Source organism: Diadema antillarum, unplaced genomic scaffold (genome assembly GCF_040938485.1).
Source record: "Diadema antillarum isolate AM-2024a unplaced genomic scaffold, OU_Dant_1.0 scf00000114, whole genome shotgun sequence".
Classification (NCBI taxonomy): Eukaryota; Metazoa; Echinodermata; class Echinoidea; order Diadematoida; family Diadematidae; genus Diadema; species Diadema antillarum.
Window position 1 is genome coordinate 2389843 of NW_027271003.1, and position 121589 is coordinate 2511431.

The 121589-nt window shown below is 38.5% G+C and overlaps 2 protein-coding genes across 2 annotated transcripts; both read left to right on the plus strand.

Moving 5' to 3' along the window:
• The first annotated feature begins 4460 nt into the window (after positions 1-4460).
• LOC139719729 (transient receptor potential cation channel subfamily A member 1-like) lies at positions 4461-58086 on the plus strand. Its single transcript, XM_071631121.1, has 23 exons — positions 4461-4649; positions 10432-10603; positions 14024-14103; positions 15387-15569; positions 16704-16913; positions 17339-17432; positions 21732-21957; positions 23984-24185; positions 25376-25467; positions 25927-26073; positions 29881-30001; positions 31702-31841; positions 32879-33000; positions 34150-34290; positions 35079-35383; positions 35908-36228; positions 38644-38784; positions 43557-43665; positions 52690-52781; positions 53743-53970; positions 54688-54756; positions 55784-55957; positions 57259-58086. The coding sequence occupies exons 1-23, from the start codon at positions 4461-4463 to the stop codon at positions 58084-58086; spliced, it is 4386 nt and encodes a 1461-aa protein (XP_071487222.1).
• Positions 58087-70593: 12507 nt separating this feature from the next.
• On the plus strand, positions 70594-111406 carry LOC139719730 (transient receptor potential cation channel subfamily A member 1 homolog). Its single transcript, XM_071631122.1, has 23 exons — positions 70594-70905; positions 85820-85991; positions 86676-86755; positions 87443-87667; positions 87892-88101; positions 89358-89451; positions 91879-92086; positions 93194-93395; positions 93635-93726; positions 94193-94339; positions 97593-97713; positions 98489-98628; positions 99947-100068; positions 100731-100871; positions 102176-102471; positions 103174-103494; positions 104995-105132; positions 106413-106521; positions 107247-107338; positions 108515-108742; positions 109610-109678; positions 110001-110156; positions 110996-111406. Exons 1-23 carry the CDS (start codon positions 70714-70716, stop codon positions 111404-111406), a joined length of 3966 nt encoding a protein of 1321 aa, XP_071487223.1. The 5' UTR covers positions 70594-70713.
• Positions 111407-121589: the final 10183 nt, after the last annotated feature.

The following is a 121589-nucleotide window of genomic DNA, read 5'->3' on the forward strand; positions in this document are numbered from 1 at the left end:
GAAACATTATGACAGTGAAGATAACTCGATTGTCACTTGTTCTATTTTTGATATTGACATGAACAGAAGAATTACCTCTTTTTATATTTACGTACACTTATTCGCGTGTGTTAGCCCCCATATGTATTCATTATGATAATATTTTACAAAATATGCATATATACATATATGATATATATTATATGTATACATATATCATGTATGTATCCAGTAGTACCTCACTTGTAACATAACAAGGAATACTCTAGAAATTACGAATAAAAGCAACCTATGTTTTCTTATCATTCTTGTTTTTAAGCAGCTGTAATCACAAATATCTCAACTTAACAAGAATGGATTTAGCTCGCTTTTGCGATAAGACCCTCTCTCTCTATATATATAGGCCCATATATAGAGTTATTATATATTAGCGTGTGTATGTGTGTGTGTGTGTGTGTGTGTGTGTGTGTGTGTATGGTTGTGTGTGTATCATTTTATATACAAAGACTTCTATAGTTCACTTACTCTTATCGCTTGCCTCGATAAACAGCGCAAAATTTCTGATACTCTTGCAGTGGTCCACATCCTGTACGCTCGCATATATATAGTGTATCTCAGATTAAAATTTCAGGTATTATAATCTTCATTGATCAATTATGGATACATTGAAAATGATTTTCCATTGGCTTTAATCGGTATTTAGAATGCAATACAATAACGCACACTAATTGCAATAAAAACGTAGACAGTAGTGCAGATGATTGCTGTAAAATTTTTGTTTAGGAACAAAATGTGGATTGACGACATTAACAATAATACCAAATATTGACAACAAGGCATGGAAGAAATATTTTATTCTCATTAAAAAAAAAATGATGCGTTGTGACAAAAACAAAATAAAAAACGAACGAGTATTATATGATGAATAATGTTTTCACTAAACATTCAAAAAATAATTAATTTCAAGTAAAACGTTTACAATTTAACGACCAGTGGAAATCAAGTGAGTGAGAAATAACGACACCGTTTGGTATGATGAGGACATAATATTGATAGGAGGACTTTTCGGACGAAAGCTGGACATAAGGTATCAAATTTAATATGATATTCAACATCATGAATTACACGTGTACTAATCTCGGGATACTAAGTCTTAGTGTTAGGAAGAATCAAGTGGGGAGTCAGGCGAATAGAGTTTATTATGTAATTTAGTGATGATACAACACACATGATTATGCTGAAATGAGGATAAAACTTATAATTTTAATTCATGAAATTCTTCCGTCGAGATGTTGTAGGGCAATTTGTCAATCAGCTGCAATGGAAAACATCTTGACGAAAGAATTTCATGAATTTGAATAATCAATTACGCAGTATATACCCGCTCCATGCTATAAGGATTCAAACCAACATTTGCTGTCGGGTCGAAGCTTAGTGGTTTCGTGGAGATGACGCCTGTCCGGAGATCAGGAGGTCGTAGGTTCGAATCCTGCTCAAATACGTACGCCCATGATTTTTTTATCATGGCTACTACTAAAACACTGATCAATTCATTGCTTATTTAGGCCTACGTCGATGTATGGCAATTTGTCAATCAGTTGCAATGAAAAACTTACTGTTTCATTAATAGAAGGACAAAGGGTAGAGGCAAGCTACCCAGGGTCGGAGTATGGTAATAACCAGGTTTAAAAACAGTTTAATGAATAACAGCTCATGAATTTATAATATACCAATAGTATCCTGATAATCAGTCATGTCTCGTATAAGAAAACTGATAATATGATGCTGGTCGATAAGTACAATGTACATTACAAGCACAATCGCGGTCATGCAGCAGTATATTGAATTGGGAACACTTAAACGAGCAGCGTATCCACAGCCAGACGGATTGTTTGGTGGAGGAGGTAACCGACAAAGGGCGCCAACATACAATTAGTTGGATAAAAATCAACTGTCTGCAAGCCGTGTGAATGCAAATGCCTGTTGACTGAATTTTACGTTAAACGAAGTGAAGTCATATTCAAGCAGTGCATGCATGCCTTGTAGTATAAGTCTGTATATCATATCTATGATCAATACGCTTATAACGGCATTAGTATCAAGACAACTAAAAATCCTCTTCTTATACAAATCTCGATTAACTCCTTGAGAGTTGGTTGTAAGTAAATGAAAATTTTCTGCACTATGATATCGTCTGTTGAGAATGAGAAGGGCATTAAGTTGCCCCAAACACTGTGGGTTTAGAGGCAACTTAACGCCCTTATCATTCTCAACCGACGATATACTCACGTGCAGCCCTGTTCATCAAACACTCTTAAAACATCCAAGTCAGAAATGACCCAGAACTGGGTCCGTTGGGGTCACACACCGTTCCGGGTCAGAAATGACAAGGAATGGGGTCAGATATGACCCATTCAGAGCCATGAATTGGGTCAGGGTGACCCCGAATGGGGTCTTCATGACCAAATTCCAAGTCATTTTTTACCCGGAACGGTGTGTGACCCCAACGGACCCAGTTCCGGGTCAGTTCTGACTCGGATTTTTTTAAGAGTGAAACCTGAAAACAAATGTTGTCCTAAAAGCCATTCCTGAAACTTGAAAAAATAAGATTAATAAAGTAAATATGTTTGTTATCAAGTTTTAAGTAAGACGTTAATTTGTGAATAATATAGAACGGGATTATCATACCAAGGAGATTTTATACATGGAGTTCCAACTGGCTGTATTATTCAAACAGTTGTCAGATTTCTATTGATGTACAAAAGAATTCCACAGGTGCACTTGTGCTTTTGATGATCGATGTTCGATGCCGCCGTCTTGCTGAGCAATCTGAAGATTCATTTTGGACGTTATCATAATGTTGGCCATATTTTGCTTATTTATTTATTCAATGAAGTGTATTTTTCTCTTAATGATAAAGCATGTAAAACGAAAGTCAATTCCGTCCAGAAATTTGCGCAAAAGTGTAAATCAGAGCTGTATCATGTGAAAATGTTTAAAACTGTACCATCTTGGAAAGCTGGTTTTATCACTTTTCAGCTTAATTTCCACAAATGAAACTAATATGGAATAATCTTCAAGTATATTCTTTATAGATAGATATATCAGATTAGTGCCCGGGTATGCCCAGTCGGGTAATTTTCATCTTTATTTCAGCATTTTTTTTTTTTGCTCAATTTCTATTCGCGCATCCTCGTGTCTGTACCACCTACCTTTTATAAGAAGGGATAGCGAAAAGTAATTACCATCACAAAGACATATCTCCCTTTGAAAGTAGATGAGACGTGAGTCAATCGTCTTCGTGTCTGGGCGGCAGATCCTGTTTGGCACATGCTTCAAATATTTCTTAGTGGCGGCATCAAACATGGGATCAAGAGGAATAACAATGTTGTTACTCCATCTCTATGAACCTCCTTGATTATACACACAGTTAGCAAAGGCCAATTTTCCCGCTCATTCATGCATGCACGAATAACAAAGAACATATACACTCTTACTCTTGATTTGCGTACACTGTTTGAAATACTATGCCTATATATATATATATATATATATATATATATATATATATATATATATATATATATAGGGAATAATACAGTGTATAACAGTGAGTTAACACACTGCACTGTACTACTTCTACAGCATGGCTGTGTCTCAATACAGAAATTGCCCAAGTTTTGCTTAGAGTTGTTTTGTTATGATATGAATATTCGTTTCAGTCAGATTCAAATCAGTTTCAGACCTGCATATTCAATGCTGAAATTGCAACGAATTAATATTTCCTTGGAAAGCTACAATTCCTATACAAGCTTGACAGCTTTTCGCGGGTATCCCTTCTTGTTTCTCTGTCATTTCTCTTTTGCATCTTAATATCAGCATAATGATTGTCAATATATAAATGCAATCAATTTTTACTGTATACGAGACATATTTGTGCATATTTTGTGTTACAACAACGTATTGTCCATTTCTTAAAAATATCAAAATAAACTGAAAATGAGACTGAAACTGAAACTGAAACTGAAACTTAAAATGAAACTGAATACTGTACGGCTGCTATAGGATCTGCAAGCCGATGGGAAACAAAAACTAGGATTTTACCATAAAGTCGCTGATTTAGAAAACAACAACAAATGAAAAGCAAACAAAATATTTCAGGTAGGCTGCATAGAGTAAACATGCTCAAAATATCCCTCTTTGCCTCTTTTTTGTTGTTGTTGGTGCACTGCATGTCGAAAAGTCGACGTAGGAAGCGTGTCACAGTTGAATTCACCCGACTATTATAGGTTTATAGCTCAAATCCTGTATCAAATCCTGTTTACAAGGACAGTAAACGCAGCTTGATTATACTGGTAGACACCTGTGTACCCGTTGCATTTAGGACCTGTACTGCCAAGGGTGACAGAGTGCTACTACCTTGTATATGTATACTTTGCTTTTCGACGCCTTCCGGTATCGGTTAAGATCGAGATTGCGCCATGGCTGCTCGGGAGCAGCCGCTGGGAGCAGAGGATAACTGGAACGAAAGCTGGTTGCACAGTGGTCTTTCCAACATCGATCAGTCTGTGTGGCTTGATGGTTTGGAAGGAGACAGTCCACCAGGTCAGGCGAGATCGTCGTCACCAAACAAGAAAAAGAAGGAGAAAGCACGAAAATCAATTGTTCAGGTATATCCTTGTAGAGCGCAATGAATAGATCTTCGCACATCTTATACTTTTTAATGATTACATGTCTTTTTTTTTGGTGTAGATTTTCATGGCGAAACTCGAAATATCTGTTCATAAAGGATTTGATGCGAGTTTCTTGCCATTATTCTGAATTTTGAAGTCGGATCTACTTTCACAGACTACTCTCTGAAAAATAGAGTGAAAATATTCACTCTTGAAGGAGTGAATACAATAAAGAGTGAATTTAGAGTGAAATTGGGGTGAATTTTGAGTGAAAATGTTCATTTTCACTCTTTTTAGAGTGATCTCAGGGATCACTGCGAAATCTTCGAGTGATCCCTGAGGTCATTCCAAAACAGAAAATTCACTTCAATTTCACTCTAAATTCACTCTTTATTATATTCACTCCTTCATGAGTGAATATTTTCACTCTATTTTTTTTTAGAGAGTATGGTACATGTACATTGTTCCTTTATTATTTTGGAAGTTTCGTAAAGTCACCTTTGACCTTGGGTAGCGAATTTGTCTTGCATCCTCAGAACTGGGTATACAATGATCAAGGAGGTTTTAGACCAGGCACGGAGAGTTAGTTAATGCTGATATACCATGAGGTTGCCCTGCTCTCCTCTCCACTCCCTTCACCTCCACGACTTTACTTCTGTTTTCATCAGTATCGTTGTCACTGCCCTCACCAAAAGGGCATTCGAATCAAACAAGTAAAAAAAAAAATCAATTAACGTCGTTGTCGAACGTTTGATGGTTCACCGGAGAAGAGAAACGCATTGTAGAAATTACACTGATTGTGCTCTGCAGAGATATTTGGAACAAAGCTGCTAATGTCAGGTTGCAACACAGAGAAAGCTGTATGTATCGCTGCGCAGAAGCCAGCAGTACATCAACATTACGAGTTTCGACCCGACATCTGTTCATTGTGTGAAGAGTTCTAAAATAGAAGATGAGATCAAAACCTGTTTCAAATTTCAACAGACAATTTCCTTTGTTTTAAGACGTTAATTACATATGATTGATTTGTTTCTTGTCGCAGTTTTGCTCTTGTTGCAATGTTAAAGGGATGGTATAGTTTTTTTGTTGAGATGGGGCTTCAGGTTTCCAACTTTTTATGAGATAACGAGAAAGTAATTCAAATTCAAATGTCAAATTCAAACTTTATTTTCACAGTCAAAAATGGCTTACGGCAGGTGTGCCGCAGGGAACACGGTTTGGTCCCGTTCTGTTTTTGGTCTTGATAAATGATGCCCTGACTTCTTCCGATCTGCAACACTGGAAGTATGTAGATGATATGAGTATAGCAGAAACAACTCTAAGAGGTGCACAGTGCACAATCCAAGGTTCACAGACGATCTCCACATATGGTGTATGGCTAACAATATGAAGTTAAATGTATTAAGTAAATGCAACGTGATGAGGATTGATTTTGGCCGAACTCAGCTGCCTTTGTGTACGATACAACTATAGGCATAGAAACTCTTCGTGAGGTTCAAGCAGTGAAGGTGAATAATATGCTTGCCCAGGCCAACAGAAGATTGTACATGCTCAGGTCACTCAAACAATTCAAACTTAGATGGAAAGACCTCCTCACAGTTTACGAGGGGTACGTTAGACCAGTGGTTGCGGTATGCCTGTCCAGTTTGGCATCCCGGCCTCACTACCAAACAACGAAACCAGCTAGAAAGGATTCAAAAAAGAGCCCTCAGAGTCGTGCTTGGACATTTATATGAGACAATGCCCTGCAAATAACCAATCTCCAACCCCTCTATGAAAGAAGAACGGATTTATGCAGTCAGTTCGCAAAATCATTGTTAAAATCACCCCATTTTCGAGAATGGCTGCCCGCTCCTAGACAAAACCCATACACTAGCTCCCTGAGGAGAGCCGTCCCATTCACTGGTGTCAGATGCAGAACGAATAGGTACAAGAAAAGCCCCATACCATTCCTAGTGGACCTAATGAACAAATGGTAATGTACAGGTATGTGCATTGATGCACATTGTATGCTGAGTTTTATAGTTGCAGTTTCTTGTGTATATATTATTTACATGTCATTTTGTTTTTTTATATTTGAAATTAGTAACGTTTTGTGATTTTACTACACAACTCATGTCAGGTTTACTCCCGTCTGATGGTATAGCGCATGATTTTCATGAAGCACAATGCGTTTACACACTTGTATTAGATATCATACTTTTTTGGGGGGTGGGGGCTTGTGTCATTGGGCCAGAGTCTAAAGGTTAACGGTTAAGAGAATAGGAAGGAAGCAAGTTATGTTTCTGAAATTTTCAGTACACGCATGTATGGTGTAAAGATTTGGTGAAAGGTCAAGACTCAACTATTTAATGTTGGAATCATTATCATCATTACTGTTGTTGCATAATAATGTTCAGACTCGCTTAGTGTATTTATTTTTGTATATATTTTGCCAATCAAAGAACTGGTACCAAGATTGAATAATTTGAAGTATTTATATGCAGAAGTTTATATAGAAATATGTTTGTTAGTATTTGTCCTTCAACTGAAGTGCAATATAATATATGTGCTTACATCTGTATGTCCATTTTGTTTGAATTGTCTGTTTTTATATTTTTCCAGACGCATACAGCTTCTTTCCCTTTCTTTCCTCCCTTTCCCCCTCTACTCACTCCTCTTCTCCTTTATCCTTACATTCCTCCTGCTCTCTCTTTGTGCCTCCCTTTTCTTCTCCCCTAGCCTTTGTTTTCTTTGTTCTCCTGTCTCCCCCTCACTCTGTTCCTGTCTCAGCCTCACACTACATGTAGGATCTTCTATCTCTCAACATTCCTCATTCCACGCCTCCTCCCTTATCCTTCTATACCCTTTTTATTAGCTTAAAGGGTTGTGATACGTCACTAATGGAGGATATAAGATACATGTATGTAAAACGGGTTTTTTTTTTTCACTCAACTCTGTTTTTGTTCCAATATACAAGTAATTTATATACTGAATGTACTTCCACTACTGATGTACCGATGATTTGTTTTGTTGTTGTCGTAATGGTTGTATTTTGTTCGTGTGTTGTATACAAATGTATGTAAGTTACTTTGTCTCACTGTATTTTTATCGATGTAAATCAGACACAATTCAGCCGTTCGGCTGCGAAGTTTGATCAATAAACCATTCCATACCATACCATACATAGTTCTTTCTTCAACAGAATGTACAAGAAACAATATCATAAATTTGACATGCGAATCGTTGTAAATATATATAACCAGACAGGATTATAAACAACATGTTCTTGTCTACATGATCAGTACAATAAAGATACATACACTCTATATACACCCTGAGGAGAAAAAAAAAGTGGAGGTACCCTCTCAAAAGACTAAGCTTGTAACATGTGGATACCTCTGAGGGAAACTACAGTAGTTACGAAATATAAAAGAGAATGTATAATTCTTTGAGGTATTTTAAGTTAATTTGATGAAAATTTGTTTTAAAATGGCTGAGATAATCAATACTTAATCAATACTTTACCATCCTTTTAAGTTTATTATAAGCTATTGATATACAAAATGTATGGAGAACTTTGCCATCTGGAAATGGCTTCAGTAAAATTTGTGACGTGAATAGGGCCCACAGGTTTAGACGGGGAATAATGTGAGAATTGCAAAGGTAAAGTAAAGATTTACTTTACTTATATTTACCTATATGCAGGTATTAGAATCTATCTACCGGTCGTCACATCAGCCTTTCGTTGGTTTATTTTCATTTATCGATAATTAATTTATCTACCCTTCCATTTTATATAATCATTATTATTTATACCTTTTTCTGTCTCTCTGCATATCTCTATCCTGTCACATTTCAAGCTTTCTTGGTTTTTTTTTCTAATCCAGTACTGTGTCTGCATCTCTCTAATCTGTCTTACCATCTACTTTCGGGCTATTTACTTCTCCATAAAAGCATCTGGTTTTATTTAAGTGTACATTTTTTATCAAATCTTTTTTGTTTCTCTATATATCAGTCCTTTCATGGTTTGTGTTCACACGCTCATTTTATTCATATTCTATCTATGCATCATATTATGCAATATGAAAGGAGCCAGACAATGAACATAGAAAACGTGTAGGAATGCGGTCATTTGGTGGGCGTATATAGGGTTTCAATACCGTGCATTATCATGACTTAGACCTACATTTCATTGTGTTTCGAAGTGAAGGTTATATGGAGGTAATATGACAATACCTTATATCCGGACACCATAATTATTGTGAAGCTCGGTCACCCATCCGTAACTAGGATTTCCAAAAAGTGGCCTCAATGAAATTCAAAATGCGCGTCCACGCGGAAAAACGGGGGAAAATTAAATGCCTGCACTCCCGCCGGGTGAACGCGCATGTGTGCATGACATTCATTTGCATGCAACATCGGAGAGGACTACTTGCAGTAACGCTATGCTGGATATCATTTGTATGTATTGCTGCACAAAGTTCATTCGCTAAAAGAGAAGTGAAACTCAAATTAATGTACAATGTGTATTGCGTGAATGCAGAAATATTGGTAGAACAGATCAGAAACTTGGATGATCCGTTAAGTAAAGTTATAAATTCTTCTAGTTTCAATGTTATCGCTAGATGAAAAATACTCTAAAATTTCATGACGACATCGCAGGGTAATGATCGATAGAAAAATGTGAAGAGAATTCCACATTTTTATTTTTATTCTAATGAAAGGTAGGACCTAGCCATTCCCTGGCTGCATTTACTCGACGGAAAGTATCCCCCCCCCCCAAAAAAAAGAAGAAAAAATAATAATAATAATAAAATGAAATAAAAAATACAATCGTATTTTCCGCATTTATAACTTAATCAAACAATCTAAAGTTATTTCAGAATATAACTCTCGGGATGAAAATGTTGCTTTTTACCTAAATACAATCTTGCAGAAAACTTCATTTAATTTGGTTCAGTCATCACGGGGAAATGCTGATCTTTGTATCAGGCAATTTATGGATCCGTTTCTTCCAAGTTTGACACTCGAATGCTTTTGGCATACATGGTATGTGAATGAAAATGTTTTACTCACAACTAGCAGAGCAACCAGGGAGATGTAGAGAAGGAGAAAGAAGAGAGAACCACTCTTTAAACCCATGCTCCTTGCGCCCACGGAGCATTATACAACGTAGTTTCACGGGGTTTTCTGTTTTTTGTTGTTGTTCATTTCCATCTGAGAAGATGGCTGGATAGCCCATATTCAGCTCCGTTAAGCTGGTCTTCCATAGAGTCCAGTTGGATGTGAGGTGGGACCACTTCACCGTGTTAAACACCCTGCTCGTTGAGATGAATGAATGAAGAGGGATCTTTTACTTGCATGAGGTGTTGCTCTCTCATACACGGGAATTTCCATTTTATGTCCTATCCGAGGGACAGACTGTTTTGCCTCTTGCTAGAGGGGGCGGTATGCTTACACACAACAATGGTCAGTCCAGACTCGGGTTCGAACCCGGGCCCTTAGGATCGTGAGGCAGGCGCGCTACCGACTGAGCCAACTCACCGCCCTGTAGGTAACAAGTTATAGTTTCATACCCTTAAATAGCATTTTACATTGTTAAATTATTTTTAAAGTTATCAGGGCGACAACTTCAAATATATTTTTCCTCTTTTTTTATTTGGGGGTGGGGTGGGGAAGGGGGAGGGGGAAGGGGTTGGGTAGTGTATAGGGTTTGATTCTTGCACTCTTAGAATTCTTTCAAGCAACTCTGGTGTAACCCTCCGAATAAATGCTACCATCATTGCCCTGTTCACAGCTCGCCAGTGCTGGACAACTGGTCAAACTCAAGGCCCAACTCGATGAACTCGACAAAGATGACGTCAACAGAAAGATCAATGAACACGACGGGGAAAACTACAGCGCCCTCCATTATGCAGCCGAGAGTGATAATGTGGAGATGGTCAGGCTTCTGGTCAACCGGGGAGGAGGTAATTATGCCCCATTTTCCTATGCAATTTAGTTTTACTCCAAGTCCACATTGCGTTTAATGTTAAGAACATAGGAAGATAAGTTGAAAAAAAACACACACCAAAAAACAACAAGAAGTCCCAAAACTAAAGCTTTGTCGTTTGGTGCTGTATCCTTTTGTTGCTGTCAATATCATTTAGTATACAGTAACATATTATATTATTTTCTTCACATTGAGACATTGTTTTTTTTTTCAATTTCGGTTAAAGAATTAAAAAGCCTCTTAAAGCCCCGGTGGCGTGGGGGAACATTTGTGGTCCGACTGAATTCGCTGTCCACTGTAGGGGCACTCTAAAATCACGAATAGCGCTCGTCAGCCATGTGTGAGCGAATATGTGCCTCCGGTTCATCGGTAAGGGTCGACTCTAGTCGGGATTCTTGGACTGTTTGTCGACTAACATTGAGATCAGTGATAAAGCTGTACACAACTCCTTGCAAGGATTCTCGAATATATGCCTTCCCACTTAATGGTGTCCAACCCTAACGGGTCTTTGATTGTATTGCTCGTTTATCATTGATTCTTCGGTTAGCTACACATTTTAGAAGATTGAAGTTCCCGTGCTTCATTGCCAATTTTTATTATATTTAAAACTACTTTACGCGTCTTCAATGAATAATAACCAGTTTCATCTAATTTTTGTCAATGTATGTATTGATGGTGAACCAACTGAAGATTTCCATAGGATTGCGACAGAGTTCCATTATTTTCAGTAATGTTAGCAAATTATATTTTATAGTAATAATGCCAAGACTGATAAAACTCAGCAACGACAAAGGTGTTTGAATTATGTCAACCGTACACAATCTTCCTTTTCATTTGATGAAATAAGTACAGATTTTGTTCAAAGACAAATAAATACGGAAGCTGGTCTGTACAAAATCTGTTCGTTTGTGTGAACTTCATCCTAAACTTTTGAAAAATAATCGCTCATCTGATAGCCTCACCCTTAGCGCATATTTTTGATCAATCATTAGAAAACGGGATTGTTCCCCCGCTCATCTAAGCTTGCTAAAGTTTGAGAGTGATACACGCAATTATCGTCCTATCTCACTGTTATCCACTGTAGCAAAAATTTTCGAAAAAGCGGTCCACTGGCAACTCCTTAGTTACTTGGATGAAGGCGAGCTGTTGACGGAACGCCAATCGGGTTTTAGACCCATTCACTCAACCACAACGTGTTTAACAGAAATTCGTGATCTTTTTGTCTAATAACCTTGACAAAGGCAATGTGGTTGGGGCAGTCTTTTAAGACTGAAATTAGGCCTTCGGTGTCATACCCCATGACCTGCTTTTGCTGAACTTATCCTACTTCGACAAAACTGAACTAAAGTGGTTTTAATCTTTCGTAATAGAGAGAGAGAGAGAGAGAGAGAGAGAGAGAGAGAGAGAGAGAGAGATATGCGTTTCTTTTAAAGGCAAGAGATCCGAATTTCTCCCCATCCAAACAAAGTCCCACAGGGTTCAATACTAGGGCCGTTGCTCTTTTGTATGTTCATCAATGATGTTCCTAACTTAAACTTTAGTCCTTGGACTAAAGTATCTCTTTAAGCAGACGACATGGCCATATTTCACCCAGGATGCGACGCTTACAAAATACAGGAACAAATCCAAGCAGACACTCTACTCATCAGTAAATGGGTTTTCAGATAATGGTGGGATTGTTAATTTAGAAAAACACGAAAGTCATGTTATTCAGACCTCGCCGAGGAAAACAGAGACATTCTTTTCATTTTATTTTTTTAAATGAATGACAGGCCTTTAGAAACTGTCACGAGACTCAAACACATTGGGGGTAATCTTTGAACAAACTCTTGACTGGTCTCCCCATGTCGATGAAGTAGTCATGAAAATTTCTCGTTCTATTGTGTGTATACGAAGAATCAAATCGTGTTTGACACGTAAAATCATGAATCAGTTGTATTATTTTTTCTTTTACACTTCCATATGTTGATACTGTTGTGCCGTATTGGGGTCACTACCAAAGACAAATTAAACAGATTGCAGCGTTGTCAAAATACGTATGCTCGCGTGTATTGAATGGGGGTTATTAAATGTCAGCGCAAACTCTTACTCATGCATTCAAATGGCAGTTGATTGAGCAAAGAATTCAATACCATTTACCTGTGTCCTGGTGTACAAAAGGTTACACAATTTAGCCCAACCGCATATATACATCGTCAAACTTGTGACCAAACGCCCTACTACTTATGCCACTCGATATGTTCTTTCTTGTCAATTATATATACCCAAACCTACAACTGAATATAAGAAATGCACCCTCTCATCATAATGCTGCAAGCAAACCATTTAATGAATTACCCAATTTTTATTCACACAGCCTCCTCATTGCAAACATTTAAAGAACCGTGTACGCCAACATCAATCTCTCATATATGAACCCTTTATTCAGGTATATGTTTTCTCCGCTCGTTTAGATATGTTCTTTCTTATGTGTTTTATGCTCTTGCGAACCGATTGTTCTTTCGCTGTGCCATATCTATGTTCGTTTTGTTCTTGTATTTCATTATGTGCATATGTAATGTAATGTTTATCAACGCAGGGCTCCCTTGTAAAGCAGACCTTTGTGTCACTGAATTGGACTATCCTGCTCAATAAACAAATGAATAAATAAAAATGAAGATGATAATAAACGTTTTGGTTAAGAGGTGCCAATTTTGCAATCACAACTCAAGCTGGTAACATTTGCAGCCCCAAGATTCAATGGGTAAAAAAAGAGAAAATATCTCCCCATGCTCAAGCTGATTCACATAAATAGAGGAATATCATTTAAAGACAATTGCAGACGTTTCATTAGAGATTCGCATAAAGCAAAAATAGTTATATGGCAGAATGTTAATGTTTTACATGTACTTGTTTTCACGATCAGTAATCACTATCGTCATCAGCCACCGCCCTTTATGAAAATTAGGTGAAGTGATGATACTCACACGTCACAGGTTTGCCAGTAAGACATTATATTTCATGTAATTTCGTGAATGAAAAGCTGGGATAGTCGTGAGACAATAACATTCTGTTCTTATAAATTATGCACTGACTCCAACAGTATCCACTCTGTGAAACGAGATTTCCTCCTCCGACAATATTACTCCAGGCTTATTTTCTCCAAGGACTATAGGATTAGCATAAGGGTTGGGATAGGGATTTAGGTTTAGTTATGATGTTTTTAGGTTTAGTTATGGTGTGAAGATTTTGATAAAGGCATGTTTGTGGATAGAATTTATGTTAGGCTCGGCGTGCAGATATTTCACAGGAGCAAATATTGTCGCAGAAGCAAATGTCATGGAATCTAATATTCTTGTCCCCATGGTCACCCTGTTTGACTGTCAATTTCTTGTTATAATGATCTGGTGATGTGAAGATGCGAATGACATTGGCAAAGCTTCTAGAAGACCTCTTCACTTCGCCGCAGCAGCCAGGAAGGGAAGAGACCAGACCAAGGTAACTTTGATGCAGGGATTACCAAGACCGACCACATTTTTTTATATTTTGCTTTGTTTGTTTGTTTGTTTGTTTGTTTGTTTGGTTTATTCAGAAAAATGAAACAAAACAACAACAAAAAAAAACAATAGAAAAAGAAACGGAAAAGAAAAGGAAAAAAGAAAAAGAAAAGGAGAAATGAAAACGAATAATAAAAGAAAAGAAGTCCCCTTCCCCACTCACCCTCCCCCCCAAAAAAAGCAGAAAAAAGCAACGAAGAAATGGATGTAAACGAAAAGAGAAGCGAAAAGAAAGAGAAACGGAAAAGAAACCCAAGAAACGAAGGATTTCGTTTTTTGAGGGGTTGGGTGAGGGGACTTTCTTGCTTATCTTGCCCTATATACTAGTATACCACGGCACCGACGTGAGCGCCACTGTCGCGCAGTAGTCGTGAACTACTCGTGAACTGCTCGTGAACTCGTCGTGAACTGCTCGTGCCATGCGCAAACTGCATGTTCGTGAAGTGTGTGAACTAGTCGTGAACTGTTCGTGCCATCAATGCGTGAAGTACACGCGACCGTGTCAGTGGGAAGGCACGGCCACGCTGCGACCCGTACCAATTCGTGAACATGGTCGTGAACTACTCGTGAACTCGACGTGAGCTGTTCGTGAACTATTCGTGGCAGTTCGTGACAGTCGTGGCATGGCGCGCACTGCCACGCCCTGGCACGCATTCTACCGCATCGACCCGACGAGTTCACGACGAGTTCACGAATAGTTTGCGCACAGTTCACTACTCGGTCGCGAAATTTCGGCGTGACCAACATTTTGAACATTTCAAAATTCTCGTCCCGACATGGCACGCAGTCACAAAGAAAGGTCGGCAGGAAGGAATTACATACAATGGTATTAAAAAATGAAAATAAAATCATATCATCCATTATGACAGTGAAAACAGCCCGTAGAAGTTGTGTATGTTCATCGAATTTCAAATTCAAAGTGCAGAGTTATGTTCCTATAAATGAAATTGAAACTGGCATTTGGCACGAATGTGAATATCCATCCAGCTGGCGCGAAATTGAATGTCAACTTTGAGTCGTTAAATTAGATTAATATTTCTCTCTAAATCTTTGAATAAAATAAGACCTAAAAGGAAGGACATGAAATGAAATTGAACAATCAATAAATTGAAATAAACCATGAGAATAGAACAGTGACCAACATGACCAAAATCGCTTGAATTTGAACGGCTTTTCATCATTATACTTTCATCGTAATACAAGTGAAATTGTTCCTCCTCACAGTCCGGAGAGGGGGATAGGCTGCCGAAAACTCCGGGCGATAACGTGATAAGTATTCTCCTGAACGGTGGTGCAAAGATCAATGCCGAAGACAAAAAAGGGCGTACCCCACTTCATATAGCCGCTTTCCATGGGAACGTCGAAACGGCAAGTCGTCTGCTGGAGAGTGAAGATATAGATATTGAGGTATGTATATCTAGGTCTAACCAAGTCCTCCGCTGCAACATAGTAGATATCGAAATGGGATGCAATGTACAAATTCAAAAAGGAATGTAGCTCCTTTGCATGATCAGTGATATAGCATGTTGATTGTGTAAATGCTATTTTGACCAGCACAACTGCATCAACTTTCAACCTCTCACAATATCTCTGTCTCCTCTAGACATATAATCAACTGTTTATTTAGTCTATTGTTACTTTAGCTTCTCATTAACAATGACATGCACCACTCATGACGAGAAGTTGATTCTGCATTTATTATAAATTCTGCTATGACGATTTAGAAGACAATTGGTTTAACCAGTCCTCTGACACGTCCATCATCTCGACTAAAGCTCCAAAGAATTAAAGGAAAATGCTTCCCGGTTTTCATAATTTACATCACGTAGTGCATGAATCGACAGCTCTATTAGAGAGTTATGGAATTTATTGTGGACCTCTTACTAGCAGAGAAACCTATACTCTTGAAAAAATACAAAAATAAACAAATTGCTCTGACTGAGGATGATGACGCAGGACTCTCACAATCTTATCTCAGAAAATGTAACAGTGCAATATCATTACAATTCAATTCATTTATTTTCAATACCATTTGCTTAAGAAGTTCACATTATATATGTAGAATTTATGCGTGCATTCTTTTTTTTAGTCAGGGCCCTCTTGCATAAAAGTTATGATCAAACGCAAGTCAAGAAAACCATACGCAACTTGATTTTCAACCAAGCAGGATGGAGCATTCGGGACTTATACGTTTGATATTCTTGACTTGCATTTGATCGTAACTTTTATGCACCAGGGCCCACTGGCAGGTTCCTACAACCATCAATCATGATCATGAAGCTGCCATGTCATTATCCTTGTCCATTTTGGTTGTTATAAATTTCGAAAACGTGGTTATTCCTCATCCCAATCACTATGGAATTCTGAAACTCTGAAGCCCGTGTATAGTGGTGAAACCAAGTTAAAGTTGTTCAATTAAAGTAAAAGTTTGAAAACCGTCCGCAGATTTTCTCTAACTGCCCAGCAAATCTTACTTGAAAGCGTCCCATTTTAACTTTGCAACATGTGCGGCAACGATCTGATTTGCGGATACTGTCCTAGGCTAAGGACCAGCGCAGCATCACGCCTCTTCTTACTGCCTGTATCGACGGGAAGACGGACGTCGCCCTCATGCTCATCGACAAAGACGCCAAACTGAACGTGTGGGACGAAAACTTTGACACGCCGCTCCACTTTGCCTTCAGGGAGGGCAACAAAGAGGTCTCCCGCAGAATCATCGAGAAGGGAAAGCAGGAAAATTGCCTGTACAAGGTGAGATTGTCACAGGTATGATACATCATTTGTGTGTGTGTGTGTGTGTGTGTGTGTGTGTGTGTGTGTTTGAGTGTACGTATGAAATTATATAGATGTAATGATTCTTGGATTATATTGCTAACTTTTTGATAAAAATGAGTGCAAAAATTGCTATGACTGTGTAAGTCTCGGCGCACTCTCCGGGATCGACACCCATCTGTCACACTGCCCTCTAATCAGACAGCCAGCCAGGTGAGCCAGGGTAATAACCCCGACGTTACCCAGACAACCCTTCATTTAGACCGCATGGTTCACCCGCGGAGACATTTTTTGACACACTAAACACGCATGCGGAACTCTGTGTCAGCTTTAAACAGCATATCGCCTAACAATTCTTAGCGAGAAGTACTATGAATACATTCTATGTTCTGTTTTATTCCCAGCTGCTGACGGAAACCAACCAGGACATTGTTGCGCCAATTCACGAGGCGGTGAGATATGGCCACGAGGACCTGGTCCTACTCGCTCTGGAACTCGGTGAGGTCCACCAGGCACAGAACCATATACCCTCTTACTCTTTTCTTGTTCTTTTTCATTTTTTTCAACACTTTTTTCACTTCAACACAATTCTTTTTCAACACTCCGTGAGTTTACTGAACAAAAAATGCAGCTCTTATGCTATTTATTTTTCCAACAAAAATCCAATCACCAAAACTACATATTTACAATAATTTTCCCCAAAAACCTAATACAATTTCGTTCATATTTACACCAAAAATATTGACATATTCAGAAGCAATTCAATGAAATAATAACGTTCAGGAGCAAATAAATAAGATACTAGTAAATCCTAGGCTCATATAAACACCTCCTAGACTAATCTTATAAACACATCCTAGACCCGGGTTGAACCAAATACCTGTGGTTCAATACTTTACTGTGCGCAGGTGTGGTTTTACTTTATATCATCCAACGGAGGTGGGGGTGAAGCGGGTGGTGAAATAGTCCGTACGGTAATGCAGACGTTGCCAAGATAATCGCGATATCGAGGATGTCGTCCGGCTGGCGGGAATTGTCGTCGTGTCGACCGAGATGCCACCGCGTGCACCGGAGGACTACCAAGGTACGGGAATTCTGTCCGGGTAGCGGGAATTGCCCTCACGCTAACCGAGATGCCGTGGAGGTAATGGTGATGCCGTCAATATGATGCCGTTGAGTTACCTGACGGTGATGCCGTCGATGTAGTGATGATTCCGTCGAGCGTATTAGCTATGCCGTCGAGCGTATTAGCGATGCCGTCGAGATAACGATGATTCCGTCGAGCCCAGCTCGTCGGTGTCGATCTATATGGGGATATTATAACCACCTCTCATAACATTTTATATTCACAGGGTAATATCAATCATGAACCACAGTTCAATACTTCCTTATACTTAACCGATAATGCTCCTGTATAACACCATCACCACAAACCTATATATGCTTATACATTCTACAGAAATAAACCATCGCCATGTATATAATCATAACTCACTTAACATATAAACATGACAGATCATCTCCTATAAACTATCTCACAACCGACAACCAAAAGCCAACTAAAACTGTATTCTCTTAACATATTATCCATTTCTCATTTAAATCCTTCAACAACCAAAATTACATTGTAACTTGTCCCATAACAAACTTCTAACTTTAATTATGAACTTTAATTATGAACAACTGAACCTGGATTGTATTTTCCTGATACAACCATAGAAAACCAAAATACACTGTATCCACAGCTATCGCTGTAAATTTAACCATTCCACCTGTAACATTCACCTGCTGACTTGGTCTGTCTTCCTGCCAAACTACAACAAATCCTATTGCACTCTTATATAACATATCCAATCTGATATGTAGCACAATCTTTACTCTAACATAATTAATCCACATAATAGTGAACCAGCGAACATAATATAAATCTCTATATAAAAAAAATAACAATAACGACAAACTCAGAATAATACAAAAACAAACTTAATACAGCTACAAAACTACTTACGTCTGATTTGGTGTTCAGACCCTGAAGTAATGGTGAGGAGGAGACTTCAGCTGTTGTCAGTGCCTGCAGTATGTCTTGCGCGTGCCCTGCCCTTATGCGTGGGGCTGCTGTGCCATGACTCTCCTGCCTGAAATGCAGCGCTGCGTTGTAGGCCGATCAGCTACGTCTCTACTCCTATCACCAGTGAGTTAGAAGAGCATGTCTTGCTCTGACAGATGTTCAGATCCAACTGATTTTTCCCTCCAAATGTACTTTCCTTGTCGCCTCTAATATAACTCCACCCTCTACTTTGCTTAAACTGGTTCCAACTAGCTTTCCCCTTTTTATTACATGTCCCTTTTCTTACCAACTAATTCCCCCTTTTGGCTTTAAACCTATCTATCCCAACTATCTCCCCCTAACTAAATACCTATTCTTTCCTACCAACTCTCCCTTTCTACATTAGCCATTCTACCCTGACTCCACTGAGCCTCCCTCTTTCTTCCACACTGTCCTTTCTCCCTAACCACTTCTCTCCACCTGGCTTGCCCGATTCTAAATTTCTATGCTGTTTACGCCTGCTGTCCCCATTTCCCACCTGATGGCTTGCCTGAACAAAGGAATCTCACACATTCCACACTCGCACTCTCAGTCACATCGTGACAGTCACAGATGTGTTGAATGTTCACTTTCCCTGAACCATAGGTTTGGGGATTTCAGGATTTTCACTTGACTTTTGACCCTTTCATAAGTTTATGCATTGAGTAATTTCTAAGGTATGAAGAAAAAGTGCAATTTCAATATCAGGTTTGCATTTTAGCCTGACCTTTGACTCTTGACCCTATGACTCTAAAATTCCCAAGAGAATCACTGTCAGGTATATGAACATACATAAATATGTACTAAGTTGCATGATACCTTGAGTCGCTGTCAAGATATGGAGGAAAAAGTGAAATATAGCGCTTTCACTTGAGCTTTGATCTTTTGACACTTGACCTTTTGACATGAAATTTCCCAGAGAATCTCCATTAGGTAATACATGTATCTGTATATTTCAGTATATACATGTAAGTTTCATGAAAAATCATGCTTGCATTGCATAAATATGACGGGAAAATGGTATTTTGAGGAGCTGACATTGACCTTTGATCTATGACCCCTAAATTTCCTAGATAATCCCTGCTAGCCAGTAGGCTACATGCATATGTGCCAAGTTCCATAAAGATACCTTAAACCATTTGCTAGATACGGAGACAAAAGTGAAATGTCAACATTTTCACCTGTCCTTTGACCATTTGACCTATTACCTAATGATCTGAATCTCTCTTGGGAGATTTTTTTTCTTTTGTAAAATTTGGATGTGCATATATACACACTAAGTTTCAAGAAAATACCTTCAGGCATTGCATAGATATGGGGGACATAGTGACATTTTGAGCATTTGACCTTGATCTTTAATATTTGACCTCTTACCGCTTCACTCAAAAACTAGTTTACTAAATAATCCATCATCCGTCATCCTTGGACCAGGTTTGGTGAAGTTTGCTTAATTCAGTCATACCACAAGCAATACTTCCATGTAGATTCCTCATATTTCACATGTTAAAAAATGAGTTATCGCGTAAACGGATAGATTTTAGGATATGACCTTGACCTTTGACGTCTGATCGATTTCACTCAAAAAACTGATCAGTATTTGCCCCATCATACATACTTCATCATAGGACAAAGTTTGGTGAAATTTGCGTAATCCAGTCTTGAGTTATTGCGTAAATAGATACAAATTCATGACATACGACATACAACCTTTGCAGAGCTACCAAGTCTCACGCATTCTGCGTGAGACTCAAGCATTTAGGGGCCGTCTCACGATCTCACGCATGGCACCCATTTTTCTCACGCATCGGGCGAAGTCTGCAACCAGGGCCTATAATAATGAGCATAGCTCAAAAGATTGAAGTGATAGTTGAAATTGAAGGTATATTTTCCTTTTGTCTTTCAAACTAGGTAAAACATAGCACCTGATCGCACCATTAAGAGCTAAAAATTGAAAAAAGCTCCCTACCGTGGGAGGCCACAGGGGGAAAAATCCATCCCACACCCTAGCTCGCGAGCACATTAGCTCGCCGAGATGCCGAGTCATGAAAATCTCACTCATAAAAATGTTTTGAACTTGGCATCCCTGTCTTTGACCTCTGGTCGATTTCACCCAAAATCTAATCAAGTATTTGCCCTATCATACTTTATACTTTAAGAAAGTTTGGTAAAATTCCACTCAATATTACTCAAGTTATCGGGTAGACAAATGGGGACGGACGGACAACCTGAAAACATGATTCCTCCGGCACTCTTAGGGCGGAGGCATATCTAATCTCTATCATTTAGACTCTGATATTTTGCCAACTGACGCCACCATACTTGCCCCATAACTGCAGTTGTTCTTTTTAAATATGAGTACAGAATGACGTCGGTGTGATTATTTCATTTGATGAAAAAGACCCAAAACAAAACGAATAAGCTTTATGCCTGTATGTATTCTTGTTGTTATCCTTCTTATCTCCTTTAGGCTTTTTAATTATCGTTTTTGTTGGAGAGCGTATCAAATTAGCATCGTTGTAATTCTTCTAATCTATTATTTCTTATCATCACTATCAAGGCCTGCTTTTGAATATGATACTATATTCGTGTGTGTGTGTGGGGGGATGTATGTGTGTCTTTGTACGACTTCATTTAAGCGTCTGTTTCGCAAAAGTAAGATGCAGGGAAACAAAGATTCGGAAACCGACTGTCCTTTCTTTTTCTCCTTGTAGTGAAAACTGACGAGCATAATGAAATAGACAAAAAATTAATCAACTTCTGCGGGGAGAACGAAGTCACTCCCCTCCACGAAGCCTGCCGTTTCGGCCGTCTGGAAATGGTCGAGATGCTGTGTGAAAAGGGTGCGAGAATCAATGTCCAGGACTGGGATGGTTTATCCCCACTGCACTTCGCGTGCGCAAACAACCATCGAAAAGTGGCCGACTATCTGATTGGAAAGTGAGTGAGGGAATGTCAAGCCCCGTGGTGTAAAAGACGAAAGGTGTCCATCATACTTCAGCAATACACGTCAAGTGCGGGTCACCAAACAATCGGGAGCCGCTTAAAGGTGAAATCCAGTCCAAATATAAGTTAGTATATGATAAGAAATAGTAAAAATGTTACGAGTTCAAGGGTATAAATATGGTAGAATGGGATGAAAAAAAGGAAATTATGACATTTTTAAGTTTCGCATTTTTTTTTTTTTGGGGGGGGGGACAGTTCTTGAACAATCAATATTATGAATATTCAAATGGCAAAATGAGCATGCCATTCCCTCACAACTGTCTTACCATATAGTTTGTGCATAAAATTTTGAAATTTCCAGTTTGTCATTAAAACGCAATGAGGCCGGATCGAGGCTCAAATCCTTGTATATGTAATTGGACACTATTCTGAAGTTATTCAACCAGGAATAACGTCATGTTCCAGATGTCAGTTGTTGTTGTTGTTGTTGTTCATTTTCCATCTGTGAAGATGGCTGGATAGCCCATATTCAGCTATACACTAAGCTGGTCTTCCATGGGGTCCAGTTGGATGTGGGGTGGGACCACTTCACCGGGTTAGACACCCTGCTCTTTGCGATGAATGAATGAAGCGGGATCTTTTACGTGCATGAGCTGTGACTCTCTCAAACACGGGACCTCCATTTTATGTCCTATCCGAGGGACAGAGTGTTTTGCCTCTTGCTAGAGGGGACGGTATGTTTACACACAACATTGCTCAGTCCAGACTCGGGTTCGAACCCGGGCCGCGTGATCGTGAGGCAGACGCGCTACCGACTGAGCCAACTCACCGCCCTTTGACAGACACAATAAATCTTCGTCATTTTTTTTTTACACGATCAATGGAAGATTGTGAGGGTATGACATGGTTGGCTCACTCATTTGCATATTCATATCCACTGTACATGAACTGTTTTGCAGAAATTAGCAAAACTTCAAAAAGGCATTATAACTTCCTTATTTTTCATCCAATTTCAGTCAAATTTTTACCGTTGAACTTGTAAGATTTTTCTCTCTTTTTTTTTTTAATCGGACTAATTTATATTTGGACTGGATTTCCTCTTTAATGGGAGAAAAAAGTTTTTGCCTGACCTCATGGAGGTACAAGTGTATCACATACATTACATATGCCTCCTTCCCGACTGTGGAATCATGGAGCCGTGCATCCCCATGTTCTTCTAATGTTGTAACTTGTAGGAAATCCTAATACAGTGAGTATTTGTTGCTCACTTTTGTCGATTGCTATTGCTAAGGAACTAGCTCTTAACAGAATAAACAAATTTACTCAGTTGATGAAGTCACTTATTGTAAACTATATGCGATTCGTGTATGTTAGGGAAATTCGATATAGCGAAATTAGTAGTCTATCAATGAAAAACACTTGCTCTTTGCGAATATTTTCTTTTTGTTTTATCGTGATAGTAAGGTTACCTCACGGTAATAATCCATATATTACCTCACATGTATATAACATCATACTTATATTGTGATTGAATTATCATTGAGATCACGTTGTTATAAGCATGAATTCCCTATTTAAACAATAAAGTTTATGCAGAATTGCATATTGACTTTCTTCTTTCACACCATTTGTTTATTGATTTGACTCGATGAAAGTACAATCACTGAGATCAGATGATAAAGGATAACATGCATTAAAATGATATAACATGATATGCAAAGAAACGAACAGTTGCTCAAAAATAAGAATGAATTGTGAGACACCCTGGATCATTGAGAAACATGGAATAAACAGACACGTTTCTTGACGTTTTCAAATATACGTTACAGCGAAGGTTGCCTGCATAAAGCCCCAAGTAGCAAAATCTAACTTGCACATTGGGCAGCTCCTGGATTTTGAGTATCGATTATGTTTTGCAAGGGCAGCTGGACTACAGAATTTGGTAATATGTTACTGAATCACATGTGCCCATGATAACCTGAAAACATTAGTAACTGGGCTGACTGTGTTAATTTCTCAGGGGGGCAGACATAAGCCTCACTGACTACGAGGACCTGACGCCTCTACAGACGGCGGCCAACTCAAATAACTTCGACACCCTCGTCGCCCTTCTCTATTACCTGCACAACCTGAACATGACCACACTTGACCAAGACAGCCACAACGCCGCCGAAAAGCTACTCACATGGGCTGCAGAGCAGAACAAGGCCGATACTTTGCAGGTAATAGCGTTTGTCATTCTTGTTCTACTGGGGCAAGTTATGCGGTATCATTCCTTTTCTTTATTTAATTTTTTTTCACTAATAAAGGTACTCTTTCTAATACATCCCTTCTTTCCATCTTTTTCCTTTATTTTCAAACTTTCCTACGTTACGTCTAACATGTCTGACATCGTCTCACATTTTTCTGTCTTCTCTTCATTTTAGGTTTTCCATTCTGTCCGACCTATTCGTCTCTGTTCAGTCTTATGCTAAACCGAAGCAGTACATTTTATGGTGCATGTATATGTACTAGAGGATAAAGATATTTCTTGTCAGTAGCTGTTCCTTCAGTTCCAATTAGAGATTGATATTATACTATGTTACTCAGCGATCGTCATCCCAGTAAAGCACACTGCTAATTGATGACGATCTTCTCTATAGGTACCTCAAGATATATAATATGTACACGTCAATGTTACTTCTTTCATGTACTTGTATGTCCATACCTTTTGTGAGTTAAGTAACCACCGATTTTTTTTTCTTCACATTATTAACAAAGTATTCATTGATCTATGTACGCATTTATTTGTGCAAATTGGTGAAAAAAACAAACAGAAACTGAAACAATGCTTTAATAGTCTTAATCGTTTCCTCCGTTGTTTTCCTTCTCTGTGCTACTTTGTTTCTTGTTCTTCTATTTCTTTCTTGTTTTTCTTCTTTATCATTATTATTATTATTATAATTATTATTATTCATTCGGCTTTCATTCACAAATATCATAGTACATGCTTCCTCCTCCTCATTTTATCTTTTGATCAATTTCTTAATCTCCTCCATATTTTCATCATCATCTTCTTCTTCTTCCTCTTCTCCCCAAGTCGACTCTTCTTCCTTCTTTTCCCATTTGAATGTACAATAAATATGTTATCATAAGCAACGACTGATGAGTTCAAATCCTCCTTTTTGATGGTTTGTTGTTGCTGCACCAATCAAAGGCGTGAAAACAAATTTTCCCTCTATAAAAACAGAAAAGGGAAAGGATTTCCATCTAACCCGGAAGATGCGGGAAAGGCAAAGCTAATGATACTGTTATCATGATTATGGCTCAGCCTGGAGCATATGAAGTTCCATCAACACGGATTCTTCCAGCTAAGGGCGGAAACTTTGATCACGTATATTAATGCTTTAGTTTTTCTCCCTTCATGACTTAGCTAATACTCCACCAATGCCGCAGTCTACATGGTATAAGCGACGAGTGTATTGCTGAATACATCCACCACGCGTCGAAGAATGGACACACTGAGTGAGTCGTATGTACATCATAATAGTGCGAACCGAACTAACGAAAAAAAAAAGATCTTGCCTAGCAACCAGAAAGAAACTCGAAGATTGCCTCACAAAATAGCAACATATGTAAATTTGTTCATTCAGAATAGATAAATTGAATTGCCTTCTCGAAATGCGGCTTATAGGAAGGGATATAATCGTGTAAAAATTTTTTTCACCGAAATATTCGTGCGTGTACATTTTCTAATGGAGAGCCGTTTTATTCGCTCACATATTCCCATTTTTTTCTCTTTCTCCCCTCACCCTGCTCTTCCCAAAACCTCTTCCCATCTCTCCTTCTCCTTTCTCTCTCTCTCTCCCAAACATCTCTCTCTTTCCCTCTGTCTCCCCTACCTCCAACCCTCCATCTATCATCCTCCTTCGCTTTCTCTCACTTATGTTTTTCCTCCCTCATTCTCTCTTTCCGTCCCTGCAGAACGGTGTCGGTTCTCTATCGTTGGAAACGGGATGTGGTCGAAGTCTGTGACGTTGACGACAACACGCCACTCCATCACGCCGCCAAAGCCGGGCACGACGAGACCGTCGATGCGCTCATTAAGGCAAAGGTCGAGGTCAACACCCCGTGAGTGACCATAGATCCAATTGAGGAGCCTGGGCAGTGTACTAAAAAACAATAACACACGAAACAGAATGAAAAGCGGACAGTGCTATGTCTGGTTTAACTATATGTAATTTTCTACAGTTATTACAACGTGAACGACTATAATATTGTGAAACAAAAATATTGTTAAAATGATGAAGATTAGCAAGAGAATCAATACACCTGTCAGTACAGGGCTTCATCAATTTTGAACATGACAGTCATCTGCTATTATGAGTTTGATTGAAAGTTGGTGCGTGTCACTTCAAGAATTAGCAACAGAATCTATGACTTATAATCTGTTTTCATCATTTGCCATTCGGTAAAATTTCGGTTTTCTTTCTGGAAAAACATAGTTTCTCTCTCATATCTCTTCGTGCCGACAGAGAGAAAGAGAGAGAGAAAAAAAAAAACGGCGTGAAAGTTAACTTTGGGCTAGTGTCAAGACATGGTGTAGCCTTTTGTCCCGTCGATAGCACATTTTTGATGCTCTGATCGTTTAGTTTCATGGTATTTTTAAAGCCAATTCAAGGTTTCCATTCCACTAACCCCCCCCCCCCAAACAAATGTCATGTTACCTCATAACACACTCTATCGACTCCTACGGATAACATTGCCAGTAACATGATTCTGCGTGCGCAGAAGAGTTTGAGATTAAATCTGCGGGTGGTGGAGGTGTGCGGAGTGTGGAGGGGGTGTTGTAAAGTGAGAGTCAAGGAGAGAACGTTTTGATGCCCAAATTGAGGGTGGAGGAGAATAGCTTGCGCCGTAGGTGGAGGCAGGCAGAAGGTGAGAGAGCTAGTCTGTATGGTATGCGGATGTGAGGAGAGCTTTATCAGCGTAAGAAGCGTGCGAGTAGAAAGATACCCTGGGCTAGGCGGGAGTTTTATAGGAATCCGCACAAGTTCAAAAAGAGACTGTTCGAGGAAGGGGTATCAGGAAGTTTGGAGGTGTTGAAGGAAGAGCTTGAGAAGCATCTGAAGGCTTCATATTATGATGGAAGGAGAGAGAAGCCTTTTGCTGGGGTGGCAGGGCTATTGAGGCCATAAGAGCCAGAGATCAGCTTATTTGATTTGAGTGCATTCAAGTTGTGGGAGGTTGAAGCGGAAGTTAGGAAGGCCCAAGCTGGGAGTGCAGCTTGGCAGAATGGCTTTTCCTACAAGCTGTTCGAGTATTGCCCTCGTGTCCGAAGGGTGTTGTGGCGAATCCTTATTGGGTGTTATTGTTCCAGCCAGCAGGTGTGTGGCAGAAAGGGTTTATATCCCAAGAGGAAAAGGACACCAAGGGCATTTGTCAGTTTATGGACCAATTTGCGCTTCTTAACGTTGACGTTAAGATCCTTTTTAGTGTCATAGCGAGGGGGTTCACAGAGTTTGCGATGAAGAACCACTTATAGACACCTCTGTCCAGGAGGCAGGAATCCCGGGTTTCCCTGGGTACCCGGAGCAAGTCCAGAAGATTTGGGAGTAAATTAAGAGGTGCAAACATGAGAAGGAGGATGTGGATGTTATCTGATTGGACTTTGCGATGGCATTTGAAACAGTGCCTCACAGTTACCTCAGTTTTGCTCTGGAGCTTTTCCGGGTTCCTAGGATGATCCAGGAGTTGGTGCAGAACTACTAGAACCAGATTAGGGTGAAGTTCACAATCCAGACTTACACGACAGAATGGCAGGCGTTAGAGATTGGCATCCCCATGGGTTGCCCAGTCTCACCGCTGCTGTTTATTGTAGGGATGGAGTTATCAACCCAGTGTGTTGCTTCGAGAATTGAGGGGTTGACGCGGGCTGCAGAGGTAGTTGTGCTTGTGGTAAGGGCTTTCATGGATGATCTCACCATCGTGTCTGGCAATGAGACCCAGGTTAGAGATGGTCTCCACAGGTTAGAGGAGTTGGTGGCCAGGACACGGATGAAGTTCAAGGCCAAGAAATGCCTTTCAGTGCCAATGCGAAAGGGAAAGGTGGCAGCAAGTAGGTTTCAGATTGGGGAGAGAGGATATACCTCAGGTTTCTGAGCGGAGGTGAAGAGCCTCAGGCGATGGTAGGCTATGAGGGCAATATGAATGATAGGAATCGAGGTGTTCAGATCTACGACAGAGGGGTGGAGTGGCTGATTAGGATGGGTAGGAAGCTCATCCATGGAAATGCCAAGGTAGGGGGCCTATGGTGCTGCCAGTTTGGCTTGCTACCACGGATCATGTGGCAACTGCAGGTGTGCGAGATGGCAGTGTCCAGGGTTTAGAGGATGCATCAGAAGATGAACTCGTACTACCGGCAGTCGTTAGGCGTTCCTCGAATGTTTACAGATCTGGCATTCTTTTGCAGATCACGTAAGCTGCAATTGCCTATGACGTCAGTGGTTGAGGAGTTTAAAGCTGTCAAGGTTAGGATAATGATGATAATATGAAGGAGTCATGGGACCAGACCATAGCAGGAAATAGGCCACCGATATGCATGGGGAGGAAGTGGAGGGCTGCAGAGGAGGCTGCGAATGAGGCAGTAGCAATGGCAACGTGGAAGGAGATGCGGGATATTGTGCAGGAGGGACGGAATGGGGCCGGTTTTCATCAGGGTGTGAGATGATACAGCAAGCAAGGCAGGAAGGGTAGGAGGGATTTGGCGGTGGAGGCGGTCAAGGAGGAGGAGGAGGAGGAGGAGGAGGAGTACCGGTTTGCCAAGGCTGTACAGCAGGGAGTACAGGGGACTTTGACTCGATGGGAAGGGGTGGAACAGAGGAAGGTGTCGTGGAATAGCCCCAGGTCAATGTCCACTGGAGCTGTGCCCTTCATGAGCAGTTGCACCTGTAATGTGTTGCATTCACCATTAAATCTGAAGAGGTGGGGCGTTTTTGAGGACGATAGATGTAGGGTTTGAAGAAGGCGAAGGGCTCGCTACAAGAGCAACTTCTTTCAGCGTGTGGAGGATTATTGCAGGCCTATACATGGAGGCACAAACAGGTGTTGAAGGAGATTGCGGGAGTAGCAAGAGTGGCAGTGGAGGCGAGAAGGAAGAATGGACCTCCTAGGGTGTGGGGAAGCCGTATTATGAAGGAGGGGGTGAAATGCAGTGCGAGAAGGAAGGGCCAAGGTGATGACGTTGGAGGGATGCTAGCGGGGTGATTGGGAGGTGCGGGTAGACGAGGGGATCGTATACAGTGTATCAGAAGAGGTGGTGGCTGCCTTGCAGCCGAACATAATGTTGGGTGGCTAGGTCTAGGGCAGCAATGGTGGAGCTGACAGTGCCATGGGAAACGAGGATGGATGAGGCAAGGGAAAGAAAGTTGGATATGTGTGCTGAGTGGAGAGAGTAGTGTGAGAGAAGGGAGTGGAGAGCAGAGGTGCATACTATGGAGGTGGAGTGCTGGGGATTCGCTGGACGATCGACGAGGAGGTGGGTCAGAGTGTTGAGGTAGGTGGTAGGGAGGGGGAAGGTGGATTAAGAGGATTTGTGCAGCAGTGGAGAAAGGATCTGCATGGATTGTTGGAAAGGCATGGGGGTGGTGGAAATAGGGGGTGTAGAGAGATTGGTGCCAATTTGAAGTAAAAGAGGGGTTATTAATGCCGAGTGTTTTGAGATGCCATTGGGGTGCTGTCTAGGGAATCCCAACGCACCACCAATCAGCCAGGGGGAGGTGTCCAGTACTTAGGCCAAAAAGCCGAAACACTGGTGATCCCTGGTGTTCAGCTGACGACCCATTGGCATTGGTGAAAGCAACGTTTTTCCATTAATTACCCTGCTCAACTTGTTAACATGTAGCACCTAAAATAGTGCAATTCAAACTTGCATTGCAGGAATGGTAAAGAAGAGTACGAACGAACACCTCTTCACTATGCTGCCGCCAACGGCTGGATCCGTACTGTTAATCTGCTCCTAGAGGCAGAAGCTGATATCAACGCTGTTGACAAGCTACAGGTATTTATATTTCTTGATGTAAACTTTCTAATCTCAATTAGATAGGGGAGGGGGAACATAACATTCAGCTCACTTGTGGATGGAAAATTGATTTCATAATTAGGATTTTGTAAAACTGACTGCCTGCAGTATAAAGTAAACTAGATTCACTAACTACATGTATCAAATATGATGAATGCAGTAAATAATGAGTGCAACACCTGGTGCCATCGATACATTGTACAGTGGCACATTATGAAAGTGTAAAGAACAAGGAAAGGATAGAAATATGTAACATATAAGCTATTCAAAAAAATTAATATTCAACCAAAACAAGATGCGAACATGTAGCGGCTTTAGATGCTACGTAGATGCTTCTGCTCTGCTGCTCGGATCGTCGGTGGAAGATCATTCCAAGGAGCATGGGACTGCATGATAAAAGGCCCTTTCCGAGTCTAGAGATGATCTTTTGACTTTTAATTGTTCACTATTACATGAGCGGACATTTCTGCCAGGAACATTTTATGATGCCAGGTTTTGCAAATATTTCGCAGACCAATGGAGATGAAGAATATACTGCTTTCAAGGCGTGGAGCAGAATTTTGCAGGTGAAGATTTTATAAGAACTGGGGTAATGCTGGAGAAGCGAGACGTTCCACTGAGGGCCCGAGCAGCAGAATTTTGAGCTTGCTGTAGTTTGGCCAGCTGGTAGAATGAATCAATAATGCATTTTGATAATCAATACAAGACAGGATATAATCAGTGTATGACTGAATAGAAGAGGCTGCAACTTTGTGTAACAATAATTTTCTCATATTTGAATATTTCGTAATTGCAAATATAGATAGACATATGGTACACGTGGTATGTGTCGCCATTGACTTTAAGGGTCAAAGTAAACTCCAAGGTTCCTTAAATTTGATACAGATTGTACATTGAAACAGTCCTCTAGGGACACCATACAAAACTTTACCAGAGAACGACATGAATTCATTGATCGGAACATCGTAACTGCTTGCGAACGGTTAAAAACACAGATAGAAGATATCAATGCAAGAGCACATCCTTTCTGATCAATGGAACGAAACCTTGTGATAGATATATTTGGGCAACATAAAGCGAGAAGAATACCATTCTTCTTTCTATTTTGAAAACCTACCGAAACTCGCCGAACACACACGATATGCGTGACGTCACTGAATGGATACGGCAAGCAAAAGCAGACTAAGTTCTATAGACAAACGTACATAATCAAAGGTGTATCCGTTTTTCTAGTTTAGCGTTTGTATTGATATTTTAGTCGGTATAACTGCCATAATAATGCAAAATGAATCTAACGATTTTCAGTGTCATATTTGAATAATCTGCTGTAAAACAAAAAACAGTAACGACAACCTATCAAACGAAAGATAGAATTCTACGTCTTTCATATCACTTGCCCGATCAGAACACATTGGTAAAAAGTCATCGTCAGCATTCACTTGGCCCTACTACTGTTTTAGTTATGCATGCAGGTGCATGGTTGGTTTGCTGTTCATTTTACATTCACCATGTTTAGACGGACTTCTTTTACTCGAAAATGCGACGGACCTCGCCTTCTAAAAACGTATATGCCTTTCCAGTGATGGTTTCTTAGTTGGGCTTTGGTGTAGCAGCGTTCTGTACCAACTTTTCTTGAATAATTTGACGTCATAAAAAATGCGATATTCTCCATATCATAGATGACACCTCTGCACCTCGCGTGCAAAACCGGTTACATCGACATGGTCAAACTCCTCGTCTACAACGAGCAGACCGACATTCTTCTCCGAGACATAGATGGTCTAAACTGCCTCGACCACGCCATCGAGAACAGACATGAGTACGTACTCAATTCAATATCAACCATTGAAAATGATTACGTGATCTTCTAGCGGCGGCTTGTATGACTCAGTCCTGTGTGCTAATGGAAATCATATATCGCTTCCTTTTTCGCAGACGAAAAGATAATTTTACACATCTAATTTCTGCACAGCAAATAACCAAACAAACAGTTACAAGTTTACAACAACAAAAAAACAGCAACAAAAAATAAAAACAAAACAAAAACAAAAACCAAACAAACAAAAACAAACAAACGAACAAAAAAAAATGTTTTCAGCGCAAAAATATAACCCTACCGCGCTCACAATTCACGGTCTCTATCTTTTTCTTTCTAATGCCACTTACGCACTTCCGGGTTAAAAAAAAAGTGGGAGGGGGACCCAAAGTGGTGATACCTTATGTATTCCTTTGTATGGTGCAAAAAAAGGGGGTGGCGAGGCCCCGTGTGAGTGTGTGTGTGTGTGTGTGTGTGTGTGTGTGTATGTGTGTGTATTCGCGTATAGAAAATGGTACCCGAATGAGGGTATGTAGGGACTGAAGCGAGTATTGCATGCTCACGACGACTATTGAGGAGGTTCGCTTCGAATTGTTGAATCCCCGGGTGCAGGGGACAATATGATTAACTATTCTCATCGTTTGAAAAGGAAAGAAAGGGTGTCGATATTTTAATGTAGAACAATTTCCTCAGACAAATAAAAAAAAATCTATAAACACTCTCAAGAGGAGAGATGACACAATGGCGTTATGAGTTCCTCTTACACTTGCGATCAAACTTGGCAAAGCTGGCGTCTGAAAGAGATTAGAGTTTTATGACCACCCTGGGATGATTGAGATTATTACTCTGTCCATCTCGTCCAAGTTGAAAAAAAAAAACCGGGTATAATATATCTGGCATTGTTGTCGTGACAGTGATGGCAGCACCCTCCTCAGTGTTGTGATCATAATCCCCAATATAGTGCACCTTTTTCCAGTTACCATTATCATCAGTATTGTCAAAATCTTATGTTTAATTACCCTCTTCTTGCCATGGGTTAGCGACATCGCAAACTTTTTCGTGAGGCATGACAAGTGGAAGGAGCTGATGTCCGTCTGTACGTGGGATAGTGAAAAGAAGAAAAGGAAAACGCCAATGAGGCAGCTAATCAAGCATATGCCAGGTAATCTCTTCTTACCTTTAAACTATCCAGACTTTACCGGTTCTCTAGGTTATGGCAGGCTAGGTATGCGAACAGCGTTATTATCCCTCTGCGTTCCATACAAGAGGTTGATCATGTCAACTCTAGATTCTGCCCGGTTACCTTTCGTACTACCACTGATCAACTACTGGCCAAATGATGAAATTGTTTGTTGACTCATGATAATGTTACTTGACAATATTATACAAATATTGACTGCTCATGAGGATGGAATACAGAGCAGTTAATATTTGTTTTATATACCTCATTGTTTAAGACTTAACCAAGATCTAGGGCTAGGCAAATACGAAGTAAATTCTAACTGTTACGCCTAAACGTTAGCCCTAAAATCAGGCCACAGCCTGCGCTTGCTTGCATGGTTTTCGTGCATTTCGTACACTGTCCAGTACGCACGGTACATTGTACTCACTCACACGGCCTTCGGCGAGCTCCTGCATAAAATCTTGGCAGAAGATTACAGTATACATCCAGTTTCCCGTCGCTCGTGTTTTAATTCGATATTTCCGACATGCTGAGATTTGTCTCTGCTTCGGGATCCTAAGAAATTCTAATTGCAAAGTGTACGATCTTTGATCCAGCTCACTTCAAATCACGAAGGAGCGCTCGATCACCATGCCACGTTGAAACATGCCTGCTGTGCGCTAGTGCGATGATTTTGCATGTGTTTATACGATGCGCGTATAGTGAACGTCCTTGGGTAAACGGTGGAGGGGTTAAGGACACCGCGCGCGAAGTCTAGTGTACTTGTTATGTGTACAAAAGTCGCGGAGGGTTTACGAATTCTATCACGAGGGTTTTGCCTTTCTATCACGAGGGGTTTGCCTTTCTATCACGAGGGTTTTGCCTTTCTATCACTTACATGAAAACCCTAAGGCAAGATAGCCGGGACTACACCTTGTCACGTGATATACTTTTGACCAATCAGTGATACGAATCTCACTTATGAGGTATATAATATTGATTACATGATTGAGTGCTATGATGATGGTATGTGATTGAATGATTATTGAATTCCTTTCAGATGCAGAAAACTTTGTCGACTTTGCGATTAGAGTGTCATTTTTCTAATTCGTTTGTTTGTCTTTATCCCTCTTAAAAACAATGTTGCAGAAATAGCCAAGCAAGTGATGGACCGTTGCATTACGCACAATCCCGAGGTGGAACCGAATCACCCCGATTACTGGGTGGAGTTCGACTACGAGCTCCTGGAAGACTCATTCTCCAACTGGGAGAAACCAGTTAATCTCGACGGTGAATACTATGTCTGTTGCCAAGTTATTTATCGTCATAGATATTATCATTACTTTGTAAATTGACGTGTGTCTTTTGGCGGTTGACTTCCATTCAACAAAGACACTCTCAAAGACCCTCCGATTCAGCTCTTCTACCCATTTGGTATCGGTATTAAAATGTAGTAGTATAGTGAGCTCAAGTTTCTTTCTTTTTTTTTTTTTGCTTAAGGGATGGCAAAGTTTCGGTTGGGATGGTGCTTCAGATCTTTTTTGTGGGTGTGAGATGAGAAACTACATATGAAATACAGAGGAGCATAAAATGAAATGCCTGGATACTGAAATTCAGTAAGAATTGTATACTCTTTCATATGCCATATTAAGTGGTTTCTCATTATCTTGCAAAACAAAAAACAAAAAACAAAAAACAAAACAAAACAAAACAAAAACAAAATATGAAGCCACATCTCAACCCAACCTTAACCATTTCTTTGATACATTTTTAGCATGCGATTAATATATGATTTTTATTTCTTTTAGGATTCATGAGATAAACTCCTAGAGATGCACAGGTAGATACAACACGGACAGTGACGGAAGGGCTTGTAAACTCGACAGGGATTTTGATATAAATATCAGTATAGATGTACAATGTACTTGGGAATGACTAATCATCATCAAAATATTGATTTGTGAAAAGAATGTTCATGCAACGCCCACAAAACTATACATATAAGACTGTTTGCGAAGTCATAACGCCATTGGTGAAGAGAACAATGACAGTCATTGATATGTCAATCCCATCTGTAGGTGAAGATGGGAACGAGGAAGAAAAAGAGGAGAACGACCAATGTGACGCTTACGGTATAGAAGCTGATGATGCTATCGGCAACGGCGAACACAGGGAGACATCATTTACCAACCAACCAAACGGCAAAACGACTTCGAAAGAGACCGATGACGAGGTCAAGAAGACCAATTCAGTGCCTGATGACAAGGAGTCGACCCCGACAACGACAGACCAATATGACTCCGAAGGACACCTGAGAGACGACGCGACGCCGTACACAACAGATTTCAAGGACATTGCACGCAACCATCCTCTCAATATCATGGTAAGATAACAAACTTGGGTGGAGAGCACTATCGCATATAGTGGATAAGACTCTTGACTTTAAGAAGTTCCGAAATCAAATCATGGCAAGTGCCTGCGTCCTTGAACATTTTTTCCACCCATCTTGTCTCTGTAGACTCAGGGGTATAAGCATGATAAACGGTACCTGGCAGCGCCATTACGTGGCGAGTGTAATAGCAATGTGTGATTGGATTATGAGTATAATCGAAGTGAATTGAATGGAAATGACAGGGCCCTCTGGTCTCGCAGTAGTAACGCAGGTTAAAGAAGATCTCATCTATCTTTTCAGATTATCTCAGTTTATTGTAGTGTACCAGCAGAATGGCAATAAAGGTATAAATGCTAAGTTATTCGTAATTCCCATCCTTGCGAATTAAAGAAAAGTGCTCGGATTTCGATATTATTTCGTTATTGTTGATAACGTGTCTGTCTTTGGCTTTTTTCTTTAATGAAACTGATCTGGGTTAGGCGTGTCTCTAAAAAGTTTCAGATGTTCCACCACAGGTATCCGCAGAGCGGACCAATCTCCTTACACACCCCCTTGTGACCAGCCTCATCAATCTAAAATGGATCAAGGCGGGACGATTGCTCGTGGTGGTCTCCCTAGTCTTCTGCATCCCCCTCGTGGTCATGCTCACGGGCTACGTCCTCGTCATTCCACCAACTTACTACGTGCGCTTCGCCAACGGCACCGATGGCGTAACATGGTTTGCAAACGGCGAGGATCGATGGGTTGGAGAATTCTCCGAGGCCACTCTCTTCTTTTTCGGCCGTATTGGCAACTGGGTCATACTTGTACTTGCTGTCTTCAATCTCATTCGTGAAGTAAGTCTGTAAGCAGAAAAAAACCCGTATAGTATTAAAGGAATGTATTCTTTTTTTCCAAAGGTTTATTTATCCAAAAATGAAATAAACTTCGCTATTCCGAAGGTTCGTAATTCCGCAACACACAAATTCCCTTCACCTATAGTTTAGATGTTTGTCAATCCCGAAATGAAATAGGGTGTATTAATTCCAACATTATTTTGTGGCGTTATTCCGAAGATTCGTTAATCCTTAAAAAGAAGGTCGTTGAACCAAAAATACAAAAAAGGTTCGTACATAATTGTAACCTTAGAAATGAATAAACTGATGAAGTCATCACCTCACAGTTTTCCCGTGATCATGTACAAAAATAAAAAAAAAGAACTTTTTGTATACCAAGAGAGCGAAATCATCATGCTATTTCTGGCTCAATAACTTTGAAATAATAAACAACTTGATATAAAAATTATCAGGATTTAAGAGTGTGGCATGATTACTTTTTAACAACAACAACAAAATCTGGAAATTTCGAGACTTTATTTACAAGCTATATGGCAAGTTGTGAAGCTATAAGCTCAGCGTGTTTAAATTGGATGTTCGCTGCTGTTGAAGAACTGTTATCGCCCTCCAAATAATGATAATAATAATAATAATAATAATAATAATAATAATAATAATGATAACAAGGAAAAGTAGAAATTACGCGGTGCGTAACATATGTCCCCGCCGGAAGTAGCATTTTGTAACAAAATGTGCAATATAGGTAAAAAATCAAGGTCAAAGGTCAAAGAAGTCAAAGGTCAAAATTCTGTGTAGAAGTTTTGAAGCCCTCACCTAGTGCCATCACATAAAGCAAATGGAATCGAAATTGGGTTAGAAATGGCGAAGGAGTAGCATTTTGTAGCCAATGTACAATATAGGTCAAAAATCAAGGTCAAAGGTCAAAGAAGTCAAAGGTCAAAATTCTGTGTAGAAGTTTTGAAGCCCTCACCTAGTGCTATCACATAAAGCAAACGGAATCGAAATCGGGTTAGAAATGGCGAAGGAGTAGCATTCTGTAGCAAAATGCACAATAAAGGTCAAAAATCAAGGTCAAAGGTCAAAGAAGTCAAAGGTCAAAATTCTGTGTAGAAGTTTTGAAGCCCTCAACTAGTGCCATCATATAAAGCAAACGGAATCGAAATCGGGTTAGAAATGGCGAAGGAGTAGCATTTTGTAGCAAAATGTACAATATAGGTCAAAAAATCAAGGTCAAAGGTCAAAGAAGTCAAAGGTCAAAATTCTGTGTAGAAGTTTTGAAGCCCTCACCTAGTGCCATCACATAAAGCAAACGGAATCGAAATCGGGTTAGAAATGGCGAAGGAGTAGCATTTTGTAGCAAAATGTACAATATAGGTCAAAGGTCAAGGTCAAAGGTCACGACTGAAATTCTGTGTAGAAGTTTCAAAGCTCCCATGTAGTGCTATCATATAAAGCAAACAGAATCAAAATTGGCTCATAAATGACAGAGAAGTAGCAAATTGAAGATTTTGATCACACACGGACGCACACACGGACACACGGACACACGGACGGACGGACGGACACACGGACGGACGGACACACGGACACACACACGTACGGAGCCCGTTTCATAGTCCCCTGCTCGAACTCGTTCGGCGGGGACAATAATAAACAGATGAACAGAATTAAAACATACTTCTTTACTTTCTTACTTCTTAATCGATTTTGATCAAATTTTCACTGTTGTGCTCTTTATAGTTTTACTAGCCCGACCAGACGCCAATTTATACAGCGACTGGGCTGTGTATAGTTACAGTTTTACCTTTCCTTTTCAGACTAACTTTTTGACTGGTTTGGAGTTCCCTTTCGGTTGCCCGGACACGTTGTTGTAGTTCCCATTTCTTTTTATTTATTTATTTAGTTTTTTTTTTTTTTTGGCCGGGCGGGGAGGGGGGTTGGCAAATCATTATAAAACATCCTTGAAGTATTGATTTATCCGAGCAGGACTACACTTATAGGCCCGAATTCACGAAGGTGGTACAAATGAAACCATGGTTTTAACTATGGACAAAAACCAGGAGCGCCAAGTGTCGCATCACGGAATATTTCCTTACGAAATTGGTTACTCGTATTTCGTCGACAAAATGACCGTTTCGTTAACGAAATTATCATGTCGTGGACGAAATGTTCATTTAGTTACAAAATGTTGTCATTTCGTTACAAAATAATCATTTCATCGACGAAATGACTGAATTCTTAACGAAATATTCCAAGCGACACTTGGCGCTCCAGAGTTTTTGTCAATGGTTTAAACCATGGTTTCATTTGTACTTCCTTCGTGAATTCGGGCCATAGCGTTTCCAATTTTCTTATCCCGTTGTGGTAAAATTTTGCTGAAATCAAGTCGTTTCTGTCTTCTCTTTCCTTGAACAGCTTTTCCAGTTGTACTTTCAACGCAGGTCATACTTTGCCAGTTTGTGCAATCTGATAGAGTGGGCCCTCTACGTTCTCGCCATTCTACTCGTTCTCCCTCTAAGCCAGATTCGATATCACAGTGGAATACGCATACCACTGGTAGGTGAATTTCCAAGATTCTCAGATCATCTCAGATTTTGGTTTTCTCTAAAATAGCGTTAAAGGGATGATTTAGTAATGGTTGAGGAGAGGATTCAGCCTTTCACTTTTTGCAAGATACTTAAAAAACACTTAATGTAATGTAAAAGAGCATACGGTTCTAAGAGGAATTCAAAGTTCGTTTGATGAAAATCGGTTTTGAAGTAGCTGAATTGTCCAAAAACAAAGTAAAGAAAGTAATCCTCATAAAAGGTTTGGTCCCACCTTTTAATAGGATTGCTTGTTTAGGATATCTCAGCCATTTAAGAACCAATTGTCATCGAGTAAACTTTGAATTCCTCTAGAAATTACATGCCATTATATTTTTCATAGGAGGGTTGTCATAATCTATAAAAATTAATCACAAAAAGATACCTTTAGAAACCTGAAGCCCCTTATCAACCGAAAACGTACCATCCCTTTAAAGATTGCAAATCATGTAATCAAGAATATCACGAGCTGGCGTCAACTTCATCATCTTGAGTACAATCATTACTCTTATGTTTGCTCTTCGCGTTCCATCTTAATAGGTAGTTTATGGAAGTGTGCTCTTGAGGGAAAACGGTAGATAAAAATAACATACTTTCGCTCAAGTTCTTGAGATACATCAATCACAGGACACAACTGTTCCTCGTGTTCGACACGACCTTGTTAATTGCGACCCAATTTGGTTTGGTTTTCGACAGAAACATGTCACAGTGTTCTTAGCAATAAAGTGTTCTTAGCAATGTTCTTAGCAATAAAGTGGCACACGTAATGGATACCTTAATCACTCCCACTCATTCATTACTTTCTTGGACTTCTCCAAGGCCTTTTTTTATTCAGCTTTATTTTCATTTTCATTAAATAAACAGGAAAATTATATACCATGCATTTACAGAACATATTTGTGATAATTTCAAAAACGGAAATTGATAAAATACATGTGGTCATGAGTAACAACAAATGTATTAAGGCATAGTACATGGATGAGAATGGAAATGGAGGGTCCCACTCAAAAGCAAAGCTTTTACAACATGGGACCCTCAGAAACACATAAGAGAACTGATAATGATCTAATGAAAAATTTAAACAGATATATGACACAAAATCAAAGAAACCAATGTCATCTGACATTATCAGTTATCACACTTGTTACGAACAAAATTCTTCTCAAGCTGTCTGGTTATATGGCATACGCGTAACGCCTTGGTGTGGTTCATGGATTTATACCTGTATCAACTAGAAAACAGCGTATTTCCTTGAATGATCATATTAAGACCACATTCTACAGATCTCTAATGACCTCTTTTAGTATAGGTCTCCAACTCAATTTCATCAGATTTACATTCGATTTCACGATGTGGTCAGTCAACTTCGAGTGAATTTGAATGATAACCAGGATCGAAATTCAAAAACGTAAGTAGTTCATTCAATTTAATTTCATCGGCAAGCAATTTCATAAGTTTCTCACACAAGGGTGTAAAAAAAGCATTCAAATCAAAAATACAAGTGCGACACATTCAAATTCGCATCAGCACCGCCGTGGAGAGCGTTTAAAACTTTACGATAAGGCAAACAGTTACAAAATATCATGAATCTGGACCGTCTTTTTCATTGTTGCTTTTATTCTTTGTAGTTACTCATCTGTTTGAATAAACATTATGCAAACTTAAAATACCTTGAAAATGTGATTTTTTACTCATAATAGATGGTTACTCGTGTAAGCTCACTTTCAAACACATACATTTACACTTTGTACATGCACGATTTCAGCCGCTGCTACGTTACAGAGTATGCGTGAACATCTTGAATACGGACAGAATAATGTTATTAGTGGATGAAGCATGACCTTGACAACCAGCAAAACTGGCAATATAAACCTTCGGTGAAATAGGTCTATCTACAGCTGATCTGATTGCGGCAACGTAAAATATGGAAACGGGGAACTAAGGAATGGAATCAAACTACGGGTGAGATACGTGCTAGGTACTGTCATGTGCGGGTGATACTCTCTCTCAAGTTGGATAAACGCAGCCAACAATAGCCTTTCTGCGAGTAGACAAACGTAACGCCCTTTTGAAACGTGTTCATATCTCAAGGTCAACTCCCAGCTGTTTCCGGTTGTGTTTTCTACCCATTATTTGTACGTGAAAGATGAGGCATGTTTGGTGGTACTAGGTGTTTCAAAAATTTTTCCCACTTTTGATTCTTAAAGGACAAGTTCACCTTCATAAACATAAGGATTGAGAGAATGTAGCAATATTGGTAGAACACACCATTGAAAGTTTGAGGAAAATCAGACAATCCGTTCAAAAGCTATGAATTTTTGAAGTTTTTGTGCAGTACCCGCTGGATGAGAAGACTACTGCAGTGTATGAATAACTTAGATGTCACATGCGTACAACAATATAAGGAAAATATAAAGAGAATTTCAAAAAATTCCATCTTTTGAAACACGTACACATTCCCCTGACTCGTTACTGACAAATGTTATGGGTAATATTATTCCCCCTGCCTTTAGAAAGAGGCAAGTCAAGTGCTCTTTTATTATGCGAAAAAAGTGAAAATATGTTGAATTTTCTTTTACATTTTCTTTATACTGTTGTACGCATATGACTCACAAGCTGTAGTAGTCTCCTCATCCAGCGGTTCCAACACAAAAATTTAAAAAATTCATAACTTTTGCATCGATTGTCCAATTTTCCTCAAAACTTTCACTGATGTGTTCTACTAATATTGTTGCATTTTCTCAATCCTTATGTTTATGAAGGTGAACTTGTCCTTTAATAATTCAAAACTATATATCAGATAACACTGCCATTGATATGAGTGATAGCTAAATAGTGTACAATTTTGTTGGAGGTGGTTTGATTATGAAAGCATAAATCAGTTTCATGAAATCCATGATTAATTTCACAGTTATAGGTTCCAGATTTTTCTCTATTTGCAACCCTTTGTACAAAGCTTTCACATTGCACAGGGGTCAATGGATGTGTATGGGAGTCTGTGATTAACACCCTGACAATGGTCCTGAACAATGACCAGGGTTTACATGCTTCTTTTTTGATTCATGATAAATGCCACTATCACTACTAGTCTTCATTCAGCCTCTGGCAGTATCTGTGTAAAGTCAAATGCCTACCGATAGTGTCGTTGAGTCGCGACAGTGCTCTCCCTACTTCTGAAAAACGAAATTACAATGAATACCTTCTGTTCTGTCGTAAACATGGTGACAGGAAGCAAAGAAAATCGATTAGAGTATATACACTGTGTTTATGGAGCCTTAAATAAATCTACTGTGAAACAAATCGCCCCAATACGAAATGCTGCTGAACTCTCTACCAAAATTGACCTCTTTTTACCGAAAGAGCGACAAATTTGTCAGACTATTAGGAGACAGTTGTATTAAAATGAAAAACTTTAGATCATTTATGCTTATTTATATCCCAAATTTAGTGATATGAGAAGCAAAATTTGAAAATGTTTACCAGCTGGAATGAAATGTGGTGTTTGAAAGCACATGGAAATATGTGCTTACTTTTTCCATGTACGTGCATTTTACCCTTTACCGTGCATGAATTCAGACTAGCAGTGCCCTGGGCAATCCACATGAATTATTGATTAAGCATTTATGTGCCTGGGAGCGCGAGACTGACGCCTAGTCAACAGGTGGTTCAGGCATGTCCAGGGCCATTGTCAGCATACACTCACATACACATCATTGTTTCCTGTGCAAAGTTCAATTTTTGTACAGAGAGTTAAAATTTGACCAAAAGCTGAAACCTTACTTCAAATTCAATCTTAGATTTCATGAAACCGATTTATGCTTTCATATTCAAATCACCTCCAGCAAAATTGTACACTTTTCAGCTATTACTCATATCAATGACAGTTTTATCGGATGAATAGTTTCTGAACTATTAATGATCAAAAGGGGGAAATGTTTTTTGAAACACCTAGTATGTAGTTGATCTTTACTTCCTGGGTCGAGTGGCGCAATGCAGAGCTGAGCACTGACAACACCCGAATCGCAATTGCATGATGGATAGACAAACGCTGCCCAATCGCGCTTCAAACCGCGTTCGCAAGCACCATTTCAAGCGTGAATCCCACTCAAGTTATTATACGCAGCCTAAATCGGCGTTTCTGTCAAAACGGTACACGAGTTCGCATTCAATTAAGGTACGCGCATAAGTCATACAACCCACGAGTCATACTGCCCAAGAGTTTGACACTAGCAAATAAGGCCTGTGAGTGGGACACTAGGCAAACAAGGCCCACGAGTTTGACACTATCTAATTAAAAAGCCCATGACTTCGACACTAATAAGAAAAACCGACAGACGAGTTCGACACTACACCACGGAACTAATTTGTCCGTCTCGTGGGCCCTGTTTGCTTGTAGTGTCGAATCTTGTATTTTTTGAAATGAAAAATTACTTTCTTCTGAGCAAGGGCGACTCGTCGTAGTCAAGGGTTGAAGACTATTATAGGCCTAAATGTGTTTGAAAACACGGTTGAGTTTATCTAACCTCTGAAAATGCCTCAAACGCGTTTAGGATCGTGATTCTTCCTCAGAAAATTTTTAGATGAACGCATTTTCGAACAAAACAATTATAACATCATGCACTAAGCTGATTTAATGATTCAGTTACAATCAAGCGGCGTAGAAAACATTCGCTCAATACGACTTCGCCATTTCACTTTCAGCCTGGTCTCGGTTTTAATTTTAATTTTTCTGTTTCGTTGCAGGCCTGGCAGTGGCAGTGTGGGGCGGTAGCCGTGTTCCTTGCTTGGATCAACCTCATTCTCTACATACGGCGGTTCTCGGTACTCGGAATCTACGTGATTATGTTCACAGGTGGGAAGTAGAACTTAAGTACATTTATAGTCCTCCAACGAATTACATGAAATCTGATTCCTACTGAAGACAGATGTTGGCATTCTCTTTATACCCTATTATGGTAGGAATGGTATGAAAAGTGCGATATCTCAGCGTTTACACCTTACCATTCAACGATCACAAACATACAGCAGCTAAAGACGCATATTGGTCGTGTTGGTGCTAAGTAACCATTCTCACACTGGGGAGATGTTCAAGGAGGCTATACTCCTATGCATATAATCATAACAGGCGTATTCAGTTCATCATTCGTATAGGATGTCATGTATCAATTACATATTTGTGCTTCAAGAACATTTTCTAAAACTTCCGGGCGATTTTTTTTTTTTTTTTGATAGGGAGGGGGGGGGGGGGGGGGGGGGGGTCGGATGTGAAATTTTACATTCACACGAAACAAAAACCCATCTTTAGTACTTGAAGATATAACCGGGGGGCCAAAAGCTGAAAACAGAGGTCGAGTTGCACTCTCTCTACAAACTAAGTAGACCATGCTTATTTTCAAGTTTTTATTGTAACAAACAACATTCCACTGGTCTACCTCAAAAAATTTGTTGCGAAAGCCTCCAAATCCAAGATGGCGTCCAAGATGGCCGCCATATTCACTGAATTTGTTATTTAAATGATAGAATTTGATAGAAACATCAAATTTCAACAAATGTGATGTCATATGAAAGAGAATAAAATTTTCTACAAGTTGATACCATTTTTGTGGGTTGTGATAACTGGATTGAGATTTTAAGGAAAAAACACTCATTTTTTGATATTTTTCTGAAAAAAGGAAAATCATGAAAATGCTTGATTCAGCATAAATCAGAGAAAGACTAAAGGATTATCTTGAAACATCTCAAGAATTTTGTTTGACATATAACTAATACTTGGAGAAAATTAGGGGTCAGTACCATTTTTGGTTCAGGAGTTATAATGTCTCAAACTTGAAAACTCACTACGTAAGAATGGCCACGTTAGTTGTGACCAAGACCTTGTTGGTCATAAAAAAGTCTGCGCGCGCCAAGACTACTACACGCACCACTGGCACTGGCGCTGGTAGCAGCGCCAGTAGTGCGTGTAGTAGTCTTGGCAAATGCAGACTTCTTCTTTGACAAACAAGGGTTTGTGCCTGCAAACTAACTTTTCATATCAAGTGGTAGCTCAGGTGATACTGATCGCTATTATTTCAAAGTAGATTATTCTGAAGCAGATGAGATGAAGCAAACAAAATTTCAAATAGAGGAATAGCTTGAAACTGGGCACCAATCTCGTTATAGATAGTTTAAGACACAATTTAGATCAACCGCTCAAAAAAAAAAAATCAAGATGACAGCCATCAAAGTTGACATAGTGTATTGCGCCAAATTAAATGTATTATTTCGATTTTGATACAACTTTGTCTGTTGTGATATCTTAAACCGTCTTAGGTTTTTATGGACACATTTTTAAAACCAGTGATATTCTACTCTCTGAAAAAGAAAAAACAAATCGAGTGGAAGTTTTTACTTTTGATGTGAGGAGTGAATAACAGAAAACGGTGAATTTAGAGTGAAATTGGAGTGACTTTTGAGTGAAAATGTTCATTTTCACTCATTTTAGAGTGACCTTAGGCAGGGCTCCACACTAACTTTTATTTTTGGTGGCCCAAAGGCAAATATCTGACCTTTTTTGGTGGCCCGATCAGGCCACCAAATTCTTCATTTCTGACATTTTGGTGGCCCGACGTGCGTTTTTGGTGGCCCCGGGCCACCGGACGAACGTTAGTGTCGAGCCCTGCCTTTGAATAGGGATCACTCGTCACTCTTCCAGTGATCCCCGAGGTCACTCTACAATAAATGAAAATGAATATTTTCACTCTCGAGTGATCCTGATATCTAATATGGGAAAGCATCTACCAATGGCATAAGTTCAGATCAATTGTGACACTATAACCCACATGAAGTCAGCCCAAAAACAATGTAAGAAAAATCTGATAACAGTAAATACAGTTTCAGCATGCTTATTTGTAAATGTGAATATACAGCACGAGTAATCAATTTGGAAAATTTTATTCGAACAATATACTGAAAAGTAATTTCGCACAACACATTTAAGAGCAAAGTAGAGAAATTGCCGCCATGTCGGATTTTTTTTTTTTTTTTTTTTTTTTTGGGGGGGGGGGGGAGGGGGGTTCGGATCAGAAGGGCTTTCAAGGACATCTACGGATCAGACATTATTACACATATACTATCATCATTCACGTTTCTACAACAGCAGAGTAACATACAAGTAAAAAAGCATATACATGTAGTATCTTTGATACAGAAGCATTTCTTTTTTTTATCAAAGATTGGGCCTTACCCAAACACTGGAATGAGCTCCACCCCCCCCCCCCAAAAAAAAGACCCTCAATATGGTTTACACTAGTACAATATCGTTCGGATGTATAGAAACATGTAATAGACAGAAAGATAAGAAGATTAAAAATATATATCAAATTATAAGTTATAAGTTGAGATTTAACTTTGACGCAACACACTTAAGGTATTTTTTGCCTTGGGAGAGATATCACATTCGATTTATATGTGCAGGTTAGTTGTATTACAAAACATTCTACTATGTAAAAAAATCATAATAAAGCCTAAAACATACGGAGATATCACCATTTCTTTTCAAGAAACCATAACCATGATAACTGTTAACAGTCAGTCCGCAGCGCGAGCGAAAACGCACGTATTTATTCAAGTCGTATGCACGGCTGAGCGGTGCTTGCATACGTAATGAGCAGATACATGGTCATGAATAAATCCGTGTAGAACGAGTATTTCTCGTCAGTTTTCGACACTTTTAGTATCGACTGAAAGAGAAAACATAAGCAAATATGCTCATGATCAAAATAAACAGAAAAGAAGAATATAGAATATCAAAATCCCTCTCGAAGTTCGGTATTGTATTCAAAAATATTCCTTCACGTTTGACGCCAAAAAACTAACCTGAAATCTTTCATGCCCCTCTAAGATATGGTGAAGACTATGTCCGCTAAAGTATATAGTATCACAATAAGGGCACGTTTTCCCATCTTCATTTCAATACGGGTCAGGAACTAGCAAAATTCAGAGACATGTCTAGCGTCGAGTTTAAAAAGATTATCCTCGCATTCGCACCGGAATTCCGGGTCTGTGATTGGTCGAAATCTGTCGCAAGACGCGGCGTGTCGCATTGCGTAGTATCCATTGGCTGCTGACTCAATGCTGTGAGTTTTAAATGTTAGGTTCCAGATTGTGATCGAATTTTCACTCTCGATACAAAACTTGAACTTAACACAGGAACCAATAATGTGTATGTGAGTGTGCACTTACAATGACCCTGAACAATGGACCTGGCTGCCACCTGTCCCGAGCTCTGCTGCAAGGCACATGAATGCTTAAAGGGTGTGTACAGTTCTGGTCAAGGTGAAGATTTAGCTTTTAACGTTTTGTGAGATATTCAGAAACCACTCTATGAGAAGTCAAAGAGCATGCAGTTCTAAGGGGTATCAAAAGTTTATTCGATGAAAATCGGTTTTGAAATGGCTGAGATATCCAAAAACAAGGTGAAACAAAGAGATACTAATAAAGTTGGGGCATGTCGCCTTTTATTATTAGCACTTTTTTGGATATCTCAGCCATTTGAAAACCAATTTTCATCAAATAAACGTTGAATCCTTCTTAGAATTACATGCTCTTTCATATTTCAAAAGAGACTTTTCATTATCTCACTTAGGAATGTTCAAAACATGAATCCCTACCTCAACCAGTAGTGTACAGTCGCTTTAATCAATTATTCATGTGGATTGCCCCGAGCACTGCTAGTCTGAATTCTTGACACAGAGTGAAATGCATGCACATGAAAGAAGTAAGCATATGTTTCCATGTGCTTGCACACACCACATTTCAGAATGAACAAAGACTAGCTGCGATAGTGGAATTCCTCATGAAACATTCCAATCCTGGCCATTGTCCACGACCATTGTCTGGGTATCAACAACACATTCCACGCGTGTTCATTCACTATCCCACTTCCAGTAAGAAAACATAATTTGCCTTGTTTTCAACAGGAAAATTCACAACCTTAAAAATGGTGCCCCTCTTCGTTTTTTAATTGATCATACTCGCTCAAGTTTCACGAGTGTGAAATCGAAGAAATTACGGAGATCTATTTTCAATACCAGTCAGGAACTAGCAAAACATCAAACTATGATCTAAAAGCTTCTTGAACATTGGCAAAATAATCGTTTACTTTGATGCTAAAATGGACTACTATATTGACATCAAAAATAGGGAAATTAGGTATCAAATTAATGAGCACAATCAGCTCTATAACTTAACTAACCATCCTGGGTCAAACAATGCACTGCGAAAGCTATGAAAGCTGTTGTTGCGACCTCTGCAAAAACTCTCGCAAAGTATCGCGAAATCTCGTCAGTCTCAAGGGCACAAACTGCGTAAACGTGATTCTGAATAAAATTGTCGTTCGTGCCTCATTATCGCACACGCTGCGGACTGACTGTTAACAATTTAGTATATGAATTTGAATTTGAATTTGAATTATATAAAAAAAAACATTCTTATCAGATCTATTTAGTACATCTAACAATATTTAGCATTAAATATACTGATTTAAGTTTGTACATTAGTTGTTCTATCCCTAACTCACAGTTTAGAACTAGTTTGAGGAGTTGATTAAAGCTGGCTTTTCGTTTTACGTGCACTAATGGTAAATAATGCCTTGAAAGACAACCTCGATTAACTACCGCCATCTTGAATTTTGTGTTTATACTGTTTTTATCGCTAATTATTACACATTGGAAAAATTTGTGCCAAATTCCAAGCTCATATCTCTTTTTGGAAAATACTTTCTGTTCAATCTTATCTGCCTCAGAACAATCTACTATAATGAAATGCTACAGTAATAGCGACCAGCGTCACCTACCACTTGGCATGAAAAGTTAGTTTGCATGCAGGTACTTGCAAGTCACTAGACCATTACAGTATTATATGTGACCATGTAAACACATTGTATGCAAAATTTATAATGCATGAATATAATTTTTTCAAGTTTTAGATGTTAACTTGTCAACAGTGTATGATATTGCCTGTAATTCCAGAAATATGAATTATGTCTCAATCTCAGTAAATCTCAATCTCAATCGCAGGTTTCAAAATAATTCTTCAGTTCTTCTTTGATAAATACTAAATCATGCATTTTTACATTTCTTCCTTTCTTCAAAAGAATATAAAAATATGGATTCCCCCCCCAAAAAAAAAGAGAGAAGCAAACACCCCCCCCCCCCCAATTTATCATAATACACAGCTAAAGTGGTATCAACTTTTAGGAAGATTTGCTCTCCTTCATATGACATCAAATTTGTTGCAATCCAATGTCTCTATCAAATTTTATGTTTGAAATGTTAAATTCAATAAAAATGGCGGCCCTATTGGACCGCATCTGTACTTTGGAGGTTTTTGCAACAAATCTACTGAGGTGTACTTACGGAACATTGCTTAGTATGCTTAATATTATGTATGGTTTTGTTTATAGAGAGAGTTGAACTCGAAAAGTAAGCACGATCTTGGATTTGACCCTCTGTGACGTCTTTGGGAACAGATGCGTGCAAATACATATTATGTAAAATGGGATTTCAAGTTTGAGACATTATAACTCCTGAACCAAATACAATACTGACCTCCAAATATTGATTATATGGGAAAGATTTTAATTTCTGCATGGTTTTCATAAACATTTTTAATTTAATCTTTTGTAACTTTTTAGAGAAATATTCATGGTGCATTCTGAAAAATGTCTCCATAAAAACCTAAGATGGTTTGAAATAGCATTAAAATGTTCAGAATATATAAAAGGTGATAAGCACAATCAGGGTATGCAATCATGACTTTCTCACTTTAAAAAATTGTAACTTCTAAAAGAATGCACCAACTGACTTAAAAATTCACATGCAGCATGCTAAGACATCAGTAATCACATGTGGTAAGACAATAGCTAATTTCTTCTCATTTACTGTTAATTACTAAAGATTAATTACCAAAAAGTCCCCCAAAACCCACGTAATGCGTCAAAAAAAGCGTTTTACAACTTACGTAAAATCAATATTTCAGGTCCATATTTTAAGTCTACCCCTATGTGTTTAGTACCAAATTAATGGATTTTTTCCTGGCATTGCTTGCATGCAATAAAAAACAGTGGTTCTTTCAGCAGGAGAAAGTTATAAGGTCTGAAATCCCATCCTGGTAGGAGTGTAATGCTGGCTTATTTTTGTGACATTGTGACCTTTTAACCCATGCTGTACAGCTATACATGGAGAAACAGCTTATTTTTCTGCTTTTCCTGAAAGTACTGAAGACACACTACAATATGGTGCGCTGTTTGCCAATAAATGTTCAGCCAGTTTTGAGTTTTGAGCCATTTTCAAATGCTGAGTAAAATAAGTGCAGCCGTTTTTCAGTATTTTCAGTGAGGTATATCCTAATTTGACTACTTTAAAGAATCTTTTCCCCTTATTGAATATCCTTGTTTTCTTAACCATGAATTGTACATATGTAGAAATCTATTGTGTGAAAATTTTAGCAAATTTGAGCAATAGGAACTTATTTTTTTATATTTTTAGAAATTGCTGAGCATAAAAAAGTTCGATACACGCCCATGTTATACTGCATGAAGGTCATATGATAAGTGTTCAGTGTTCATATTTCAATGCTTGTTCAATTTCTAAAGATATCATAAGCAAAAACATAGTATTTTGGCTTAATATGTCATTGCTTGAGTGTCACAGCTTGGATATCAACTCAAGTCATCATAAATCTCACATTCATTCTTCTATCTGTGTTTACAAATATGAGAATTGATCCAAACACTGTGCGCACATTCAAGGTCAAACTGTACAGATAATTTTTTGATGAAAAATATCATATCTTCCAAAGTACCAGCCCTAATTTCATAAAAATTTGTAATAATGACCACTATATGTCTGTTACCTATTCCTGAAAGTTTCGCCTCTTCACTCTTTGGCAAAAGTGAAATATGATAAAATATGTAAAAGTGGTTTTATTTGAATTCAAAATAATGCCTACAAAATTGATCATCCATTTCGAGAAGTGAAAATATGAAATTCATTCATATTTTGTGATATGTCATGGCTATGTGCTGGTGGTGAATGAAAGGGATATTTATCAGGAATATCTAACAGCAATATCAGATGAAAAAAATTCTCCTTTTTTTAAATGAATTTTTCCAATATATTAGTCATTTCAATGTAATTCGACACCCCTAATTTAAATGCTAATTTATGCGCAGTTTAATGCAAAATTTTGACTCTTTCTTTACATGAAATGAAAATTTGAACACTCAGCTACAACAAACAACAAAAAAAGCATTTTCACCAAGTTTTTTCATTTTTGCCCTGTTACACAATTGCATACCCTGATTGTGCTATTGACCAAAAGCCATATAAATAGACACCAAAACAGACAAAATTGTATAAAAATCGAAATGATACATTTACTTTGGCGCAATACACTATGTCAGCTTTGATGACCTGCAATCAAATTTTGTTTTAAACTTTCTATAGCAAGGTTATTTCAAGTTTCTACCTCTATTTGAAAGATATTTTTTGCTTCATCTCATCTGCTTCAGAACAATCTACTTTGAAATAATAGCAACCAGCGTCACCTGAGCTACCACTTGGTATGAAAAGTTAGTTTGCAGGCACAAACCCTTGTTTGTCAAAGAAAAAGTCTGCATTTGCCAAGACTACTACACGCACCACTGGCACTGCTACAAGCGCCAGTGCCAGTGGTGCGTGTAGTAGTCTTGGCGCGCGCAGGCTTTTTTTACGACCAACGAAGTCTTGTCACAACTAAAGTGGCCATTTTTACATAGTGAGTTTTCAAGTTTGAGACATAATAACTCCTGAACCAAAAACGGTACTGACCCCTAATTTTCTCCAAGTATCAGTTATATGTCAAACAAAATTCTTGAGATGTTTCAAGATAATCCTTCAGTGTTTCTTTGATTTATGATGAATCAAGCATTTTCATGATTTTCCTTTTTTCAGAAAAATATCAAAAAATGAGTGTTTTTTCCTTAAAATCTCAATCCAGTTATCACAATAACCCACAAAAATGGTATCAACTTGTAGAAAATTTTATTTTCTTTCATATGACATCAAATTTGTTGAAATCTGATGTTTCAATCAAATTCTATCTTTCAAATAACAAATTCAGTAAATATGGCGGCCATCTTGGACGCCATCTTGGATTTGGAGGCTTTCGCAACAATTTTTTTTTTAGGTAGACCAGTGGAATGTTGTTTGTTACAATAAAAACTTGAAAATAAGCATGGTCTACTTAGTTTGTAGAGAGAGTGCAACTCACTCGTTAAGTAAGCGACTTTTTGGGGTTTGGCCGTCCGGTTAATAGTTCTAAAATGTGAGTTAGGGATAAGAACAACCAATGTTGAAATGTTAATCAGTATAATCAATGTTAAGTATTGTTAAATATAGAAAATGTGAATAATAGTTATAATAGATTTGCTTCTAGAATAAGCCACCTACAGGTATGGTTTCTTGAGAAAAAATCGTGATATCTCCTTATATTTTAGGCTTTATTGCAAAATTGTTATGTAGGATGTTTTGTGATACATCTGACCTCCACATATGCATCAACAATGTGATAACTCGAACATACTTCAAATGTTAACAATACCTTTATCCTCAATGATATATACAGTGAAATATATAGGCAGATTTATTGAGGATACCTTATTGTCCAAAATATATTGCCTACACACGTCCGAAAAGACTAAAATGAATAGAAGGGGAGTTAAAAACCAGGATAACATTGCCCAGAGTAATCGCCTCCTACTAGTTCTACGTTTTATTTTTCAGCATACCGTAATGTCAAGTGAATCTGCACGTTTTTCTTAATTGTTAATGGCAGACGATTATGTTCTTCCTTTCAGAAATTCTTCGCACCTTCATGCAGTTCGTCCTGATACTAGTTCTCGTCCTTGTGGCTTTCGCCCTCGCTTTTTACACCCTTCTGATGAACCAGGTACTGCGAGAGCTGGGTCAAACTTGTTGGTACAGCACACTGGAATGAGTAAAAGAGAAAGTTCAGGGCGCTCCTGATTCAGACTTTGACTCGATTTTGAACGATTCCAGAATGTAGCCACTAACAACGGCAAAATATGATTGAACTAACTGCTGTAAAAAAAGAGTGTATTATCAGAATTTTGGTGTGTATTTCACAGAATTAAATAGACGGGTTAAAAGATTAAGCTTTTTCAAATATTTGAAATAACCATCTCGTGCTTGAAAAAAGGAAACAATGAGCCAGGTTTGTTGAGATTGAGAGTGAAGCCTGAAAGCTGAAATTAGAATCGTAGTCCTAAATATCTCCTATTTCCAATAATGCTCGTGGATGAATAAAATGGTAACTTTTAAGGAAAATTGATGGGATACAGAACGACAAATCAACAATGATCAACTAACGGAGACGTAAAAAAAAAGGTATGGGACGCCTTAACAAAAGTACTCAAAATAGCGTTCAATTGCTAATGAATACAAACCCCGTTTTCTTAGTATTATCTAAAAGGTCGCATGTTTCCAGGACTATATACACTTATCTTGCTGTAGGACTGTAGTGCAAATGCATCATTTTGTAAATTCGTCCCATACTATTTTACTTGCTTTTGTTCTACTGGTTTTATTTAGTTAATTAGCTACGCCCACACACAGCCTTCCAAACAAAAGACTGTGCTTGTAACTGAACATCTGTCAATCAACGCATTTAGATATTCCTTTCCCCACACAAGTGATGTTCAGGTTATTTCAATCAACACAAGTTAACATGCGTTAACATTACATAGTTTCTTTCATAAAACATTATCTGACGTTCGTTTTCACATACATTGTTTTGCATATAGGCCCTATATACGAAATATCTTCCCACAGAGCGCGAGCTTCTGAACTTGCAATATATTTATTTCGCTTTTTATTTTCTCATGCTGTAGGAACCATTCCACCGTATTGAATATTCTCTGGCCAAGACCTTTGTTATGATGATCGGCGAGCTGGATTTCGGTGACATCTTCCACAGTCAGAACTACCTAAACACGGAAAACACTCTAACGGATGGCGAGGAAGAGTATTTCTTGTCTTCTGTCTTCTACCAGAGCATCACCTACGTCATTTTTGCACTCTTCCTCGTTGTCATGCCAATCCTCATCATGAATCTTCTGGTAAGTTCTGGAAAAAAAAATAGATTGTTGGATGGAAAAGGCATTGACCCATTGACCCATCAACCTCTGAAGTTATGAACATGTAAACCTATGGGATTGGTACGACTGCCATAACCATATTAATGTTGAATTTTTTCTCTTCAGTGATAGCACTGTTCACTTGAAGGATCCTGCCCTTACGATTAAAACACAATTACAAGGCTGGAGAGCCTTATATCAGCTTTACACTGATATATTGATATGACATTCTCTTAAAATGACAAAACATGCGTGCCGAAAAGTCGGGAGTGGGTAGTCGCATTTCAGGCAGTCAGGGCAACATACAACGAGGTGCACCATTAAGCCTTTATTTTACCACTCCATGTAAGCCTTCAAAGATTTCAGTTGATCTGTCTGTCTCTCTCTCCGATAGGTAGACAGACTGATAAATTGATGACTGATGTAATCGAGGATTTGAGCAAAAGAAATCTGGCTTCAAATTCATGATTATTCTTTGTCTCCCAGATAGACGGATATATAGACATAATCATAGACGTACAGGTAGTTCGATACATGATATACTCGAAACGCTTTGAAAAAAAAAATCCGAACCTGGCACTGAATTTCAGACATGTTTACATAGGCAGTTTCAAAGTAACATGACGGTTACTATTGTAACCGTTGGATCTGTCATGATAATAAACACTGCTAATAGCTTCAGATACAATGGTCTTTCAGATCGGTCTGGCGGTAGGTGATATTCAAGCCATTCAGGAGAAGGCCGAGTTTACACGTCTTGAGATGCAGGTATGAACTCACTCTTCTCATCTATACTGTGTTCGTTGATCACTGATAACTCAGATGGCATGATTGGGGGTTTCAAACAATACTTGAGCTGGGCACAGACATTTGTACTAATGTTATACAGGGCTGCATGGTAGCACTGGTTGGTCAATTAATGATCTATGTAAAGACTCAAGAGACTTCCATCCGCTCTAGCAGATGTATTACTAATTGTTTTGTAAAGAGTGTGATGATCCTACCCAGCTGGTTTACCTCCGTCACATTTGAAGAAGAGGTCGAGTGGCAAGAATAAATAAACGTCGGACATCGAAGTGGTGATGAACCAGCGTATTCGACATGCCTTTTTGTTGAGAGCAGCAGCAATAAGTTGAAAGAATTTAATTTTAAAGTGTTCTATAATTTATTACCAGTGAAGACGAATTTCCTCAAATGGAAATAAGCAATAATTCATAAGTGTGATGTTTGTCAGTTAGCTGAGGATATAACACATGCTTTTATTACATGTTAACTGAACAGAAGATTCTGGAATGATACTTCTTGGTTAATTCAGCAAGTTTCTCATGTTTCTGTTGGCATTAATATTGCATTTTTGTTAATGAGCAATGAAGAAGAGGATGTAGATGATTTTATGAATATAGCTTTTTGGTGTATTCACAAATTGATAGTACTATGTAATTACAAAGGGGTTGATAATAGAGAACGTAGATTGCGATATAATTATGTTTCGGTCAAAATTACGAAAAAGACTTGAAGTAAACAAAACACGTTGTGCAAACCTTTGTTTAATCTTCCAAATGATTTATTTGATTATGTTTGAATTTCTCTCTAATTTATGCATGTAAATGCAATTTTTTATGTTATCTCTGTTGTTTGAAATATGAATAAACATTATTTTAAAGAAAAAAAAGTGTTTTCACTGCGAGTAGGTACACCTTACAGGAGACATTCCACGTGCACGAAAGTGCCCTAGATCCAGGGAGGTGGGAAATCACAACATATTCATTTATAACTTCGCTGGTGCCGTCAACAGGTGGAATTTGTGATGGAAATCCTGGAGACTCTTCCGTTAGTTTTTTGGCGGTCTGCCGTCAGACGGCGCAAACGTTTCTTTTTGCAGAAGTGGTACCGCGCCCTCACCGGTGACAAAAATGTATTGTGTCGGGCTTCCAAGATCTGCATTAAGAACCAACATGACCAAGCACGAGTGAGTCGAGCTAAAACTGTCATTGGTCTGTGGACTACGTTCAAACATTGCAAAAGTCGTTGTATCATTGGATTTACCAACCAAAAATCCCAGTTTGCAAAGCCAATATTGCTAAATTATTACAGTTATGGAGCACGTTCATGTGAAAGAGGCAAACGTTGTTCTTAGTAATACTTATGCATAAATATGCATTGTATTAAGGAAAACAATTCAGGAAAAAAAAAATCTTGCGCAAGTTTCATTGAGTCTTTGCTAAGTTGACATTATTACATACATGTAGTACCTCATACCATTTGAACATTGGCTTGCGAAGGATATCACCGTCATGAGACTTCAAGTCCAACTCTAACTTTCAAGAACTCCCACAAGTTTTTTCCTAAATTTCAAATGGACTTCTTGTATTGTTAGGTAGTTCAATCCATCGTACTCCATACTTTAAAGCTAACTCATATGAGCCCAACTACAAAATTTTACGGCTGTTTATAACACTAACATGAATCTGATTTTGTTTTTTAATCCATCGAAAATTAGGAAACAGAAACACATATCATATTGCTTGAAAAATGTTATGCTGGTTGCATTTGCCAACAACAACAGCAGCAGCAGCAGCAGCAACAACAACAACAAAAACAGCAACATATGAAATAAGAAATAAACATTCTGTACCTGACCCTTTTTTTCACTCAATATTGTTATCAAGATAATTGTTAAGATTAAAACATATGCCAGATGAACATGGAGTATTGGAAAGAGGTGTGAATTGTGTTGCGGCGACTGTACATGGAGTGTGTTACAGTTTAATTTTTTTTCTTTTTTCCTTTTTTTTTCGTTCCTTCCTGTTATTTCATTTTATGTAAATTGACATTGGTTCCTTTGATTTTGTTTAATATATTTGTTTGTAGTTTATTCAATTCAATAGTTTATTTATTTCCATCATCACAAAGAAAAGAAAAGAAAAAGTTGACATAATCCAAAATAGTTTCATGAAGTCATTATTCGTTTTCTTATGTATTTCCGAGGGTCCCATATCGTACAAGCTTGGTTTTTTGGTAGGACTCTCCATTTCCATTCCTATCCTTGTATGTACTATGCATATGTATATACCTTATAAATGCAATATTATGTTGTGACTCATGATCACATGTATTTAATTAATGTACGTTTTTGAAATTATTACAAATATGTTCTCTTCATGCATTGTATATATCAAAATTTCCCCTGTTTATTTAATGGAAATGAAAATAAGATTGAATTGAATTGAATAAAGCCATTTTTTTTTTGCGTTGACATTTGTATCCTAGGGCGAGCTACGACCTAGAGCTACAGCTACGACCGATCAGCTCCTCCCCGACATGAAATATCGTCTGAAGCAGATCGATAGCAAAGTAGAAACCATTGGCGGTACTGTGAACGATGAGCTGGTGAAACAGGCTGACGAACTCGCCAAGCAAGCCGACAAGCAGGAAAAACAGTCTGACGAACTGACAAAGCAGTCCAACGAACTGGCGAAGCAGTCCGACGTACTGACAAAGCAGTCCAACGAACTTGGAAAGCATTCCGACGAACTGACAAAGCAGTCAAACGAACTGACGAAGCAGTCCGACGAACTGACAAAGCACTCCGATGAGCTGGCGAAGCAGTCTGACGAACTGACAAAGCAGTCCAACGAACTTGGAAAGCATTTCGACGAACTGACAAAGCAGTCCAACGAACTGGCGAAGCAGTCCGACGTACTGACAAAGCAGTCCAACGAACTTGGAAAGCATTCCGACGAACTAACAAAGCAGTCCAACGAACTGACGAAGCAGTCCGACGAACTAACAAAGCATTCCGATGAGCTGGCGAAGCAGTCTGACGAACTGACAAAGCAGTCCGACGAACTTGGAAAGCATTCCGACGAACTGACAAAGCAGTCCAACGAACTGGCGAAGCAGTCTGACGAACTAACAAAGCAATCCGATGAGCTGGCGAAGCAGTCCGGCGAACTGGCAAAACAGTCCTACGAGCTTGCAAAGCAGGCCAATGAGTTGTCTGGCATAAAGGATCGATTTGATCGCATAGAGAACAAGATAGACGAACTGCTTAAATATATTCATGATAGCAGATCAAAATCAGAAGAAGAATCTTGAGAAAGATTTCAGGTGGCCCAATTTCTGGGTTTGATAACCTACTTTAAAGCGATGGTATAGTACTGGTGAAGATGAGATGTGGGCTTTTAAATTTTTGCGAGATACCAGGATATTCATTTCAATTCAATTCATTTATTTTCATTCTTCTTCTTTTTTCTTTTTCAACATCACTTAAACTGTAATACAGAGCATACCATTCTAAGAGAAATTCCAAGTTTATTTGAGTTTATTGTTTTGGAGTGGATGAGACATCCACACAAAAAAGTAAAACAAGACGATTGTAATAAAAGGTGGGTCCCACCTTTTATTATTAGGATCGCTCTGTTTTGGACATCTCTGCCATTTCTAAACCAATTTTCGTCAAATTCTGGTGAACGGTGTATTTCTATCGGAATCGCAGTGTTCAAAACCTGAAGTTAGGTCTCAACCAAATCTATATGATCCCTTTAAAATGCATACGAATTACTTCAGCTTGAATGATAACACTTTAAAAACAAAAACACGCACGCAAGGACGCACACATGAACACACATACATGTGCAGACATACACATAAGACATGCACGTAGTTTGACATCTTTGTATCATTTTTTTTTTCCATTATGATTTCAAGTCCATTGATCACGGTTTGTTAGATAGCATAAACCATTCATCATCTTGAAAGATTTAAAAATAAGGCACTATAAAATTTGTCACAGTTTCTTTATATCTTTGGTATAGAAGAATATAGCAGACAACCAACAAACGGGATATCGATAACAATTTGACTGATTGCGGATGACGTATTGATCTCGCAAGCGGACAGTGAGTAAGGACACATGGCGATTGGCCAATCAGATCGCAAGAAATCTCATGCTGTGAATAAACGTCGTTAATCCCGTGTTTGAGAACAATTGCAATTTCCCCATGCTGGAATAGTTTCTGTTTATTTCACTCGAAATATGTTTTTTAAAAGTCTGAGAATTCTGCGTTATTTTGATATTATTGCAATGTCTGTATTTATAGTTTCTTCAAATTATGTAGCTACCATCATGATATATCCTAGTGCTTTAACGAAATATTTGTGCACCACATGCAACTTATCGATTTTCTTTTAAATGTTTGACGTCATAAAACTTTTAATTCAATAAAATTTTGTACAAAGATAAAGCAACAAAATAGTTTAGAATACTAACACGAAAGTATGTAACGCTATTGTCTCGTCTTGTTTCCGTTGCTTACTAAACCTGATTTTATGACATAACACCTATCTTTCAAATAGTGGTCACTTGCTTTTTATTTCATTTTGCCTACTGTGATGCTTCTTCAGGAAGAATCATGGCAATGTGACCTGATTTTATGGTCATTAACTATGTTCAGGAATATTTGATGTTTAGAGCCTTCTCTAGATTGCAAAAAAAAAAAAAGTTCTGTCGCTTCCTTTGAAAGAGAACGTAAACGAAGACGTAATTATGTAGGTATATGGAAGAGTTTAATCGCAAAACGGTTAGGCGCCGTTTTTTTTTATCATTTCAAAAGAATTCTATCATAAGATAGAGCACATTAAACCTTTTCAAAGATACCTCTCTAGTCAAAGGATAACGAATAATGCGCTTTGGTTAAAGGGATCGTATAGTTTTGGTTGAAACCTAATTTCAGGTTTCTAACATTTTTTTTTTGGTGTGATAATGAGAAACCTCTTATGAAATATGAAAGAGCATGTAATTCTATGAGATATTCAACATTTATTTGATGAAAATTGTTTTTGAAATGGCTGAGATATCCACAAAAGAGCGATTCTAATAAAGTTTGGGACCAACACGTTATTACGATCGCTTTGTTTTACTTTGTTTTTGGATGTTTCAGTCATTTCAAACCCGATTTTCATCAAATAAACTTTCAATTCCTCTTAAAATGGTATGCTCTGTACTATATCATACGTGTTTCCCTGGTATCTCGCAAAAAAAAAATTAAAAGCCCAATTCTCATCTCCACCAATACTGTGCCATCCATTTAAAGATATGTTACCTTTTTTAAATTCTTCCTTTTTTTCTCTAGCAGCTTTAATGTCAAACTCAAAGTTAAAAAAATTTAAATAACATCAGCTGAACATATTTTCCAATCAAACACTTCACGGATCAATTGGGTGTGGTGCTTTAAATAAAAAGTAAAACACACAGTTTAATTTTTAATTAATTTTCCTCAGTGAGATTTCCTGCATCGGGGAATAACGAGAATAAAAAAGAATAAGAGTTCATTGTTCTGTTGAACGGTGTAGTAGTACATTATGAAACGTAACACATTTATGATTTTATATACTCTTTAGGGTTAACTGAGATTGAAAGTAAGGTAAAGAGGAAAGATTTAGACGATTTAGACAACTTTGAAATGTTTGCGTAGTGTATGCATAGACTCTTGTGTATTTCACCTGTTTGGTCATACCTTTTTAGTGTATGGACATATACGTGACCTGTTCGGCAGTAGATTTCGTTTAGACGCTGTAGGTATACGCTTTGATGTCAGTGTTTTATCATAACTTTGTAGAAATGCCTTTCATGTAAAAGAATGAGTAAACACAGTGGTGATATGATGAATTAAATATTTTGCAGTGATATGATGTTAAAAAAAGAGTAGAGGATCTAATAAACACGTAATACGTAGTAAACTGAACACTGCTTCTTGGACTCAAATGATTGAATTTGTGTTCCTTTGTGTGTTACTGATATAACAGACTTGTGTTACAAAATAAACTTGAATTTCAGGTCCCGCGGCAACTTTTCCCCTAGATTTTTAGTTGCGTTGTCAAGAAATAAAAGATGGGGTTATTAGCTTTGAATGAAAGTCATTTCAAATGGGACGTAATGAATCTTCAACAAAAACAACAAAGACGATAAAGATACCACTGAATAAGTCTTTGGACGCGAATATGTGAACGTAGATCAAGTTCATACTAACCCTTCGTTAAAAAAAGAAGCTAATACGACTTTGGAAAAATACATGTACTACTTCATAATTGTCAGCTATGGAGAGTACAATGTACATTGTGAAGAAAGGGGAACTGATTCTCTTTTCATTGATACCAAATAATGTTTAAAAAAGTCATGCATGACTGAGCACATGAATTTTACAGACAATTCCGAATTGCACTTTTTCCAAGTATGAGTGTTATCGTGAAGGAAAAATCAATGTCGCACTGAATGGGTGAGATCTGTTAATGAAAGTGGTGAAATAAAAACAATCCAGCCTGCACGCCCGCAGGTTTTTGTTTTCCCAACCCTTTATGGTCCATACTCTTCAATATGGCCACGTTCTCGATAATTTGGTCACTCCCACAAATGCTTATCTATTATCCATTTTTCTCTTCACATTCGACATAGTTTGTTGCTGCGGATACGTCGTGAACATGAACAGAGGAAAATCAACTGTATGTTTCCATTGCAACTGATTGACAAATTGCCCTACATCGACGTAAATAAATAAGCACTGAATTGATCAGTGTTTAGTAGTAGCCATGATAATAGCCATGATGTAGGGCAATTTGTCAATCAGTTGCAATGAAAACATCTCGACGGAAGAAATTCATGAATTTGAACAACTGTATGTTGCTTGGCCTTTCTTGGAGTGTCCAAGTTATCGTCCAGGTGGCCATGTTAATGGTTACGGATCGTGAAATGGTATAAGAAACAACAAGAACAACAACAACAAAACTTGCATTCGTAAAGGATGGCCTATTATTTGGCCACTTTCATCGACAGATCTCATCCATCCGTTAATTGTTTCTTCATGATGGCACTCAATCTTGAAAAAGTGCAACTTGTCATTGTTGTCTTGAAAATTCATGCGCTCAGTCATGCGTGATATTTTTCATAACAATTAGATACCAATTGAAAGAAGAAGAGTTCTTCTTTCCTCACAACCAACAACGTGCTCTGCATAAATGACAATTATGAAATAGTAGCAGTCTAAATGTGGATTACTTTTTTACGAGCTCTGTATATGTGACCCTTCACCTCAAAACAAACAAAAAGTCGCCAGACATGAATTTTTAGTTAAGACCACAATCTAAAAGAGCAGACTTTAAGCTTTAAAATGATGCATAACTCAAATCAAATGGTCTCTCCTAACCTATCTAAATATTGGAAAGAAAGCACAAACTCAGGAAACTGAGAAAAGAGGCTCTGAAGTACAGTGTCTATTCAAGCGCTTAATCTTTACCAAACCGTGCTGGCTGTGTGATGAATGAGACAAAAAACAGGAAGTAAACCACCAGAGTAACAACAATGAAGGGATTATCAGATTAAACTAAAATCAAATATGCCTCATTAACACATTCTGTCCATAATCAATGCCAACTTTCTCCTTTCAAAAGTTATAAGAGTTGAAAGTGAAGAGTGTGGACAAGGTCTTTGAGAAATGAAAAAGGGATTCTAAAGACACACCTAATCACACTATTGTACCAAAAAAGTTCGAGATAAACTGCTAAAAAACACACTTTTCTGCCATTTTATGATACCAAATTTTAGCATAATGTAAAAGAAGACCCGCTCTTTCAGAAAATATGAAAAAGTCAAGTTCGGCTAGGTTGACCCATTTCACTTATTTTCAGTCCTCACGCAAAATCAGGGTGTGCGACTTTATGTTCGTTTTGAGGTGCACGGTCACATATTGACATGACATTACGTTGATACAGTAATAATAATTTATCAATTCTTACGCATATACAGAAATCCGAGAGGTCCCGAAGAAAGAATCAATGAAAAGAAGTTTACATTTAAAAGTCGAGAGTCGGCCACTGTCTGCTTGGTCTTTCCATTACAGGCCTTGCTTACCGTCTTACCGGTCCCTTGACCGGGCGTGGTCGTGGGGGCGCAGCAATGACGTGAACACCAGTCTCCTCCATCTTTGTCTATCATGGGTCAATGCCTGGGTCTCTGCAAAAGGTTTTCCCGTCCACTCTGCGATGTTGTCAGCCCATTTCTTCTTCTGTCTGCCTCTTCTTCTTCCTCCCTGGACTTATTATTTGCCTATCATTGCCTATACGAGAAGAAATTGTGGTTGTTAGCTACGACCGATCAGCTCCTCCCCGACATGAAATATCGTCTGAAGCAGATCGATGTTTTTTTGTTTTCCATCTGAGAAGATTATTGGATGGTACATGTTCAGATATGCTAAGCTGGTCTTCCATGGGGTCCAGTTGGATGTGAGGCCGGACCACTGCACCGGGTTAAACACCCTGCTCTTTGCGATGAATGAATGAAGCATGATTTTTTACGTGCATGAAGGTGAAGGACCGATTTGATTGCATATACAACAGTGTAGAACAAAATAGACGAACCGCTTAACCCTATAAAGCCCAAAACCCTACCAGATTTTCATTCGCCACTCCTTCGCCCTTCATCCAATTTTAACCAAATTTGGTGACTTTTCCTAAAATCTTATTCCGAACATTTTGATATATAATTTAGCTATATTTGGTATTGCTGGTTGCCATGGCAACCAGATTTTGCGTATTTGTCTGTTCCAATTCCAATTTACCATATGATAATGTATGAAATGGGCGTTTCTTGGCTGAAATTTGCTGAAGGAGCAAAATGTGAAGTAATTATGGCCCTGAATTTTTTTTCCTATTATTTCCTTTGTTTTTCTGTGACAATGCCATAAAACAAAAGACATAATAGAGATACTTGAAAATAACAGTATTTTCCAAAGATTGCCGTTCTATTTTGTGTCATTTTGATTCCTTCACCCAAGTTATACCTCTAATATCATTTGTTTATCACATTATCAATCTGCAAAGTTAAAATTCCGATATTATGGGAATATGAAATATTATAACTATGCATGTACCTATCCCAAACAATACATCTCAGGTCTCATAATGTATTCTTTATTTTGTTATGAATAGCGCCCCCATGTGGTGACCTTGAGAAATTTCAACCATAAAAAATAATGAGCTTTGACTTGCAGATCATTTGTGGAAAATATGAAAAATATTGGTCTATGATAAGACATATATAACTGGGAATGAAGAAATTATACAGAAAAATCATGTTTTAGCATATTTCCTATGTATTTCTTTATATTTTGGTAAATAGTGCCCTCTATGGGTGACCTTGAAAAAATTCAAGTATGCAGTCATGTAAAGTATGAGTTGCTCTACCCACGTGCCAAATATGACGATGAAATATCAAACAATAACAAAGTTACATGGGGGGGGGCACAATGTGCCCCCCCCCCCCCCCCCCCCCCCCCCCCTTGGGCCTGGGAAGGGTCAAAATAGCTTGGGCTTTATAGGGTTAAGCAATTAACGATAGCAGATCAAAATCAGAACAAGAATCTTGCAACAGATTCCAAGTGGCCCGATTTCTGGGTTTGATAACGTACTCTTAAGCAATGGTACATGTATAGTGTTGGTGAAGATGAGTTTGGGCTTTTAACTTTTACCAAGAAATCACTCAAACTGTAATACAGAGCATACTATTCTAAGAGGAATTCCATGTTTAGTTGATGAAAATCGGTTTTGGAATGGCTGAGACATCCAAAATCAAAGTAAAACAAGGCGATTGTAATAAAAGGTGGGTCCCACTCTTTATTATTATGATAGCTCTCTTTTGGATATCTCAGCCATTACAAAACCAATTTTTGTCAAACAAACCGTGAATTTCTATTGGGGAATCACATGCTTTTTCATATTTCATATACAGGTTTCTCGTTATCTCACCAAAAAATATTAAAAACCTGAAGTTAAGTCTCAACCAAAACTATATGATCTCTTTAACATACGTGTAAATTACTTTAGCTTGAATGATCCACTTTAAAAACAAAACACGCACGCGTGGACGCACACATAGACACACATACATGTGCAGACATACACAAAAGACATGCACGTAGTACGCAAGCACTATGTGATGTTTGACATCTTTTATCTTCTTTTTCTTTATGAATCTAAGTCTATTGATCACGGTTTGTTAAATAGCGTACACCATTTATCATCATTAAAGATTGAAAAAAAATAAGGCACTATAGAATATCTCACAGTTTCTATACCCCTTTGGTATAGAAGAATGTAGCAGACAACCAACAAACGGGATATCGTTGATAACGATTGCGTTATTAGTCCAGTCAAAATAGGGTTTCACCCACCACTAATTGCAACAGTAGGAATTCCACTGCAGTGCATCTTGTTATGGGCTCCGAAACACCATACTAAAAGTCCCAAGAAATCCAGTGGGGCAAATCGGCTAAATTTGCATAATATGCAAATTAGCTCACATAGTTATAAAGATGCAGTGTTTCCATGAAAACTAGGCTTTTAGGATTCAGATTGGAACACCGAAAGTGTTGAAACCTATGTTTGTAATGTCAGTTAGTGTGATGCAAACATTTCCATGCACATTGTCTGGACCTCATTTGCATAATATGCAAATTAGCTCCCATAACGATAAAAAATACAATGTTTCCATGGAAATTAGGCTTCTAGGTTTCAGATTGGAACACGGAAAGTGTTGAAACCTATGTTAACAATGTCAGTTAGTGCGATGCAAACATTTCTATGTACATAGTCTGGGCTTCATTTGCATAATATGCAAATTAGCTCCCAAAATGATAAAAATACAGTGTTTCCATGAAAACTATGCTTCTAGATTTCAGATTGGAACACCGAAAGTGTTGGAACCTATGTTTACAATGTCAGTTAGTGCGATGCAAACATTTCCATGTACACAATCAGACCCTCATTTGCATAATATGCAAATTAGCTCCCATAACGATTAAAATAGTGTTTCCAAGAAAACTATGCTACTAGGTTTCAGATTGGAACACCAAAAGTGTCGAAACCTCAGTTAGTGCGATGCAAACATTTCCATGTACATAATCTGGACCTCATTTGCATAATATGCAAATTAGCTCCCATAATGATAAAAATACAGTGTTTTCATGAAAACTACGCTTCTAGGTTTCAGATTGGAACACCGAAAGTGTTGAAACCTATGTTTACAATGTCAGTTAGTGCGCTGCAAATATTTCCATGTACATAATCTGGGCCTCGTTTGCATGATATGGAAAGGGTACCGAGCCAACGGACTATTCAAATGCTTCAAAGCGCCCGATATGAGCATATTAAGAGTGTTCAAATGTGATATTTCAGTTTCTCTTCACCAAAAATAAACTCTACAGCATTAGTAACCTAGCATGAATAATATTATAATAATATTATATGTCATCAGACAGATAATGATAGCTAATCCATCAATAACGTAGAATCAAAGTACGAAATTAAACAAGTGTCAACATCTATAACTCCAATTTTGTAATGAATGAACTCTATTTGGAGGGTGATTTATTCGAATCTTGATGATTCAGCTCTTGCATCCTTGAGGGTTTTGAGATATTGAAGATGGCCAGTCAACTTTGGGAAACCCTGTGGGTAGTGCCCAAAGTTACCCCTATCGATAATTATCGACACGACCAATTACAGAACATGCATCAACCAACGCGATTTCGGTTGTTATAAGCGTACATTTTTTTTTAAAGTCGTTCGGCCGTCTAGCAAAGACTCTTTTATTTCCATGAAATAGAATTGGCACTGACAGCGGAGATATTTTTCTACAATGTGTATATCTTTTTGAATAAAAGGTGGTGCACAGTCAAAGCGACTCGCAGGGAGGTACCCAAATTTATCCCTATACCCTCACGGCCCGGTACAAAACATAATCATACGCACGTGAATACAGCTGTTTGAAGCGAAAAAAACTCTATAACGTCCTTTTTGTTTCATTTATCCATTAAAATTCAGTGAAAGTTATAGAAGAATTATTGTTTCACAATATCTATAAGGTAAAAATAGTTCACATACGAGGGCAACCACGTGGAGGGTACCCAAAGTTACCCCTTCCGAAGGCAGTCTAAGACATGCAATGATCATGTACCGACGCAAATACATAATTATGTTCTAAAAGTACATGCCTTTCAACAGTCCTTCTGGTCCTCTAGCAAAGAAACTTTTATTTAATGAAATTCAATGAGGTTAACAGAAGATATATTGCTCTGCAATTTTGACTTACACTGGCATAGTTAAAGTGGTGATCATTCGAAGGGAGCCTCCTATATGGGAAGTGCCCACATTAATTGCCTCTATACATGACCTTATAACGCAAATACCAACGCAATTACAGTCGTTCAAAAAGTGCATGTCTCAAAAAGTTTTATGACTATCACTTGAGTTTTATGACTATGTATAAATATTTATAAGGTGCTATACAATCATTGTACATTCTTTTCATCCTACATAGTTTTACGCACCTCATTTTCTGTTCCAAAAAAAGTGATGTCTATTGTCGAAAAATGAAATAAAAATTGAATTGAATAATTTATTGTATTGAATTTAATTCCTGCCATATCAAGACACTTTTATTTCTATAAAAATTGCCGGGGTAAAGATAAAATAACAACATTGATCTACAATATCTATACAGTACAAAGGGTTCACTTGCAGAGACCACCTTGTGGGAGGTGCTCAAAGTAACCCCGTGCATCCTAAAGGCAGTGAAAAACGTGGTACAATATTCAACCGCGAAAAATGTTCCATGGGTACATGCCTCTGAAAAGTTCTTCCGCCTGTATAGCACATACGCTTTTATTTTCGTTAAAATGCAATTAAGGTAATAGGGGACGTTGCTGTACAATATATATTTTGTCAAAAAGGTGGACATTCAAACGCAAGCCCTTGGGAAGTGCCCAGATACTCCTACCCTGACCGTCGTGGTCCCAAAACAGGTTAACAAAACATGCATTATATGCCAAATCAAACTCAGTTGAACATGCATATAGAAAGTCGTTTTGCCGGGTGGTAAATAAGACACTTTACTTTTCATGATTTTTGAATGGTAGAGACACTGCTTTACAATAATCATATAGTCAAAGGGATGCACATTCAAAGGCAACAGAGTGGGATGTGTTTAAAGTCATTTAACCCCCAGGGCAATATAGGAAACATGCACTACCACATAGCACGAATATGTTCCAATATACCATGCCTTCATATAGTCGTTACGGTTGTACAGCAATTGCCCTTTTGTTTTCAAGAAATGCAATTTAATTACAAGAAGAAAAATTGCTCTACATTAACTATTATTGTCAAAAGGGTGAACAATTATCCAAAGCAATCCCTTAAGAAGTGTTCCAACATTGCACCTCCGCTCAAGCCTCGTAATTACAACGCAAGGATACTATGAACGCAAATACTGACGTTCTTTCGTGCATGAAGTAGTTCCGGCAATACTGTTACAGTTACACACTTTTATGTCAGTGACTGTCGTGGAAATGATAGAAAAAGCATTGCTTCACAATATCTATGCAGTGAGAGGATGCACATTAAATGTCAATCCTGTGGGATGTGCCCCAAAGTACACCACCCTCGTGGCAATATAGAAAACATTGAATATCATTAACGCGAATACTATGTGTACCAAACGTACATGTTTTCAAATTTCGATCGCGCCGTACATTAAGGGCACTTTTGTTTTCAAAAATATGTTTTAGTTAATAGAGGAGACATCGCTCTACAATATCCATATTGTTAAAAGGGTGAACATCAAAAGACAATCCCTTGGGAATGGTCCAAAGTTACATCTACGCTCATGCCCCCTTAAGACAAAACACAGATATTAGCAACGCAAACACCATTGTTCTATAAAGCATGTATGGTTTTAAAAGTAGTCCCGGCAATACAGCAAATGCACTTTTTATCAATGAAAATTCATGGAAATGATAGAAGAGGCTTAACTTTACAAGATCCATAGAGAGAAGAGGATGCACATTAGACGACAACCCTGTGGATGTGTCAAATAATATTCCACCATCACGGCAATATAGAAAACTTATTGTCATAACAACGGGAATATATATATGTTCCAAACGTACATGTTTCTAAAATTCCATCGTGCCGTATATCGAAGGCACTTTTGTTTCCAAGAAATGCAACTAATTAATAGAGAAGACATTACTCTACAATAACTTTATTGTCAAGAGGATGAACATTCAAAAGTAATCCATTGGGAAGTGTCCAAATTTACACCTACGCTCACGTCCCCTTAGTGCAAAACACAGATATTAGCAACGCGTATACTGTTGTTCTAGCGTGAATGGTTGTAAAAGTAGTCCCGGCAATACAGCAAATACAATTTTCATCGATGACAAGTAATGGAAATGATAGAAGAGACTTAACTTTACAAGATCTATACAGTGAAGAGGGTGCGCATTAAACGGCAACCCTGTGGGATGTGCCAAAAAACAACCCACCCTCACAGCAATATATAAAACATATAATATCATAATAATGCGAATAATATGTTCCAAACGTACATGTTTTCGAAATTCGAAATGCCTTATAGCAAAGGCACTTTTGTTTCCAAAAAATGCAACTAATAAATAGAGGAAAAATTGCTCTACAATAACTACATTGTCAAAGAGGTGAACAATCAAAGGTAATCTCTGGGGAGGTGTCTAAATGCACGCCTACGCACACCCCTTTATTACGAAATACAGATATTAGCAACCCAAATACATTTGTTCTAGCGTGAGCGGTTTTAAAAGTAGGTCCGGCAATGCAGAAAATACACTCTTATATAAATGAAAAGTCACGAAAATGATAGAAGAAGATTTGCTTTATAAGATGTACGCAATAAAGAGGGTGCTTATTGAAGGGCAATCCTGTGGCGTGTGCCCCCAAAGTGCCCTTTATTCACTTGGCAATATAGAAAACATATAATATCATATAGCGCAAATATATATGTTCCAAACGTACATGCTATCAAAATTCGATCGTGCCTTATAGCAAGGGTACTTTTGTTTCCAAGAAATGCAATGTAATCAATGCAGGATACATTGCTTTACAATACTTACATAGTAAAAAGGGGTGCACATTAAAAGCGGCCCCTTGTGAGGCGCCCTAAGTTACCCCCTCAACCCCGCGTCCCCATATGCAAAACGCGCGTTATGCCAACGTGAGTACTGTTGTTATGAATGTACTCTTACAGCTACCGCTAATTTGCATTTTATGTAAATTATTTTTGTATGACCAATTCGAAAAGGCATCCATCGTGTTCATTGACCTACAAAATATAAGTTTACACATTTAAATCTTTAAAATTGGATAACGGGAAGCTAAGATCTGTCAATTTTCTCTCATTACAGGTGCTAATTTGCATATTATGCAAATTTTACTATTTTGCCCCACTGGATTTTTTGGGACTTTTAGTATGGTGTTCAGGAGGCCTCAACGACTTGCACTGCAGTGAAATTCCTACTGTTGCAATTAGTGGTGGGTTACCCCCTAAAAAGCGCTAGATTGACTGGACTATATTGCGGATATCGTATTGATCTCACAGGCAGTAAGTGAGTAGGGACACATGGAGTTTGACCAATCAGATTGCAAGGATCCCTCAGTCCAGTTCATATACCTTGCAAAATATCCGCTTCATATATACCATGCTCAAGGTAAATACAGCTCTTACTGGCAACACTGGCTGACAGTGCGCACCGACTACGTGAGACTTACACCTTTCTGTCTATCTATTGGGCCTGTAGTATACGGTGTTACTAATTTGCTTTTAAAAGTAATCGTGTTAGTTTGGGGGTCGAGATCGCAATGGCGGAGGCCACGGAATTGAAGACGTTCTCAGTGGAAGCAGCTCCCGAACAAACTTCTGATCCGATGCAGCAAACAGACAACAACGATGCCGGTCCTTCCCGCAGCGAGCCCTCCGATGGCAGTGAAGATACGGAAGGAGACGGTACTGGGGAGGAAGAGCAAGCGAAACCACAAAAATCGATTGTCAAGGTAATTTGAAACTACGGATAGACCTGATGATCTTTGCACATTTCATTCTTCTTCATGATTACATGCTGTATTTCGGGTTTTCATAATGAGATGTGAAATATCTATAGTCATAAACGGTTATTAAAAGCAAATGCAAGATTTGCTTTAAGTGTAAATTTGTCAGTTCTGATTTTAAATTTTGATATATTTTTGCGTACATCCGTATACACTTTTTAAAACCCATTCACTTTGCTGTGGCAAGTATTATTGGGGGATGCCGTATATAGAAGTAGTGGATAAAGTAGGTGATGATAAATGGGTCACAAATCCTTCAAGCGTCATTATAGATGTATTTGATGTCTAAGACGAAATCTAATTATGATTGTTACCCAACATTCATATCATTAGTATTATATTCAATATTGATAGATTCAAGGGGTTAATTTGATATTTATCAAGCAGCTTCATGCTTGAAGCGCTTTGCTTTCATCAAGTCAAATAACTAAACATGTGTGTCTATTAAACATGAAAAGGAAAAATGTGTTAAAAGTTGTTGGACTTAGCTTGTGCGTGTGTGTGTGTGCGTGTGTGTGTGTGTGTGTGTGTGTGTGTGTGAGTGAGTGTGTGTGTGTGTGTGTGTGTGTATGTATTTGTGCTTACTTTTGTTCATACTGCTTGCATTGTGAAATATGAGCCAGGGTATTGAATTGAATTCAAATAAAAAATGTCATGAAAAAGTGTGTATGTGTGAGTATATAGAGGGACATTGATTGCAAACGGAAACATTCTACTTTTTAAAAAGAAATTGAAGATGTATTTGAGAACATATTTATATAGTGGTGTGCTATTTCGAACGTCTATTCTGAGTAAACTCATAGTTTCCCCGGTGACAGGAATTGCACTATTTTTCTTTAGTGATATTCCACTTGGGTATTTCCTGTCATTTCTTTAAGGTTTCAATACGAGGCCATTATGGTGTAACTTTTGTTTAAAATGGAATCAGCCAGCCAATGGAAAGTAAAGGTTCCCAAATATCTAGGCAGTAATGTGGGGGTTTCGGTTTTGATACCATTACTTCCTTATTATCTTACGTTCATCCAATGTGCACTTTTAATATGCGCCATCAACTGTGTGTACATGTGCTTCAATATATTCTGTCAGCATATATTATCTGGAACACACAGCTAATGTATTTTGGGTGTTTTGTAACATTGATATCTTATTTCAAGTTCGCACATTCTGTGTACAGTGTTCTTTAAAGCAATTACTGCTTAGAGTATGCTTATATATATAGAATGTAACATTTATCAAATACTGTACCTGCGCGTGCGGAATTTGGGATTAATCATATTTTTTATGCATATTGTATTTCGCGTGATACAGGTCTCATTACATTCATTTTCATTGACATAACTCATATCCATCGCTGTAATATCTTTTTTTTAATTATTTTATCAAGACTGCATGGAAATTATTGTTTTTCTCAAAATGAAATAGTTCGTTCATGTATCTTGTACTATACTGCTATAGCAACTGATTGACGAATTGCCCTACATCGACGTAAATTAGCACTGGATTGATCAGTGTTTAGTAGTAGCCATGATAAAAAATCATGGGCGTACATACTCGAGCAGGATTCGAACCTACGACCTCCTGATCACCGGACAGGCGTCATCTCCACTAGACCACCGAGCTTTCGCCCGGCAGCAAGTGTTGGTTCTAATCCTTAAAGCATGCAGCGGGTATACTGCGTATTATTATTCAAATTCATGAAATTCTTCCGTTGAGATGTTTTCATTGCAACTGATTGACAAATTGCCCTACATCGACGTAAATAAGTTTTTTTATTATTATTATTATGGCTACTACTAAACACTGATCAATGCAGTGCTTATTTACGTCGATGCAGGGCAATTTGTTAATCAGTTGCAATGAAAACATCTCGACGGAAGAATTTCATGAATTTGTATACTCCAATAGTTTATGACTTTTATATCTTACACATCATTAAATTGTTCGACATAACAAATTGTTAACTGTATATTTGATAATGTACTATCTTTTGTAGAATGAACATACAGTATAACCGAATTGTGTTGAAGTGACTTAGCAATTACTGATTCGTGTTCCGACAAGGAATATAACGTAGAGAAGAATAATTAGAATAGTTTCTATTGTGAAGCATTGGTCACACAGAAATTTTCTTTTGCACTTTGTCTCCAGTTCTGTTTACTACCTTGACGAGTGGTGTGAAATCCCCATCTCCCATGTCTTGTCATATCATAGAATACGCTTCATGAGAATACATGTATTACAGGTTTGATAATAACGGTGAAAACAATGTTTATGGGACATCTATCATGTCTATGGAAGATTTTGTAAATAGGATTGAGTGAACACTCCCACGGGACATCTATGGAAGATTTTGTAAATAGGATTGAGTGAACACTCCCATTGGCATATAACACACCAAGAAAGCACAGGAAATGTTATTCATTTCCGTAAAAGTGATTCGGAAGGTCACCGTCCTCTATGTATAGATACCATTGTCGAAGTATCTAGTAGTATTCTGAAAATGTATTGGATGACAAGGTGAAGTTGTAGGTGTAGACAACAAAAATGCAGGCCAAAGAAAACCAACGTCTTATTTCCTCAGGAAACTGAGGCTTTTTCAAATAGAAGCCAGACCACGTGTTGATTTTATCAGTGTCATCCGAAATGTTTCGTCTCTCGGCTCAATTGTGAGATTGTATGGACTTGCAGAGAAGAACTAACTCAAGTCATGAGAGAAATCAAACAAGCAAGTAAGAAAGTAAGTCACTGATAACAAGGGCCTCTAATTTCCTCAGTACTGTAATGTGTACTGCAAGCTGAAGGTCAAAGTTTTAGTTGGGAAGTGCTAGAGAAAGTGACCCTTGAACTGACAATATGTTATTATAGTTCCTTTTGTTTTAGTTTGTTCTATTTATCCACTTGTAATATAGAAAAAAAACGTAAAAGAATAGCAACTATTCGATATCTAATCTTACTCATAACACAATATATAGATATGATATAGGATTATGAAAAAATAGATATAATAGGGTTACATGGTAACATAATACACATTCAAGGTACAAATGCTGTAGGAAACCATCATCAATAAGCAGTAGTATACAGTATTTGACTTGGATCACAGCTCCAGAGCAACGTAATATGTAAAGAAATTCAAGAATATAATTGGAAATACAGGAGCAACAACTGGTCAAAAGATATGTATAACCTCAGCTTTTACTTTATCATATTCAATGAAGCACTTCACTTAAACATGTGATTATAACGAGAGGAACATTCACCTTGTTATAATAACATGTTTAACGAGAGAAGAGACAGAAAAAAGTGTTGCAAGTGATAGTTTGAAAGAAGTCATGGCTTACTTTCGTTGTAACCCCAGTGTCACCGGCTGGCGATGGTGTGATTGAATGGGAGTGAAGAGGTGATTGTAAACTCATCTGAAAGCGAGTTCGTGACCTTTGCGAGTATGAATGTGTGAGTGAGGGTATATTCAACATATGTGTTGTGATGTGTGTGTAATATGGAAATGTGCCTATTGCACCATGCCAGTTACAATTGAATGTTATCAGGAATTTTAATTTGAGAAGAATTTAAGAAGATTTAGGAGATGAAGTCACCATTTCAGGCTCTTCCCTTTTATCCTATATTTATTTTGATGCCTCCACTCCAAGTACGTGCCATTCTGCCATCTGTCACACGCATCCATGTAACCTCCAAAACTCCTGCAAGCTTAATATCTAACACCTCTTGGCGGCCATGCATCTGGCTTCTTTTGCTTCAACCCACCATGGAGCACCCTCAGGATCTCCGGCTTTGTGGTCTGAAACCTGACAGGGATCTCCCAATGTCTCCCCCAGATCAGCGCTGTGCAGTCATGCCCTATGCCACTGCTTCACCCGGTGCTCTACATCTAGTCCTTGCCCCGTGAACCGCCATTCCCTCCTCCCCTTAAACTTCCTCCCGCACCCCTCATACATTGGTAACCATAGCAATCAGGATAAAAACCTTCCCTGATGTTCCACTTATCAGGGGTGTCACTGTTCTATTCGCAGTCGTCACCTGTCCTGTTCTCTCCCAAGCGTCACAAAGCACGATAGATAACGTAAAGATGTTAAATTCCTCCAGTTCAATGAGCCATCAGCAAGCACACCAAAGATCGCCATTGTTTCATCATTGTAGGACAGGATATATACCTCCCGCTTGCTGGCCGGTGCAGTGTTTGGAGTTCCACTATATAATGGTAGAATCAAGCAGATCACTATCACTCATCCCGGGGTGGAAACCAAATCCTCCTGCCGATAGTTAAGCCTCTGATACCCTCTTATTATTTCAGTGTAGATGGCCTAACCTTCCTCTTCACACCTCCATTACTGTTAACCCCTTCCCAACAATCCTTGCAGATCCTGTCTCCGCTGCCCCTCAAATCCACTTACCCACCTCTCCCACTCTCATCGCTCTGATTCATCTCCTCACCAATCATCCAGAAAGCCATATGCAACAAACCTCCACCTATACACCTCTGCTCTCCACCCATTTTTCTCCTTCAGTCAGCATACTTGTCCAAGTTTCTTTCCCTTGCGTCATCCATCCTAGTTTCCCATGGCACAGTCAGTTTCACCATCGCCACCCACAGACCTTGCCACTTATTGTACCAACGCGCGTCCGGCAGCTGGACAGTCACCACCACCTCCTCCGGCAGTGTCCAATTTCCCTCATCCGCTGCATCTCCAAGTCATCCGCAGCCGCTAACATTCCTCCAACATCACCCCGTGGTCCTTCCTTCTGGCACTGCAACTAAAACCCCTCCTTAAAAAATTGGATCCCCCTCACCCTAGGGGACCCATTTTTCTTTCTAGCCTCCACTGCTGCCCTTGCCCATGTCTCCTTCTCATTCAACACCTGATTATGCCTCCAAGACAGTGCAGGCGTACAAAAACCCTCCACACGCTTCCAGAATGCACTCCTGCAATCCTCTGCTTTCCATGCAAACCCTACATCAATCGTTATCCACAACACCACCCCTCTTCAGATTCACTGGTGATGCCAAACATCAAAGTAGGAGCTGAAGCGCACAGCTCCAGAAGACATTAATCTGAGATTATTGCAGGACACCTTCCTCTGCTCCACCCCTTCCCGCAGAGTCCACGCCCCCTGTGCGCAGCTCTTTAAAACCGGTACTCCTCCTCTTCTTTACCGCCTCCACCACCAAATTCCTCCTACCCTTCCTACTTTCCTTGTTGTATCAGGGAGGTGGAAGATTCCAGCTCCCTGGCTGTACCATCCCACACCTCGATGAAACACGACCCCTCTTCGCCCCACCTGAACAGCCACCGCATCTTCTTCCTCGTCTGCCTCGTCCGCATCCTCCTCGGCCCGCCACTTTCTCCTTGTGCTGATCGCTAGCCTACATACCTACATCTACATAGCCTACATTTGGTCCTTTGACCCCCTCATCTTCGCCACTACTCTATGTTCCAACGCTCATCTGGAGTAGGCATACCTCCCTGGCATAGCTTAGTAGGCCCTACGGTAACAAGAGAATGCACAACCCACAATTATGTGCCTAAAGGCCCTGTCACACCCTTTCCGGGCAGGCCTTGGGTGTGACTTGCGGAGAACAGTTTTTACTTCTGGAGATCCCCACAGATGACCCCCATATGACAGTATCTATAGCACATACCTTGCCTGTAGTTGCCAGGCATCTCGCAGCCATGTTTAGGCCCTGTCATACATTTCAGGGTAAGCTACGCGGGCATGTTGGGATTTTCAACCATGCAGGACAGTTGCAGGAAAATGATTATTTCTAAGGGCGGGCAAGGATTTAGATGAGTTTTGCAAGCGTTTTACCTGCTGGACGCGTGGTACTTACGTTTAATTGCAGGTATTCTGTGTGAAATGCGTGTCAGACACGCGGGGGCTGACAACCCAGAGAAGTAATCCCTGACAAGGACATTTTTTTTTTCTTTTTGGCAGAGGTCCCAGTGAATGTCATTATCTTACCCGCATCCGACTCTCGACAAACCAGCAGAAAGACAGTAACTGACTCTCAGTATGGATGTAACTTTGCTCGGTCCACACCCGCAAAATTGACCAGGTACAGGGATGTTGGCAGTGTCGACACCGTTTCTGCCCAGTAAAACACCCATTATATAATGCCCATAGAATGCCCGCAGATGACGTGCGTGCCCGGCGCATAGGCACAGATCCACAGGTAACTTACGTTCTTCAAGCGGGTTAACTACCAGTGACATACACAAATGCCAAAAGTTATGAATTTTTAAAGTTTTTGTGTTGGAACCACTGGGTGAGGAGACTATTAGAGGCTATTGCGTCATGTGTGGACAAAAAAGATATAAAGAAAATATAAAGTGAATTCCACAAAAATCATTTTGTCATGAAAATTACACATTTCACAAACTTGATACTGACATTTGTTCAGGGTAACAATTATTCCCCCTGCTTAAAGCGGTAAGTCAAGTCCTCATTCCTTATGCTAGAAAAGTGGATTTTTTTTTTTCACACAATCCCCATTTCTCTGGGTTTGGTTTACTTTAAACGCGTAGATTGGTTAAAATGATCTTATCTTTTGTTAGTACACTTTATATGTCATGCATGAGTAATGCATAAGTTCGTGGGACTAACAAAATATGGAATTCCTTTTCAAATAAGAAATAAACTTGTGTGTAGACCAGGTGATCAGAAGGTCTTTCAATTGACAAAACAACCGGCAGGCATTCTGTCATGAGTAATGCATAAGTTCGTGGGACTAACAAAATATGGAATTCCTTTTCAAATAAGAAATAAACTTGTGTGTAGACCAGGTGATCAGAAGGTCTTTCAATTGACAAAACAACCGGCAGGCATTCATTTCATTGATTTGTGTTGAATGCATTAGCAGCCTTTTCTTTTACTGTCAAATACCAGACTTCCTGTCAGGCGGATATCCTGGCAAGCACCCATCAGGCATTGACATAAATTATCAGTACATCACGGATGTTCATCTCAGAGAATTTCAAAACTAACATGTCGGCTTGTACCAATGACCTTTGCAACGTACCCATGCCGCGGACAGTGAACTCACAAAACCACATTGGAAAACGACTCTTAACATCACATACGTCCATTCGCTTCGATTCGATTCAATTTATTCGATTCAACATCGTGTGCAACTTCAGATTTATTCATTTATCTATTCCATTTATTCTGTCAGGATAGGAATAGTCCAATCCAGAGTCGCAAAGACCTGCTTTTCAGGGGTCATCACCCACGAGTCATACGGACCACGAGTTCGATCGACATTGAATAAAGGTCCATGAGTCATACAACCCGCGAGTCTACAGCGAATGAGCTTAACACTACCCACAGGTCATAGAGTCCGACACCAGCTAGTAACAAGGCACACAACCTCGACAATGAACAAAAATAGCCAACAACTTCGACACTAGGTTAAAAAAAGGTCCTAGGAGTTCGACTTCAAAATAACGGTCTCGTGGGCCTTTTTCGCCTAGGTGTTGGACTCGTGTGCCTTATTCGCTTTGTGACTAATTCACGGGTTGTATGCCTCATGGGCTGTGTTTCATTATCCGTGGGTTATGATGTTTGAGGTTTCTCGAGTAATGATAAAACTTTATTTTATTTTATGTGATTTCCTACTTTTTACAACAAAACAGTAATTTGAAATAGACATTTGAATACACATGTTTTTGCAAAGCAGTACGGCATTGTCATCAAGGAAAATACTGTGTAAACTGCAATTCAATACAATCTAACTGTCAAGTGATTTATTATAGCACATAATCGAACTGCTAAATTTAAAAAAAAAACTGCTTTTGAGAGAAAGACAAACAAGAGGTAACACACACGCACACACACACACACACAATCCAAACAAGCACAAAGTATGTCCTTTGAAAAAAAAAAGGAAAATATAAGCGTTCAGGAAAAAGACAGGAAGAGACTAAAGAAGACATGGACAAGGACAAAGGAAGGAAGAGGGTTCGAAGGATCAAAAACCAAGACACGGGATTCACGGGATGGTAGTAAATAGATTGTACTAAAGAACGATGAACGATATAACAGAAATGACTTGAAATTAAGACTTACAAGAGCATATAGCTGCATAAAGATTTTTTTTTGGGAAAAAAACTCTACTTTCATTATTAAGGCAATTCAAAAGATTATAGGGCCAGTGAAAGAGAATTTAAGTTCACGTTGAAATTTATTTTCATTTCAATAAAATAAACTCAGAAAATCATATACAATGTATGAGCATAACATATTTGCAATCATTGCAAAAGCGTAAATTAATAGAATTTATAATAAAGGCAAACATAATATTTCTTGAAGCAAGTATATTCATCAAATTGTGTATGAGTGATTACATTTTAATGGTAGGATATGAGCGGAAAATTTTGTTTTGAATGAACAGGAGAAGGAGAATGGTTGGTGATTTTTTACATAATGTATCCTAAGTGCAAACAATAAATATGGTTGATCTTTAGAATGCTATTTTCATGAAAGATAACATCAGTTGTGTATGGCATCTGCATCATGGCTTACAAGTAATAATGATGACAGTGCCACATAATAATTGGCAAAGCAAAAAAAAATATATATATATATAATGACATATTTATCACAAATGTGTTATGTTGAATGCGATGAACACGATGACAAGGATGGCCCAAGACAGACAGAGATAGAGAACCTTCGTTGCTGCCCTACATGCCGATCGGCATAACGGGCAGTGAAAAAAAAGAAGAAAATGTGTTGTTGAATGCGTAGGGTCCATTTTCCTTGAACTAGGTTTCATTTGAATGAACTTTTAAAGAGAGCAGGTATTTGGGTGTTTTAGCATTTTCGCGTGACTCTTGCCCTCTGACTTCTGAATATTTCAGACAATCACTACGTGGTACATTGTAACATCCACGTTCATGACAACACTCTGAGCTATTTTCAAAATATGGGAAAATGTGCGACATTTGAACATATCCCCTTGACCTTTGCCACCCACGGGCATAATGTTTCCTCTAATTTTAACCCTTCCTTCGACCCTTGAACTTTGACCGATGTTTCAGGAATTCCCAGGAGAATCACTGTCAGACAGATGCATAACTATGTAGCCCTTTCTAAAGTTAATGATAATACCCTGAGCCCTTTTCGAGATATTATGTAGAAAAAAGTGAATTTTAGCATTTTCACTTAACCTTTGACTGTCGACGTTCCACCCCATGGCTCAAAACTTTCCAAGAGAATCTTTATCTGGAAAAACATGTATACACTATGTTTCAAAAAAATGTCTTCAAGCATTACATAAATGGTAATTTTTTAGAATTTGACCTTGACCTTCGACCGTTAACTGTCATCACGTACACCCGAAACTTGATAGGCATAATTTTATCCTCTTATACATACGTATTATGCCAAGTTTCACAAGTTACGATGTCAAAAACATTGAATACGGATGGACGAGTGCACATCACGAGACCGACACCCACAAGTCATACAGCTTATGAGTTCGACACGAAGCAGTGAAGGCCCACGAGACCGACACATAAAACCCTGTGTTGTATCTGTCGAACTTGTGGGCTGTTTTTACCTAATGTCGGTCTCGTGGGCTTTATTTGCCTAGTGTCGAACTCGTGGGCTGTAGGACTCGTGGGCTGTATGACACATGGGTGTCGGTCTTGAGGGATGACTCCGGATGGACAACCTGAATGGAGCTGTAGATTTGCGAAGCGAACGACGATTGCGTTGGTCGTTCTCCTCTCTCCCTGATTCGTGTTGGAAGGCAGCTTTGGAAGTCTCCGCTAAGACGCAAGCTATAATTGCGCCCCCATATGATTGGTGCATCAAGTAGCTCTCTGAATTGAGTGGCTGCAAAAATAACCCAGAACGCGTAGTGGAAACCGAGACGACGAAAAATAGAAATGAATCGATTGTGATAAGCAATTTTGCGCATGCACAGAACATGTTTTGAGTTCGATGGCACTTTGTGGCGGAGGCATGAAAAGTAGAATACAATTTTGTATAACACAATTATGCAGGACATTTTGAAGAAGACAAAATTTAACTTTACTTATGACAAATACATGATCTTTTCAGATATTGCGACACAGAATCAATATTTCAAGTATAGTTTCGAAGTGAGATTGTTATCAAGAATAAAATCTAGGAATTTGAAGATGTAACACGAACAATAGATAGTCTACAAATCTGGGACATAACATAATAGCAGGTTATATGGGACATACAATCAATAGGGCACCGACACCGACGCGGTCCCACTGCTGTGCCGCTCTTCCCCGAACAATACACGACCTTCTCGATTTATCGACGCTATCGCTACGTCCTCTACTCTCGTATAGAATCAAGGCCTGTTCCTACTCAGTATGCTTCATTCCCACTTTATAATTATGCTGCTTACGCTTTAGCTATACGCTACACGCTTTCCCAGTCTCAACTGCACACGTCTTCCGCTCTTGCCGCTTTAAAAGGGACGCAGCCGATACGCTGGAAAATTCGCAGTCAAAATGTCTGCCAGAAGATCAAAAAGATCGAGAGGTGAAACTGTTGAAAAGGAGGAGGACGTTGTCGCTGCTGCCTGTCGAGGCAGAATATGAAAAACAAGGAGCGCGAATTTTCGAAGAAGAAGAAGAAGAGATGAAGACAAAGAAGAGAAGAAAGCAGCCAAGTAGCTACCGACAAGACGATAGGAAAGATTAGCACGTCTTTGATTAATAACGAATTGCTACAGAAGAATCGTGAGTTGAGGAGCTTCTCCGAGGTCTACAGTATTTGGTTATGCGTACTAATAAGTTGACTGAAGATCTGCAATCGGGATACATCGGGGCACATCGGGCACATTTCAGCTCTCAGGACGGGAAAACAGCGTGGTAGGATCATATAGATCGTTGAGAGCGTAAATACAGCGTGCATAGATCGGATAACATCGGGAACATCGCACTGACAGCGTAATTACATCGTTCTAAAGACGTAACTGCAGCGGTAGAAATTTTAATGTCTCCCGATCATCGTAGTAAGAGCGTAGCAAGCACATTGTTGTAAATAGAGCGTTTTTAAAGCGTTCTAATGTCATGCTGTGTCCAGATCGGCTCATGTTTTACCCGATCTTTCCCGATATGAGAAAATTGACAAAACATGGCGAGAACGGCGTAGTGGAACAGGGCTTTAAATGCAAATTAACTCCGATTACTCGTTGTTTTCAATCTTCAATATACATTTAGGGGATAGTTTGGAGAGGTTTGAAACAAAAAAGTAAAGTAAACTACAAAAACTCATAAGAAAGAAGGGATGTGAGTTTTACAGTTCAGGGAAGTTATAGGAAATGATCAGGTTAACTGGATAAACATATATGTAGAGATTGCGTGATGCTCCTCAATCAAAGTACATTCTCATGTTATGCAAAGTTTCTTGTTTATTTGCTTTTTCAAGTATGGCCTTGAATCAAGTCTCTTTCGGTCGCACTTTGCTGTGAGTGCTGTAAGTTTCTTTTTTTAGTTTCCAGACTGATAGTAAACTGTTGCCTGCGAGCAGTTCACCAAAGGAGGCTGACTGACTGCCTCCTACATGTTCTTACCGTTTTGATTATCTTAAAAACTTCAAGAACATGCTTGCCGTAACGTCGGGAGTGGGTAGCCGCTTTTCCAGGGCCACAAACATGCCCTCGAAAGAATACGTGGTGCAGTGTTAAGCCTTCTAACCCCCAATGACAGACGTCTGGCATAAATGTATGGGAATGGGCGGATTGACATGGGAAGTGGGAGACGTGAGTCAGCACATTGCAAAGGTTTTACACGTAACTATTATATGCTTTCATGTTTTGATATTAGCATTTTTGTTTCACTGTCTTTATTTCATTTGTTTCAATGAAAAATTAAAGGCGTGTTTCATTTATTACCTCGTTCATCTTTTATTCCAAGAGCAGAAATGACACGTAATATAAAAGAGCTATTTTTGTTAATACTGTACCACATTACACATTGATTTTACTCATTTATTATTTGGGTGGAAGTAAGTGAATAGTATAGGGAAAATATTAATGGGGAGTGAAGATGCAGAGTTAGTGACAGTACGTATGGAAGTGAACCGGAAATGCTGAATTGTTTTCAGGTAGCGCACTATATACGTACAAAGAAATGCTACTAATATGCGCCTGCATCAGACATCGACTTCGGTTTTTTTTTTTTTTGGGGGGGGGGTTGGCAATGAGACAGGAAGAGGAAGAGGAAGAGGAAGAGAGAGAGAGAGAGAGAGAGAGAGAAAGAGAGAAAGGATATAGAAACCAGGACAGGGTCACTTGTATACCTGGTACTGTGATTCGTTGCACACGAAAGGACTACCGGTATACTGATAGAATTAAAACAACACCTATTAAGCAAACAAAATGTACGTAGGACCCACCTATTGCCACGCAGGTGGACATGGTGGAGGTCTATCTGTATTATAAGCAATAAACTTTGCATGAGTGAAAGCCCTCTAGACATTCTAGACGGGAGACGGCGATCGATTTAAGGGATGGTATAATGTATATTGGATGAGGTGAGGATTCAGCTTTAATTTCCCTTTTTTCCCACATATTTAGAAACCAATTCATTAAATTTTCAAGAGCGTACATTTCTAATAGGAATGCAAAATATATTTAAGGAAAATCAGTTCTGAAATGGATGTGATGTCCAAAACAAAAATGTCATTAAAAGCATGGAGGTACCTTCAAAATAAAAGGTAAGTATCATTCTTTATAATTTTTGTTTTGGATACCTCAGCAATGGCACACAAAATCAATTTCCATCAACTACACTTTGAATTTCTCCTAGAATTATTATCCTCTGTTATATTTCATAATAGGTTTCTAATTTTCTTAAACAAATCTCATCATCAAAAAACGTTGGAAATCCATCTCACCCGAAACTATGCCATCATTGCTGTTTCGGTACAGTCAGTCCGGCTACTGTTGTGGTCATCCTGGTTTACAACTATAATTTCAACCTTACAGAGGTTATTGGTGTCTGTGTTTCTCTCGTTTGTATGTACCCTAAAAGCCCCCTCACACCTGAGCGAATGTAGGGGAACGAAGGGGGACGAATGGAAAAAACGCACGAAATGCGCGCGAATTCAACGATTTCAAATAAAATTGCCTTCAAATCATCCGATTATAAACTAAAGTCAAATATGACTTAACGAACGGTAAGCGAAGGATAAATATGACATGCGAAGGATAACAATTTTTCGGTTCACTTCTTTGAGTAAATTGCGGCCGAAGGCGAGCGAAGGGTTGATATGACCCGATAAGACGAACGAACAATGAGCAATGGCTTGATATGGCGTGCGATTGGAAACGAAGTATAGATCAGGCGTTCTCGTACGTGTGTGTGCGCTCCTCGGGGAGTATAAAGCACGTTTTTGAAGAAGAAAAAGGGTATCAAGCAAAAACTGAGGTGAATTACCCCAATTGCTATCATTTTAGCAAAAAATAAATATTGAAACAGTAACAATGGAGGTGAGGTGATAACAAATCTGACGTACCCCTAAATTGACTCGATCTGCAATTGCATGACGATTTTTCAATGTTCAAAAATCCCGTGCGAATTTGAATAATCGCAACTGTTAGTTCAGAAGGTCTACGAACCCAAACACAAAGGGTAAAGATGATTTATTATCAATTACCATTGAAAACGATTTTTCAAAAAATGCATGCCTTTCGCCAGCCATAGCAGTCATATTTCAGGCAATTTGCTCAGGTGTAAGGGGGCCTTTAACCCTGGACCAATGATCTGACGGTAAGCCGTTGCATAATAATTTAGAATGACTAGTGACAGCACGGTTGACTACTAGTATTTACTGCTTGAAATAGGCTGAAATGAAACGTACAGTACGTACTCGTAGGTATAATAGCGCCTCCTCTCGTCCCACACAAGACGATTCATTTATATAATATTGGATGCACTTGAGTGGTATATCAGATATATTGCATTCATCAACATGAATATTGCACGAGTCGAAGACGAGTGCAATATTCATGTTGATGAATGCAATATATCTGATACCACGAAAGAAATCCATTATTATTATTATACATACATACAAACCACTTTCCACGACAACACCACATTCAATTTCCAAAAAAAAAAAGAAAAGAAAAAGGGTTTCACTCATCATAATACTATTATTTACAAAATCTAACTTTCAACTTGTATACGGACGTGTATCTACGCACAGTACAGTACAGTACATGCATATCAGCGAGCGACTGCCGCAGACAGCACAGACGATTTACATACTCCTATGGTATTTCTCAACCTCTTCACGCATTTCTCAACCTCATCGCGCAATGCCACTGCACTTTGCTTTCTTTGCAAGCGATACTGCGCATGCGTATGAAGATACATTTGAGTGCGATATTGACAGCAGAGTACAATATTGGAAACAATATTGTACTCTTTTTCTCCATTGATACGGGTAATGTAAAATGCATCGGACAGGTATTATGCTAACAATATTGTATGTCATTAAGCAAACCCCTTGCAGGAATATTGATACATGGTTTTATTGTATAGAAAAAGTGGCTTGTATGTGTAATGATATGATATATAGGATAGGATATCGTTGTACAAACATGACGTCACGAACTCAAGCAGTCTACTCATCCAGGTACCGAAACTTTACAAATTCATAACATTAGAAGAAATTGTCCGATTTCCAAACATTGGATATTTTTATCAATATTACTGCATCATTCACTCAACCAGCAAATTTCATTTCTATCTTATCCCCTTGAAAGGATGATTGTCAAGAATACAGGTACTCTCTGAATATGTACACACGCTGCAATCATACAATTCACTGATTGTCCTGTCCTTAGATTGCCATCTCTGGACAGATAGACAACCTCCAGGCCCTGTTTGCTGAACTCCATGCCGATGATGTCATCAATAGAATTAACGAACACGACGAGGGAGGTTACAGCGCCCTCCATTATGCCGCTCAAAGTGATAACGTGGAGATGGTCAGGCTTCTGGTTAACCGTGGAGCAGGTAATCACGTCTCATTCTCCTATACTCTCAGAATTCCACTCTAAATCTAAACCTGCGTTTAATGTCGACAAAACATTAAGAAAATAAGAACAAAAAGTCCAAGATCCCTTATTTCCGATGTTTAGGCTGTACATTTTTTTTTAATTGTGTTGTTTATCTTGCTGTTCCAAATGTACCGTATTAATAGGACCAAACAAACAAACACACATCTCCTACATAGAAAAAGTGAAAACAATTATAGGCATTCTGTCTATTCGATTTATCTTAATTCTATTCACCCATGACGATTTGGTAATGTGATGGAGCGGACAGTTTAACACCAAGCTTACTTCTTTACTATTAAAGTTTCCCTTGTGACCTTACACTTCTTTGTAGGCGGCTTTGTAGGTTCATAATATCAGAATGGCTCGTCTCAAAGCTTACATCATTTTTCTCCAAGTGCTTTTTGACCGTTTTGCATGAGACCGTGTAAAAAGTTGACTTAGCAAATTCCAACTTTACGAAAAAAAAATGAGCTGACATTATCCACAAAAAAAGTTGAAAAAAAATCATTAATAGATGCAGACTTAAGGTTTTGTCCTTCTAAATCATGCACTGACGCAAATAATATACTTCTCCCATAATGATACTCTTTGTTTGCTAACCTTTCAAATGCATCTAACGTCATCTTTATTTGAAACAAAGACGTGAATAACATCGGAAAGGCTTCAAGACAACCGCTTCACCTTGCCGCCGCAGTCAAAAAGGAAAAAGTCCAGCCCAAGGTAATTTCTGTAGAAAAAAGATTAAGGGGATCATTAATTCTATTTCACCTTTCCTCAAGTGTTCCATTTCAACTGTTTGCAGGGACGTTTCGCAAATTATGACATAGTCATTATTGCGTCTATGTATGTGTGTTGTATGTGTGTGCGTATGAGCTTGTGAGGGTGCGTGTGCATGTTTGTGTGCTCGTGTGTGTGCTGACCTTGACATCGGATGCCGTATAACGGTGGTTCATCGAATGCTAACATTTTCTTCTTACAATCTGTACAGGAACGTTTTTGACATGTGTGATGTTGTATCTCGTCAACTAATTGCTTCCCATGTTTTTTCACCTCCCCTCTTGACATTCTAAAACATTTGAACAAAAGGAAGAGGTACTGTGCTATTTGAAAATGGGCATAGAAGTTGTTCACAAGAAGAGAACAAAATGTGACGCACCGATTGATCATTGATTTGTGATGATCCTTCAAGAAAGAAATAACGTCGGGAAGGACTTGAGGAAACATTCTGTGAATTCGGTGACTTTATTAATGATGATGGTGATGAAGATTACTAAAAAAACCAAGTACATGTATTATCAGTATTATGTTATGTCACTATACACTAGTAATGGGTGAAAGCGCTAGCAGTAATGATTGGAGGTCCGGAAGTAAACATCATAACTATTCTCTAGCTTTTCTTCTTCGCAGACCGAAGTAGGAACGAGGCTTTCGAAACTGTCCGAAGGGGCAGAGAGGATGTCAGAAACGCCGAGCGACAGCAAGCCTGAAAGCGTTACGATGATCCTTTTGAACGCTGGGGCAGAAGGAAATGCCCAAGACAGTAGAGGGCGTACTCCACTTCATATAGCCGCTTCCCATGGGAACTCCGAAACGGCGGCTCATCTACTTGAAAGTGAAGACGTGAATATTGAGGTATGTAGATCCTAATGCAGTCATACTGTCCCTAAATTGAGCGAAAATGGACAAACTACAAAAAAAAATTAAAAACAAAACAAAACAAAACAAAATTGGTCATCCTGGCTAAATCTCGGGACAGTGTAACGCCACTGTAAAGCCGTTCTCTAAGTAATGCTATTATCACTTAAATTTTCCCTTTACTTTTTCAACGTTTTGGGCTCGGTTTACACCATTCATAGTGCGAGGACCAGAGAGACATGACAGCTCTCGTTACCGCCTGCTTCAACGGGAAGACCGACATCGCCCTCATGCTCATTGACAGGGGCGCCAAACTACACGTGTGGGACGAAAACTTCGACACCCCACTCCACTTTGCAGTCAGGGAAGGCAACAAAATGCTCGTCAGCAAAATCATGGAGAAAGGGAAACAAGAAGGGCGCTTGGACAGGGTAAGATGGTACCTGAATTTTCCCTCCTCCCCCCTCCCTCCTCGCTCTCTCTTGTCTCCCTCCACACACACACACAAGCACACGCACGCACAAGAACCCGCACATATAGATTATATTCATCGCTATACCTTATATAATTATGTAAAAGGGCCTAAATGCATTTATTTTGTCATTTTGCTGCAACGACTGTTCTCTGGTAAACAAACAGCGGAGTTAACGATGATAACATACTTGCAAGAAACAAGATCTATTTGAGGCATGTTTATCCACTGCAACTCAAGTTTTATAGTCATATCAAATTCAAGATACTAGTACCTGCCGGATTTTCAATAGTTTTTTTTAAACAAATGGTGATGATTCTTGGATATTGGCTACGTTAACTTCCTAGATGGAAACATAGAATTGGGTGAAATAAAAACGTTGATGTACAATTAATTAGCTAACGTGCATTTAAAAGTGCAGTTATTGGTGCATAATGTTCTTGCATTATTACTTCCGCCTGGGAAGAAGGTTTGTTTTTGTTTTTGTTTTTCATCGGCGTTTGTTTGTTTGTTTTTGTGTGTGTGTGTCTGTCTGTCTGTTTGCAAAACAATTCAACAAGTTCTTCATGGATTTGACACAAACTTGCAGGAAAAGTTGATAAATGACACAAGGAACATAATGATGCTTAAAATAATCTTGGATTTTTTTTTTTTTTTTGAAAGATTTTTGATCATTTGGCAGATATAGAGCAAATGAACTTGGGGTTATTTAAGGTTTGAATACGCGCTCTTATCAAAGCGTGTGCTCTGTTCGTTAGAGGAGCCTCGAAGTTGAATCTGATGACATACAGTGACATAAACAGAAGACTTCTTTTGGGGGAAATTGGGCTTTTTAGCATGCCTGTATGGGTTGAAATGAGCTGCTTGGCGGAGGTCTGCGTTCTCCGCAAGTTTTTTCTTCTTATCGGCACTGACCAGGTGAAGAACAGCCATTCGCTGAAGTAGGTCCCTGCCAGTTGCCTGTGCGAGAATAAGACAACTTGAACTGAACTGGCCTTTTGAAAGAAAACTCTTCATGTGTATGTACTAATCATAGAGTATCTTTGGGATGATTGATTTTGACCTTGATAACTGCAGGACCACCAATGACCACCCGAGAGTAAAAGCAAGAGTAGGAAAGCATGCCATATGATAATTTATGTAGGGGTAAACTTTCCATTAGTACATTTTGAACGAGGAGCACGATGAAAATTGCATTTTCTGTTACACTTCCAGCTGCTGACTGAAATAAATCGGAACATTGTAGCGCCGATTCACGAGGCGGTGAGATGTGGGCACCAAGACCTGCTTCAACTCGCCCTGGATCAAGGTGAGGCCCACTGGGTACAGGTCCTCGCTTCCTCTTTTCTTGTTCTTCATTCATGTCTTTCTGTCTGAGATGGAATGTAGCCACATCAAATTTTCGGCAGACATTCATTAACCACATTTTTATACACCCAACAAAATATGTAACAGGTTCACCCCGCCTCTTACAACGAAGAAACCACGAAGGCATTATTGTGATGTGAAAATAAAACGTATGCTTTGCTAATAAGAGCGTAATTATGGAATAGCTTACCTCCTCCAGGTCATCAAATCTGGTCCCTGACTTCCCTTGCTCTTTTCAAGTGTTAATAAAGAATGACGTCTCTGTAAGTATTCATATGAACTCCCCCTCCCCCACCCGCACCCCCCCCCAAAAGAAAATAAACACAACTAGAAATGTCGCTATGGCGACTGGTATGCCTCCGCCATAATGCATGGTTCTCCGAATAGGTCTAAAGCAAATATCTTGACAATGTATGATAACAGTTTCACATAACTGGCAAAATATCAAATGACAGGTTTGTCACAAATGCATTGAGTGTTTAGTTTCCTTGAAATTGGTTTATTTGGATGAATTGCTACACTGTCTATATTAAAAGAGTGCAGGTATTGGGAGATTTGAGGATTTGTACCCAACTTTTGACCCTTTTAGAAGTTTAAAGAAGAAGTGAGATTTAGCACTTTCATTTAACCTTTGACCATTTGGCAAGAAACTTCCAAGAGAATCTGTATTGGGTAATACATGCATACACTAAGTTTCAAGAAAAAATCCTGCAGGCATTGCATAGATAAGAGAGAAATAATGACATTTTGATGAGTTGACCTTGACCTTTGACCCCCATGTCCTTTGACCCATGACCCCTAAATCCCATACATGATCACTGCCAGTCAGTTACATGCATAAATTCTAAGTTCCATGAAGATACCTTGAAATATTTGTGAGATATGGAGAAAAAGTGAAATGTTAACATTTTCAATTGACCTTTGACTTCATGACCCAAAGCTCTCTCTGGGGAATCTTTATTTGGTAGTTCATGTATGCACAAAGTTTTAAGAAAATACCTCCAGGCATTGCATAGAAGAGGTAAAATAGTGAAATTTTGAGCATTTGACCTTGACCTTTTGACCTTTGACCTTGAGCATGTGCGCCCAAAAGTTGATAGGCACAACTGCGCCCACTCATACATATACATGCCAAGTTTCATAAGGATACCTCTAACAGTTTTTTAGATACTCTGTCCACAACATTAATTACGAACGGAAAGACGGACGGACGGACGGACAGATGGACAACCCGAAAACTTAAGGCCGTGTCACACCATAACGCGGGCTTGTGGCGAGGAGGTAGTTTCCAGCACGTAGAAGATTTTCAGCGGGCGAACAAGAATGTTTGCAATTTTCATTCATTCCTTGTCATACCGTACGGGGGAACTTCTGGGGCTTGACTTGCGGGGAAACAAATTTACTCCCAGGAGCTCTCCGCAGTTGGTCCGCACCTGACAGTATCTAGCGCGTAGTTGCCCGGAGGTGCTCACGCAAGTCCGATTTAACCGCCGCCAAGTTTTGAGCATGACCAAAACTTTTTCCGGGTGAGTCGCGGGTACGCCCGTAGAGGTCCACGCAGAACGCCAGTAGGAGACCCTTAGCGGCAGTACTTCCCAGGCAATTCCCACGCAGGTACTTCGCAGTCCCGTATGCAGCCAAGATAATGAAATTCTGTGAGATTTCAGCCATTCCATTAGAGGAATTCCTTCACTAAGTTGTCAGCCCCCACGCGACTGGTACAAAGGTCACACAGTATACTCGCAAGTATAACGCGTCCATGCAAGTAAGACACATGCGCTGACTCGCACAAATCCTTTTCCGCCCTCAGGAATGTCCGGTATGCTAGAAAATCCCTACACGTAACAAGCCCGAGTAGCTTGCCCGGAAAGGTGTGACAGGGCCTAAACACGGTTGCGAGTAAAAAAAATATGCGTGCGCACCTCCGGGCGACTACTTTTGAGATACATGCTAGTTACTGTCATGTGCGGATATCTACGGGGACCTCCGGGTAGTCAAAATTGTTCTTTGCAAGTCGCACGCAAGGCTGGTGTGACACGGCCTTTAGACCCCGTTTACAGTGCGAGGCTCGGCCGCGTCTCGGCCGCGGCCGAGCCCACCTTCATTTCAGTGTAAACGCGCAAAAGGCCAAATGCGAGGCCAAAATTGGCCGCGCATTTGGCCACGCTCTGGAATGCCTCCGGGGATACTTCGTGGCGGAAGCATGAAAAATAAACAATCATTGTGGACCATTTTTACTTAGGCCTCTTTGTTATATCTTGTGTTCATGACGTGTATATGTCTGTGATTAATATGTCGTTATTTTCTCTTCTTTCTAGCGAACATCTCGCAGCATTGCCACTTAGAGTTATTACCTTTTTTTTTACAGTGCAGAACGACGAAGAAGTGATCAACCACGGCGGCGATGACGACAACACTCCCCTCCACGAAGCCTGCATTAAAGGTCATCTGGAAATGGTCAAGATGCTGTGTGAAAGGGGCGCAAAAATCAACAACCAAAATTGGAACAAGTTATCCCCACTGCACTTTGCGTGTATCAAAGACCACCAAAAAGTGGCCGAATATTTGATGGAACAGTAAGTATCACGTGTCAGCCCCATCATGGGTGTAGAACCGTGTTTCCCAAACCAGTGGGCTGAGAAAGTAGCCGCGATGTCGGCCAAAATGAAATTTTATTACTTTTTCTATCTAACTGCTGGGCCACGCCTATTAATGCCGACCCGTCGCAGCGTCGTAAATTACAATACTGGTACATGATACTCATTATCGCGACAGCTCAAGAATTCAGTAATTGGAGAATAGTTTGATAACAAAAATCATTTCAGAAATATTTTGGTCTTTCAATGGTGTGTTCATTAGAGTTTATAGTAACACATAAAAATTGTGTCGACGAAAGCCGTTAAAGCCAAACGTTCAAAACTTATCCTTTCAGCGAAAACGTTTGTTTCAGTGTTTGGTACAGTTGACTGTTCTTTGTAAAATACGTGATTACTGCTGAAAAGAAAAGAAAATTTATATCGCGATTTTGGGATGTAATGCGGGAATGCGCCAAATTTCGATGCGATTTGTGAAAGATAAGTTAGAGGTGAGATTTGGTGAAATTAAATGAAATAATTTCATTTCAATTCAATTTGATTTTATTGTTCAATTTGGGATATTTGTCTTATTTAATTGTATGCAAACACATCGATACAAAGGGTCATACAAAGAATAAATGCATACAGACCACAGGTAGATACATATGATATGATAGACAAGTTTCTACACTAAAAGGTGAAAGCAAAGATTTAATTCCATAGGAATACAATCACTGAAGTGAAATGAATTAAGTTGATGGAAAGTGAAATAAGATGGAACAGACTATCACAACGATCATAAATACAGTGTAGAATCAGTAAAAATCTAAATTGTATAAAAATTACACAATTAAACAGTTCTCTATTTCCATCAGAAGTGTTAGAAGAAATATAAAATACACAGACCGATAATAGAAAGGAATCCATACATTACAGCTGAGCTTGGCTGAGATTTCCCGAAGAAGTAACAACAAACATGCAATTAAGACTTAGGGTATTGTAACTGGTAATGAGAGGAATGCGTACGCTACACAAGTCACTGAAAGACGTGCGTCCATGATTTTGGACACATTGGTATCTTGTGCTTACACTGCATTACATTTTCAGGGGGGCAGACATAACTCTTACAGACTACGAGGGCCTGACGCCTCTACAGACGGCGGCCAACTCGAAGAGCTTTAAAACCCTCATCGCCCTGCTCGATTACCAGCGCAAACTTGACGCGAGCATAAAGGACAGAGACAACCAGAACTCCGCCGCCCAGATACTGAGATGGGCGGCTAAAGAGAACAAGGCCGATACTGTGGAGGTAAATATCGCTTTATGTATTCATTTTTTTTTTTTTGGTCTCCATGCAAGCTAATATATTCATTGGGTCTTATCTATTTTCTTTTTCGGGGGGGGGGGGGTTATTCCGTACTTTTTTTTTCTTTTCTGTTTTGTTTTTCTTTGGGTGTAGCTTGCGTAGAGAACGTCAAAGTGAACAGTCAATGGAAAAATTTAATCATAATATGAAAATACTTTCATTTCTTTTCCTTCATAACTGAGGTACTTCTTCGCGAAGGCAACAAACTACATGGAGTAAGTGACAAGAAAGTTACCAAATTCATCCATGACGCATCGAAGAATGGACACATAGAGTAAGTATTTTTGGGGAAAAAAATATTTTTCAAAAGTTGTGCCTGACAATCCGAACCGTTACCACAGTCCTGCCCTACTAGGCAACAGACAGTGTCTGTAAAATTGAATTCCAAGCAGTCTAATGATTATTTCCAGAACAGACAAACTGTGTAACTTGTATATTACTTGGCCACTGAAATATAATCATTATGTATCTTACATTAGAAATTCTTTTTCCACAAAATATTCTTCGTGTACATTCCCTGACTGGGTTACGATTTATTCTTTCACATATCCTCGTCTCTATCCCTCACTCCAAAACATCTCTCTTTTATGTTCTTCCTCTCTCTCTCTCTCTCTCTCCCTCTCTCTCTCTCTCTCTCTCTCTCAGTCTCTCCAATGACCATCCCAGTCCCTCTCTTACCCTCCCTCGATGGCTTTCGCATTTCCCCCCTACCTCATTCTCCCTGTACCGTTTCCCTGCAGAACCGTGTTGGTTCTCATTCGGTGGAAGAAGGATGTGGTACACGACGAAGACGATGACGGAAACACGGCGCTCCATCACGCCGCTGAAGCCGGGCACGATGCCACCGCCCATGAGCTCATCAAGGCATTTGCCCACGTCAACCAACCGTGAGCAACAACACCAATACTTTGAGCATTGCTTGTAAATTTCCTAAAATAAGATTTAAAAAATAGAAAAGCACTTCGAGAGCGCAGATCTCAGCCGAGCTGATCACATCAACAATTAATCATTTTCTTTGATTTCCATTCATATTACATTCATGCAGAAAATCGCCGGCGCCTCGCTCCAGCAGAGCACGCACTAAGCCTATTCAATCCTCATATTCGCGTAGCTTGAACTCCCAAGCTAATTTGTAGAAAAAAAAATCAAAATCATTCAAAAATTCATCCAAATCCATTCACAACTTTTTGAGTTATTTTGCACACAGACTAACAAACAATCAAACAAACACAAACTAACGCTGGCAAAACATAACCATGATAATAAAATTGATATCTAAAAGAACATTTTTTTTTTACTTTTCATAATGTTTTTAAAAATTCTCAATTTGGGTTTCGTCAGAAACACAGCACTATTCATGCCCTTTTGAAGTTTATTGACCACGCCAAACATACTATTGATAGTCATTCTCATCTAGTTGGTATATCCTGGACTTCTCCAAGGCCTTCGATCATGGAATTTTACTTTACAAATTGTCTCACTATGGAATACGGGTGAAGGCATTGGAGTACCTTTGAACGAGAACATTTCAAGTCTCGAATTCATTATCTGTCGCGTCCCACAAGGTAGCTTATTAGGACCTTTATTTTTCATCATTTATATCAACCCCAGGGTTCATCATTCATCCATCAATCAATTAATCTCTGAATTCATTATTCTATAATGAAATAACCATCATAATCCTTGTACGGCTGTGTGCAGACATCAGCTATCAGAGGCATTTTCAATTCCGTCTTCCGTTTCCTTGTTCAGCGTGTGTAATAGGCACTTTCTGTTTTCCTTCTTTCCTTAATTTCTTTCCTTCCATTCTGTCAAGTCATGCCATGCTGTTGTTGTGTGTCTCCTATTTTGTTCCGTCTTGTCTTAGATTATGATGTGCTAAGTATTCGCAAATAAGTATTTCATAAGATTTTCCTTTGAGTGGTTCACAATATACAAGCTTGCTTTAGTGGACCTCTCGGTTCTTTTTGTTTTCTCAACTGAAACATAACTTTGATTTTTTTTTTTGCCAGTATGCATGCATATATTGCTTGCATCATTTATCCTTACAGCAAGTCGAATGTATGCGTTTATTCCTGATTTATTTTGGGTTGTGTTCTGTTGGAAAAAAAAGAATGAAAATAAATGAATCGAATTGAATTGAATTGAATTAAATTGAATTGAATCATTAGCTTTTCCGGAGAGTTTCATTCAAATTCGTTTGTAGCTTTTTGAGTTATCTTACAAACAGAACACACCGAACAAATTATGATTCAACAATCTTTTGGCGAAGGTAATATAATGAGATGCAGATTATGAATTAGAGTAAAAGATGAGTATGTAGTACTTCACTTTTACACACTAAATCTATGATATAATTACCCCCGTTAAAGGACAAGTTCACCTTCATAAACATAAGGATTGAGAGAATGCAACAATATTAGTAGAACACATCGGGGAAAGTTTGAGGGAAATTGGACAATCGATGCAAAAGTTATGAATTTTTAAAATTTTTGTGTTGGAACCGCTGGATGAGGAGACTACTACAGCTTGTGAGTCATATGCGTACAACAGTATAAAGAAAATGTAAAGAAAATTCAACATATTTTCACTTTTTGCGCATAATAAAAGAGCACTTGACTTGCCTCTTTCTAAAGGCAGGGGGAATAATATTACCCATAACATTTGTCGGTAACGAGTCGGGGAAATGTGTACTTTTTTCAAAAGATGACATTTTGTGAAATTCTCTTTATATTTTCCTTATATTGTTGTACGCTTGTGACATCTAAGTTATTCACACACTGCAGTAGTCTTCTCATCCAGCGGTTACTGCACAAAAACTTCAAAAATTCATAACTTTTGAACGGATTGTCCGATTTTCCTCAAACTTTCAATGATGTGTTCTACTAATATTGCTACATTCTCTCAATCCTTATGTTTATGAAGGTGAACTTGTCCTTTAAGGAAGAAGATTGTGTAATCAATTGTGGTTTGTCTTTCTGCAAAATAACTCAAATAGTTGTGAACAGATTTGAATGAATACTGCAGGAAAAGTTGGTGATGACACGAGGAACAAATGACTAAATTTTGGATGTGCTCCAGGAATGTTTATGTATTTTTAAAGGATTTTCGATCTTATGGTATATAAGGTCAATTAACTTGGCAGTTTAAAGGGACTGTACAGTACTGGTTGAGGTAGGGATTCATGTTTTGAACATTCCTAAGTGAGATAATGAAAAGCCTTTCATGAAATATGCAAGAGCATGTAATTTTAAGAAGGATTCAACGTTTATTTGATAAAAATTGGTTTTCAAATGGCTGAGATATCAAAAAAGTGCTAATAATAAAAGGCGACATGCCCCAACTTTATTAGTATCTCTTTGTTTCACTTTGTTTTTGGATATCTCAGCCACTTCCAAACCGATTTTCATCGAATAAACTTTTGATACCCCTTAAAACTACATGCTCTTTGACATCTCATAGAGTGGTTTCTGAATATCTCACAAAACGTTAAAAGCTAAATCTTCACCTCGACCAGAACTGTACACACCCTTTAATCTGCGAGTCCTATAAAGCGCGTGATTTGCTCAGGCGTAGCTGATGTCATAATCAAAAGGCTAATAAAATATGAATTAGGACATTGTATACGTGTATGGATGGAAATAAGTTGCGGAGGTCTGCGTACTCAAAGTGCTTTTCTAGTTTTTATCATTTGTTGTACGCTACATATTTCCTTTTTAACAGCCAACCACGAAGTTGGGCCAAATAACGTGGACTTGGTGACACTTCACTTTTTCCAAAATTTGTTAATTATCATTATTCATATTACTGCTATCTATTTGGTATTTCAGACAATATACATGTGTACATGGGTAAACACAGAACACATTTGATTCAGTTTAACAAATACACAGAGACAATACGGAAATGAGAAAAACACAACTAAACAAACAATAAAAAACACAACCTAGATTGTGACATGGAAAACAGGGCTGCTAGGGGCAAGAAAAGGTTAACCTAATAGCCATGACCCGCAGGTATTCTACCCCACATCCCATTAAAATAATGTGCCAAAATCTGTACATAAAAATGATGAGGATAATATCTCATTTGTTTAGCAACTCCTGCTGCTCTAAGACATGAATAAAACTTGCATCGCAGGAATTATTCTAGTGCAAACGAACGAGTGCCTCTTCACTTTGCTGCCGCCAACGGCTGGATCCGTACAGTAAATCTGCTCCTGAAGAAAAATGCTGAAATCAACGTTGTCGACTTCTTACAGGTATTTTGAAATTTTCTTTTCATTTTTTTTAGGGGTGGAGGATGAAGCATTCGAATGGAGGATGGAATTCCTTGTAAATTGCTGAAAAACATAATTACTGCTTACTATCTTACATTGAGAAGGCAGGGAACAGGGGAAAAGACCAACTAAATTTGGAAAGAAATTGTCTCAAAAAAGAGTATGGAGGATTAATAAAAAAATCTATTGGCTTTGCTAATTGTCTTGTGAGACGATTGTATTGTCTTGCTTAATTTTCTTTCGTTCGAGGGTACGAATGAATGGGTATCGTTACACACTTTTTTTAATATTTGTGTTAGATTTTTCAGCACCATATTGTTCACCATTGAAACGGTGATGTAAAAACTGTTCCAGATATTGCATCTGATGGTTTTTAGTATGTGTAGGTAATTTTTAACACAAAATATTGTACCATGAAAAAAAATCGCAGTAAAGCCTAAAATATAAGAGATATAAGAGGTATCATTATTTTCTTAATAAACCATAACTGTAGACGGTTAGTTCTATAGGAACAGCTTTATCATTGCTGTTGTTCACATTTTCTATATTTATTTTAACAATGCTTAGCATTGATTATTCTGATTGGAAAAAAATAGTTGGATGTTTCTATCACAAGTCACAAGTCTTTAACTATCTTAAAGCACTAAAGCTGGGTTTTTGTTTTATCTGCAAATGGTAAATAATGCCTTAAAGGAAAATGAAATCAAGTGCTGACGTCAAAGCAATGATGTGATATGAAGTACAATATTTTCCATAGATGACACCTCTGCATCTCGCGTGCCAAAACGGTCAAACCGACATGGTAAAGCTCCTCGTCTACTACAAGCACGCCAACATTCTTCTCCGAGACGATCATGGTCTAAACTGCCTCGACCACGCCATCGACAACGGACATGAGTACGTGTAGAAAGCAAAAAAAAAAAAGGAATACATTTCAAATATCAATCAACCCACTCTGACCATCAAATAAGAGTCTTATGTGCCATTTTGTCAATAGTTAAGTCGATCTTGCGTTTACAAAGTACGTGTTACACGTCTTGTCCCAACATTTGATTTGCTGTGATTTGATTTGATTTGAATTTTATTCACAATTTGTGTTCACAAAACAAGAAACAAACATAACTGAGTTGCAATGACTGTTAATTGAGTATCTGAATATAAGAACAACCCAAGTCCATGGAAAACCATTTCGAGTAAACTTAAAAAAACTTCATATCTTTTTTATTTGTCCAATAATATTCTATTTAACTGTGATGGGAAGGCAACATTGTATATACAAATTAGAACATATAATTTGTTATGACAATTAACAATTACATTAATTGTGGAGAAGCCATTTTGAGTGATGGACTTGGGTTGTTCTTTGAATGATATGGTCTTGGGTCGTTCTTTGAATCATATACGTGTACATGATATTCTGCTATAGAGATGAGAGAAGGATGAGAGAGGGCGCTATAATATGAATGTAAGAATAACCCAAGTCCTTCATTCTTACATTCATATAAGATTTAATTCATTCATTTCTGGCACTTCCGGGGGTAATTAGCCTAGGACTTATCATTTATACCCAAGATGAGTCCATGCATGAGCTACAATTTCCCATGTCAAACTGAATTTGGCCAAAAATTGGACTTGGGTCGTTCTTATATTCAGGTCTTCAATTATAATCTATATATAATATTTTGTCCATTTTTTTTCTAACAAAAAAATCGAAACAATTATACTAGTAACATCATTCATTTGCAACAAATGGTTGTAGCCTTAAGAACCAAAGTTGACGAGCCTAAATCAAAAGCACAGCTTGTATTACTTATAGGCCATCGAACAATCTCTCAATGGTGAGACACATATTGCAATGAACAGAGTATACCGGAATGGTATTTGTGTTATATAAACACGGAATGGCATTTCTTCTTCTTATGAAAGGAACTTTAAGATTATGTCAGATGTTTTCATTACGTGGATGCCCTCCAAAAAGCAGAAAACGTGTTCCTTAAAACTTCAACAATGAGTAGCAGTTTCTGTTACACGTGTTATCCTTCCTCTGTATGAAGAAAATAAATGTCAATTGACTTGTCTGGCTTCAAGCTGTCACAGCATCGTTAATATCATTATCAGAATGATTTCTATTATTACTATCATTGTCATTATATTTTGTTATTATTAACATCATTGAATCTTTATTCTTAATTTCTTTATTATGATCATGTATCAGAGACGTCGCCGAACTTCTCGTTAGCCATAAGAAATGGTTGTGGGTGATGTCCGTCTGGAGTTTAGACGAGGAGACGGGAAAAAGGACAACGCCAATGAGAAAGCTCATCAAGAATATGCCAGGTATAGCATCTTCTTACCTCTAACTTTCTCGGCTTCTTCTGGGTAATTGGCAGATGTGGTATACATGTATGCGAGTAGTGTTCTACCTCGGAGTGCCTTACCAGAGGGTGCTCCTATCACCTTAAAGGGGATGGCTAGTAACTGATCAGTGGGAATCAGTGGGAATGCTGTGGGGGATGATTTTTCCAATTCTTGTGGGATTCATTTAAGAGTACATTACTATATCTGTTGTTGTGTGAAAATTGTTTGCTTCAGAATGGTTTCATATTCAAATAATGTGCAGTTTAATGTTTCCAGGTTAGCATGCCTGCACAGTGATGGGGCATTAAAACAGCACATTACTTAAATATGAGACCGTTCTGAAGCAAATAAATTCCACACAACAATAGAATCCCATAAGAACTGGAACAATCATCCCCCAGCATTCCCACTGATTCCCACTGATCAGTTACTAGCCATCCCCTTTAAGTGTCAAGATTCTGCTCGCTACCTTTCGCATTGACGATCGATTGATAATGGAATATTCATCAAACCAAGTGTGTGATAACAGAAAGCTTAGTCGAGCTTTGAGATGAGACATGTCAAAATACCTTGCTTGTTTGTTTGTTTGTTTACTTTTTGGTGATTTGTTTGCTTGGAAATCTCTTTAAAAAACGAAACAGAAGTAGCCGAGCAAGTGATGGACCGTTGCGTTCAGCACGATCCCAAGGTGCGACCGATCGATCCCGTTTACTGGGTAGAGTTTTACTACGCGCTGCTGGAGGACACGTTCTCCATGTGGGAGGGGCAAAACAATTCTGACGGTGAGAAATACCAGTGTTGTCAAGCTTCACTTTTAACCTAATGGATGCTTTGATATTTGAGGTTGGCTTTCCATTTTGCAAAGACTTTCAAATTCCACAAATTCACCTTTTATCCACTATTTGCAAACGAAGCTATTTTTTTTTATCGTGTGCGTGTAATAAAGAGTGATGGTTCTCCGAATCTTAATGATTTTCTTTTTTTTTTGCATAAAGGAATCATATACACCTTGTAGTTTTGTTTTAAATTTGAGATTCAGATTTTAGCTTTTCGCGAGATGATTAGTTAGCACTTATGAAAATAATGTTAAAGAGCATAATAGTTCTACGAGGAATTCAAAGTTCATTTGATGAAAATCGGTTTTGAAATTACATTTTCTAAAATATACAAAAACAAAGTAAAACAAAATAGTCCGAATAAAAGATGCCTCCCATCTTTTATTATGACCTCTTTTTTTTTCTTATCGTTTCGTTTGTCATTACCTATCAATTACTGCTCAAGAGTGGAATGTATTCTACCAAGTAGGCTTTTTAGCAATCAAATGGCAGTTCCATACATTTCCGACAAGTTTTTTCGTCAATACAATTCAGTTTCAGTTTATCTATATGCATTTCCTGAAACTATGTTTTGTTTCATCGTAAAAAAAAGCTGCACTGATTTCGCTTGTATAAGCAAGTGTCATACCGTACTTTTACTTTTGTTGGAATGAAATAGAATGGAATGAAATAAATGATATGAAATGAGTGAAATGAAATGAGTATTGATTTTAAGCATTATCGGTTTCCAAACAGTCCAGCTTGATTTGACAATCGTTCTGTATGGAAAGCAAGATGTAACGCATGTTAATAAATAGGCCTACTACAATAATAATAATAATAATAATTGTTTTGGATATAAACTCTAAATTTTATTGTCCAAGAATGGAAATTCATTTTGCCCAATTGATCGTGGGCCCGGCAGCCACTGAGCAGCGCCAGATCGACGTTGCTCTAACCTTTTCAACTGTTGAACGGCAAACAAGGCAGCAGCAACTCCCATCTTTTAACGTCTTTTGGTATGACGCGGCCGGGGTTTGAACCCACGACCTCCCGATTGTGAGGGCAGCCGCTCTACTCACTGAGCCAACACATCGGTACGGACGTATACCAAAATTTAATGCAACAGAAGTTGTTGAGTGTGTGTGTATAATTATTATAATGAAATTACTACAATTTGTGTAATCTTAAAGTGGTATCATATTAAATCAAATCAAAGCAACTCAAACTAAATCAAATCAACTATGGAATTTCTATTTCACTGGACGAAGTTTGCGAAGTTGATGGAGGACAGAGAGAACAGCAGGAAGAAGAGGGAGCAGGCCAACGCGACGACGGCAACGACGGCGACGACGCACGTGAACAAGCGGAGACATCGTTTACACCCAGATCAAACGGCAACGTGACTTCTTGCAATTCGGATGACAACTCTGTCTTTAATGACGAGGAGTTGACACCAAAATCAGAGGAATATGACTCCGAAGAGCATCTGAAGGTAGACGCGGATCCTTATGATAAAAAGATGAGCTCCAAGGACATTGCACTCAATCATCCTCTCAATATCATGGTAAGATATCAAACTAGTCTAAGTTTTGGGTCATGATACAAACAGAATGACAATAGAGCAAGCATGGCAAGTGGAGTACCTACGCCAAGTCTCTTAGAATGCAAACCATTATAATGAACTACATCTATATTGCGTGACTCACAGACACGCAAATACACACAGACAGACACACACATATTATACACAGAGTAAAAATACACATTGAACCTTCAACTGAATGTCATGCATGTTTATCCAGTTTAGTTCTGTACAATTCACCCCCGCTTACGTTACTTGAGATCAGCTTTCAGTTTTTTGAGATCGGTGCAGAAGTTCTACTCGATTTAGTTCAGTTCAATTTATCTATACCCATCTCATTCAATTAAGTCCAATCACTTAACACAAAAATTTTATTTAATAGAAATGGTTAACATCTTCCCCATATTATGTAGTATTCTGTTATGTCTTTGAAGGAGATTCTAATCGATAGTCATCTTAACCCGTTGAGGACGAGTCCTGAGTATACTCGAGCATTTGTCTATATATGGGAAATGCGTGTTGTAGCAAAATCAGCCCGTCCTCAGCGGGCTAACACAAAGCAAACATTTTGATTCATTCTAAAATCGATGTCAAATCTGCTTACAAAGTGTTTCAGGACTTTGGTTGTGTATTAATGATAAACGTGTTAAGTCGGTTAAAGAAGTTTAAGATATCCCGTCGCAGGTCTCCGCCCAGCGGACCGATCTCCTTGCCCACCCCCTGGTGGCCAGCCTCCTCAATCACAAGTGGAACAAAGTGGGACGATATTTTTTCTGGGTCTCTCTGGTCTCCTACCTCCTCTTCGTTGCCATGCTCACCTCCTACGTCCTCGTCATCCCGCCAAGCTACTATGTGCGCTTCGCAAACGCCACCGATGGTGTGACGTGGTTTGCAAACGGCGAGGATCGCTGGGTTGGAGAATTCCGCGAGGCCACGCTCTTCTTTTTCGGTCGTATTGGCAACTGGATCATATTTCTACTTGCTGTCATCAATATCATTCGTGAAGTAAGTTTGTGAAAAGAACCATAATATTCTCCTGTATTTTTTTTTTTTACTCACACAAAAATGAGACTTGGGTCTAGGGCAATTACCCCGTGGGCAATTACCCCAGACCCTTCCCCTGGCCCTAATCCTAATCCTAACCCTAAACCTACCCCTAACCCTAATCTTTCCTCCAACCTTACCACTAACCAGTATTTAATCGAGGGGTAATTGCCCTCTAAAGGGCTTTTTACACTTGTGTTTCTTAACCCCGGACTTTCTCTGACCCAGGACTATCGTTAGTCCCGTACAAATTTTTTCAGCTTTTTACACTCGCCAATTAGTCCCGTACTATCTCTTGTCCGGGGCTAAGGAGAAAACTGACCTTTTTACACTCGTATTTCTTAGCCCCGGACTTTCCAAACCACATGAATATTCATAATTACGCTGTGTACTGTACACGTACACGCGCGCACCGGCAGCACTTGATTACCCCGTTTCTGATTGGTCAGTGAGGGTCGGACTTCGTCTCCGTCGCTTAGCCCAGGATTATATTTTCGTTCTGTTTACACTCACTTGCTTGGCACCACAATTGCGGTGCTAGCACCGCAATTGCGGTGCTAACCCCTGCTATTTTGCAGGGCCAGATAGTACCGTACTATCGGTGGGGCTAGCCCACTTTGGCAAAAACGAGTGTAAACAGAAAGTGGGCTAAGGATAGTCCCGTACCAACGGTGGGGCTAAGGCCCCCCCCCCCCCCCCCTTAGCCCCACCGTTGGTCCGGGGCTAAGCAAAATTTTACAAGTGTAAAAAGCCCTTAAGGGTAATTGCCCAGATACGGATACTTTTACCTAATGCTGCAATTACCGTGCATATATTTAGGCTCCCGTGTGGTACAGCTGTATTACGACATTTCAATACATTGTATCTTATTTGAAATGGAGAATTCATTTGTGGCGTCACAGCTGCACAGAAACCTGCAATTGAAAGTGGAGATACTGTAATGCCGTAAAGAAAAAAGAACGCATCCACGGTGGTATCAGGTTGCCGAGGAAACAAAAACTCATCGCCAAAGCGCGAAGGCCTACTGAGAAATCATATTATGCTTTGGACGTGATCGTTCGCCTTGTAAGCTGTTTTTGCCTCACTATATAGAGCTGTACTACACCAAATGAGCATGATGTTTCTACTTATCAGTTGTACATTATGCCGAGATTTCTTGCAGAATTAGAATATGAAAGTTTGGTTTTGTATGCAGCTTCGACAACTGTTATCATGAATTTTCGTTATCTTCTTAGCTTAATACATTGTCTTAAGTCATCTATGGGGATTTGTTGAGACAAATTTTAGTAGGCCTGCCTCCCATTTCTTTTTCAAATGATTTTAAAATGCAATTGAAGCTTAGATTATCTATCATGTCGATAATGGGAAAAATGTTTCGACCGTCATTTGCCATTTTATTTACAATTAAATTTGTTTAAAATCGAAGCGTGTTTCACATTTTTCTTCTCTATCATTGAACAGGTTGTCCAGTTGTACTTTCAACGCAGATCTTATTTCTGTTTTGGGAATCTGATAGAGTGGGTCCTCTACCTTCTGGCCATTCTACTCGTTCTTCCTCTGAGTGGGATTGAATATCACAACGGGATAAACATACGACTGGTAGGAAAGTTTTAAGCTACACATCTATTTATCAAAGATATATGTACATATGCACAATCAAACATGCATAATATTATCATTTTTATTTCAAAATAGCGACAGATAACTTTGTATCCGTGAGGCAAAAAAAAAACAACAACAACAACAACCCTTCCTGTCATGGCAGATCTTATAATTATGAATATCATAGTCATTTGGAGTGCAATCATTTTGGCTTTCGACGGGGCTTCATGTTCCTATTGATATGTCATTAGGAAAGTGCTTATGAGGTAGAGAATTGAGAAGTCATGTCTGAGTTTAGACGACGGCACGACGCAAACGCTGCAATTTACTTATCAAACACCGCGTATGGAAGGCAACCAAGCGTTGAAAACATGCCCAATTCCACACTTTGCTCAGCGGCTGCTAGGGTTAGGTATTGGGTTGAGCTATGGGATTGAGCTATGGGGTGACTGGCTGCATTCACCCCATAGCGATATGATATTGTGTCTTCTTTTATGCAAAATGACATTTTCACTTGGAGAAACTGCAGTTGTTCTCTTGTCCTGCGTTTAACTTTCAAATTTGACTTTGTTTCTGTTTGTCAAACCTGGGAGTGTTTCAAGAAGAATTTAAGTCGAACTTTTATAGGCATCATTTACCATTTGCAGATGAAACAAAAACCAAGCATTAGTGCTTTAAAATAGTTCTAAAATATGAGATTGGGATAGAAAAAACTACTGTAAAAATTTGAATCCGTACAATCAAAATAAGGTTTTGTTAAATAGACAAAATCTGAACAACAGTTATAAGAAAAATGTTGCCAGACCAAACCGTGTACAGTTTTGGTTGAATAAGAAAAATACTGAAATCTCCTTATATTTTAGACTTTATTGAAAAAAAAAGTTATATGGTAGGATGCTTTGTGATACAGCACACCTAAACATATGCATCTAATGTGATATCTTGAATACTTTATTAAATCACTGTTCCCAAAGGTAAACCGGACCTTTAATCTAAGATTAACTAAAAATTATGGCATGCTGTGCGTGTGTTCAATGTTGCTCAACTTTCTAATGAAAATGAAGATTTTGGAGACTTTTTCATGTAGCCGTTGATAATACAAAACAACACAACAGCAAAGAAATAATTCTGTAAACATTTTTGACGTGTTTGACTTTTGACAATTTGAAGTGGGTGGTGCTAGGCTTATAAACTTGAACAGTGAAACCAGTGGCATACAACAATTTGTGGTCAATCTTAAATTCTAAGTTCGACTCAAATTCCCCCTGACGCTACAGGCCTGGCAGTGGCAGTGTGGGGCGGTTGCCGTGTTCCTTGCTTGGATCAACCTCATTCTCTTCATGCGGCGGTTCTCGGTACTCGGAATCTACGTGATCATGTTCATAGGTGAGAAAAGAAAACTTGAGTATACTAATTCTGGGCGAAGGGAGAGAAATCGTGATTTATGATTATGATAAGAGATGTTGGGGTTCTCATCTGGATAGTGGTGTTATGAGTGTGATACTAGTATATCAAACAGTATAGTTACACCTTATCTTTCTGCCATATGAAGATGAAAAGGTGTATCAAGATTCAACTGTAGTCTCACATATCATAATAATGTTGTAGGCTAAAGGCTCCTCCTATGTATGAGCCAAAAGCTATCTACATAAATGTATTTTCACATAATATATACATTATACAATAAACATAGTGCAAAATATCTATGCCTATAAGTACATGTTTCACGCATACATTGCACGGTAAAAGTCCATTTCATGTTTTAAGATTTCTGTGTAAACCTACATGAAGAGTTTAACTTTTCTCTTCTGGGTGAAACATTTTGTTGGTGGGGGAAGGGCAAAAAAAGTAAATTAGTCACACTGAAGTAAGTAACTTTATGCGATCTTCTTTGACGATTTATTTATGAAGATTATAATTATTATTTACTGTGTTTTATTTTTTTTATATTCTTAAAAATCACTGGTTTCAATAGACTTATAATAGGAAGTGAGGAATTCAGAGTAACATTGATGATAGAATTCATCGGCCAAAGCCGCTCTGTTTTTATTTTAAATCCTCAGTGTACCTTGCTTTTAAATAACAGCAGAAGAAAAATAATTCCTTTTCAGACATTTTCCGGACCTTCATGAAGTTTGTCGTGGTGCTAATTCTCTTCGTCGTTGCTTTCGCCCTTGCTTTTTACACCCTTCTCATGAACCAGGTACAGTAACCATGGCAACGATTGCCAAATCACGTGGCACAGCACAATGATATGAGTAGAAAAATAGAGGGCACTTCTGATGCAGACTTGAATTCGGTAGCGTTTAAAATTTCAAGGATGTATAAGAACTATTATTGGTTTTATTTGCGCTCATGTGTGCTGAAGTTTTCGGCGTGTACGTCACATTTTCTGTGTTTTGTTTACTAACATTTATTTGACTTTTTGTGTTGTTTTGATAAGTTCCTGTCAATTATAGTATGGTATAAACAGATATTCGTACTTCGTATTCCCCCTATGTGATTTATCCTGGGACCTGCGGCTGAACAAGCTTACCTTTAGTAGGCCCCATCATAATTATTTCTCATACTCTGACCATAGCCCAACTCTTAACAGACTAGATATTCTGATGAAGTTTCAGCTAATTTATGCTTTGTATAATTTTGGTATTACGTAATTGTATTTCTGTTCTGTGCTAATTTTTGTGAAAAATTTGAACACAAATTAGAATTGAAATCAAAATATAATGAAAAATAATAGAAAACATCTCGAATAGATTCACAGCAGCTACCAGCCAGATTAAATGAAAAATGGAAAAAAGTGAATACTCCAGATAGGTAGTAGACTTAGAAATCTGACATCTGACATCTGGCATTTAGTTAGTAGTGATAACTGAGTAATATTTCTTGACAAGAAACATTGAGGTGTCATCGATGACAGGGCAAACAAATCAGTTGAAGACGAATGCCCAACCCGTCTACAAGTGCATGACCATAGGATTGTGATTTTGACACATGTTTGAGTGTCGCTGCCATGACTACGGAATCTTTTACATGTCATTGTGTAGCCGTCCTGGTCCTGCGACTTGATATGATATTATTCGATGATGATATATATTATTCGATGCGTACTCAGGATATGATTTTGGAACAAAACAAAACAAACCCAAGCAAACATCGCTGATTGCCAGCTACAAATAAGTCTTAAAATGGTTTTATGTGCTGATCAAATGTCATAATAACCGTAACAGCATGACCTTACATGTTCATCACGTAATCATTGAGTTTAGTTTTCGTTTGAGTTCACTACACGAAATATCTTTCTCACAGCCTCCGCATGCTCCCCTTCTCAGAACAAAATAAAACATACAATACATAATCATTTTTTCTCGCGGTGTAGCAACCATTCCACCGGATCGAGTATTCTTTCGTCAAGACCTTTGTCATGATGATTGGCGAGCTGGATTTCGGGAACATCTTTCACAGTCAGAACTACCTAAACACAGAAAACACGTTAGCGGATGGCGAAGAAGATTACTTCTTGACTGCGGTTTTCTACCAGAGCATTACCTACATCATTTTCACTCTCTTCCTCGTTGTCATGTCAATCCTCATCATGAATCTTCTGGTAAGTTTGGAAAGACTGAACTTGTTCCATGACAAAGACATTTTTTTCACTTGGCCCTGTAAAGTCCGACTGTAAAAAATGACGATTTAAACAGAGGTGCCAGTGTTTGCTTATTTGTTTCTCTTTGAACAATAATGGCATTGTCTTTTTGTTGTCGGATGTACCGAAGGTCTTCAGCAATAGCGCAGGGTTTGTTGTTGTTATTACTGTTTTCCAAAGTGTCTTACATTTGAAGAGCTCATTTGCAAAAGGGGCTAGATCCATTTTTGATGAAAATTGAGTTATTACCATCACTGCACAGAATTCCAGTTGAGTTAGCTACAGTGAAAATTTCGACTGCAGACAACTATTTGAATAGAAATTATTGCAAAATTAGATTTAGATTTTCCATACACTTGTGTACAAATTCTCACAAATAAACCTACTTTTCTCTTAAGTACTAAAAGTGGATCTAAACCCTTTTGCAAATAAACTCTTCATTTTATATTGCCCAATGCTCAGTAGTATCAATCTTATGCGCCTACGTTAAGAGAAGCAATCATGGGTCAAACGTTTTGTTCAAGAATACACGTAGATCTGCTTGGCAGGGATTCCAACCATTGATCTCTTAACTGATGCACTGGAGCATATACTTTCCCACTGGTCTGTCTAGAGATAAACAGGTAGACTGATAGACAGTGAAATAAATGCCAAAATGGATTGGCGGTTTGATCCAAACGTTCTGATCAAAAATAAGTCTGGTTTCCAGCTTCAATTTTTCCACCACCTGCCCACTGTCACGTACGTTTCAAGAAAACTGACACGATGTTGACGATAAAGCTAAACTAGTCATCACTACTTAGTTCAAAATATATTGTGGTCTTTCAGGTCGGTCTGGCGGTAGATGATATTCATGCCATCCAGGAGAAGGCCAAGTTACATCGTCTTGGGATGCAGGTATGTACTTAATATTCTGTCTTCAGTTGCTCGTCGGTAACGGATAACAATCAGCCCGTTGAGGGCGGACTGGTTCTGCTACAACATGCATTAATTGCTCAAACACCTGCCCGAGTATTCCCGGGACTCGTCTTCAATAGGTTAAGCAGCCGGACTGTGAATTTCACAAAACTGAGCAAAAGGGTGTATCTGGGTTGAATTTGTGGCTTTTATCAAACAATATCGTCCAATTTGAGGGTCATTGAGGTCGAAAATATAGTTGTTATGTTAACTATTAACTGAAATTATAAAATCAAAACACCTGTTATGGTTCCATCAACAGGTTGAATCAGTAATGGAAGTCCAGGCTCTTCCGTTCTACATTTGGCAGTCGGCTGTCATCCGGCGCAAACGTTTCGATGTGAATCGAGTGGGTCTCACCGGTGAGAAGGAAGTATTACGTCAGGCATCAAGGATCTGCATCAAGAATCAGGCGCAAGTGAGTCGAACTGCGCTAAACACTGTCCATATTATTGCTTTTTAATGGCTAATTTTGTGGATTTAGACACTATAAACTCCCATTTTGCTATTGAAATCATTACCAGTATTCATTATCTCATTTGATGTAAAACATTCAAAAACAAACAAATCTGTGCGTAGGTTCCTGGAGTCGTGTGCTATTAAACATGACATAACCACTCTGCAAATGTGCACTCTTATAATGGGGTGTTGCAAGAAAGTTGCGATCAATTGCAAATAATTGCTAATTTTGAAACAACCATTCTGATTGGCTCAGGGTCTGCCCTATTAAGAAGACATGCATGCAACAATGATTTTGATTGGCCAGTGACAGTCAGTTGCAAGTTGCAATTGATTGCAACTTTCTTGCAACACCCCATTAGTCTGCCAAAGCTGTCACATTATTTTGACTTAATTTGATGAAAATTCAAATGTTATGCCGTCTGGTCATATTCTAATCTTAAAAAAAAAACACTCAACTAATCGTCTTATGAAACCAATTTCGTTGATTGTTTTATTTCCTAATTTCAAAGGACAAGTGCTTTATTTGCCAACAGATATTATGACGTACATGGCAGTTATATACATTTTACAATAGGAACGAGCATGTAAATGTCAACACGTCATATTCACGCAGTAACTTGCATTTACATATCTCATATACTTTATTAACAATACAATAACATTGAGATATACCAAGAGTAGGCCTATTTATGGATTTTTTAATGAAAGTACAGGAATGAGTACCAAACAGTGATACATTATGATTGTGGGACTCTATGTTTAACCGTAACTTGAAAAACTAACATTTTCTTTTAGGGAGACTTCATGCATAAAACTAGTATCGCCGATCAGCTCCTCCCCGACATGAAGTATCGTCTGAAGCAGATCGATAGCAAAGTAGAAACCTTTGGCGGTACTGTGAACGACGAGCTGGCGAAGCAGTCTGACGAACTGGCCAAGCAAGCCGACAAGCAGGAAAAACAGTCCGGCGAATTGACAAAACAGTCCGACCAACTGACAAAGCAGGGTGACGAATTGGCAAAGCAGTCCGACGAACTTACAAAGCAGGCTGACGAGCTAGCGAAGCAGGCTGACGAACTGGTGAAGCAGGCTGAAAGAGACGCAGAGCTATCCCGCGAACAGAAGATTTTGAGTGATCGATTTGATCGGATAGAGAAGAAGATAGACGCATTGCTTAAACATGGTGGGGTAGAGTTGGACGAATGATCGTTAAATATAAGCACTGATTAAAGTGGCTCGATCAGTTAGCTTCCATTTAAAGATAATTTCTATGCATGCACTATGTGTGGGTGTGTGTGTATGTATGTGTGTGTGTGTGTGTGTGTGTGTGTGTGTGTGTGTGAGGTGTGGGTGGCCGTGTCTATGTGTGTCAATGAGTGTACATGTTTGTTTTTAAGTGCCTTTATTCAGGCTGAAGTATAACACAGGTATTGTAAATGAACTTAAGAGAATTACTGTATAATTGCGAAATTTTAACAGCTAGGTTCTAGCTTCATAGCAAGTAAAGGTATGTACACGACCTTTGTTGAGAAGCCTTATTGGCATATACCCTATGCAAGTCCATTTGTTTTGTATGACATTTGTGTATGCAGCATATACTGGTATAAACTTTGATGTTGATTGACTTATTGTTCTCCTAGTCATCAAAATGACAGATACATCAATCTTTAAAGTGTCACTTCAAGTATTAAGTTACTTGATACTTGAAACTTGAAACTTGATTTCAGTATCTATCTATACATCTATTGACTAAACTACTTATAGTCCAAGAGCATTAGGTCAAAAAAGGCCTTAACCTGGACATTTTTGGTAACAAGCTGATTTTTTCAGGATAGGTCCAGAAAAATGTCTAGAATAACATACTAAAAGTCCTCATGAATCCTCCTTGAGCGTTTTCCGCAATCCAAGATGGCGTCCAAAATGGCCGCCATTTCAAGAATTTCTTATAACTTTTCAACCAGAGAACCCAAATACAAAATTTAAATGTCTAAATATATGTTTTGAAGAATGAAGAACTCAATAAAACACATATCAAGAGATGTTGATGCACGCAAGTACCGAAATCCAAGATGGCGTCCAAAATGGCCGCCATTTTTTGAAATTCTTATAGCTTTTCAGTCAGGTAACCCAAATACGAAATTTATATGTCTAAATATATGTTTTGAAGCATGAAGAACTCATTGAAACACATATCAAGAGATTTTGATGCACGCAAGTACCGAAATCCAAGATGGCGTCCAAAATGGCTGCCATTTTCTGAAATTGTTATAGCTTTTCAGCCAGGTAACCTAAATACAAAATTTAAGTGTCTAGATATATGTTTTGAAGGATGAAGAACTCAATAAAATACATTTTAAGAGATGTTGACGCACACAAGTACCGTAATCCAATATGGCAACCAAAATGGCCGCCATTTCCTGAAATTTTTATAACCTTTCAACTAGAGAACCCAATACACAGTTTAAGTGTCTTTACACGTTTCGAAACATGAATAACTCAATAAAATACATATTAAGATATTTAGAAGCACGAATGTGCTGATTTTAACGCTCGAGCTCTTCCTTATATGGAAAATTGGGTGCAACCAATTTTATCTCACAATTATGTAAATAAATGTCAATATATTTTATAAGAAACTTTTTATTTAAAATATAGTTCTTATGTGTAACGTATACAAATAAAAGCATTTGCATGTTAACGTCAAGGAGTGTGTCCTTGTTACGAGAGAAATATTTCACCAACAGATTTGTTGCTAAACATAAAGCCTATACTAGAAGGCAATATCCGTTTACCACATGGTCTATTTTCGTCACCTTAAGCACATGAGATGAAAATTTAGTGCTAGCCCCTTTTTATTACCAATGCATTTGATGTCTACCATGAGGTGAGTTCCAGTTGAAACTGTCAGTTATCACTTGAGAAATAAAAACAATTCTTTGAAAAGTAAAGTTATTTGTGCATGGAGGGGGGATACTCCTCCACCATACGAGGGACCTTTTTTCTTTCGGATCTTTTTTTTACTCGAAAGTGAAATACATAGTGCAAGCGTTTGGTAAGATATTGAATTATTTCCATCAAAGAGTAGGAAATTGGATATAAAGTAGTATTCAGGGAAATGGGCAATATGATCATGGAAGGGTGTGGGGGGGGGGGGGGGGTCCCCTCCCCCTCCCCCTCCCCCCCCCCCCCAACATGAGGGAGATTTTGCATTTTCAGACCTGATATTCAGACATCCTGATGCACCCTATTGGTGAAATATTAGATTTTTGTTTCCATCAAAAAAGGAAAAAAAAAAGATATACAATCATGGAAGTGCGCGGTTACAGGGTTGCCTGCTCCCACACGAGGGAAAATTTCGTATTTTCACAGAGCTGTTGCATCCATTTGATGAAATACCCGATATTTGTTTTCTATTTGAAAACGTGAGGAAAAATATATATTCAGGAAAGTGTCGGGGAGGAAGAAGTGTGAAAGGAGAATACTCCTTCCCATACCTCAGAAATTTTTGTATTTTCCAATTTGAAATTCAGAGATTTAGCGGACTCTTTGGTGAAATATCTGAGATTTGCTTTTGTCCTAAAAGTAAGAAATTAATACTTATGGAAATATGCGGGGGAGGCGTATGAGGTGATGCACCTTCCCACAAAATGGAGATTTGTTGGTTTTTTTTTTTCAGGTTACGAGTTTTATGGTGCGCTCTGTTGATGAAACACTAGATTTTTGTTTCTAATAAAAAGTGTAAGTAGAATAAAGACTAGTATATTCAAGGCAATGAGCTAGTAGATGATGGGGGGGGGGGGGTCACTTTCGACTGGAGGGAGTTTTGCATTTCGATGATCATCATTAAACGGCCTAATGCACCCTTGGTGTTATATGGAGAAAATTATCCATTCTCGAAGAGTAGATAATAATAGTCTCATTATCCCCATCCCCCATAGAAAAGAAAGAGCTTTTACACTTGAATAGAAATGAAATAATTATATCATTTACACACATTTGATGGAATATTTGGGAATTGTTAATCAAAAGGGAAATTTAATATATATTGGGGGAAGTGAGCGGTTGAAGAGTTAGGGCAAATTACCCTTCAATATGAGGGAACTAACTTTTGCATTTTGTAAGTGAAAGATCTGGTGCACACTTTTTGATGACAGATTCAGAAATTTGTTAATCTCAAAAGTGTACAAAGTCTATAAAAAGGGGCCGAGCGAGGGACATTTAGCATTTTTATGATTGCAACTGAATGACAAAGTGCAAATACTTCAGGTTGAATATTTGGAAAATAATGATTGTACAGGCCACCACCTTCCCCAAGGAGGAGGGGGAGGGATGCATCCAACCCAACCTATACCCGTTTTGTGCACATTTACAGGAAAGATTCCACTGGACCTTCTGAGTTGTTGAATCTCGAACATTATGTTGAATTTCTTTGTCTCTTGAAACAGGCTAAAAACAGTAAATTTTGATGAACAAATGGCGGCCATTTTGGGCAACATTTGGTTTTCGGGAAGAACTCACGTGATTTTATTTGTACTTATGTGCTTCATGATCTCTAAATAAGTATTTCGTTGGGTTCCTTATGTCTTAAAATATATATTTATACATTTAAGTGCGTATCGCAATTACGTAGTTGCAGGGTTATGAGAAAAACAGGAAATGGCAGCCATTTTGGACACCACTTTGGATTTCTGGAAGTGCTCAAGCGCTTTATTTGTGTTTCAAAATCTCTGAATAAGTATTTGGTTCCTTGAGACTCAAAACGTATATTTCGACATTCCAAGTGTGTACAGTTGACATCTACTTGCAAAATAAAATCAGGAAATGGCGGCCATTTTGGACGCCATCTTGGATTACGGTACTTGTGAGCTTCAACAACTCTTAATACGTACTTTATTGAGTTCTTCTACCTTCAGAACATATATGTAGACATTTAAATTTTGTATTTAGGCTACCTGGCTGAAAAGTTATAAGAATTTCAGAAAATGGCAGCCATTTTGGACGCCATCTTGGATTACGGTACTTGCGTGCATGCATCAAAATCTCTTGATATGTGTTTCAATGAGTTCTTCATGCTTCAAAACATATATTTAGACATTTAAATTTCGTATTTGGGTTACCTGACTGAAAAGCTATAAGAATTTCAGAAAATGGCGGCCATTTTGGATGCCATCTTGGATTTCGGTACTTGCGTGCATCAACATCTCTTGATATGTATTTTATTGAGTTCTTCATGCTTTAAAACATATATTTAGACATTTAAATTTTGTATTTGGGTTCTCTGGTTGAAAAGTTACAAGAATTTCTGGAAATGGCGGCCATTTTGGACGCCATCTTGGATTGCGGAAAACGCTCAAGGAGGATTTATGAGGACTTTTAGTATGTTATTCTAGACATTTTTCTGGACTTATCCTGAAAAAATCAGCTTGTTACCAAAAATGTCCAGGTTAAAACTAATACTCTTGGACTATTAACAGATTCAATATACTTACTTAACACTTTTGTTTTATGTTATGAATTTTACTCCACATGTGCACAACTACTTGTAGGCCCCATCACATTTTTGTTATGTCCTTGCCACACCTTTATTATCACAATAATATGACCATTAACATTTGCATTCAGTATGTTCTGTTGCGTGTGTGTGTGTGTGTGTGTGTGTGTGTGTGCATGTGTTTTGCTGTAATAAAGAAGCATAGTTGTATACATTTTCTATTCTCACAACAGTATTACTATACTTTAAATGGTTCTATGTAGTTTCGTAGAGAAAATGGAAATATGAACAAAAATATGAATAAACTGAACTGAATTGAAATGTCTGAAATGATACAAGTGTGTACCTAAGAACTTGTTGTATGCCAAGGGAAAAAAGCGTATCTGTCATAAAAGGACTTTAAAATCTTATTGTGCTGTTATTTACCGTGCCTTAAAGACCATAAACTGATGTATTTTAGAGGACAGTTGATTACTAGTGCTGTTTGTTTGTTTGTTTGTTTGTTTGTTTTTTTTGCTTTTTGTTTGTTTTTTCTTTTTACATTTTGCTCGTCTATTGTCCGGACAAATTTATTTTGCATTTTGATAATGTGAGTATATCCTGTGACACTCACATGCTAAATCATGCACATGGGAACAAAGTTTACACCGTGCTACAATGTGTAATTTCAAAATGTTCTAGATACGTAACTTAATTTGCTGTGTATCAATACAGAGCGCAAAGTGTGGTTTTTGTTCAAAATTAATTATCCTCAAATATCAAGGTGGTCTGCCCGTGTATTTCTTTGTACCTATTATGAAACGTGTTTGTCTGTTGTTTGTTTGTTTTGATATGTAAACTTTCTACGAGCAGAGAAGTTGTACAATGTGGAAAACTTAATAATACGGTATACTAGTATATTATACAGTTCGACCTCGATTTATATCCGGCCTCCTTTCATCCTGAAATCTCTATTATCCAGACGCGTTCACGCAGTGGAGGACTTTTTTGTTTTTCATTTTGAAAAAAATATGAGAAAAACAGTACCTTTAAACTCACGAAATTCGTTCACTAACATAAACAGACTGTGTGCAAGTTGGATACCAGTAGCCTGCCATTATTCAGGGCAATGCTAGTGAAACAGTAAACAGGAACCATTTGTACTGTCCTTGAGTAATAGAAATTAGCATCAAATAAAAACGAAAGATAGTAAATTGTTATTCCTGGGATTCCAATATACATTCATGACATATACTTTCCCGAACACATAACAAAAGTGGTTATTCCCATTTTACTGAAATCTTATCAAAATTGTAAAGAAATGTCTATGTAGATTCAGACTCTGTACAGTTTGAAGCATTGCTACGCAAACTCCAGGATGAGACAACTTTACTTGTAAAAGATGAAGCAGTATGTGTGGTAAGAAAAGAAAGAAATATTACATTTCACTCGGTTGAAATCACAGGGTTTTAGTCAATTCACTTGAGAAGCACATTGTATTATAAGTTGGTAAAAGAAAATCTTCAAAGTTATCATTCAAACGTTATTCCTATATGGAGGGTAATTTAACGCCGTGATGTAATGTGAAGTTCAGTAAAATACAAAAATCATTTTCTAATTCATTCTTTTACATCAGTGAGATATTGTGCACTGCAGGTTAAAAAAAAAAACATGGAAAAGGAAAAGTGTAAGAGTTTATGGTTCAGTTTATCGGAATTCTATTGTTTTAATATCATGAAATATATTACATTACGATATTGTCCGTATGGGGTTAGATAGAAAACTCTCTGATTGAACATGATGAGGATTCAGACGATGTGCTACAGATTTTGATGAGCTAGTGCCGTACACACATCAAAAAGTAACCCAAAGTATTTTACCTGTTTGACCGTGTGTCTGTAAGTGACTGCAGGTGATTTTGTTTAGACGCTTGCAAATATCGTAAGCTTTCTTTTTTTTTCATGATATGCTTTGTAGAGATTTTTTTTTTCATGAAATGAAATAGTCGATGAAGTGATGTTACGAATTGAATATCTTTTTATCTAAGTGACATATGATAGAAATTTTTAAACGAGAAGTTCTAATAAAAGTGAAATGCGCGATACAACGGTCTCTATTTTCTTGGACCCATTCCAACAATAATGTGTGTGTCGTTATCGGCTGATGATTATGACACAAATGTGTGTGTTATATAATCAACTTGAATTTTCCTTCCCGCGAACATATCTTCTCCAAATTTCTACAGTTGTAGTTTTCGAGAGATTTAAAGGGGAAGGCTAGTGACTGATCTGTGGGAATCAGTGGAAATGCTGGGAGATTATTGTTCCAATCCTTATGGGATTCATTTAAGAGTTCATTGTATATCTATTGTTGTGTGAAAATGATTTGCTTCAGAACGGTCTCATATTCAAGTAATGTGCAGATTAATGCTCCGTCACTGACCAGGGACGCTAACCTGGAAGCATTAAACTGCACATTACTTGAATATGAGACCATTCTGAAGCATATCATTTTCACACAACAGTAGATATACAATGAACTCTTGAATGAATCCCATAAGGAGTGGAACAATAATCTCCCAGCATTTCCACTGATTCCCACTGATCAGTTACTAGCCTTCCCCTTTAATAGGGAAAATTCTTCAACTCCAGATGAAAGACATTATGAAATCGTCTATGATGGCTGTTCTACAACACACACACACGTATATATATGTATGTTATATATATATATATATATATATATATATATATATATATATAAAACGAAGAATAAACCGGTAATGCTAGATGCGGAGACTCCTGAAGAAGGTGGATGGAAGCCACCGAAAATTTGAGTTGCTCAATAAACTCATCCTTTCTTATAATTGGCGAAATATTGCATTACCGGTTTATTCTTCGTTACATTGGAGCCAATACGTGAATTTGCAACATATATATATATGTATAGAATATACATAAAACAAAATCTGTGGAGACATTTTGAACGTTGATTGTTGCATTGACATGACATTATACTTGATGATCATGATTGTACAATGTACGGACATTATCAGCATTCCGAAAGTTCCAGAAGAAAGGGTTGAAACACACACACACACATACACATGAAATTTGACATAGTGACATTTTTGACAATTTGACATTTGACAATGGTCTAGATTGGATGAATTTTACAATTCAGAGCTTAAAGCTTAAATCTTGTGCTAACAGCCACCTACGCAGTCTTATTGTTTGAATGTTTTAAAGAGACTTTGAAAAAATATAGTTGCAAAAAATCTACTCATTATGACGAAACAAGAGGGAGGGGTTTGGAGCCCCTTCTCCTCTCATTCTTCATTTTTTTCAAACGGTTCTTGCTGTGGGTATAAAAGAAACAAACATGGGATCATAAACAACATGTCAGGTTCTGCTTTTTGTCGTTTTTCTTTTTTTTCCATGTAGACTTTTTTTCGTTTTGTCAATTTTACTGAAGTGACTATTTTCGCAAATAAAAAATGGAAAACATATACGAATTAGTGCATAACCACTAGCAAGGGTATACAACTGATAAAAGCTTATAAACAACTTTCTTAAACATTTTCGTTTTTCTTACAACTTTCTTGTTTAGCCAATGTTTTATCTGTTTCCTTGTTCATTCATTTACTGCAAGCAATCGGAAAACCCCATAATCGGCAAACCACCTAATTAAGCATTGAATTGATGAGACCTTTTTATGTTTGTTATAAACAACTCGACAGAAGAATTTTTTCAAGTTAAATTATTTATTTACTGTTTATCAAAATTTATATCCAGTGTCTTTGGTTTAGGGTGCAATTCAGGAAATGAAGAATGGAGGAAGCATTACCAAAGTTTCTTTATTTCGAGTGTTTGTTAATCCGAAAACGAAATGGAATCACAATTTCATTTGTGATCGCATTTTTAGAACAGAACATCAATGATCTTGTGCACACTGTCTTTATTTATTTTCTTCTTTTTTTTTTGGGGGGGGGGGTGAAATATAAAGAAAATACTCAATCAATATAGAGCATATCAAATTGATATTCAGGACATTTTGAATCACAAAATAGTTTTCTTTCTAGGTGCACTGTATCAAAATGGAGATGGAAGGAGGGTGAGGGCCCTTTCACAGGAGGGAGCTTTCTTGAATTTTTTGAATTAGAATTATACGATATGCTGAACAGTTCCGGTGAAATAAAACAAAAAAAAAATAATTTTAAAAAGTATCTAATGAGGGAAAATTTAGACTACTAAACCCTGCTATCTGTAACGTCTTGTTCCGCGTGTGTTGCTTTACTGTGTATAGTTGATTAAGTTTATCAGTGTGTATAGCGCTCTCTGGCAAAAACCAAACAAAGAGCAGAGAATGGGGTGGTGAGAGATATCGCGATAATGTTATGTATCACAATAATAACTCGAGGAATGTAAATAAAAGCGAAAGAAAAAAGTCACTTCTCCACCCACCCCACCCATCCCCCCCTCAAAAAAAAATAGCTTTACATATACTAGACATACGCCCACGATTCATACAACCTACGAGTCATTCTTGTTCATTAGTCATACAGCCCCACACCACTGTAATGCAGCTCACGAGTTATACAGCTCAGGAGATAGACATCACGGGCAAGGCTCGACATCAACACTTTAGTAAAATACGTCCACGAGCTGTATCGCGATTTAGCCATTACGCCGACGATTATAGTGGTGTGGGGGTATTTTAAATATTGCTTACAGTAATCAACAGTTATGTAAATGCAACTATGTGAATTCAAATTCATGGTGACTTATTACGTTAACTGCGCTACTGCATTGGTATTCTTGCAGTACCTGTATAAAATCAGACTACATCATTCTACAGTGAAGTGTAGGCTGTCATAATAGACCAAACACACACTCGCGGGACTATTATCGAAAAGGCTGTTAAAGTGATGGTATAGTATTGGTGCAGATGATGATGATGATGATGATGATTTAGCCTATAAATTTTTGAAAGATAGTGAGAAACTGTTTATGAGAGATTACAGAGCTATGGTTCTCAGAGGAATTAAATGCTTATTCTATGATAATCGGTTTTGAGATGCCTGACATATCTAAAAACAGAGTAAAACGAAATAATCATAAAAAAGAAGGGTCCCACCTTTTATTCTAATCTCTTTGTTTTGGATATCTTGGTAATTTCAAAGCCGAATTGCATCATAAAAGCATTATTTTGTTTTGTTGAAATTACGTGCTCTTTCACATTTTATAAGTCGGTTTCTCATTATCTGATAAGCAGCGTCTATCATTAGGCGTTTTCACATCAGCCCGATAAAAATCCAAGCTCGAGATATTTTTTAATTTCCCAAGTCAGAAAATAGCGCGCTATTTCGAAACATCGGGCTGATGTGAAAACGCCTAGAGTGGATTGAACGCCTTACCCATGTATTATACACCGCATACGGTGTCTACTATTAACACCACCAGGCGCCAGTGAGGCATGGCCTTTCTGGTCGCAGCTGCAATCGCCTAAGAAGTGCTGTCGGCCGCTGCAAATCTAACCTCGCAAAGTGGGGGTATAGTGAGAATGATGACACCACCTGCCTGTGTGGAGAGGAGCAGACTATGCAACATCTCCTTGTCTGTCCACTTCTACCCAGGGAGGTGGAAGAGAGAGCCTCTCTCTTCCACCTCCCTGCTTCTACCAGAGCATTACACACAAGAAGATCTGGCACCTCTAACGCCTGTACCAGGCAGTGCATCCAAAATTGGATTGGAAGAATCCATTCTGCGTAGTAACTCGAGAAGAAGAAGAATTATCTCATCAAAAAAGTTAGAAATCTGAGGCCAGATCTCACACGAAACTACACCATGCCGTTAATAGCATCCGTATCACGACGTCATTGAACATAGCCCCTATATCAAAGGATATACTTATCAACGC

Coding starts and splice junctions, on each gene's coding strand:
- LOC139719730 (XM_071631122.1), top strand. CDS start 70,714: ATGGCGGAGGCCACGGAATTGAAGACGTTCTCAGTGGAAGCAGCTCCC. Junction 89,452..91,878: donor TCAACTCGCCCTGGATCAAG/GTGAGGCCCACT, acceptor TTTTTTTTACAG/TGCAGAACGACGAAGAAGTG. Junction 93,727..94,192: donor TCGAAGAATGGACACATAGA/GTAAGTATTTTT, acceptor GTTTCCCTGCAG/AACCGTGTTGGTTCTCATTC.
- LOC139719729 (XM_071631121.1), top strand. CDS start 4,461: ATGGCTGCTCGGGAGCAGCCGCTGGGAGCAGAGGATAACTGGAACGAA. Junction 16,914..17,338: donor AGGAAAATTGCCTGTACAAG/GTGAGATTGTCA, acceptor TTTTATTCCCAG/CTGCTGACGGAAACCAACCA. Junction 43,666..52,689: donor CTACGTGATTATGTTCACAG/GTGGGAAGTAGA, acceptor TCTTCCTTTCAG/AAATTCTTCGCACCTTCATG.